The 144179-nt window shown below is 40.1% G+C and overlaps 1 protein-coding gene across 7 annotated transcripts; it reads left to right on the top strand.

Moving 5' to 3' along the window:
* Window positions 1-20520: 20520 nt before the first annotated feature.
* On the top strand, window positions 20521-120147 carry tox3 (TOX high mobility group box family member 3). Of its 7 annotated transcripts, none has more exons than XM_073070018.1 (9): window positions 20521-21245; window positions 77788-77853; window positions 93035-93286; window positions 106336-106605; window positions 107390-107617; window positions 109441-109521; window positions 112552-113328; window positions 117428-117603; window positions 119018-120147. In XM_073070018.1, exons 1-9 carry the CDS (start codon window positions 21144-21146, stop codon window positions 119076-119078), a joined length of 2013 nt encoding a protein of 670 aa, XP_072926119.1. In that variant the 5' UTR covers window positions 20521-21143; the 3' UTR covers window positions 119079-120147. The 7 variants fall into 7 exon arrangements, with proteins under 7 accessions (XP_072926119.1, XP_072926121.1, XP_072926122.1 ...); XM_073070019.1 differs by lacking the exon at window positions 20521-21245 and adding an exon at window positions 61096-61220; XM_073070020.1 differs by lacking the exon at window positions 77788-77853.
* Window positions 120148-144179: the final 24032 nt, after the last annotated feature.

A 144179-nucleotide genomic window follows, 5' to 3' on the forward strand; every position in this document is an offset into this window, starting at 1 on the left:
GTTTTCCTCTCACAGTCCAAAAATATACCAGTTAGTAGGTTATTTGGTCAATATAAATGATTAGGCTAGGGTTAAATAGGTGAGTTGTTGCGCGGTGTAGCTCATTGGGCCGGAAGGGCCTGTTCCATGTGGCATCTTTAAAAAACATGCGTCTTTATTTCTTTCTTCTTGTTTAGGGGAAACACTATTGAGAGTTGATAACTAATAAAAAGGGGGTGTGGATTGTGTTAATACGGTAACGGGGAACTGCAGACAGAGCCTAAATGTAGACATGGAATGCGGCAGTGATGACACCCAAGTTTCTGAAACTTCATCCGTCATATTAAAGCATGTAGCCATTGTTGTAACATAAAGTTGGATTTACTGTAAACTAAGACTTGAGGATAATCATTCCATTCTGTAATCAAAGCCTCGTTTGTTACTTAATGAAGTCTTTCTGTAACCACAATTCTGCTATCAAAACACAGTTTTACTGTTAATTAGCTTTCTGTGTAATCTTGTCAATTGAGAATGTAAACTTATTTACCTATTGCCCATTATGCCGTTGGCATTTAGGGCAGCAATGAAGGACCCCATTTCTGCTGGGGTTCAGGGCTTCCTTCATAGTGTTATTAGGTTCCCCTTGGTTTTCACTACTGCTAGATATGCAGGTCCTGGGTGGAGACTCAGGAGTACTGTTGCATTCAGAAGTAGAAGGATTTTTCATTGCTGTTTCTGTAATAATTTTGTTTTACCAGTCAAGGTTGCTGGCCCTGATCTGAACCCCTGAAACTGGAGGACCGGTGGACCACTCTTAGTCTGGCCTCTACCTTTTGACCTTTTGACCTGTTCGCGGGAGTGACCCAACCAAAGAACCAAAGCATAAAGACCTGACTCCATTCAACATAGATGTCCAGGTCATTGAGGCACATAAGCCTCCAATCCATGACAAAGTTATGGTCCCCTTAGAGGTGAGAATATAAAGGCTGTACTAAATTTGTGCTCAGGAAGATTATAAGACATAGGTGCAGAATTAGGCCATTCAGCCCATCGAGCACTAAATGCTCTGGCATTCCATCATGGCTGATCCTGGATCCCACTCAACCCCATACTCCTGACTTCTCGCCATAGCCTTTAATGCCCTGACCGATCAGAAAATGATCAACTTCCACCTTAAATATACCCACGGATTTGGCCACCACCATGGTCTGGCTGAGTATTCCATAGATTCACTACTCTCTGACCAAAAATATTCCTCCTTACCTCTATTCTAAAGGATCACCCCTAAGTTTTGAGGCTGTGCCCTCTATTTCTGGATACCCCCACCATAGGAAACATTCTCTCCACATCTGCCCTATCTAGTCCTTTCAATATTCAGTAGGTTTCAATGAGATCCCTACATTTTCTTTTAAATTCCAGTGAGTACAGGCCCCAAGCTGCCAAATGCTCCACATATGTAAACACTTCATTTCCAGAATCATCCTTGTGACCTCCTCTGGACTATCTCCAATGACAACACATCCTTTCTGAGAAACGCGCCCCAACACTGTTGACAATATTCCAAGTGCAGCCTGACCAGTGTCTTAAAAAGGCTCAGCACTGTCTAGTTTTTATATTCTATTCCACTTAAAATAAATGCCAACATTTCATTTGCCTTCTTTACCACCAACTCAAACTGTAAATTAACCTTCTGGGAGTCTTGCATGAGTACTCCTAAGTCCCTGTGCACCTCTGATGTTTGAACATTCTCCCCATTTAATCTGCATTATTGTTCCATTTACCAAAATGCATTGTCATACATTTCCCAACACTGTATTCCATTTGCCACATTTTTTGCCCATTCTTCCAATATGACTAAGCCCTGCTGCAATCACATTGCTTCCTCAGCACTACCTATCTTCGTACCATCTGCAAACTTTGCCATAAAGCCATTACTGTTATTCCATTATCCAAATCATTGATAAACAATGTGAAAAGTAGCGGTCCCAATACTGACCCCTGAGGAACACCACTGGTCACTGGCAGCCGAGCAGGAAAGGCCCCTTTATTCCCATTCACTGCCTCCTGTCTGTCATCCATTCCACTCTCCATGTCAGTAGCAGCTCCGTGAGTGTCACCTTATCAAATGCCTTCTGAAAATCTAAGTAAGTGACATCCACTGCCTTTTCGTTGTCACCATGCTTGTTACTTCCTCAAAGAACTCAAATAAATTTGTGAGGCAAGATTTCCCTTCAAAGAAACCATACTGACTTTGACTTATTTTATCATTAGTCTCGAAACCTCATCCTTAATAACAGACTCCAACACTTTCTCAACCACTGAAGTTAGGCTAACTGGCCTATCATTTCCTTTCTTTTGCCTTCCTTCCTCCTTAAAGAGTGGAGCGACAGCAGCAAAGTTCCATTCCTCCGGGACCATGCAAGAATCAGGTAATTCTTGAAAGATCATGACCAATCCATCTGTTATCTCTTCAGCAACCTCTCTCAGGATTCTGGGATGTAGTCCATCTGATCCAGGTAACTTATCCACCTTAAGACCTTTGAGTTTGCCTAGCACTTTTCCTTTGTAATAGAAATTCACTCCTGCTCCCTGATGCTCATGGATCTCTGGCACACTGCTATTGTCTTCCACAGTGAAGACAGATGCAAAACACCCATTAGGTTCATCTGCCATTTCTTTGGCCCCCGTTACTACCACACCAGCATCATTTTCCAGTGGTCCAATATCCCTTTTATTCTTTCTATAACTTCTGCCCTTATATTTCATAGAAACATAGAAAACCTAAAGAACAATACAGGCCCATTGGCCCACAAAGTTGTGCCGAACATGTCCCTACCTTAGAAATTACAAGGCTTACCCATAGCCCTCTATTTTTCTAAGCTCCATGTACCTATCCAAAATTCTCTTAAAAGACCCTATCATATCCGCCTCAACCACCTTTGCCAGCAGCCCATTCCACGCACTCACCACTCTCTGAGTAAAAAACCTACCCCTGACATCTCCTCTGTACCTATTCCCCAGCACCTTAAACCTGTGTCCTCTTGTGGCAAACATTTTAGCCCGGGGCAAAAGCCTCTGACTATCCACACGATCAATGCCTCTCATCATCTTATACACCTCTATCAGGTCACCTCTCATCCTCCATTGCTCCAAGGAGAAAAGGCTGAGTTTACTCAACCTATTCTCATAAGGCATGCTCCCCAATACAGGCAACATCCTTGTAAATCTCCTCTGCACCCTTTCTATGGCTTCCACACCCTTCCTCTAGTGAGGTGACCAGAACTGAGCACAGTACTCCAAATGAGGTCTGACCGGGGTCCTATATAGCTGCAACATTACCTTTCAGCTCCTAAAATCAATTCCATGATTAATGAAGGCCAAATGCCTTCTTAACCACAGAGTCAACCTGCACAGCTACTATGGACTCGGACTCCAAGATCCCACTGATCCTCCACACTGCCAAGAGTCTTACCATTAATAATATAATCTGCCATCATATTTGACCTACCAAAATGAACTACTTCACACTTATCTGGGTTGAACTCCATCTGCCACTTCTCAGCCCAGTTTTGCATCCTATCTGTAACCTCTGTAACCTCTGACAGCCCTCCACACTATCCACAACACCTTCAACCTTTGTGTCATCAGCAAACTTACTAACCCATCCCTCTACTTCCTCATCCAGGTCATTTATGAAAATCACAAAGAGTAAGGGTCCCAGAACAGATCCCTGAGGCACACCACTGGTCACCGACCTCCATGCAGAATGTGACCTGTACAACCACTCTTTGCCTTCTGTGGGCAAGCCAGTTCTGGATCCACAAAGCAATGTCTCCTTGGATCCCATGCCTCCTTACTTTCTCAATCAGCCTTGCAGGGGGTACCTTATCAAATGCCTTGCTGAAATCCATATATTCTACACCTACTGCTCTTCCTTCATCAATGTGTTTAGTTACATCCTCAAAAAATTCAATCAGGCTTGTAAGGCACAACCTGCCCTTGACAAAGCCATGCTGACTATTCCTAATCATATTATTCCTCTCCAAATGTTCATAAATCCTGCCTCTCAGGATCTTCTCCATCAACTTACCAACCACTGAAGTAAGACTCACTGGTCCATAATTTCCTGGGCTATCTCTACTCCTTTTCTTGAATAAGAGAACAACATCTGCAACCCTCCAATCCTCCGGAACCTCTCCCGTCCCCATTGATGATGCAAAGATCATCGCCAGAGGCTCAGCAATCTCCTCCCTCTCCTCCCACAGTAGCCTGAGGTACATCTCATCCGGTCCCAGCGATTTATCCAACTTCACACACAAAATGCTGGTGGAACACAGCAGGCCAGGTAGCATCTATAAGGAAAAGCACTGTCGACGTTTCAGGCTGAGACCGTTCATCAGGGCTAACTGAAAGGAGAGATACTAAGAGATTTGAAAGTAGTGGGGGGAGGGGGAAATGCAAAATGATAGGAGAAGACTGGATGGGGTGGGATGAAGCTAAGAGCTGGAAAGGTGATTGGCGAAAGTGATACAGAGCTGGAGAAGGGAAAGGATCATGGGACGGGAGGCCTCAGGAGAAAGAAAGGGGGGGGGAGCACCAAAGGGAGATGGAGAACAGGCAGGGAGATGAGCAGAGAGAGAGAAAAAAAAAACAAAATATGTTAGAGATGGGATAAGAAGGGGAGGAGGGGCATTAATGGAAGTTAGAGAAGTCAATGTTCATGCCATCAGGTTGGAGGCTACCCAGCCGGTATAAAAGGTGTTGTTCCTCCAACCTGAGTGTGGATTCATCTTGACGGTAGAGGAGGCCATGGATAGACATATCAGAATGGGAATGGGACATGGAATTAAAATGTGTGGCCACTGGGAGATCCTGCTTTCTCTGGTGGACCGAGCATAGGTGTTCAGCAAAACGGTCTCCCAGTCTGCGTTGGGTCTCACCAATATATAAAAGGCCACACTGGGAGCACCGGATGCAGTATACCACACCAGCGGACTCACAGGTGAAGTGTCGCCTCACCTGGAAGGACTGTCTGGGGCCCTGAATGGTGGTGAAGGAGGAAGTGTAAGGGCAGGTGTAGCACTTGTTCCACTTACAAGGATAAGTGCCAGGAGGGAAATCGGTGGGAAGGGATGGGGGGGGAACGAGTTGACAAGGAAGTCGCGTAGGGAGCGATCCCTGCGGAAAGCAGAAAGGGGGGGGGAGGGAAAGATGTGCTTGGTAGTGGGATCGTAGGGAACGATCCCTGCGGAAAGCAGAAGGGGGGGGGGGAGGGAAAGATGTGCTTGGTAGCTGAACACCTACGTTCGGTCCGCCAGAGAAAACAGGATCTCCCAGTGGCCACACATTTTAATTCCATGTCCCATTCCCATTCTGATATGTCTATCCATGGCCTCCTCTACTGTCAAGATGAATCCACACTCAGGTTGGAGGAACAACACCTTTTATACCGGCTGGGTAGCCTCCAACCTGATGGCATGAACATTGACTTCTCTAACTTCCGTTAATGCCCCTCCTCCCCTTCTTACCCTATCCCTGACATATTTAGGGTTTTTTTTCTCTCTCTGCCCATCTTCCTGCCTGTTCTCCATCTCCCTTTGGTGCTCCCCCCACTTTCTTTCTCCTGAGGCCTCCCGTCCCATGATCCTTTCCCTTCTCCAGCTCTGTATCACTTTCGCCAATCACCTTTCCAGCTCTTAGCTTCATCCCACCCCCTCCGGTTTTCTCCTATCATTTTGCATTCCTCCCTCCCCCCACTACTTTCAAATCTCTTAGTATCTCTCCTTTCAGTAAGTCCTGACGAAGGGTCTCAGCCCGAAACGTCGACAGTGCTTCTCCTTATAGATGCTACCTGGCCTGCTGTATTCCACCAGCATTTTGTGTGTGTTGTTTGAATTTCCAGCATCTGCAGATTCCCTCGTGTTTGTGATTTATCCAACTTGATGTTTTCCAAAAGCTCTAGCACATCCTCTTTCTTAATATCTACATGCTCAAGCCTTTCAGTCTGCTGCAAGTCATCACTACAATCACCAAGATCCTTTTCCATAGTGAAATCTGAAGTAAAGTATTCATTAAGTACCTCTGCTATTTCCGCCAGATGCATACACATTTTACCACTGTCACACTTAATAGGTCCTATTCTTTCACGTCTTATCCTCTTGCTCTTCACATACTTGTAGAATGTCTTGGTGTTTTCCTTAATCCTGCCCACCAAGGCCTTCTCATGGCTCCTTCTGGCTCTCCTAATTCCTTTCTAAGCTCCTTCTTGTTAGCCTTATAATCTTCTAGATCTCTAACATTACCTAGCTCTCTGAACATTTTGTAAGCTTTTCTTTTCTTCTTGACTAGATTTATTACAGCCTTTGTACACCACAGTTCCTGCACCGTACCATAACTTCCCTGTCTCATTGGGATGTATCTATGCAGAACTCCACACAAATATCCCCTGAACATTTGCCACATTTCTTCTGTACTTTTCCTTGAGAACATCTGTTCCCAATTTAAGCTTCCAATTTCCTGCCTGATAGCCTCATAATTCCCCTTATTCTGATTAAACACTTTTCTAACTTGTCTGTTTCTATCTCTTTCTAATGGTATTGTAAAGGAGATAGAATTATGATCACAATCTCTAAAATGCTCTCCCACTGAGAGATCTGACACCTGACCAGGTTCATTTCCCAATACCAAATCAAGTACTCTTGTAGGCTTATCTACATATTGTGTCAAGAAACCTTCCTGAACACACCCAACAAACTCTACCCCATCTAAACCCATTGTTCTAGGGAGATGCCAATCGATATCTGGGAAATTAAAATCTCCCATCACGACAACTCTGTTAATCTTACACCTTTCCAGGATCTGTTTCCCTATCTGCTCCTCGGTATCCCTATTACTATTGGGCGGCCTATAAAAAACACCCAGTAAAGATATTGACCCCTTCCTGTTCCCAAACTCCACTCATAGAGACGCCATAGACAATCCCTCCATGACGTCCATCTTTTCTGCAGCCGTGACACTATCTCTGATCAACAATGCCATGCCCCCACCTCTTTTGCCTCCCTCCCTATCCTTTCTGAAACATCTAAAACCCGACACTTGAAGTAACCATTCCTGTCCCTGAGCCATCCAAGTCTCTGTAATGGCCACCACATAGCTCCAAGTACTGATCCACGCTCTAAACTCACCCGCTTTGTTCACAAAACTCCTTGCATTAAAATAGACACATCTCAAACCACCCATCTGAGTGCATCCCTTCTCTATCACCTGCCTATCCTCCCTCACACACTGTCTCCAAGCTTTCTCTATTTGTGAGCCAACGGCCTCTTCCCCAGTTGCTTCAGTTCGGTTCCCACCCCCCATCAATTCTAGTTTAAACTCTCCCCAGTAGTCTTAGCAAACCTCCCCGCCAGGGTATTAGTCCCCTTAGGATTCAAGTGCAACCCATCCTTTTTGTACAGATCACACCTGATCCAAAAGAGGCCCCAATGATCGAGAAATGTGAATCCCTGCCCCCTGCTCCAATGCCTCAGCCACACATTTATCTTCCACCTCATTCTATTCCTATACTCACTATCGCGTGGCACAGGCAATAGTCCAGAGATTACTACCTTTGCGGTTCTGCTTCTCAACTTCCTTCCTAACTCACGTAGTCTGTTTTCAGGACCTCCTCCCTTTTCCCACCTATGTCATTGGTACCAATATGTACCACGACTTCTGGCTGTTCACCTTCCCACTATAGGATATTGTGGACGCGATCTGAAGTATCCTAGACCCTGGCACCTGGAAGGCAAACTACCATCTGAGTTTCTTTCCTGTGTCCACAGAATCGACTGTCTGACCCCCTAACTATAGAGTCCCCTATCACTACTGCCTTCCTCTTCCTTTCCCTACCCTTCTGAGCCACAGGGCTAGACTTTGTGCCAGAGGCGCGGCCACTGTTGCTTCCCCCAGGTAGGCTGTCCCCCCCAACAGTACTCAAACAGGAGTACTTATTGTCAAGGGGTACAGTCACAGGGGTACTCTCTAGTACCTGACTCTTCCCCTTTCCTCTCCTGACTGTTACCCACTTGTCTGTCTCCCGTGGCCCTGGTGTGACCACCTGCTTATAACTGTTTTCTATCACCTCCTCGCTCTCCCTAACCAGACGAAGGTCATTGAGCTGCATCTCCAGTTCCCTAACCCGGTCCCTTAGGAGCTGCAGCTCGACACACCTGGTGCAGGTATGGCCGTCCAGGAGGCTGAGAGACTCCAAGACCTCCCACATCTGACACCAAGCACAGAAAACTGGCCTCACACACATACTACTTCCTTTCCACAATTAGCACAGGTAACACCTTCCTCACCTCTTTACCGCCTAAGCCCATTGAACCAATGCCCTATCACTCCGCCACCCACTGGAAATGGCAGTCTTTTTAAACTTTTCCTGCTTTTTCATCTTTTCCCTTCTTATAGCTTTTTGGTTGCCTTTTGTTGGATTTTAAAAGCTTCCCAATCATCCAACTTCCCACTCACATTTGCTGCCTTATCTGCCCTTTCCTTGGCTTTTATGCAGTCCTTAACTCCCCTTGTCAGCCACAGTTACTTAGCCCTGCCATTTGAGAACTTTTTCCTCTGTGGGCATATCTATCCTGTGCCTTCTGAACTATTCACATCTCTGCTCTGCCGTCATCCCCACCAGTATCCTTCTCCGATCCACCTGGGAAAGATCCTCTCTCATGCCTCTGTAATACTGATCCATGAGAGTTAAGCTTCTCCCTCCCATATTGTAGTACGAATTCAATCATATTATGATCACTGCCTTCTAGGGTTTCCTTTATGTTAAGCTCCCTAATAGGATCTGGGTTATTACACAACACCAAATCTAAGATAGCCTTTCCCCGAGTAGGCTCAAGCACAAGCTGCTCTAGAAAGCCATCGGACAGGCATCCAGCAAATTCCCTCTCTTGCGATCCGACACCAAACTGATTTTCCCAATCCCCTTGCATATTGAAGACCCCCCCATTACATTTGTGTCATTACACTTATTACATGCCTTTTCCAGCTCCCTTCACAATCATAACCCCACATCTTGGCTACTCTTTGTAGGCCTATTTATGATTCCCATAATGGTCATTTTACCCTTGCAGTTTCCTAATTCCACCCACAAAAATTCAACATTCTCTGACCCTATGTCATCTCTTTCTAAAGATGTAATTCCATCTCTTACTCACAGAACCATTGCCTATTCCTTCCTGCCTGTCCTTCTGATACAAAGTATATCCTTTGATGTGAAACTCCCAACTATGACCTCCTTTCAGCCACAACTCAGTGATGCCCACAACGTCATACTGACCAATCTGTAACAGCAGCACAAGTTCGTCCACCTTATTCTGAATGCTACGTGCATTTAAAGACGCCTTCAGTCCTGCATTCTTCGCTCTTTTGAATTTTGCCTAGACTGGTCTCGTGGTGTGCACCAGTTTTAATTGCCTGTTATTTCAAACGCCAGCTCTGAATGGACTTTCAGTTTGCTCCTATACATTTTTAATGGTTTTACAGGAATGGAAACAGAAGATTTGGTGATAATTGGAATAATACTGGTGGAGTAACTTCAAGGGACTCACATCAGTACATTATACATGACACTGGTGAGGCAGACTAGAAGGCACGGGTGGATCTTTCCCATCCTGATCCACATTGACTGCTATTTACAAATAAACACCATAATATTAAACATATTTTACTTCACAGAGTCACAAAGTCATAGTCATAGAATCATACAGCACAGAAGTAGACCATAACATCCACACAGAACTTATTGTCCATCTACGCAAATCCCACTTGCCCATATTAGGACCTTTTCCTTTTCTGCTTTGCCTATTTACGTGTCTGTCTCAGTGCCTCTTAAATGTTAGGCAATTGTATCTGATTCCATCACCTGCTGTGACAGTAGTTCCAGCTGTCAGTTACTCTGTGTAAATAACCTATCCCTCAGTTGCCCATTAAACTTCTTCCTGTCACCTTCAACCTATGCTCTCTTGTTTTTGATCCTCCTACCTTGGAAAGAACATTTTGGCTATTTACCCTAGCCTTAGGCACTTCTATCAGATCATTCTTCAACTTCCATTGCTTGAGGGAAAGCAAACCCAGCCTATATAATCTCTCCCCAGAACTAAAATCCTCATCCTGCAGCCCTTCTACACCCTCTCCAGCACCATCACACCCTTCCTATTGAATGGTGAACAGAACTACGCACAGTACTACAAGAGCAGTTTAACCAGGGTTTTGTAAAATTGCAACGTCATGTCCCAACGTTTACATTCTATGCCCTGACCTACGAAGGCAAGCATGCCATACGCATTCTTCACCACCCTTTCCTACTGTGTTATCACTTTCGGGGAAGAATGGTCTTAGATCCCTAGGTCTCTCCATTCATTAACATCACTTAGTGCTGCACCATTTATTGTACATTTTCTTCCCCTATTTGAAAATGCATCACTTCACAGCTGTCAGGATAAAGTTCTGTTTGCCAATGCTTCACTCAAATTTCCAATAGACCTTTATGTGATTGTAGTCTTAGAGAGCTGAGCATTAGACAACCATCCTGGCCATCCACAATACAACCAACTTTCATAAGTGTAGACTTACCAATCAAACCTCTTTTATTCATTAAAATATATCACAAACAGTAAATGGTTCAGCACCAATCTCTGTAGTACATAAATATTTACAGACTTCCAATCATTAAGAATTTCTTGAAAAGCAATAAAATTGCAGATGCAGCAAATCTAAAACAAAAATGAAATATCTTGAAAACACTCAGCTGATCATGCCACACCAGAGCTATTTTTTCAGGTTGAAGATTTGACAACCAGTAGCTGACCTGAAATATTCACTCTATTTTTCTTAGCACCTGATTCAAATTTCTGATATGTCTGTATATCTTTTAGATAAATATTTCTTCATCTGTGTTGCATTTCATTTGGTTAAAAGAACGTGGCCTTCATTTGGTAGATTTTAATTTATCATATTGAATAAATGTGGGTGGTGGGGTAGAGAAATGTCTCTGACACAGGAGGTAAGGTGCTCCTTCCCTTTCGCTAGCCTGCAGGTCAGCCTTGGGCAAGGTGTAGCATCTGCTTAGCTCCCCGATCAGGTGATGGGAGTAGGTAGTAGATGGTCATATGAGTAGCTGTTGTATATCACTAGTCCTAGCTATGTGACCACTGACAGCAGGCAGGCAATCTTTGAAGAGAATTGATGATGGCTGGGGTCACCTGTCTTGTAAAGACACTGCTCAGAAGAAGGTGATAGCAAACCATGTCTGTAGGAAAATTTGCTAAGAACAATCAAATGGCTCAATTTAATATCAAAGAATGTATACAATATACAACCTGAAATTCTTACTCTTCTCAGTCATTCATGACACCAGAAACCCCATAGACTGAATGATAGAAACATCAGAACCAAAGCCCCCTCCCTCCTCCCATCTCACAAGCAGCAGTAGAAGTATCGACACTCCCCTCCCCACCCTCCACTTGCCCCAGGAGAAGCACCGACTCCCCACCCCTTTCCAGGCAAGCGCTAGCAAAAGCTCCCAAGGAGACTTTGATCAAGACTACAGTCCATGACCCAGCACTTCGGTATCTCAAACAGGCTCGCTCTCTTCACTGAGGAGAGAGAGAGAAGTCTCTCCTGTAGCAACGAGAGCAGAGACCAACAACCCACTGCTCCAATGTTTCACGTTCCAGTTACTTCTCCATTCCCCTCTATTTCGGGGACTGACAGGCTCTCAGTTTCCATCGAGAGAGAGAGAGAGGGGTTGCTCGAATATTGAGGTCTTCTTCCAACTGCAGCACACATCGCCAGCTGTTCTGATGTTTCAGTCTCCCACAACGCTTCAGTCGGTGAAATCAGTGAGGAATCAGACCATCTACGGGACTGCTCCCTGAAGGCGCACGTCTCCAAACCGCTCTTGGAGATAGCGAAGCGCCTGGTCTCACAGTCAGTCTAAAAACCCACCGGTTGCAAAGAACCATCATTTGAATTGTAGATCACAGACTACGACTATGATCACCCATGTCAAACGACATGACACGTAATGAATGAATATGAATAAAAGGCACTGTAGTATGAATAATGCTGGAAGCAAGATTGTAACTTCTACACAGTCACTTGACTGAAGTGTTTGACAATGATGTTTTATTACTGACATTGACCAGAAGACCATTATTATACCAGTACCTACGGAAAGCAAGATAAAATGTTTGAATGACTACTGCTTGGTAACTCTGACATCTATTATCATTAAGTGTTTTGAGGAGCTGGTCATAGTTTGTATTATTGTATTAACACCAAACTTGCGGACAACCTTAAGCCAATGTAATTCTTTACCTCCAGAACAGATCTGGAACTTTACCGTGGACGGTCTCAAGCTCGGCTCAAAAGGAGAAGGATTGGGCATGGGGCTAGCAACCCGATCCTGTAAAAATCCTGGTGATACAGAAATGCCAACAGAGGCTCCAAAGACCTCATCCCTGAGAGAGGAAGGACACACTGAGAAGATGGGCTACACCTGGGAATACTTGAAAGAATGCCCCAGGACAGACAATGCAGGCAAGCTGCTTTTGCTGGCCTATGCCCCAGAAGGGGTGATGGGTTTAAGAAGAAGAAGAACAGGTCTATAGTTAATGCATCACCCTGCCCCATGTACATTTTTGGAGCATCTTAACACTAAGGCACCTATGTTAGACCATTGTTTGTTGACTACAGCTTTGCCTTCAGTACTACAATTGCAAGAAAATTCATCTCCAAACACCTAACCTGGGGCTCAACACCAAGAAAACTCATCTCCAAATGCCTAACCTGGGGCTCAACACCAAGCAATCTCATCTCCCAATGCCTAACCCAGGGCTCAACACCAAGAAAACTCATCTCCCAATGCCTAACCTGGGGCTCAGCACCAAGCAAACTCATCTCCAAACACCTAACCTGGGGCTCAACACCTCCTTTGCAAATGGATCCCTGACTTACTGATCACCAGATCACAATCAGCAAGGACAGGCAGCAGCAACTTTGCTATGATGTCCAACAAGGCTATTCATCAGCCCCCTACTCTACTCGCTTTACACTCAGTAGTCTTTGAGGCCAGATTCTGCTCTAACTGCAAGTTTGCAGATGATACCTCCACATTGAGCTGCCTCTCAAATAAAAATGAGTCAGAGTACATGAAGATATAGAGATCCTAATAACATGGTGGCATGATACCAACCTTGCAGTCACAGTCAACAAAACAAAATAAAGTTGTTCATTGACTTCAGGAAGGGGACAGTGTACCTCAATGATGCTGAGGTCAAGTGGGTTGAGAGTATCAAGTTCCTAGGAGCAAAGGTTCCTAGGAGCATAGGAGCAAATAAGCTGACCTGATCCATAAAATGTTCAAACCATGGCCAAAAAAATTACCAGTGCTCTATGTCCTTAGGAGGCTAAAAAAATTGGCATGGTCCTTTGACCCTCACCAATTTTAATAGATGTACCATAGAAACCATTCTATTTGGATGCATCATGGTATGATTTGGCAACTGCTCTACCCTTGACTGCAAGAAACTGCAGAGAGTTGTACTCACAGCTCAGCACATCACAGAAGCCAACCTCTCCTGCAAGGGCTCTGTCTACACTTCTCGCTGGCTCAGCAAACCAGCCAGCACAATCAAAGAAGCACACACTAGCTAAATGCTGGAGGAACTCAGCAGGCCAGGCAGCATCAATGGAAAAGAGTACTGAGGACATTTCAGGCCGAGACCCTTCGGTGGGACTGGAGCAAAAAAGATGAGGGGTAGAGTTAAAAAGGGGGAGGAGGGGAGGGAGAAACACAAGATGATAGGTGAAACTGGGAGAGGGGAGGGGTGACATAAAGAGCTGGGAAGCTGATAAGTGAAAGAACTACAGGGCTGGAGAAGGGGGAATCTAATTGGAGAGGACAGAAGGACATGGAAGACAGAAAAGGGAAGAGGAGATGGGCAGGTAAAGAGATGAGGTAAGAAAGGAAAAGGGGGATGGGGAATGGTGAAGTGCGAGGGTATTACTGGAAGTTTGAGAAATCATTGTTCATGCCATCAGGTTGGAGGCTACCCAGACAGAATATAAGGTGTTATATCCCGTCTAGGTAGCCTCCAACCTGATGGCATGAGTATCGATTTCTCGAACCTACGCTAATACGCTGGGGCATTATACTCAGGAGTGCCCCATTCCTGAACAACCCCACTCAGGTTGTTCCTCCGACCTGAGTGTGGCATTATTGTCACAGTAGAGGAGGCCATGGATTGACATATCGGAATGGGAATAGGAAGTGGAATTAAAATAGGTGGTCACTGGGAGATCCTGCTTCTTGCAGCAGATGGAGCATAGATGCTCGGCAAAGCAGTCTCCCAATCTACGTCAGGTCTCACTGATATACAGGAGGCCACTCCAGGAGCACTGGACATGGTATGTGACCCCCAACAGACTCATAGGTGAAGGATCATCTCACCTGGAAGGACTGTCTGGGGCCTGAATGGTAGGGAGGGAGGAGGTGTAGTGGCAGGTGTAGCACTTGTTCCTCTTGCAAAGATAGGTGTCAGGCGGGAGATCAGTGGGGGAGGGATGAATGGACAAGTGTGTCGCATAAGGAACAACCTCTGTGGAAGCAGAATGAATGTGGGGGGAGGGAGAAGGGAAAGATGTGCTTGATGGTGGGATCCCATTGGAGATGGCGGAAGTTCCAGAGAGTTATGTGCTGGACGCAGAGGCTGGTGGGGTGGTATGTGAGGAAAAGAATAACCCTATCCCTGGTAGGGTGGCGGGAGGGTGGGGTGAGAACAGACATGTACAATCAAAAACTCTGCCCACTGTGGATGCTCTCTCTTCTCATCTCTCCCATTGGGTAGAAGATACAAAGACTTGAATGCATGTACCACAAAGCTCAAGAAAAACTATTAATGTGCTGTTATAAGACCATTGAATGTTTCCCTCATATGATAAGATGGAAACTTGACCTCATGATCTACCTTGTTTGACATTCACGCACCTTAGAGGCTGCCAGCACGGCTCTTTACCACATTATTCTGCACTCCATTATTGTTTTACTTTGTACTACTCGGCCTCACTTTGAGAAGTCTGATCACCCGGTGTACTTCTACACCCTGAGTATAGGCAAAGACTGAAGACTGCGGTAGTGAGGACCAAGAAGGTTTGGACAAGGGAAGCACAGGAGCGCTGACAGGGCTGTTTTGAATTGGTGGACTGGACTGTTTTCAGGGATTCGTCTTTGAATCTGGATGAGTATGCTGCAGTTGTTACCGACTTCATTAAAACCCATGTGGATGAGTGTGTGCCCACAAAGAGTTACTGTACGTTCCCAAACCAAAAGCCGTGGAGGAACCAGGATGTAGGTTGCCTGCTAGAGGTTAGGTCTGTCGCATCCAAGTCTGACGACACAGGTCTGTACCAGTATACCAGGCATGATTTGTGGAGGCCTATTTCAAGGGCAAAGAAACAATTTTGAACAAGGTTGGAGGTGGCATCGGATGCATGACAACTTTGGCAGGACTTGCAAGACATTACTTCCTACAAAGCAAAACCCAACAATATGAATGAGAGTAATGCTGCACTACCAGGTGAACTTAATACCTTCTTTCTCGCTTTGAAAGGGAGAATATAACTACAGCTGTGAAGATCTCTGTTGCACTTGATGACCGTGTGATCTCTGTCTCAGAGGCCGATGTTAGCCTGACTTTGAAGTGGGTGAACCCTCGCAAGGCAGAAGGTCCTGATGGAGTACCTGGTAAGGCTCTGAAAACCTGTGCCAACCAATTGGTTGGAAGTATTCAAGAACACTTTCAACCTCTCCCTGCTACGGGTGGAAGTTCCCACTTGCTTCAAAAAGGCAACAATTTTATCAGTGCCTGAGAAGAATAATGTGAGCTGCCTTAATGACTATCACCCAGTAGCACTCACATCTACAGTGATGAAATGCTTTGAGAGGTTGGTCATGACTAGACTGAACTCCTGCCTCAGCAAGGACCTGGACCCATTGCAATTTGCCTGTTGCCACAATAGGTCAATGGCAGATGCAGTCTCAATGGCTCTCCACATGGCTTTAGACCACCTGGACAACACAAACACCTACGTCAGGATGCTGTTCATCGACTGTAGCTCCGCATTTAATACCATCATTCCCGTACTCCTGATTGAGAAGTTACAGAACCTGGGCTTCTGTACCTCCCTCTGCATTCAAATCCTTGACTTCCTAACCAGAAGACAACAGTCTGTGCGGATTGGTGATAACATATCCTCCTCACTGACGATCAATGTTGGCACACCTCAGGGGTATGTGCTTAGCCCACTGCTCTAGATAGAGTGAGCAGTTTCAAGTTTCTGAGTGTCAAGATCTCTGAGGACCTAACATGGTCCCAACATATTGATACAGTTATGGAGAAGGCAAGACAGAGACTATACTTCATTAGGAGTTTGAAGAGATTTGGTACACTCAAAAACTTCTATAGATGTACCATGGAGAGCATTCTGACTGGCTGCATCACTGTCTAGTATGGGGGTCTACTGCAGAGGACCAGAAGAAGCCGTAGAGGGTTGTAGCCTACAAAGTACCCAGGATATCTTCAAAGAGCAGTGTCTCAGAAAGGCAGCGTCTATTATTAAGGACCTCCAGCACCCAGGGCATGGCCTTTTCTCACTGTCACCATCAGGTAGGAGCTACAGAAGCCTGAAGGCACACACTCAGTGATTCAGGAACAGCTTCTTCCCCTCTGCCATCTGATTCCTAAATGGACATTGAACCGTTGTCACTATCTCACTTTTTATATATATTATTTCTGTTTTTTGCATGATTTTTAATCTATTCAATATACGTATACTGTAATTGATTATTATTATTACTTTTTCTTTTTTTTCCTTTTTCTTCTATATTATGTACCGCATTGGACTGTTGCTGCTAAGTTAACATATTTCACGACATGCCAGTGATAATAAAGCTGATTCTGATTCTGAATGCACCTTTGTACACAATTTATATGTATGAATGGTATGCAAGTCAAGTTTTTCACTATATAGTACCTCAATACAAGTGACAATAATGTGCCAATTTAATTTACCAATATGATCACATTACAGACTGCTTTGTAAGTTCAAAGCAGAATGAATATTGCCAACAAACATTTCTTCATATTATTTTATCAAGTATTACCATCAAATATTACTACATTTAACTTCTGAAGTTGAGTACTTGAATGTGAAACAACATGGATCTGCAACAGTCAAATGGCCACTGTAAAGAAATTGAGGGTGGCCATGAGTAGCAGAAGGACGAGATCTTTCATTCATGCACCAGGAACCCATAATAACGTATGCAACTCTCTCATGTCTGTCTAAATCAGCAATAATACACAATTCACTGAAATGTTACTGGTTGTAAGGAAAGGTAATAACCTGACAACACAGTAATCCCATCATTTGCTAATGTACCTAACTCTGCAGCCAGAATCTCCTTGATGCTTACTCTTCTTTACAATGTTTTTTTCCTCCTTTTTGTTGCCCCCAACTGTTATGATATCCCTTTTTGCGCAGAAATTCCCCAATCACTGCCTGCACCATGTCCCAAACATCCAATGTAATTACTCACTGCTTGTGATATCCTCCTACCGACCACAATGTCTCATTCACCCCCATGATGTTCAGCTTATCCCCCCCCCCATCACCACGTAGTGAGGTATCAATCTCTTTGCCCCAAAAGGATGTCCTTTTACTCCCCCTAACAAGATCCAAACCACCACAATGTCACATTGTCCTTTCTTTTTGATCATTTTAAGCAGGTCCCACTACTAACTTGGGCAGAAATAACGAAAAATATGCATCTTACTCTTCTGGTTTCATTACAGTCATGGTGTACCATGGTTTAATAACCATTCTTCTCCCTTAATCTTCGACATTACAGTGTAGATCCTAGATTTCAGTCACTTTGCTTCCCTCTTCTCCTACCCACAGAGCAATCTTTCCCCAAATACTCAAATTAAAGGCCTAAGGTTTAGTTCAGCCTATTAACCATATAACAATTACAGCACAGAAACAGGCCATCTCGGCTCTTCTAGTCCGTGCAGAATACTTACTCTCACCTAGTCCCACTGGCCCGCACTCAGCCCATAACCCTCCATTCCTTTCCTATCCATATACCTATACAATTTTAATTTAAATGACAATACCGAACCTGCCTCTATCACTTTTACTGGAAGCTCATTCCACACAGCTACCACTCTCTGAGTAAAGAAATTCCCCCTCGTGTTACCCTTAAACTTTTGCCCCCCACCTCTCAAATCATGTCCTCTTGTTTGAATCTCCCCTACTCTCAATGGAAAAACCTATCCACGTCAACTCTATCCCCCTCATAATTTTAAATACCTCTATCAAGTCCCCCCCTCAACCTTCTATGCTCCAAAGAATAAAGACCTAACTTGTTCAACCTTTCCCTGTAACTTAGGTGCTGAAACCCAGGTAACATTCTAGTAAATCTTCTCTGTACTCTCTCTATTTTGTTGATATCTTTCCTATAATTTGGTGACCAGAACTGTACACAATACTCCAAATTCGGCCTTACCAATGCCTTGTATAATTTTAACATTACATCCCAACTCCTGTACTCAATGCTCTGATTTATAAAGGCCAGCATACCAAAAGCTTTCTTCATCACCCTATCCACATGAGATTCCATCTTCAGGGAACTATGCACCATTATTCCTAGATCACTCTGTTCTACTGCATTCTTCAATGCCCTACCATTTACCATGTATGTCCTATTTAGATTATTCCTAACAAAATGTAGCACCTCACACTTATCAGCATTAAACTCCATCTGCCATCATTCAGCCCACTCTTCTAACTGGCCTAAATCTCTCTGCAAGCTTTGAAAACCTACTTCATTATCCACAACGCCTCCTACCTTAGTATCATCTGCATACTTACTAATCCAATTTACATCTCGAAACACAGTGAATTCAAGATCTAACTCTCTGTATCAAACCACTCCTTTCCTTCTATTCACCCATCTTAATTCTGTGACTTTCTCCAGTCCCCTAGTCTTGTCCTTATGTTTCCCAGTTCTGACTCCCTTTTGTGTTCTTTGTCCTGCCTGCCTTCCCTCCCATCTTCCCCAGCCTCTTCTATAATATACCACTACAAAACCCTATAGCACATTATTGTGATAACAGAGAATTGTCCTCCTGATTCACTCCCCTTCTTGATCAGATAATGTTTTACTGATCATTTCTCTCCACAAAGAAAATAATTTTGGAATTATCATTGCAAAAATTAAAAAGGTCTCAGACCATTTCATGGTGTTGCATTAAGAGCTAATGTTCGTAATTCTATAGATATCTTAACAGTGAAGTGTTTTCTTTAATGGCTAATCTTAACCATGCAGAGAGAGAAGCTATTTAAATGTTTTAATAGTGGACATTTGATTTGGCTTTCATTAAATGGCTATTTTTTCTTATCTAATATAGATGTAAATTACTCATAATAGTTTAATATTTTAGCTTTGTGGTATGTACTCAGAAGTATGAGGTGATTCCTTTTCAAAAGCCATGGGTCAAGCTAGGCTGCATTCATATTGCAAGGTCTCTTTCTAACCGATAATGAGCCAAGCCATTTATTTTCATTTGGTTGTACTTAATTGTATGGCTCTTGCTTGGAATATTAACTCAATGGACAGGTGGTTGGAATTCCAAGCAAAGACAATGGAACAGTTCCAGGAGAATAAATTCCTTGTCCTCAATGGGAAAAATATGACTGGAAATGTAGCCAAAATGCTAAATAAAATTAATTTAAGAAATGAATAAATTTAGTCAAGGTGGCATTAAAATTGAATCTGTCACCATGCATTTGCTTGGAGTGCGGCAATTGTCTTCTTATTAACTGAGATCATTAAATAAAGTTTTAAAAATAGGAACCTGCCGTATGCGTGGATGGGTTGCCTGTAATTTGGTTCTCACTCAATGCAGGTTAATTTATTAATGAACTGATTTTAATTGATTGTTTTCAGTTTGCTTGCACAGTCACTCAGAGGGATATGAGAGTGATCGGACATAAGTCCTAATGGTCAAGTGTTAGAGATCGACAGGAGTTGTTTATTCTGTACAATTGCGAGCACGATTCGCATTGATCCCCTGATAAAGGTGCGGTGGATGATATTTATAACATGAGTTTCGTATTGTGTTTACATCTCTGCGCCTCCCTGCTCATGTGTACTATCGCTTGATTACTTTTTTTTAAAAAAAGAAAATAAGACTTACGAAATGCATTTCCAGTTGGTCTGAACCGGGGAAAGGGACTTGAACAAGGAGACTGAAACTGCCCAGAAGTAAACTGGTTTATTATGGCTGAGATACAATGTAATCTTTGGTTTGTGTGTGTGTGTGTGTGTGTGTGTGTAGAGTGGCAGCTGCTCTTGGTGGGAGTGGTGAGCAGTACTGGGAGTGGCTCATTATGAAGCTTTCTTTACTGCCTTCCAAGGGCTTTACTTATTCATTATTCTCAGGGAGCGCTGCCAGTAGCAGCTTCAGAGCTCTTCAGCGCTTTAGACTACAAGCTGTGACCGTTGGGTGGAAGACTTGCACTCCTGTTAGCAACCCCTGGCTTTAAATTCTTCAAGGACAGCTTTTTAATCTTGCCAGCCCAGCTGGCTGTGCGTGCGTGAGTAGATATGGACGGCTAAAGGTACTGTTTTAAGAGTTAACAGGAAAGGAGCAAAAAAAAGGCTTGGAACCGCCTCCGTTTATTATAAGGGACTCAGTTGCTGTTCCAGTGTTTATCAGCAGCCCAGATCAGAGTCTGCAGTGGTGAAGCTGGAGAGCATCAGCTTATCAGTGCTGGTCGCGTGGCTTCTTTGTGTACAGCAGCTGCTGTTGAATGCATGGACAAATACTGAGGCTCAGCACTGGGCAGTTAAACACAGACCCAAGGAACACAGGAAATACATGTATCTTTTCTAAACAAGAGATTTAAACCACTTTGTACACAATCCCCAGGGTTACATCTGTGCATTATTTATCCTCAATTGAGTTAACACTTAAGTGGATGTCAGAAACCCCCACAATAATCAAAGTGGTTCATTATTGAGGGTTGTTATATTTTTTTAAAAAATGGATGTACGTTTTTATCCAGCTGCTGCTGGCAACACTATTCCTGGAGATCCTTCCAACCTGGACCTTTCCCAATGCTTGGGCTACTACAACTACAACAAGGTGAAAAGATTTCTTTTATCTTCATTGTTTCATGCTTTACGTGATAGTTCGTAAGAAGAAAGATGATTGAATAACTTAGCATTAAATTGTATCCTGCATATACATTGTCACTGTTTTATTCATTTTATGATTCTACCATTTTGCTTTTATGATTTCAAATGTATTATGTGCACTTAAAGTCATTAGAAAGTAACTCCAAGTGCATAATCATTATCTGTCATTTTAGATTTCCAAAATCAATAGGAACAGTGATGAGTTTGGCAGTACTATCAGTAAGCCAGAAACTTATTGTTAACCATCTTCTGAAGAAAAGGCCATATTTGAACTCCTGAAAATCAGGCAGTTAACAGAAGCATCATTTTCGATATTGTTTTCTGCCTGTGGATATACACTTCAAAAGTCGTTTTTTTTAAAAAAAGTGGAATATTTGTTTGAAGCTATAAACTTGAATACCAGAGAAATTTACAGATTCAAGCGTGTAAAAAAAATTTTTGTCACGTAAAAGTTTACAGCCCCTTTTTGGAGGTCATTTGAAATTAATTTATGTCTTATGAATTGCAGTATTTTATTGTGTTGGTAATGTGCTCTCCTTACACTGCATTGACTTTATTACTTGTTTACTGGATGCTTTTACTGTCTCTGAGTAACACATTGCTCTGGCAATTGTTGCTGTAGGCTTATGGGACATTGCATCTAATTATTGCTTAATTAATGTGAGAAAGTTTATTTCCCCCCCCCCCCCCCAACTCTTCATTTTCGTGTGTTAACATTTTCATGGCAGCATTATCTTCTGATTCTCTTGTTCCGTGTATTAGGAAAGTAATCCTTTTGTGCTGTAGAACCAAGTATTGTTTCTGAACTCTCACATGGTAAATACAAGCCTGTAATCATCACGTCCTCTTTTCAGCATTATTAGCACTGCTGATCTTTGTTGATAGCTGTATCATCATTGCTGTTTAGTAAAGAGTATGCTGGATTCTAAATAGAGGGTTTGGTAATTCTAAAATGCCTTTTCTGTGCTCCTGTGAATATTTTGATGACCTGCTCCAGATATGCTACCATCTAGCAAATCCAATTGATTGTGTTATTTAGCATACAGTTGTGATCCTACTGAGTAAATGCTTGCTCATTCTCCAGTGTTTCACTGGAAAGGTGTTAAATGTTTGGAAGCAGTTCCCAGTTTAATTTCAGTCATGAATTTGTGAATGTTTTTTGAGCTGAATTAGGTGCTAACAGTACATAAAACTTTCTGAATATTGTACTTTGAAGCATTTGATGTTTAAGAGCTGAAACTTTGGAAGTGCTGCACCAGTTATATGAGTAAAGACTGCACCATCCTGAAGCTTATTGAATATTGAAAATCGCCTGCAAAGTTGGAACAATAATACTATTTTAGTTTGTTTAAAGGATAATGTAATTTTGTAACAAAGAAACTGTCTTAAACTGTTTAGAATTAACTCAGTGCAATGGTGAATGTTAGAAAATGAAAATACTTTGATTATTACTCAACCATAGGCTCCACCCACTGTTATTACTCCATCTCTGAGCATGAGCATCATCATCATCATTATCATCATCATTAACTTCAATGTGTCAGAATCTGATCTAAGCAGTGACAGTCTAACCTGCAATCATTGACATCACAATGGATCAAAATTAATTTTCTTATTATACTTGAAAACGTCAGCATTATCAGTGTAAATATACGGGTGCTTTTGTAAAAATAAATCGTGTTTCTGAAGGTATAAAATTTGTCACTTAAACAAACTGTTATTTCACACGAGGTTGCAATTAGAATGTTTCCCCCCCCCCCTAAAATGTAAAAAAATGATTGTACTTGTATCTAGAAAATGAGTGGAAATGGAATTCTGATATATTTTTGGACATTTGGTAGAGGTTGATGGGCTTCTTTGCTTTGAGTAATACCTACTTAGAATTTGGAGAACTGCAGCGTTGTCATTCATAACTTAAGTACAGTAAAGACTTGTTCTGGGTACAAATCAGAAACATTATGCATTTAATGACCTTAAATCCGTTACCCCCCCCCCCCCATACTGTAAGTGCCTGAAGTACAATCTAATGGCACGAAGGTAATTAGTTTAGATTGACTGGCTAACCAATGTTTTTGTTGTATGTGTATAGCTGTCCAGTCACCGTTGTTTACCATCAGTAATATATTCAAAATATCCTGCGTGCAGTAAAGTCAAAATGGTACATTAAATAAAAATCTTCCAACTACAGAATTTTAGAGTTTGTACCATAATTGGAGTAGGAGGAACCTACCTCAGCAATATGAGCTTGTCCAAAAGATAGTCAACAAAGTTACAATATACATTTGTGCTATACTGTAGTTAGATATTTTTGGTCTAAAGTTCAAAGTTTTTTTTGATTATTAGATGAATTGAAATGATCCAGATTTAAGATAATCCCAAATGTTGCTCTGCATATTTATGAGAAAGAGGAGGAGCTGGAGTATGTTTGATGCAAATATAATATTTCCCAGCAGTTAAATGCTTTTATTCTTAAGACAAAGAAACAAGATTTTGTTTCTTGATATTTTCTGGGTCCGTTTCAACATAGCCTTATGGGCATGTCTTCAAGATGGTTTTATAAAGTATCTACCAAAGACTTTAGTCAGGCTATTTGTTCCCAGGTGGTTCTCTGCAAAGGTAGTAGATATTGTTGATATGCAGAGCAGCCATGATGTAATGGGATGTCTGAACAGTTGGTGGGAGTTAGATTAGAATGTTTAGACTAACCCTGTGTTAGTGGAGATGAAACTATGGATGGAGTTAGAACCAAATGGTACAATTGCCCATTATTAGTGCACTTGTCAAAGTTGGATGCAATGAAAATTGAATAAAAGTGTATGGTTAATGTTCTTGGTGGATAATAAAATTCTAACTCTTCATTAGTTTGTTCTGCTTCTCAACTCATTGGGCCTTCAAAAAACAGCAAGTGAAAGGAATAATTTTTGGACTACTGTTTTCTCTGAAATTGTAATTAGTGAATGAAGTCATTGCAAGGGAGTAAATGATAAAGGATAAATTGAGAACCTATTGTTTGTTGAAGGTATACAAAGTAGTATATAAATAAGATGGTGCATATTTGCATATTAGCATTTGAGGCAACTCTTGTTTTATTATTTCATAAAAAGCTACTGAACAAATACAGAATTTATTTTGTAGCTCTGAGTTAATGATCCAACTCAGAATTGGCTTCCTTCTGGAAAAGAAGTTTGGTATTCACCAGGTATTACAACTCTGATTTAATCAGTGTAGCTTAATTTGACATCAGAGAGAACACTACATCATAAACAGTGACAGAGTGATCACAGTTTAACATTACTGTTTATCCTTCATTCATAAAATTTTGCTTATTTTCCCTTTCAGGAGCAAACCATGTTCTGGTTTTTTTTGATAAATAATTTATCAAAAAATGGTTATCAATTTTTTAACGTTCCAAGGCTCAGTAAATGAAAATCTTGCTCAATAAATTTAGTTTTGGGAGAGATTAGTTTTTAAATAACTTTGAAATGTACTTGCAGGAAGGGAATATTTAAATAATGCATGCATTAAATATGACACTAGAGCAATTGAACTGGGGTTAATACAAGGGCTGAGGAAATTGACAGAAAATATATACACGGCAGCAGTAGAAGATTGCATTTTGTTGTTTGCAAGGAATATGCTTATATTTGTAAAGTGCTTTAGAAGTTCTGATTTATTGTACAAATGTTACAAAGCTATTGAGGGTAAAATGTAGTAAATAAGGACAATTGTAATGAAAAGCCACTTTACATTAATATAGTATAACTGATTTTATATGCAGACAATAATGCCATCTTGCCTGGGTGTGTGCAATCATAGACTACGTTAATATGTTTTATTTTCACAGTTTGCTACTTAACCAGCATGTGGTAATCAGCATCATTCTCCAACCTCTCTCTGTGGTGCATATTTAAACAAGGAGAGAAGTACTCAGCTGTGTCTGAGGTTCAGTGCTGGTAAAACACAAGTGATAGATGTGCTTACCATCTTTTTAGTGTGTATTGATTTAACTGCTATGATCCATAAACTGGCTGTATCAATAAACTTCTGAAAATTAATTCAGAAAATCTTACTCAGGATTAGCAATGTCAAAAACAATTACCAAAAAACAAGAAGTGACGGTTCTTGAACTAAGGGTTTTGCTTGTGTTTTTGTTAAATGCAGTAAATATCATTGTCATTTTTCATTAATACATAAAATTGAAAATTTACTGAGTTATGATGTTAAATAACCAAAAGTTTCTCCCATCTGCTTTTGTTTGTTTACTTGTGTTAAATGCATTAAGTGACCTTGCTGTGCTGGGAAAGAACCAATTTAATCTCAGGAATGGCTGGATATAATAAGGAATAAAGATTGGAAGGATCTGAAGATTCTCTGCCTGTGTCTCCTTTATAATGTTACAATTCAATTCAATTGATGTAAAATTGTATGGATAGATTGAGCAATCAATTTAGCTTATATATTCTGTGCTAGAGAGACTTGCAACTTGTATATGCCTTAAACTATGTGTTGTATATGTAAGATCACAGCAGGGAACAAGAGAAATTATTTACTACTTATGGATGGAAAGCCTCTATTCCTTACTGAAACACAAGAGTTTTTCAGTACCTTTGCTGCAAAGTCACTTGCACTGTGTGTTGCTAAGCCGTTGATGGCTGTGAGAGCAGAGAAGTTGAGGTATTATTGTCTTGCTACTTGTAATGACAAGATCCCAAAGTTTGTAATATGTAATTTTGAAATAGCTATTAGACGGAGGAGAAAGAACTCACTTCCAGAAAGTAGAAGGGAACCTGCTTTTGGAAAGTTTCTTCATAATGTGCATGTTTCCTAAATTTGGAGGGGGAAGGGCCAATAACTGTTCAATTTCTTTGTCCTGGTCCTTGGCATACCTTTTGGTAACCCTGGTAACAAAACAGTTTGCAAGAGAATGATTTGTCACAGCATGGTACTGTATTTGAAGCCACATATGCATAAGTGGTTTAAAATGGTATTTTTCTGCATCAGTTTCTCCACTGTGACTACTGAAATGATTTTAATTACAAGCTTGTATGGAACAGTAGTAATAAAAGTACCTGACCTCAGTGTAATCTGCCTCAATGCTGGCTGTCAATGATAATGTTTATTATACTGTGCATAATTTGGGTATTAGTGGCCAAACCAATTTCTGTATTTGACAATTACTAGGATTTGCTTTATTCTAAAGTTCATTTGGTGTTGCCAGCTGTCTTAGCATTTTGATCAATAATTGCACACTTGCTTAATTTTTATCATGAGTGCTTTCAGCAGCTAAGTATGGCTATATAAAAACTAATTTGTTTTCAACGGGATATGACTACAAGCATTATACTACTAATAAATAACCCTCACACTAGAAGCATGTTCTTTCTCTTTTGAGGTAGGAACTAGGATGTTGCCACACATCTTTACTAGAGTCATTAATGGTCAAATGAATACCCCACAATGAGACAAGGGTAGAGGGTGAAAAATCTTGTTGAAAGGATGGTTGAAAGTGGATCTGAATAATTGTAAGGCATGATAATCTCTCTGAAAACAATACAGAAGTATTGACTTGGGTATTGTCACTTTAATCTCTGTTCAGAGAATAACTGGAGGTGGTGGAGGTTGGTGGAGCAGCGGGGTCTTGCCAAATCACAGAATGGTAGAAATCCTCAGCTCTGAGAGTGACCCTTAGGCCACTGGTGTCCATACTTGTGGAAAATTGCTGTTTGTATACATCACGCTTCCCAGATATCAAACTACATTCTTGTAAGTAATGCCACGTCAGAATTGATCCATGTACATTGAAAGTGAAATTAGGTCATTTGACTTCCTCCATTATTTGAATAAAACAAAAAAAAAACTCAACTCCTCCCCAAAGGAGCTTCCACACTTAAATCTGTACCTTGGGTTTTTGAATGTGTTGCTAAAGAGTATAGATTCTTCTTAATCCATCTCCAGACCTTTCAAGATGCCATCATCTTGGTTAGTTGGCTTAATACTAGTCCCCATCTGATCTTTGGTAAATCTTTTTCCTACGAACTAGACCAATGCCAATTCCCCACGTGTGAGCAGTCTCTGAGGGTCAGTACAGACAAATGGCAAGTTCTCTAAGTAGGGTTTAAGATGGTGTTAAAAGATGGCGAACTCCTGGCGTTGCAAATACAGATTGTTTTGGTCACTGCTAAGTGCCATATGTACAGCAGCTGCATATCTGAAGGTGTGAGAAATTACTGTTGAATTGTGTAAAATGACTACACAAATGAAATAATACATGGTTGTTCACTTGTAATTCAGAGCAAGCAGAAGTCATTTTTACCTAATCTGTATTGAAAGAAACTAACAGGACCAGGTTGAACAATAGTTTGGCAGCCCACCCAATTTTACCCTTCATTGACTTCAGTGGAGGGTAATTTGAGCCTGGTGTCAAAATGGCATGTAGTGTGGGTTTTGTCAATTTCCCACTGGGTGAATTAGGTCAAAATTACCACTAAGGTTTCAGGTTGTTGATCTTGGGGATTGTTTTGGAAGAATTAATATATATCAAATATGGCTGCTACAAATGGCAGGTGCAAATTTCGTAGCTTTTGCTTTTAGTGTTGGTTATTAATGTAATAATCCCTGATACTTAAACTGCATCTGGGCATCTGCCAGTATACAATCTTAGATTTAGTAGACAACTCTTATCGTATTGATTCAAACTGAATGCAGGCACTTTGGGGAACACAATATAAATGGAACATTGGACCGGAAAATTACTGCTGTTCTATCCAAAGAATTGAATGGGTTATATATTCTATGTTGTAAAAGTTTATGGGAAAATAATGTATTAAAACATTCTTCTGTGATGACTTTTTGCCTTGTCAGAAGGTTAAGGTTCCATTCTACTGCTGTTGTACATTATTCATTATAAAACATAGTAAAGAGCACAGTTCTAAAGTCCAATTGAATTGGTTTTGGCTGCTGTATTGTGTTGTCAGTTAACTGAAAAAACACTGCTGTTGTATATAGTGACAGTGAGCATAAATGCTTTGCTTTCCAAAGTGCAGAGCGGAACACAGCTTGTTTCTTTGTGATTGAAAGTGGTTCAAATCCTCCTAGGTAACTGGCATTGACTTTTAAAGCCCTGGACATATGGTACAGTAAATGATTTGTATTTACAGTACTGCCAGGCCTGGGTATCATGTTTCATAAAGGCAGTGTTTTGTAACAGTGCCCTAGTTTGTATTCCCAGTCCTCTTTTCAGTGTGCCATGTCTCGGTATCCAGCTATTGAGGTAGCCATTATCTTTTACAAATCATTGCATCTGTTATCTTCTCAGGTTACTGTTGACAAAGGATTGAGCCTCAACTGCCTGCATATTCAGTTACCACCTTGTTTGTTGGCTGTCTGACCAAATGTAGCAAAGTTTTTTTTTGCTTATAGTTACTGTATTATAATTTTAAATGTTTCATTATATTTAATGATGCAGGTTTTTTCAAAGAAAAGAATGGGTCAGCAGACATGTTTCAATTTGCTGTAATTAAGTAGATTTGTTTAACTATTTATTTGGTGTTTGGAATGGTTAAGAAATCTGCTTTCCATGCACTTGCTCTTTGTGGGATTTAAGTTCCATTTCCATTGTAGCTCTCATTAAACTGGATCCAATCTTCTGCATTGCTGGAATGCAAAAAAAAAACCTGAGACAGTGGGAATTACTATTTTTTCTCTCAATACTGAATGTTCATAAGCAATGACGGAATAACTGTTGTTGCATAATTGGAAGCTTGTAAGCAGATGTAGCTAAAAGGAAATTCTCGTATTGCTTGATCAACTTGTTCCAAAAGCAGCAACAACTTCTATCATTCAACCAGTGCTGTTTGAGAGGATACATTTGAAACTATTCCATAAAATTTTGCTCCACAATGCAAAGCAGTTGAAGTCTTAAATGGCATTTCCAAGCAGATTATCCTGAGGCACATTTTCAGAATAATATAAGTATTATTTTAAATGCATTCTACACCTTGTTGAACTTCGCATGATGTTTTAATGTAACTTGTTAGTTTTCTATCTGTGAAGTTACTTATTTAAATTATGCAGTGATGCTTAATAAGAGAACTGTTTGGGTAGTGTTGTTTATAATAGAGGTGGATGAAAAAAGGTACAACATTTGTATAACATTCCTCCGCCAGTGAGAAACATTTAAATAACTAAAATGGGTTAATGCTTTACAAGTAACCTCAGAAGGTGATGTAAATACGTAAATTATTGTCCTGTTAGCACTGCAAATAGTTTGCTTGTAGTGTACATGCTTCAACTTTTTTTAAAAAAAAGTCAATAGAAATGATATGAATGATTTCACAACAGCTTAATAATAGAGCAAACTACTTAGAGAATTGCATTTTGTAATCGGGCAAAAAATGGATAGACTGTTCATTTTGTATATTTTTTAAAAAATCCAAAATGTGAGGGTAATTTCTTTTCAAAAATGTGGAATATCCAGAGATTTCTGATTTGCAAGTAATGAACTTATTTTCTGATTAACTGTGTTCGGAGTGGTTTGGCTTTGGCTTAACAGGCTTAGGCAAGCACGGACAGAGGTTCTAAGTAATTTCTAGTTATATGTTCTTGGTGTGAAGTGCGGGAACTCTGGGAGACTTCCAGTATCCCAAATAACTGCATCTGCATGAAGTGCATCAAGCTTCAGCTCCTTAGAGTCCGTATTAAGGAACTGGAGTGACAGCTGGATGACCTCAGGCTCAAATGGGAAAATGAAATGATAAATGGGAGCTACAGGGAGGTAGTCACACCTGTGTTGCAGAAAGCAGGTACCTGGGTGACTGTCAGGAGGGGGAGAGGGAATAGGCAGCCAGTGCAGATTAACCCTGTGGCCATTCCCCTCAATAATAAGTGTATGGTTTGTGGGAGATGACCAACCAGTGGAAGCAGCAGCGAGCAGACCTCTGGCACGAAGTCTGTCTCTGTGGCTCAGGAGGGAAGCGGGGAGAGGAGGAGTGCGAGGGGGTTCCATGTTTGGAGGAGTAGAAAGCAAATTCTATGGATGTGAAAGAGAAACTTGGATGGTATGCTGCCTCCCAGGTGCCAGGGTCAGGGATGTCTAGGACAGTGTCCATGGCATTCTAAAGGGGGATGGTGAACAGTCAGATGTCATTGTACATTTTAATACCAGAAGGTTGGAAAAAGGAGGAGGTCCTGAAGCGAGGATACAGGTAATTAGATAGTACGCTGTAAAGGAGAGCCTCTAGGATAGTAATCCCTGAACTAAGCACCAGTGAAGGTAAGAATAGGATGATTTAGCGGATGAATGCATGGCTGAGAAATTGGTTCAGGGGTCAGGATTTCACATTTCTGCATCATTGGGATCTTCTCTGGGGAAGGTATGACCTGTATAAAAGGCACCAGATACACCTTAACCTGAAGTGGACCAATATCCTTGCAGGCAAGTTTACTAGAGCTGTTGGGGTGGGTTTAAGCTAATTTTGAATGGGGATGGGAACCAGAGAGATAGGGCTGAGGATGGGGTAGTTCGTGTACAACTAGACGTAGTGTATCGTGAAGCAGTGAGGAAGGATAGGCAGATGATAAGGCAAATTGCAGTCAGTGGTATGAGTAACATGTAACGGAAGTGCAAAGTCAAAACGGGTGATGAATACAAGACTAGATGTTATATGTGAATGCACATAGCATACAGAATAAGGTAAGATGATCTTGTGGTGCGGTTAGAGATTGGCATGTAGAACGTTGTGGGCTTCTCTGAGTTGTGGCTGAAAGTGGATCGCAGTAGGGAGCTTAACATCCAAGGATTCATATTTTATCCAAAGCACAAGAAGGTGGGCAGAGGGGGTGGGTGGTTCTTTTGTTTTTTTTAGAGCAGCTCGTTGAACCCACTAGGGGAAAGACATTTCTGGTTTGGTTGTTCTCTTGCGTTTTAGATTTGATTAGGAAGCTTAAGGTAAAGGAACCCTTAGGAAGCAGTAATCATAATATGATAGAATTCATCCTGCAATTTGAGAGGGAGAAGCTAAGGTCAGATGTATCTGTATCGCAGTGGAATAAAGGGAATTATAGAGGCATGAGAGAGAATAGCAATGGCTGGTATTTATGGGGGAAATTTGAAAGATGCAGGAATGATACATCACAAAGATGAAGAAATATTCTAAAGGGAGGATGAAGCAACTGTGGCTGACAATGGAAGTAAAAAACAACATAAAAACAAAAGAGCGTATAACGTAGCAACAATGGAAAGTAGAAGATTGGGAACCCTTTTAAAACACTAGAAGGCAACTAAAAAAGCCTTAGGAGAGAAATGACGAAATATGAAGGTATGCTAGCCAATAATATAAGAGGATATAACATGATTTTTCAGATATATAAAGAATAACAGAAAAGAGAGTAGATATTGGATCACTGGATAATGACAGGAGAAGTATTAATGGGGAACAAAGAAATAGCGGATGAACTGAAATATTTTGCATCAGTCTTCACTGTGGAGGACACCAGCAGAATGCCAGTAGTGTGAGAGTGTCGGGGCAGAAGTGAGTGTCATGGCTCTTACTAAGGAAAATGTGCTTGTGAAGCTGAAAGGCCTGAAGGTAGATAAATCACCTGAACCAGATGGACCCCACCCCAGGTTATAAAAGTGGTAGCTGAAGAAATTGTGTAACAATCTTACAAAAATCACTAAATTCTGGAGGATTATGAAGGTTCCCGAGGATTGGTAAAACTCCAAAAGTCACTCTGCTCTTTAGGAAGGAGGGAAGGCAGATGAAAGGAAATTATAGGCCAGTTAGCTTGGCTTCAGTGGTTGGAAAGATTCTGGAGTCCATTATTAAGGATCAGATTTCAGGGTACTTGATAAAATAGGCCAAAGTCAGCATGGTTTTCTAACGGGGAAATCTTGCCAGACATATCTGTTGGAATTCTTTAAGGAGATAACAAGCAGGATAGATAAAAGTTAGTCAGTGGATGGTGTTTCTTAGGATTTTCAGAAGGTCTTTGACAAGGTGCTACACATGAGGCTGCATAACATGATAAGAGCCTGTGATATGACAGGAGAAGTAGAGCATGGATAGAAATTTGGCTGACTGGCAGGAGGCAAAGTCTGGGAATAAAGGGGGCCTTTTCTGGTTGGCTGCTGGTGATGAGTGGTATTCTGCAGGGGTTTGTGTTGTTTGTCAATGACTTGCATGATGGAGTTGATGGCCTTGTGGACCAGTTTGCAGATGATATGATGATAGGTGGAGGGGCAGGTAATGTTGAGGAAGCAGGGTATCTGCAGAAGGGCTTGGACAGATTGGGGGAGTGGGCAAATAAATGGCAGATGGAATATAATGTAGAGAAGTGCACTTTAGCAGAAGGAATAAAGGTGTGGACTGTTTTCTAAGTGGGGAGAAAATTCAAAAATAGAGAGGTGCAGATGAACTTGGGAGGCTTCGCGCGAGATTCCCTAAAGGTTAATTTTTGGGTTGAATCGGTGGTAAGGAAGGCAAATGCAATGTTAGCATTCAATTTGAGAGGACTAGAATACAAAAGCAAGGATATGATGCTGAGGCTTTTTAAGACATTGGTCGGACCGCACTGGGAGTATAGTATTGTGAGCAGTTTTGGACTCCTTATCCAGTGCCAGAGGGCACAGCCTCAAAACTGAGGTACATCCATTTGAAATGTAGATGAATAAAAATTTCTTTAGCCAGAGGGTGGTGAATCTGTGAAATTCATTGCCACAGTTGGCTGTGCAGGCCAAGTCATTGGATATATTTAAGGAAGAGGTTGACATGTTTTTGATTAATCAGTGCATCAAAGATTGAGGAGAAGGCAGGAGAATGGGATTGAGAGGGGTAATAAATCAGCCATGATGGAATGGCGGAGTTGACTCAATGGGTTGAATGACTTAATTCTGCCCCTCTGTCTTATGGTCTAATAGGTGCATGGAACATGCTGCCTATGGTGATGGTGGAGGCAGTTACATGAGGGGATGTAAAAGGGCACATGGATGAAAGAAAATTAGAGGGTTATGCAGGAGGGAAGAGTTAGATTGAGCTTAGATTTGGTTGGAAAACATTGTGGTCTGAAGGGTCTGTACTGTGCCCTAGTGTTTTATTTTCTATTTGGAATCTCTCTTATTCTCTGTTAGAATGATGCTTTGATTCAGAGTACCATCAGCACTGTCTCTCCCAGCTCACTCCGTCCTCAAAGTGGTCACTCTTCCATTAATGAGGATGTGCTGGCTTTCACTATAAATGCACACAGACGCATCAAATCGGGCAGCATTTATGGAAGGAAGTACAGAGTCGACATTTCGAGCTGAGACCTTCATCAGGACTGGAAAGTAAAGGGCATGGATGTAACGTTTGGCTTTATAAGGTGTTGGCCACACCACACTGGCATATTGTGAGCAATTTTGGGCCCTGATCTAAGAAAAGATGTGCCAGCACTGGAGAAGGGTCCACAGGAGTTCATGAGAATGATCCTGGGAATAATAGGGTTACCTTATGAGGAGCATTTGATGGCTCTGGGCCTGTACTTGCTGGAGTTTAGAAGATTGAGGGGCAATCTTATTGAAACCTATTAAATATTCAATGACCTTGTTAGAGTGGACGTGGAGGCGTTGGTTATTATAATGGGTAAATGTAGAACCAGAGGGTACAGTCTCAGAATAGAAGGATGTACCGTTAGGAAAAAAAAATGTGGAATTTCTTTTCCCAGAGGGTGGTGAGTCTGTGGAATTCCATCTGCGGCAATGAAGTCATTGGATTCGCATAAAGCGGAGGGTGATAGATTCTTGATTAGTAAGGCATCAAAGATTATGGGGAGAAGTCAGGAGAATAGAGTTGAAAGGGAAATAGCCATGATCAAACGGCAGAGCAGCTTTGATGGCCTAAGTCTTAGAGTCTTAAACTTTCTTGGCTGTAGGTTAGAGTATGATAAAAATTAAGAATTGGGCTCACTCTGGAGACAGAAATAATGATATTGGACGTGCCTGAAGCTTTATAAAGTTGTGTTAAATCTATTCAAGAAAAAAACTAAAAGGCTTAGTTCCAAATGCTGCTCTTCACTGCTTATGGAGTCATGAGGAAAAATAATAATTCATTCAAGTTCAGGCGTAAAAGTGTGTACTTCCTAATGAAATATTGTCCAACCTGATGAAAATTCACTATATTGGGAATTGGTTGATTGAGCTGCTGGCATGCGTTTAACTTGCAGGCAAGGAAGACTACCGGTACATTAACAGTTACAGAATACACCAGCTGACCCAAATGATGTGTGAAGAGGAGAAAATAAGAATTTTGTGTTACAGAATGTCAAATAAATGTGGAGCTTGATGCAATTGCAGAATAAGTGCGAGATGGCAAATTAATAAAATTGAAAATTGCAATTATTGCATGGGAAACGAAACAAAGGTTATAAACCGGGCTTCCAATCTGATATTGGTCTGCTCATTCAAGATACATCTAGAGATAATCACATTGAGTACTGTGAGTAATGGCTGATTCCATTTCAATATCCACAGTGGAAAACTCAAAACAATAAATTATAGTTGTGGGTGGTTACCTTTGGGAATCTAATTTAGATCATGACATTGAGGAGATAATTCTGTGTTTCTGGGAACAAATCTTCACTTGCCTGCTAAGCATTCAAAGTTTGGGTGAGAATCATATCTTGGTCCCACGTGTGACTTGAGAACTTATTTAGTAATGAGGTTAACGCTTGTGTTATCTCTGACAATTTAAAATAGAGTGATGTTTTGCTCACACTTAACATGATAAATATCTCCAAACATAGCTGTTACACCAATAATACGATTTACAGCCATGATTAGAAACTGTTTCTTTACTTTCTCACATCTCATGTTTTTATACTTTTTTTTTCTACAATACTTATTCCATTTTAAAACATACTTATTTATTTGATCCTCTGCAAGATTTGGTATTTTATCTAATGTGTTATCTTTTCGAATTGTATGTTTATTTATCATGAATTTTATGGTTATTGTAGATGTCTGTGTTGGAGAAAAACCAGCATTATGTTTGATTTTCATCAGTTGCCATTCTACACAGCCATGTCGTATAGAACTGGAGTCCACTTATATCTGCTCAGTCTTCTTCCTGGCAATGAGTGATTCTGTTCTGTGAACTTGTACCTGTTTTTTTTTAAATACTGGGGTTGGCAATGAAAAGTTACTTAAGTTTTGAAACTTTATCTGGCAGAAATAAAAATCTCTTTCCTTCCAAATATTGTATGTACATTTCAGTTATAGTAACACAAGGTGATGAACTGGATCCTTTAGAAAGGCACTTTTGTGCATTGACCATCGAATAATTGCAGATAAAAGTACCAGCCAGCATTTTATCTTTTAAGTGCTATCATCACATTCATCCTGGCTTTCAGCAAAATCTAAATTGCTTCTTTTAGATAGCTGTGCTTGGAGTAATCACAAGGACCTGCACTTATGAAGACGAATTGAACAAAAATTTAACTTTATGGTTTTGATCTAAATGAGGACTATATGTCACATTGAATCTGTGGTGAATGATACTCAGAACTCACCTGAGGCCATATATAAAGGATTATAAGCCTCTGTCATCTCTTGGAAAAATGATTTAGGCTTAACATTAAAAATGCGGATTATTTAATTCAAGAGTAGTATCCATTGGAAGATTTATGTTGGTATCTGGATCAGCTGGTGTGCTCTTCAAAATTTTGGTTGCCCTAATTGGTGCCATTGAAATCCCCACTAATAGTGAACTATACTTGTGTTGAAAAGTAGAAGAATTTGTCAGTGTATGGGTATGAAATGGTACCTGCTGTGGAGAGAACTGGAGTCTGAATTGGGCAAAATTATTGATAATATACGTTTGATTGGCATCATATTGGGTGCCAACAAATTTGGAGCTTCACTTAAATATAGCAGTATGGTCATTGTGCCTGACTTGGGGATGTTTTTGAAACTGATGTCCAGATGTTCTTGCAATACTGCTTCAATCACCCACCAGAGCATCATATTAGTTAGTTCAGCAAGAGTTTGCACAAGGTGTTGGATGCTTTTCACTTATAGAACATCAACCCTGTCAATTTGTTTTTTTTTTCTGATTCAGTTATTTTGCAAAATAAATGGCAAAAGCTTTTTTTTTACAGGCAAATGGCCTGGCGTTACCATAGAGGCTTCCACATCAGGTGGGACTGCAGCTTTGTGGAGTGGAGGAAAGAAATATAAACATTTTGGGAAAGTGGTGACAGAGACAAAGGAGACATTATAACCTATGAGTCTGTAACCTATGAGCTGGAGAAGGTGTATGCATGACTCTGCATGCTTCTCATCACAAACCAGTAGTGTTTTTAAATGAGAAGGGTATGGTTTGGTATTTGTTGTGGTGTGGAAAAACAATCCTTTCAAGTCTCTGCTTAGTTTTCTGATGGGAGTCAGTATACCTTAACAGTGTGTCAACTCTCATTGGGTGCCTTTGTCTTGCCTTTATCATTGGTTGGCAGGATGGCTACATTAAGACAAGACTAGCCATACATCACACTAGCTTTTCAGGGACTGGTGCTATACAATGATGAGTGCTATGCACCAACAACGAATCTGGTGGAGCAAGTTGTTAATGTCATTACATTTAATAATTCTAGGCAGCTGAAGAGGAAAGCTTCAGTACAGGTGACAGTAAATCTTAATATTCAGCTTTATTTGCTGCATGTCTCAAAAAACCTTAATGTCTTACGGGAATTTCATCTGTCTGAAGGAAGTTGATTCAGAAATGCCACTCGGTGCGGATAAAGAGTGCTAACAGCCAGGCTGCTGAAGTTATAAAACCGCATGTTCATGAAGACTGATTCTCTTCAACAATTCCTTCCTGTTCAGAGCTCAAACTTCTTCAACCATTCTGACATCCGTTTAATCAATGCATTTAATATTAAACAACCAGTATGTTGATGTCATATTAGTACAGTTAAGAATAAAAGGTGTTATAAAACTTAGCACTGCTCTTTTCAACAGCTGCCGGCCTTAATACACGAACATCTAATCTTGTGCTCGATGAGGTGTTAGAGTTTGAAGGCTGCGAAGCATCCTCGTCCAACACATAGTTCTCTGTAACTTCCACCATCTCCACTGGGATCCCACCACCAAGCACACATCCTCTTCCCCCCCCCCCCCCCCCCCAAAACACACTTCCTGCTTTCTGCAGGAATTGCTCCCTATGCAACTCCCTTGTCCTTTTGTCCCTCCCCACTGATCTCACTCCTGGCACTTGAGCTTGCAAGTGGAACAGGTGCTACACCGACCCCTACACGACCTCCCTCACTACCATCAGAGTTCCCAAACAGTCCTTTCGAATGAGGCAACACTTTACCCGTGAGTCTGCTGGGGTCATCTGGTGCCTCCTGTATATCAGTGAGACCTTACACTGAGCACTCTGTCTGCCAGAAAGAGCATGATCTCCCAGTGGCCCCCCATTTTAATTTTTCTTCCCTTTCCCATTCTGACATGTCAGTCCATGGCCTCCACTACTGCTGTGATGAGGCCACCTTCAGGCTGGAGGAACAACACCTTGTATTCCGTCTGGCTAGTCTCCAGCCTAATGACATCAATTTCTCAAACTTCCAGTAATGCACCCCTCTCCCCGTTCCCATTTCCCTCTCTCACCTTATCTCCTTAGCTGCCCATCACCTCCCTCTGGTGCTCCTCTTCCATTTCTTCCATGGCCTTCTGTCCTCTCCTATCAGATTACCCCTTCTCCAGTCCTTTATCTCTTTCACCAATTGACTTCCCAGCTCTATACTTCACCCCTGTCACAGCCCAGTTTCGTCTATCACCTATTACCTTGTATTTTCCTCACCTCCCTCCCACCTTCTTGCTCTGACTTCTCATCTTTTCTTCTTCAGTTCTGATGAAGGATCTTGGCTCAAAACACTGACTGTTTACCCTTTTCTATACTTGCTGCCTGGCCTGCTGAGTTCCTCCAGCATTGTGTGTGTGTTGCTTGGATTTCCACCATCTGCAGATTTTCTCTTGATTAAGCTTCCAATTGTTCAGATCATGGAGGATGACACAGAGGAACTAGGACTCTTATCACAATGTGCTGGGATGTTGGTTTGAACAGGGTAGTCTGGATGGCTTGGCAACATCAGCAGAAAATAATTATGAAGGTCAATGGTATTTATCTTTCCTATCAGGTGGATCTGAGTACAGGAGCAAGAATGACTTGCTGCTATTTTACATGGCCTTGATGAGGCCACACCTGCAGTATTTTGTGTAGTTTTTGTCCCTTCCCAAGAAAAGGCAGAAAGACTGCATGAAAGGGTCACCTGACGTGTTTGCTGTATGGAAGCAGATCAGGTCAACTCGATTTGTCTTCACAAAAGGTTCGAAGAATAGGGGATATTATTGGAACTCCCAATATTCTAATGGATCTCAACAAACTGGATATGAGGAGATCAGCTAATGCAGGGGTCAGTCTTAGATCATAGGTCAAAGGGCATAGAGCACTTAATAGGTCAAAATAGGCAGTCAGCATGGTTTTGAGGACAGATAATGTCTAACAAACAAACGTCTTACAATTTTTTGAGGAGGTAATATGTAGACTAGAAAAAGGAAAGTTGGTAGATGTTATTACTTGGATTTTCAGAAAGTCCTTGACAAGGTACTGCTTGTCAGAGGCCTTCTGAAAATCCAAGTAGTAACTGCGAGGCTACTAAACAAAATAACAGTCTGTGGTGTTGGAGGCAAGGTATTATCGTGGATAGAAGAATGGCTGACCAGAGTGTGGATGAAAGAGCCGTTTTCAGATTGATCAGTAGAGTTCTGCAGGGGTCAGTGTTGGGACCATGACTTTCCTCTTTTTTTCATTTATGATCTGGGTATAGGGACTGATGACATTGTGACCAAGCCTGCAGATCATATCAAGGGAGATGGAGTGTAAGCTGTGTAACAGAGGCGGGAGTCTGCAGAAGGAGTTGGACAGGCTTAGAGAGTGGGCAAAAAATGGCAAATGGAAACAATGATGGGGATGTGGGATGACACACTTTGGTAGGAAGAATAAAGGTGTAGACTACTTTCTAAATGGGGAAAGAAATTGAAGAAAATTTATTATCAAAATATGTATACGTCACCATATACTACCTTGATTCATTTTCTTGCAAGCACTCACAGGAAAATAAAGATATACAATTGAATTCACGAAAAACTACCTAAACCAAGACTGACAAGCAACCAAAGTGCAAAAGAAGACAGATTAAATGTGAGAATCCTACAGCAGGATTCCTTTGCAGGTTGAGTTTGTAGTAAAGAAGACGAATACAATGTTAGCACTCATTTCAAGAGGATGTACTGCTGACGATTTATAAGGCATTGGTAGGACTGCATTTGGAATATTGTAAGCAATTTTGGGACCCATAGCGAAGGAAAGATGCGTCGGCCCTGGAGAGAGTCCTGAGGACGTTCACAAGAATGATCTCAGGAATGAAAGGCTTGATGTATGCGTGTTTGATGTCTCTGGTCTATACTCAGGGGAGTTCAAAAGGGTGAACGGGGAATCTTGCTGAAACATGCCACCTACTGAAAGACTTGGTGTGCTTAAACACTTGATCACCGCCCTTATAAAATGTTTACCCTTGGTGTGCACAAGTTGGACCTCTCTGTTGTTTGACTGTATTGTCAAAGTTGTACGTGAGAAGCCCAATGCATTAGAACATCTCTGCAGATTGTCCTTGGACTGCTGTGTGTGGTAGATCTATATCCTGCTCTGTGGAGCTAGGTCGCAAGCCTTGTCCTGCCCTGCATCCATGATCCATATTCTATGTATTCAATATTTACAAAACTTGCCTTCCCTCTTGGCACATGTGTTGTCAGTTTCTGAACACATCCAGTGATGTCACGTGAAGATTCCTATTCTCCAATGTTGCTTCTTTCAGGGCTTCTGATATGGTGGTTCTGCACAATTGTGTTACTGAATCTGCAATTTAAGGCATCCCAGATGGAACTTTTCAAGCTCTACTGAAATAAGAAAATATAAGCAGATAAAAACACAACACAAGATGTTAAATAGATATGACAGTAATTAGAGTAGCAAGGTGAAAAGATAAATACTAGATAAAATTATTTGGTTTGCTAATGCGCTTAATGAAGATTTGATTTCTCAAGTAGCATTTCCAAAATTACAATGAATTGTGTAATTGACTTAATGTCCTATCAAACATTTGATTGCACCTGCCAACACTAAAGCAATATTTATGATATAATATTTGTTGATGATCACCTTTTCACCATAGCTGCTTCACATAATCCTCTGAAATACTGATGAGCAATCTTTTAATCGAGTGAGAGTAAATGGAAACATGCAACATAAAAGCTCTCTGTACTTTTATACACAGAATGCACGTTTTCTCTGAAAAATTAATGGAATTGATATTGGTTAAAATACCTGTGTGCTGACGTTACACTTAGCTGCAATAAAACCGGCAAATATAGGAAACACTTAGCAGGTCAGGCAGTATCCAGGGAAAAACAGACATTTAACATTTCAGTTTGAAGATTGGTTCAGGAGGTGGAGGGTCCCTAATTCAAATTCGCCTTCCTCAGATGTTGCCTGACCTGTTGAGTATTTCAAGCATGTTCAAATTTCCACTTTCTTCCGGCCCACTTCCACCTCCATGTTGAGGTTCTGATTCTTGGGAGCAAATCCACTCATGACGTTAATGCCAGTTTTAAAGAGACATAAGAATGCACCTAACATGTTTTCTTTTGCCAGTTGCTAACTTTTTACAAATGGTTTCTCAAGTTATGGATGGTAAACTTCCACTCCAGTTTTTGTGGGTCTGGAGGTTCTCAAAGAAAAGCACTCTGCTGAATGTTCAGTCACGGAGGCAAGAAGATGTTCTATAGGTCAGTTGTGGAGAGCGCCCTCTTCTTTGTGGTGGCGTGTTGGGGAGGAAGCATTAAGAAGAGGGACGCCTCACGTCTTAATAAGCTGGTAAGGAAGGCGGGCTCTGTCGTGGGCAAAGTACTGGAGAGTTTAACATCGGTAGCTGAGCGAAGGGCGCTGAGTAGGCTACGGTCAATTATGGAAAACTCTGAACATCCTCTACATAGCACCATCCAGAGACAGAGAAGCAGTTTCAGCGACAGGTTACTATCGATGCAATGCTCCTCAGACAGGATGAAGAGGTCAATACTCCCCAATGCCATTAGGCTTTACAATTCAACCGCCAGGACTTAAGAACTTTTTAAAAGCTATTATTAATGCTTTTTGAGATAGTGATTTAGATGCATATCATATTTTTTACTGAGTTAAGTATTGTATGTAATTAGTTTTGCTACAACAAGTGTATGGGACATTGGAAAAAAAGTTGAATTTCCCCATGGGGATGAATAAAGTATCTATCTATCTAAGAAGTGCCTGATGGCGGGGGGGGGGGGGGCGGGGGTGGGTGGTGTGTGTGTGTCTCCTATTGTATCTGTTCTAGGTGCTTAGTGCTTTTCCAGAGGTTCCTTCACAGGCAATGAATTTGATGAGTTGATAAGGATGTTGGAATTTTTCAGAGATGTTGAGAACGACCTTGAAATGTTTCCATTGTCATTCTGGATATCTCCTCCCATGGTGGAACTCGGAGAGGAGAGCTTGTTTTGGGAATCTGTTGTCGACTTTTGTTGTCTGTTTGGGAATCTGTTACCATGAAGTAGCATTCTGACTCGTTACATCACCACCTGGTTTCGCACAGGATAAAAATAAAAGCTGGGGAGTGTTGTAGAATCAGTCATAAGGGGCACTAACCTCCCCCACCATCGAGGACACCTTCAAAAGGTGATGCCTCACAAAGCTGGCATCCATAAAGAAGGACCCTTACAATCCAAGACATTGCCTCTTCTCATTACTACCATCAGGGAGGAGATACAGCAGCCGAAAGACAAACTCAATGTTATAGGAACTGCTCACTCCCCTCCACATCAAATTTCTGAATGGTCAATGAACACTATTCACTATTTTTGCTGTCTTGCACTATTTATTTATTTATTTTATATTTTTATTGTAGTTATTTATAATAAACTATATATATAATGTATAATCAATTTGTAGTGATTTCTGTATTACTCTGTACTGCTACAACAAAACAACAAATCTAACAACAAAAGCCAGTGATAACAAAACTGATTCAGATTCTGGGCACGTGTCCTATCCACTGGCGCTGATTGAATGTGATCAGACCCTGAATTATTAGGCTGGGAGAAAATGCTGACGTAGGTTCACTTCGCATCATCTGCGGAGAGGAGTAGGTCTTGGAGACACTGCGTTCATGACCATCTTTGAGAAAGGAGACAAAGCTGATTGTGGTATTTACAGAAGGGTTTTACAGTGTCTGCCACACAGAAATGCACTACCCCCTATACCCTGTGGCCAGAGAACCCCGGTCAGAGTCAGGGAGGGGGGACGATGTATTTTCCCAACTAATTGGCACATTGGTCTTCTGTGTGTGATAGATTAATAAAGCTTCAGGAGCAGATGTGACTTTCCTGTCTTCCGTTCCGTCAGTTGATGGGATTGGGGAAAATTCTTTACATATTTGGCTGTTGTCACTTTTAAGAATTTATTACTATTTTGCTAAATAGTTTGTGTTATCCCTTTGGTAAATGGAATTGTTTCCTATCTTATTCCCAACAGAGTTGCTGAAGCACCATTTTAAGTTGTTCCCTGCTCCCAGCACTTGTACCTGGGAGCTCTGAATGGCTCTGTGGGGGCAGGAAGGCTCTGAGGGTCCGTAGAAATGAAAAGGTTAATTGTATTCATTAGTTATTCCAGTGTTTTTCTTCGTTTGAACAATGTCTGCCTTGTGAGTGAGCTGTAACTCTGAAACGTGAACTGGCTTTAAAATCCAACCAGACTATGCACAATGCCGTAATTCTCCAAGGTGAACTGCTGAAAGAATGGAACTACTCAGGCAGTGAGAAAGTGCACCATTTGTGCTGACTTTGCCACACAGTACTTACATGGTGTGACTGTGGAAACAGATTACTTTTTCAAAGGGCGGGGCTCTTCAATTATCTCTGCAGGTGAACAGTGCTGGTATTGGCAACCAAGTATGGATTCTCTCAGCCGCGTTATTTATCATATGGTGCGCTTCAGTTTGGAAAGCACAAAATGTTGTTAATATTCATATAAGAAGATGCTAAATAAACACCTGTGGAAAAACGATATATGGAGGAGATTAGATGAAGAGGAGTGGGCAGAGGCTCGTGTGCAACACCAGTTAGCAAGTGACTTGCTTCAATGTTGTGCATTCCACGGGAAATGTCAAAGGTTAATTGGGGAAATTAATTGTAATTCACTAAGTAAAAATAATATAGTGATTCAAAGAGCCATCATTGAACTTCAGGATCCAAATGAGTACTGCTCTTTTCACCTTGTGTGCTAAGTCTCAGCAGTAATTTGTTTGAAACTCAAAGTTCAAACTCTTCTTCCCATCTTTCATAGAGTTATAGAGCTTGGGGGGCAGGAGATTTTCACACATTTTTAAGAATGGTGGCTCTTTGAAAGAGTTATCCAGTTATCCTCTCCACATGTGCTTTCCAGGTATTCCTACACTTCACTTTTGAAACTGCAGTCCATTCCAGTTTATAACACTTCACCTCTGTTTCCTTTTGCAAATGTTCTACAGTATGTCCTAGGAGAAAGTTCTTGCTTACTTAGTCTTATCAAATTTTTTGATTGCTTAAAATCCTTATTCTAAATTTCTACTTAATGTTCTTTGCTGTAAGGAAAACAAGCCCAGCCCACTCCTAACCCAATGTAACTGAATCCTTTGTGTTTGACGCCAATCGAGTAAATCTTCATTTCAATATTCCTATACCCTGACATTCTCCTTCAGTAGTTTTATCCAAAGCTGTAAGTAATGCTCCAGCAGAAACTTGAACAGTGCTTTAATATTCAGGGTAATTTCCTGGCCTTTGTACTTTATAACTCTTGTTATAATGCCAGAGACCTTGCTTATTGTTTAACAGTCTTAAGTTTTCTGTGCATATGGCTAACTTTACTCCAGCTGCCCTGGGCAACCTAGGATTCAGCACATTTGTTTCAGGGGGCATTTCAATGTTGAATCCTGATAGGTTCAAGTATTTCCCCTTTTCTCCCTTGTGCAATTCCACCGTTGCCATGTCAGTAGTGAAGATGAAGAACGGACATCCTTTGCCTCCACAAGATTTCCTTTCTGATCTCTATTTGGCGGAACCTTCCTGAGACGAATCTTCTAGCTTTAATATGTTTGTGGTTTCCTTTCATGTTGCATGCTAATCTGGCAGAGTAGATCTTGAGTCTTTTTAAGAAAGCAAATGGTTACTGTAAGATGCACAAGTAGCTGCCCATGAAAAAAAATATTGTTCACAGAGCAAATCGCTTATCAGGAGCGATTTTAAAGTTTATGTTGGGAACTTATAATTTGCTTTTTTGTTTTCCAAATAAATTAAATCTAAAAATTTATGTTGAACACGCATGTTTATTTGTACACTGGTCATCTTTGCTCAGTACTTATCACATACATTAAGTGGATTTATTATATTAATTTTTCTGTGCAAAATTGTTTTTTGTTGGAGGATAACATCAAGTCATAGAGAACCCATTGATTAAATCAGAAATATTAGCAGGAAGAAGTGCACTTTTCTATCTTAACCCTGATAAGGTTATGACTAGGTCAACTGAGTGTCAGATGAACCCAACCTCACCATGAACCTCTGCTGTGCTTTTACTGAGGAAAACATCCACTTGTGAAAAGATGCAACAAAGAAAGTGCGCAGGAGAAAATGTCAGTCTCCTCCTACAACAATGCATAGCTAAGGAATATGAAGTTCCATCCATTACCTTAATTATTTTAGAACTAGCCCAGATTTCTTCTGTTAAAATTAAGGATCCACTTGATCTCTTTGTCTCCAAATTGCTGTTGATGTGAGAAGGCAGATGTTCATTGACCAAGGCAGGGATATGAAATCTTGGTAAATCTAATTACCACAGAGGATTATATTATCGAATGATGATTAATTAAGTACTGTGCAAGTATGTTATCCCTTTCATTTAGTTACATTATAGTTGTTAGTGGTACTTAAATATTTAAAGTTTTAAGATTTTAACTTTAATATTTAATTTTAATTCCTTTGTGAATAATTATTGCTTGAAATTTGCAGAGCAGTAAATAATTTTGCATATTGCCTGAGTGAAATTTTGGTAAACATTTAAAGAGTGATTATTCTGAATCGTCTTTTCACTTGTATCTTTACCAAAAGTTTTACACTTTCTAGACATTATTTAGTGGAAAGGACATAACAGCTGCTCAATTCTGCAGACAAGACTCAGATAATGTAGAAAAGTACAGATTAAACTGAGCTAGTCGGCATGCATTTGTCAAGAGAACGTCATGTTAGATTGACTTGACAAGTCTTTTAAAGAGTTAATGCGGACACTTGTGAGAACGATGCATTTGACATAATTTATGTGGATTTTGGCAAGGCTTTTGTCAATTTTCCATATTTCTGCTGAGCACATTATAGGAAAAATGTGATTGCTCTGGAGAGGGAGGAGATTTACAAAGATGCAAATCTTTGAGTTTTGTGAGCTAGGGCTTTTCTCTTTGGAGCAAAGGAGGATGAGAGGTAACCTGATAGAGGTATACAAGATGATAAGAGGCATCAATAGAGTGTACAGACAGAGATTTTTTCCCAGGGTGGAAATGACTAATAGAAGGGGGCATAATTTTAAATTGATTGGAGTGAAATATGTTGGATGAGTTTTTTTAACAGAGAGTGGTGAATGCGTTGAGCATCCTGTCAAGGGTGGTGGTAGTGGGAGATGCATTAGGGACATTTAAGAAGTTCTAAGACGGGCACATGGATGATAGAAAAATATACGGTTATGTAGGGAGGAAGAGTTAGCTTTCTCATAAAGTAGGTTGAAAGGCCAAAGGTCTAAACTATGCTGTAGTGTTCTATGTTGTTGGTGCTCACAACTGGTAGCAACAAGCAGAAATACATAAGCAATGGGTTTTTTTTTAGAGCAGTGTCAGGCTAGGTGGGGATATCTATACAGTTAAGGGGGCTGAGTTGAAATTAATAGGAAGAATCTACTCTCCTTAGCAGAGAGGTTAAAACTAGTGGATTCCAGAGAGGATGAGGATTTTATTTTATACCCAGAGGATTGTAGGGGTCTTGAACCCTCTGGCTGAACGGATGCTTGAGGCAGGAGCTCTCATCGTTTTTTTTGAAAAGTACTTGTACAGCCATGACCTGCACGGTTGCAGATCTAGTACTGATTAGGTTAGGTAGGCATTTTGTTTTACTGGCACAAGCATGATGGGTCAAATTGTCTCCTGCGCCATGAATTGTTTATGATTCTTTGAGACAGCCAAAATTAATCTACCGGTATTCTAATTATGCATTGTTTTAAATCCTAAAGGCTTAATATATCAAATTATTAGCACTTTTAAATATTAAATTACTAATGTTGTTATATAGTATAGTTGACGAGCTTCAATGCAATCAATAAGTTAATATATTAATGACATAGTTGCATTTTATGATGCCAGTTGAGTGGTCTTTAAATGACTATTTACAGTATAAAATACAACCATAGACATGGTCACAACTTGTAGTTCACAAATATTTTCATTGACATAAGTTTGGAGACCTGCAGCATTTAGTTGCAAGCATCCATCCCAGTAGGCAACTACTTTAACTGCTACTATAATTACTCACCTCTTCACCCTTACTGGCAGGACAACAATATCCTCGTTTATTGGGTCACACACTGGAGGATGTAATTCAATTTTTCACAACAATATCGTTTTAGTATGAATGAAATAATCCTCCCAAACTACATTTCTTACAAGAAAATATTTTTGCTTTTATATGAACTGCTTTTGATTTGTTTTTAGAACAAGTAGTATTTAACTGCACGAGTGGATTTTGGTTTTGGCTTTGTTGTGCAGGGGTTGACTTTTTGAGTAGTGATATAAAATCGCGCTGATCTCATCAGTTAGCATAAAATAATTGTTAGGAGGAGGAAGAGCTCCCTGTTGGCCCAAACGTGATCAGGATGTTACCAGGCGGGTCAAATGTCTGCCTAATGAAGATGAATGAAGAAAATCTCCGTATGAGAGAGACATGGTGGGCACTCAGCCCGGGTTATTGAAACTGTGATAGGAAGTCTGACAAAGCATCGCTGCTTCATTCATCACTGTCAAATTTGTGTTCAAGCTATTCTTCCTATAAAAATCAGTCAAATGTTACAACACTGGTTTTAAAACAACACTTCAATCTTCTTCAATTAGTTGTTTAGGCACTTGAAAATCGGTGCAAGGATCAAGATAACTGATGGAACTTCATACTTCATAGCCATGTAAAGGGTCTCATCCTGGTGTGGATAACAAAGGAGCACAGGAAATTCTGAAGATGGGCAGCATACTTATTTAAAGATTGTTTTCCTCCGCATAGTTATGTGGGGAGAAACAAAGTCTTGAACGTGCTTTCAGTCCTTCAAAGAATTTAAGAAATGTTTTACTTTTCCCTAAATACAGTAAGCTTAAAGTCATAACTGGTGTTATTTATTCCCAATTCTACTAGTAATCCACTAGCCATGTTGTCAAAGGCCACAATCTTCATAACGACACCATTTTTGATAGCGTCTGGACTCTTTAATGACTGCAGCCTTAGAGGGTTTTGGGGTTCTTTTTAAAGTCTCTATAATCACGTAATACAGCAGAGATGAGCAGTCTGTAAAAAATTTGTTTAATGGCTAATGCAGCTAAAACTATATTGCAATGTGGATAAATGCACCTCCACCACTTACCTAAGTGTATTTACATGAAACCAGCAAGCTGAATCAACATTGACTGACAGATCGAAGCAATTGAGAAACAGGTGTATAGAGGTTTTTTTTAAAGTGCAAACACACAGGACAGATGTTTCTGTGGTTCAAATTAATTTGCTACAGTCATTCTGTTAATCTTTAGCAACTTGTTGATTGGCATTTTGTAGGCATATTTTTGGAAAACACCCAAAGCAGTTTGAGCACAGACAGTGCATCACTGGCAGTAAAAGCAAGCAGCGGGGAGCACAAAGTAGAGTATTGTACTGGGAAAAGAGCCAAGATTTAAATTAGACAATAACCTCTGATCTGTATATTGCATCCATTCTTCAGCTGCAGGCAAAGTGATTTGTTTTAATATAGTCAGCCCTGTAGCATATAATAGACTGATGTATGAGTCATTGCTCGTCAATATGTGTTTCTCAAATTTATATAGATTGAACAACTGGTTTGTGATGCTTAGTTACAGTCGTGCAAACATTAACCAGGAACAGGATTGGAATGAACTTGCAAAAAATCGACCTTAGTGGAATATTTCCCTGTTAAAGCTGATGCATAACTGTGTACGAATAATTGAATTATTAAAGAAGAAGAGTAGCATTGACTTTTTATTTGTATTTGGAAACTTTCCAAGTTATTTTAATTATCCTTGCTTGTAAAATATAATTGGCTCTGAGACCAACGTAATAATATTTGAATTATCCAGATTTTATGCTATTATATGATAAAATGTAAATTTGCCTTTGATTAAATTTGATGTACTTTAATAGAAAGTAATTCTGTGGTTCACAATTTGTAGCTCTCTTCCCCCTCAGAATTTTAAATTCACTGAAATGAAGAATGTTAAAGTGGGTGTTTTGTATTATTTCCCCAATTTAAATGTGTGCATTAAGCTTTGCTGGATGTAGTTACCAACTTGCTAATGAAGGAACATTAGTTTTGCCTTCCTGTGCCAAGCTGAGCTAAAATGAATTGGGATGGTTCCAAATTCTCTGCCTGTTGGGTCCTTGGATTGAAAAGACATGGTTGCACTTTGGCCTGAAATTATTTTTCAAAAGGTGGAGCCAGCATTAAGGTCTCAAGTTAATGCTATTACCCTTCAAGTTTCAGGTCTACAGTCAGTGGAGAGCTTCCTTCCAAGCTACAAATAGAGATCATAGTTGCCTTTCTTGTAAGCCTCTTAGAGAAGCTGCTTCAAAGTGTTTGCTACTAGCTCGGTGGCAGACCCTCGTCGGACCAGGGGTCAGGGCAAGAATGTAAGTGCTCGGCACTTGCCCCTATTTTGCATGCCACCATTGGACTCGGGGGGGGGGGGGGGGGGGTGGTGGAGTGCAATCTCAGTAAACAGCTGCCATTGAGTTGTAGAACTGTCTGCTCACATTGGCGACTGTGGAATTTGCTGGCATTTCCTTTGTAAAACCCCGCCCAAGATGAGAATCATTGCCTGATGTTATCATCATCGCATCTGTTATCCCCATTGAACCATTGCTCCAGCTCATGTGAGCACAGTGTAAGGTTGAAAGTCATACAGATAGTTTAGTTTTCAATAGTAGTCGATGTTTTCCATCTGTGCATGAAAGTGAACATAATTGAGGACCGATGAGTGTTACAACCAGCAAACTCTGGTGCGGATATGGCCATTGATTCGATTCTCAGGGCACTCATTTCTGACCAAAGTGGTTGTATTGCACTGCTGGATAAATAGCACAGGATTATTTAGTCAATTTAAGGCAGGCATTAAACAATTTAATGTTAATATCTTGGTAATATGGGGGAAAGATCTAAAATGAGAAACCCAATCGTGCATTGGCATTCATTCCAGATTCCATCAGTGCTTCTTGGATAGTCTTGCATATATAACGAGCTAGAGAGGAGCTCCTTCCCTACACCTCTTTATTTGCTTTCTCTGCTTTAACAAGAAGATGCGCATTAAAAATGCCTTTCAAGTATGATAATTGATCAATATCCTCATACCAGAGTTCTGACTTGTGCCTGATGTTGTAGTGCTATAGATTTAGCTAAGTTGGGCAACAAACCAGCAGCAGCCCACAGCAGAATAGCATCCCTCTGGGATTATGTCGAAACCCAAACTGAACACAACCTAATTGGCTACAGTAATGACCATCCTTATGGTCACAGCAACCAGCCACAGCTCCAACCACAGTAACCATTCTGTTATTCAAAACAGGCAATGTTGGAGCCATTTAATTAATCTGCCAACTTTCAGTTTTTCGGTCTTTCCTCAAATACATAAAAAATGCAGCATAGGATTGTTTTAGAAGTATAATTTATGCAATTTCTTATTTCTGGAGCATTTAATTTACTGGAGAATTGGGGGTTACTACGTTGTAACCCTATTTTTATTCACAGTTCCCATGGGTATGTTTGCTTTTCTGAGGATTATGCATGGTAGAATTGTCCCTCAGACACTTTAAAAATACACTATATTTCCTGCAAGCATTTAAAGTAATTGATAACATAGCTCTGTGACAAGCTTGTTTGCTTACAATTTGTTCTTGTAGCACTTGCTCTAAATAAAGCTTTTAAGTTTGTTACAAATGTTAAACAGTTTTAGATTTTTCTTTCTACAGTCCCTTGGTAGGAACGTATCCTCTTGCAAATTTTCCCATTTTATCCACTGTATAGTCTCCGGACAAAAGAAGAAGTTTGTTTAAGGGGGATTTATACAAAGCCTTGTGATTGATGGTTAGAATTTGCAATTCAGTCAGACAGTTTGCTAAAGAAACAAAAAAAAACTGATTCTGATGCAAAACAATGGCTATTAGCAAACAGCTGTGCAGACTTGTTCTGCATTGCCTCTACCCTTTCTTTCTAAAAATACCGGGTAGTTGTTTTGGGGCTCATGGTGAGTTCAATTTGCTGGTGTTGAAATTGTCATCGACTACAGGTAATTGGAACCAGTTGACTGTGTCCTAGAAACTCAAACTTCTTGCATTCATAGTATTAAAAATATCTATTTATTTGAAAGGATCCCACTAACAGAATGTATATCAAAGATTTCACCTGGTCTGGATTGCATCAGCAGTCATCTTCTGGTGAAATTGCAACCAATGCAAAATTGGACTGCACTCATCCATGTGCAATTCATCTCCAAAACTGTTCACACAATATCCATTTACTCCCATAGGAATGTAGATTGTTCCTCAATCCTTTGAGTTAGCGTTTCCATTGAACTAGGAACTCATTATGCTATCTTGCTGGCTTTAATGCTGTTTCAAGGAACGCTCTGCTAACTTCAGATATTTGACTGGTCAGCTTCAGAAGTTACTGCACGTTGCTATGAAGTCTTCCAAAGTTAATGAGAAGAGCATTTTTTCCAATCATTTTGCTGTTGACATATGCACTTGCTGTTACTAAGAATAGATCTCTTTCTTTTAAAAAAAATTTAGTTCGTTGAATTTAAGCCCTCTAACAGCCACGATGGGATGCAAAGCTTTGCTCTGGATCCGGAGTATCAAAACATTGACTGCTTGTCCAGTAATGAAACCACTGTGCTACTGTTTGCCTCCGATTGGTGCTCACGCCATCAAAGCACTGGACATGGTATTGAGAGATCCCGTGTCTCCATGCCATATATCTGCAGGAGCAGGAAGATGGATTCCCCCATGCCCTTGTTGTCTTCTGCATGCAGTGAGATTGGCCAGACTGTTCGCTTACAATCTCACTCTGCACTCACATCAGTCTTGTTAACTCAGGATAGGACAGATGTGCAGACTTCCCATTTGGGGAGAGTCCACATGAGATGCTTGAATCCCAGCATGTCTCCCTGAGGTACAACTTCATCCAACCCACTCAATCATCTCAATCAGTGTCACATACCTTGACACTGTTTTATCCCCCCTTGTTCAATCCCTTCCCACCTATGTTCGTGACACTTCTCACGCTTTTAATTTTTTCAATGATTTTAAGTTCCCTGGCCCCCACCGCCTTATTTTCACCATGGATGTCCAGTCCCTATATACCTCCATCCCCCACCAGGAAGGTCTCAAAGCTCTCCACTTCTTTTTGCATTCCAGACCTAACCAATTCCCCTCTACCACCACTCTCCTCCATCTAGCGGAATTAGTTCTTACTCTTAATAATTTCTCCTTTGGCTCCTCACACTTCCCCCAAACCAAGGGTGTAGCCTTGGGCACCCATATGGGTCCCAGCTATGCCTACCTTTTTGTTGGCTTTGTAGAACAGTCCATGTTCCAAGTCTATCGGTATCCATCCCCCTCTTTTCCTTTGCTACATCAACGACTGCATTGGCGCTGCCTCCTGCATGCATGCTGAGCTCGTTGACTTCATTAACTTTGCCTCCAACTTTCACCCTGCCCTCAAATTTACCTGGTCCATTTCCGACACCTCCCTTCCCTTTCTTGATCTTTCTGTCTCCATCTCTGGAGACGGCCTATCTACTGATATCTACTATAAGCCTACAGACTCTCACAGCTACCTGGACTATTCTTCTTCCCACCCTGTCTCTTGCAAAAATGCTAACCCCTTCTCACAATTCCTCTGCCACATCTGCTCTCATGATGAGGCTTTTCATTCCAGGACAAAGGAGATGTCTTCCTTTTTTAAACAAAAGGTCTTCCCTTCTTCCACCATCAACTCTGTCCTCAAATGCATCTCTCCCATTTCCCGCACATCTGCCCTCACCCCATCCGCCCACCACCCCACTCGGGATAGGGTTCCCCTTGTCCTGACCTACCACCCCACCAGCCTCCGGGTCTGACATATAATTCTCCGTAACTTTTGCCACCTCCAACGGGATCCCACTACCAAGCACATGTTTCCCTCCCCCCCCACCCCCTTTCTGCAGGGATCGCTCCCTATGTGACTCCCTTGTCCACTCGTCCCCCCTCCCCATCCCTTCCTACCAATCTCCCTCCTGGCAGTTATCCTTGTAAGCGGAACAAGTGCTACACCTGCCCTTACACTTCCTCGCTCACCACCATTCAGGGCCCCAGACAGTCCTTCCAGGTGAGGCGACACTTCACCTGTGAGTCGGCTGGTGTGGTATACTGCGTCCGGTGCTCCCGGTGTGGCCTTTTATATATTGATGAGACCCGACGCAGACTGGGAGACCATTTCGCTGAACACCTACGCTCTGTCCGCCAGAGAAAGCAGGATCTCCCAGTGGCCACACAGTTTAATTCCACGTCCCATTCCCATTCTGATTTGTCTATCCATGGCCTCCTCTACTGTCAAGATGAAGCCACACTCAGGTTGGAGGAACAACACCTTATATACCGGCTGGGTAGCCTCCAACCTGATGGCATGAACCTTGATTTCTCTAACTTCTGTTAATGCCCCTCCTCCCCTTCTTACCCCATCCCTGATATATTTAGTTCCCCCCCTCTTTTGTTTCTCTCTTTCTGCCCATCACTCTGCCTGTTCTCCATATCCCTCTGGTGCTCCCCTCCCTGTTTCTCCCTAGGCCTCCCGTCCCATGATCCTTCCCCTTCTCCAGCTCTGTATCCTTTTTGCCAATCACCTTTCTGGCTCTCAGTTTCACCCCACCCCCTCCGGTCTTCTCCTATCATTTTGCATTTTCCCCTCCCCCTCCTACTTTCAAATCTCTTACTATCTTTCCTTTCAGTTAGTCTTGACGAAGGGTCTCGGCCCAAAACGTTGACAGTGCTTCTCCTCATAGATGCTGCCTGGCCTGCTGCGTTCCACCAGCATTTTGTGTGTGTTGCAATCATCTCTCATGGTGGCAGTCATGATATTTACTCTGATACTTCACAAAGGTGGAACAGAAGGTCAGCTCACTGGTAAGCAGTTTGTAGTGATACAGCATAGAGACAGCGTTGAAGATATACATGGGGATCAAATCAAGCCTCATTTAATGATAAAATGGTGAAAAATTTTGGATCTACTTGTTCGTAAGGCAAAGCCTCTTGCCCTTTGGTTGAGTAATTTCTCTAGGTGGGACAGGTGCAAAACTTGTGAAGATTGTTGAGTGACCTTTTCATCATCATTGTAATGGAGACGTAAAATGTAATGACTGGGGTGATGCAGAAGTGTGTAGTGTGTGAAATGACCAATAAGAAGCACTTGCTGTACAATAACCTGTTCACCCAGTGTGGGATGAGTTCCACACAGCTCCAGACCACATCAAATCACCTATCCAACTATATTCTGGAGGTGGGGTGTCATTGATATAAAGGCAGATTTTATCAACTATAATACCAAGTCACTCTGGTAAAACAGAGATCAATGGGCATCAAAGGAAAAACAATCTAATATCTGGAGTCACATCTTGCCAAAGGAAGATATTTGTGGTGGTTGAGGTCAATCATCAAAAGCACAGAGCATCAATGCACAAGTGTACTGGGTGAGTTTCCTGGGCCAAACTGACTTAATTTGCTACATTGATGACCTTCCATCATAAGGTCAGAGTTTGGGGAAGTTCACAGCTTCACAAAGTGGAATTCACCTCATAACTCTGTGAATGAAGCAGGTAATTTCTGCGTGCAGCATGACTGAGACAACTTCCTGGCAAGAGCTGTCTCATTTGCTGAGGCTCTGTGAATGGAACTGAACAGTAAGCCATTAGAAGACGATCCTGACTGAAAGGTGGCTTATAACATGAGTCACACAAGTGCCGGTCATTGAGTGTCCAATCATGTACCTTTAGCATCCAATGAAATTTCCATTACTGAAGACTTTATCATCAACAGTTTGAAGCTCTACAAGGCCATCCATATAATACTTTTGCTACAAAACAAGAGCAGAAGATGGCTGCCTCATGGGTAGCAGCCCCCATAGTATCCAAGACATCTTAAGGCGCGGTGCCTTTAGGAAAACGGAGTTCATCAGTAAGGATTCCCACCACCCAGGATACACCTGCTTCTCATTGTTACCATCAGGAAGGGGATAAATAAACATGAAAGCACACACACAGTGATTCAGGAACTGCTTCTTCCCCTCTGCCATCCAATTTCTACTTTGTAAATGGACATCAAACCCATGAACACTACCTCACTACAGTTTTTATTTCTATTTTTTTCACTATTTTAACTTAACCATTTAATAGACATATATATATACACAGTATTTTTTTCTCTATATTTATCATGTATTTATTGTACTGCTGCCATAAAGTTAAGAAATTTCATGATATACGCAGGTGATATTAAATCCGATTTCGAATTTGACTCAACCCAGGGAAAATACACATCCAGTGTTAACCCTAATAATAATTCTAATTTGTAACCATAAACATTTATTCTCTTGCATCACTAGCACACAGTGTCTGAGATGTGTCAGGTACAACGTCCACCATTTTCAAAAGGTTTTAAGAAGTTGGTATCCTTCATTAAGGACCCTCACCATCCGGGACAATTTGTCCTCTTATTTCTTCTTTGGGGAGGAGGTACAGAAGCATGAAGACCCTAACTCAATTATTCAGGAACAATGTCTTCACCACTACCAGCAGATTTTAGAATGGTGTATGAACAGTTCATTTTTGCACTGTTTATTTATTTGCAACTTGCAGTGATTTTATTTTTGTATGTCCGACTTTATATCGCTGCCCCAAACATCATATTTCATGGTATTTCTCAATAATAATAAACCTGATTCTGATTCTCAACTGAGTACTCCAAGACATTTCCTAAACCCATACTCTGTACTTCCTAGAAAGATAAGGGCAGCGGGTGCATGGGGATGTATTCCAAGATGTACACCATCTGGTTTGATAGTCTCGCTGATCTGTCATCAGTTGATCTAAATCTTGGAACTCCCTGCCCAATACCATTGTGATGGTATCTTCACAGAAGGATTTCAGAGGTTTAAGAAAGAGTCTCATCACTTCCTCTGCAAGGTAACAATGAGCGATAAATTCTTGCTTTGCAACAGTGCCGAAATATGATTTAATAAAAAGCTCTGTGTTTGGTGTTTAAGGTGTCTTTCTTCTTGACAATCTAGCTTTGTCGTGAAATTTCTTCTGTAGTTTTGGAATATTCACTTCTGTTCCTGTCATCTATTTCCAGACTTTTATCCTGCATCTGAACTCTTAACTCTGTCCTCTCACAGAATATCCACATGGCTTCTATCTCCTGTACCTGAAACTGAGTTTCATGTTGAATAAATTTTGGAGCTACCTCACTCTCCCTACCTTTCACACTATTTCTCTCTCTCTCTCTCTCTCTCTCCCCTCCCCCCATGCCAGTTACTGTTTCCTGGCTGCCATGGGCAGTTTGCCTTTAGGAGATGACATCTTTGTGTCTTCACTGGTGACATCAATGCAACAGCAGGTTAGAATGCACCATGTTAAGGTGCTTTCACTCCAGAAGTGAATGTAAACTGTATGTTTTCATTGCCATTCCCTGCGTAATGAATTGTGTGGTATTTTATGAAATGAGACTGTGAAACTCTCTGCATGAATATTACAGTGGAAACTAGAATTCATGGAGAATGAAAACAAGTGTTGGAATTGAGTGGCATCACTCAATCTCCTGATTATGTACGTTTGCATTCTTGGCTTCTCCAGAACTCCTAGATTTGTTCCAACTGAAGAGCAGTAAAAAGTGACAACACAAGGCTGAACCACTCCAAGCGCTGAGTCGGTTTGGTGAGATTGAGAATGGCTTTGGGCTGGGCAGCCCAAGTGTGTCGCTACACTCGAATCCAAGTCTACACCGGGTCCTACACAGTGCTTGGACTTTTAAACTCCAGCCCAGATAGTTTGTAAAGCCTGAATGTTGGGATGGTAGGCAAAAGTTGGGCTGATTTCGCTTGCTCTCCTGCGATGTTCAGTCATCTCCATGGCGGGCTGCTGTGCTATTGAGACTGAGGCTTGGACCTACTCCGGCTGTTCCGGGGAACGGATCTAAGGACTTGGTCTGGTTCAGAACGCTGTTGCTTGCCCCCGTTGGTTGCATGATTGTGTTTTATTTTCTTTCTCTTTCTCTGTGCAGTGGTTCCGGTCTTTTTTTTAAAAATTGAGTTCTTCGGGTTTCTTGCTGTGTAGCTGCCTGTAAGCAAACAAATCTCAAGCTGTATAAGTTGTACATTCTTTGATAATAAATTGTACTTTGAAGTTGACTTTGACAAAACAAAAGCTAAAATAAACCTTGAGGGCTATTGTAGGTAAGATGTGGTCTGTATTACGAATGTGATGTAAGTATCTTGGCAATTGTGCAACTATTTCTACAATATATAAGCAACTGCATTTAAATCAGGGGTGAACTGGCTGTGGCATTTTGCCATGTTGTAAATATGCTAAATGGAGCAGGGTTACAAACCAAATTGTAAAGCAATTTAATGAATTCTACTGTTTTACTCTTTTGAGATGTCTGATCGGGCATATCCAACAAGGCGATGGATCTGATATGGAGGGAGCTTGAGGGGGGTGGGGGAATCACATTCAGCACACGGTGGGCTCGTGCTGTTCTCATTTGCCTTCTGGTCTTCTGGTAACATGAGTTACTTTACCACAATTTGAAATGCTTGTCTGGGTAGAATCTCTTGATGGTATTACAGAATGTAGCATTGGCCTGTTAAAATCCAATGACTGCATTTTTCCCCTTGGCTCCCAGCTGAATTAAAGTGAACCTTTCATGGGGTACATGCACACCAGTTTAATTTTGAACTGAAATTCCAAGCTCTTCTACAGTTGTGGCTGACACGCTTGTCCATTTCTTATGCCCAAGCCTACTTAACATTGTAGATTTGAGGAAGAAATAACTAAATGAACACCATTCCCAAATAGTTCTCTGCTAATGCTAGATTTGTAAGTTTGCCATTTTCAGCTATAATTGGGTAGAAATAAAAGCAGATAGATTATTCTTAGGAAGGGCTTATGCATACTCTGTGATTCTATTTCCTTTATTAGGTTTTAATGAGATAATTTGTTTCTAATGTGCTTCGATCTCATGTCAGACGAACATGTAGAGGAAGTAAACAAGGAGGGAGCTTAGCAGATCCTATCTCATTCCTTCAGTGATTAGCCCTATACTTTCCATTTATAAAGTCGTGTACCTTTGGGTCTGCCTAAACCATACAAAGCACTGTATATCTTTTAATCACATACTAATCAGAAATATTACTTGGGTATCGGTTATCATGGTTTATCTCTTTTTCCATAAAGTACATGTGCAACATTAGTTCTGAAAGTGCTTGTGAAGCCACAGTACTTCTAATTTGAACCTTGACCATGTTTTGCTTTTCTGAGCAGCAGTGTTCTCTGAAAGTTCAGGCCCAGCAAATAATAAACTACAGTCTGTGTTTTTTATTGACTTTGCTGGATTTCTTGATCAGGAGTAATAGGTGTCCAAAGGGATGAAGAGATGTGCTAGAGCTGAAGCAGCTTGTGTGCACATATCTGTGGGATTGTGTGGATTGTGAATGCTATACTCCAATCAGGTTTCCCTCTTTAAGTGGAAAGATTTGTTTCCTGATATACTTCCAGTATATGGGAAAATGTGTAAGTTTTGTAATACAATTGTTATAACTAGCGTGAAGTATGATAGGAACAGAGAAGGTATGTCATGAGGAATTTACTTCCCTTTGCAATTGATCATTCTTCACCTTTAGGGGTGTGTGGAGGTCAGTCAGAATTGCATTTTGTTCAAAAAGATAATGCGTCGCTTAGCGTCCATGTTACGTTCTGTGAAATCGGACATTATGTGATTTGGACGTTGTGCGAACACCATATCATATACTTTACCGCTTGCTGTTGCTATCACTAGGAGTGGTTTTGCTGCATTTGGAAGCCATGATGCACTTTACGATAATATTTTCGAAAGAAAATTAAACAGAGAGATAACGCTACTGCATTCAAAAGAGGTGCAATACACGAGATAGGTTACGTCCGCTACATCACATTCTCAGGACTACGGATGTATATGTGATTGGGCGTTGTCCGAATGGATGTTAGGCGGCGCACACCTATATATGGTAAAATGCGAACAGGGAAGTGAGGGAAGAAGGAGATCCAGCAAAAGGTAAGAACGACTGGTGGGCATTGCTGCTTGGCAGTGTAAGCACTTTAACAGAGCATGAAGGGAAGGCCATTGCCACTGGAACTCCAGTGTATTTTTGGAAGCGGTGGCTGACTCACTAATGTCACCGAGTCTTCTCTCTCACTGAATTGCATGCATGAGATGGTTGCATTGATGCTGGCTTTCGGCACTCCTTCACAGGCCTCTGACGATTCCAAATTGAGCCTGGTTCACATCCACAAAAAGAGCGCCGGGCGGCTAGTGTTGCACCAGTTGATGTTCCGAAATTTGTCTTAAACGGTTAAATATACATCATTGCTGATTGTTCCAGGTTTTAAAAGCTGTTAACTTGTTAACATAATTATTCAAAGTTTGGTCATGAAAATCCGAGCAAGGACATTACCTGTGATGTCATTCTCATCACCCACCCGCTTCCACCACCATATTCATATTCATGGTAGGATCAATTTTGATTGGAAAATCTAGAGTTGGATCACCAGAGCATGATAAGACATGATGATGATGTTGAATGAATCACTAGATACATTTTCAGGGAAAGACTTAATAGATGTCCTCAAGGGGAACTGTTTTGAAAAATAGTCCATAAACTAGTTGTCACCTTGATGAAGTGCCTTTCAGTAGCAGAGCTGAATAGAAACATATACTGTAAAATATAATTTTATATTAGGTCTTGACTTTCAACCAGAGAAAAATAAATATTAAAGCAGATTATAGCATGGATTATTATTAAAACTAATGAATATTGGATTGTAATTGTTTTTAACAAAAAAAATGTGAAAAATTATTTGTTATACCAGGAATTCTTGAATGACTTGAACTAATGAGTGTATAAGGGAAGTTCTAGATATTATATAGTAGTCCAAGTGAGATGGTTTAAATGTGGAGTACACGTGGCAAACAGTTTCTTTATTAATTGTGCCATAAATTGTGATGGTAGACTCAAACATTTAATTGGGCGTTCGTTCTAGTTCAAGTCACTTTACTGTTTCTTTCAAAACACAAATCTGTTTATGAAACGTGCGTAAAATAAAAACCATTAGAATAAATTGTCTAGTCACTGGTTTTAAAATTTAAATATTTTCAGTTAAATACATCTTAGAGATGTTATAATTTTAATTATAGAATGAAAAAGCTTGCATTTTTAAGAACTGCCCAAGACACTCATAATGACAGACATAAAGGCCCTACAACAGGGAGTCAAAACTGCCCAAAGCATCACTAGCACCAGCCGACCCATCATCAAGGACGTATGTACTGAAAGGTACAGGAAAAAGACTAGTAATGTCATGAGGATCCCACAAAACCTGCTCACGGACTGTTTGTCCCACTCCCATGAGGGAGGAGGCTATGTTGCATCCATACCAGGACCACCAGACTCAAAAACAGTTTCTTTCCCCAAGCAGTAAGGCTAATTAACACCTCCGCCCACTAGCCCACATCTCCACACCCCCAATCACTACTACTTTATCATTTCATGTCAGTCACCTTACGTACAGACACTCATGTGTCTTTATGGACATACAATCAATCTATTTTTCATATTTATATTTAACATGTTTTAATTATTTGTTTTCTTTATTGTGTTTTTGTGTTGCAATGGAACCACAGTAGCAATTATTTTGTTAGTCTTTTGTAACGGAAATGACTTTAACCAATCTTCAATCTTATTCACTTCGTCTAGGTCAACAAGGTCAACAAAAATTTAACTTTGGGTACTACCTCATTAACGTGTACTTTATGCATTGTATTAAATCAGAATTCATGTTGCTAACTGCCAGTGATGTGGAGAACTGAAAGGAACTGGTTCAGGTTGCATCTATCCTGTACCTGTTACTCCAGTGCCAAGTAAAACCTGTTCACGTTGCGATGACGGATTGACCTAAAAGACTAAGCTAATCAGTTTTTTTTTCGCATGCTGACTGTTCTGGCCTCTAGAGGTGCAATTCATTCTGTATGCAGTTCATTTTGTATCAACATCACTTTCTGTATGTACAGTAAGCTGTGTTTTTATATCACTTCCTTCGTGGTTTAATTTGGATTCAATTTGAAGCACACAGTGGAAAGATGTCCATCTCTATCCTCTCTTTATTTGCCCTTGAAACAGCAATATCTGTGAGTCTTATGTTTTGTTATTGCTGGTAAACATTTAGTAGATATATTTTGCTGTAAGTATTATGTTTATTTCTTACTGTTATTAAAATATTGTTGTGCCAAAATTGTACTCTTTTCTACACAGCATAGTTATGGAGATCTGCATCTGTGTGTTACTTTGGTTAAAACTGTTTGTGAGAATAATCAGCAATATTAGTATATTCAGCTGTGTGAAAATTCTCACTCTTCCTTGAGACCTCTACACACTCTTGCCACGTTCTCCATATCTATGCGAGCTTTCTCCATTTGCATCTCAACTTTGTGTCTAGCGCAAGTCGCTCCCATTCTTGCCACTTCAGCAGGACACAGGTTTGCAAAACCATTCTCCACAGTGCCCTCATTCAAGAGCCGCAGGTGCATTGGATCTGGCTTGGTATCTGGCTCATCGAGACCTAGTCACAGCAAGACAAATAGTGTTTGACAACCAGTCTGCCAGTTATCTATCCTGGAAATCAAGCTTTTGCAATACCATGGAAGGACTAAGTTTCAAACCTAGCGAAGAGCTAGACATTCACCGCAAGTGGTTAGATGGGGAGTCGCTGCAACATGTAAGTAGGGTAGAGCAGTACACATTAACTTTCCAGTTAAGGGTTTACAAATGTGGCAAAGGCTGGAGAAGTGCCATGGCTCTCCAAAGGCAATTGAATCATCTCTCTTCAGCAGGCTCGATAGTTTTCCAGCACTCTCACACAAAGATCTGAGGAAGCAACTGGAGCTTGCATATCTATCGTGGGAACTGAAAGCCACAAAAAACAAGGGTTGCCTACTGGGACTAAGTTTCTTGGATACTGAAAAAGGGGTAAATCTTTTAGTGGAGAAACTACCAAGCAACATGCAAGAACAGCAGATAACCAAAGGGTTCAGTCGTAAAACAAAGCACCATGACTCCTATCTGCCATTTTCATTTTCATTCTTTGTGCAATTTGTCTGCCTCCATGCAGAAAGGCAAAATGACCTTCGTTGTATCTCTCAACTTCAGTAACATGTTATTTAACAGAAGATCTCCAGTAAAAGCATGGAAAACCAAAAATCTCTATCACAGTCAACAAAACTTGAAGTACAGACCTCTACCATGAAACCCAATTGATAAAGTCCTGTCCATAAGAAACCGTCCTCCTTATGGAAGTACAGAGGATTCAGAGAAAAACCATTCACAGATCAGAGGCACTCAATATGTTTCAAATATGCTTCAGCAGAGCAAAAGACTGTTATCAGACACTGCAGTGAGTTCAACAGTGACCAGCACATATCAGCACTTCATTCAGGGCCGGCCCCTTGGGCTTCTATTGGTTCCAGCACATCAGTAGCGGAGCATAGTGGGGAGACAGCTTGAACATCTATCAGATGTAGCTACTTCATGCCTAGTTAGCATCTACCCAAAAGGACATTTGAGCAAAAAATAAAGGCATTGTGATGTTGGATGATCAAATCGCATAACAAGGTGACATTGGCAAAGTCAGCATGCTTTAACACATTCATTATTGAAAGCTCTATTTCCTCATAAAATCTAAAGACATGTTCTGGAACATCAGAAGTTGTCAGAAGAAAGGCCAATGGATTTGTCATGGAGTCAATAGGAGGCAAAGTCCACTTGCCCTTGCCAACCCTCAATGGGAACTGCAACAGCAGGGGTGAACTCCCAACTCCTAAAGCTGCATGCGGTCATTTATATCTTAAGAACATAGCTGACAAGATTCCCCCCACTTGACTCTTCTGCTGAAATTCTACTTTGGTTGGCAGAGACGTCATCCGTGCACGTAAGATACGTGAACAGCACAATGGTCAGCACATTGCACCTTATGCCCATTGACTAGCCCTAGGCTGGGTCATAGCAGGTGATGCATCAGCACATTTAAGACTAATGTCCTGAAGAATGGGCACCCAAGTCAGTTCAGACACTGAAAGTCAAATTTGTCTCAAAGAGAAGATTGTACTTAAGCAAACTAAGAACCCTGACATACTTGTCTCTACTGAACCAGATTTAGGCAAGCTGGTCTTCTGTGACTCGAAAGATGACTAAGAAGGTGAAGTCCTCCTTCAGATCATGGAAAAAAGGGTTTAGTGACAGTTGTGTAGCTCCCCTTCCTTTCCACTCTCCATGACAATTCCTACCAAATTACAGAGACAAGGCCTTAGTTGACTCATGTCCCTTAGTTGCACATTGAGAAGGAAGCCAGAAATGTAAGATCATTATGCAGAGCTCATGGATAGACTCTCAAGGAACAATCATACTGAGTTAGCGACTTCATTGGATCCTAACACGGGAAACTGGTATTTGCCCAGTGTTGGCAGTTACCATAACCAGAAGCCTGCACAAATACAAATTGCCTTTGATTCAACTATGCAGTTCTAAAGGAATATCACTGAACAATGTGCTCTCGTAGGGTCCAGACTTTATTAATAGTCTGCTCAAGGTCCTCATGAGCTTTAGAACCAAGTCTGTCACAGGGTGATGGTGGATGTCAAATGAATATTTCACAGCTTCCTCATGAGAAAATATCAGCGAGACAACCTCGGGTTCTTGTGGTTTCATGAGCACCAACTGCACAATAAGATTCTGGAGTACTGCATGAAATTTCATGTGTTTGGTAATCTGTCGCAGTGTGTGGCCTTGAGAAGACGGCTATCGAGGGAGAGAAGAAATTCTGGACAGAAGCATTGATGGTGTTTAATCATTTAATAGTGCGAGCAGCTTGTTTGACATGTTGGTGCAGACTAATCTCAGACTACATTAGATTGCATCCAACAGTCAAGCAGCATTCCCCATCTGGAGATCTGGCCAAAGGTCTAAAGACTCTTGATCTTGGGTAGGCCATCCCTCTTGTGCAGCATAGTTGGGCCTTAGATGGGACCTCATTATAGACATCCTTACTTTCCAGCTGACTGATACTGAAAGACCTTTCACGTGTGATGGAGTACTATCAACAGCTATTGGATTTGCTGCTCTAGTCAGTATCTAGGAATGATTCATGTTAAGAGGGTTGACTCTGGACACTTGTGGATGGGTTGTCTCACTCCTAAAAGAAAAGCATGAGCAGTGGCAATTGTGTTCCTCCCTCCAGGATCTTAAAGGCTTGAAGATTCCAAGAACCTACAAAAAGGTTCCACAATCTGGACTCAAAAGAAAAGGGTAATATGCCAGTTAAAGCTATTGCTGCTCTTGAATACCTGAAGGTCATAGATGTTGCTGGATATAGTGCGATTGGATTCATCCCAGGCAAGACAAAGCTTGCTCCCAGTCCAGATCTCACCAAACCAAGGCTTGAACTTAGTGCTGCTGTTCTAGCAGTTGAGATGGCAGAGATGATCACCAAGTAACTGGACACAGGACTAGATGATATCAAGTTCTTTACCAACAGCTTGGTTGTGCTCAGTTACACATTTAATAAAACAAGGAGATTCTATGTTTATGTACATAATAGGATCCAACATACTAAGCGATCAACCCAGGAAAGCCAATGCAAGCAACTATGTTCCTCCTGACCACAACCCTGCTGGTCATGCCACAAGAGGGCTTCAAGCTAATCTGCTCACCTTCTCTTGCTGATCCCCACCAGCAACATCATCATGGCTAGTATTTTCAAATTGAGAATAGTTAAAGACTGTGTAGTAAGACTGTCTTCAAGACCAGTCTCTGAGACTATCTTTCTTTTGCCAAGGACGTTATGAAATGATCAATTGATTTTTGTTTCAATAGTTAAGTTTGACAGACAATAGATAACAATTGGGGAGTGTTCTGGCCCCTGAAATAGTTTGATTTGCATGAACATCACTTCCTGTATGTCAACTCCTTTTATATCATTTCCTTCGCGGGTTAATTTGCATTTTGTTTTGAAGCACACTGTCTCCACCTTCTCTTTATTTGCCCTCTCTTATTGTGAGTCTTAAGTTTTGTTAACATTGGTAAACTTCTAGTAGGTACAGCACTGTGCAGTAGTCTTGGGCACATATATACTGTATAACTAGGGTGCCTAAGACTTTTGCACAGTTCTGTAGTAGTTTTATGCATTGCACTGTACTACTGTTGCAGAAAAAACAAATTTCATGATATGTATGACTGAAGAAAAACCTGATTCTGATAAGGGTCTCGATTATGGACTGAGAGTGGGAAGAGGTGTGGACAAGGGGAATCATAGTTGGGAAAGGGGCAAGAAGAGATGAGGGAATAGGAAACACTAGAGAGACATTCTGTCATGATGAATAAACCAATTGTTTGGAATCAAATGACTTTGCCTGGCATTTCAGGGCTGGGTATATGTGCACCCATGCCCCTCCCACCACTCTTGGCACTCTTTCTCTGCCAGCAGTCCCACACCCCTCCCGTGGCACTCCACCCTCACCATTCCCATCATCCTTTGCTCCTGCCAGATTTACGAACTCATTCTCCACTTCACATTGACAAATATACTATTGTGCAGAAGTTTTAGGCACCCTAACTATATATACCTAGGATTTTTGCACAGTACTGTATATTTTGAAGGGAGCTTTGTGTTTATTGCTTATTGTTATTAAGGTATCATTGCACCATGAGTTTAATTCGTCTACATGGCATAGTTATGGAGTCTTGCAGATCTGTTTTACGTTAGTTAAAGCTGGTTGTGAGAATAGACGTCAGTATTAGTATATTCATGCGCACAACAATCCGGTATCGAATTTAATACACACTGTATTTTACTATTTTTTTCTGCAGTTTCCCAAGTAAAAATTCTCATTTTAAAAATCCTGAAGAAAATTTCCGTCTGGGGTGATTTTTGAGAAAGTGTTTAATTTGCTGCGTAGCTTTGCACACACGCACTGTGAGGGCAGTAGACTAACTGTAGTTCACAAGGCCTGGGCTGTTTGGTGTATGGTCCATTGTTTTTCTTAAGTCCAGGGTTTTCAATGATGTCAACAGTAGTGCAACACCCAGTTCAACTTCTGGTGAGATTTTCAAACACATTGTTCTGAATCATGATGGGCTCTGTTTACTCAAAGAAAAACCAGCATGATAAAGGTTCAAGCTAAATATTAAAGAGCAACTCTGCAGAGCAAAGGTCAAAGAGGGACCCAGTAACAATTGCTATTCCTTTCAAAAATTTTCAGTCAGAATTGCCAGAAGAATTCCAGCATTAAAGAATGAATCTATGTTCACCAGATCAGAAGTGAGTATAAAGTTTGGAGAAAGACTATTGACAAAAGAGACGACTCTCATGCAGAGAATTTGCCAAGGGCATATCTATAAGGCAAACAACTTCATGTCCAAAATGGCTTTTTCTGTTTCAAATTTAAAGGTCACATTTATCATAATGGAAGGTTGCTTGCTATGTTGGTAGAGCTTTCATTGACTTCTGCAATATTCATTGGCTTTCATTGGCTTCTGTAAGCAGCAAAGTATCATACTTGGCACTTCTCACCACAGGCAACCTGGGAGGTTTCTGAAAGTGGGACTGATAATGACCTTCACTATGAAGGAGCACTGCAAACATTTTTCAGAAGGCAAGCCTATAGTAGTCAGGTTAACTTCCTCCTAGTTGGTCCATTGGGGTCAGCTACACTTTTTAACCATTATGACAAACTACACATTGTAGCTACTTTACAATACCCAGTGTCCTGCTGAATTATATCTTCAGATTCTGCATGCTTTTAGTGTTAATACCACTTTGCTAATTAACTCTGCCTGTAATCAGGTGGTCAGCAGCTTTTAGGGTTTCTACCAATATATGGATGTTGAGTTTCATTTCTGTTTTAAAATAGCTGTATTTAGCATCATTGTAAATATCAACATTTGTTTATTTAAGTCCAACTCTCTACACGCCTTGTCAGATTCACGATTGTAAAAGCTTTTGTGTCTTTCTGTCATAAATTTTCCGTTTAAATTGTGGAATCTACCTGGCTGACATTATTCTGGTTTGCACCCCCGGGACTGGCCATATCCACCGAGGCTAAATGCCCTTTTCGTAATTGAAGCTTCTTACTGCGGTAAATTGCCATATCGATGGATAATTTTCAATACACCAGTAGCACATTCCCCATCAGTCTCGTCTTTTACTGATTATAGGCCAGTCACTCTGACTTCAGCAGTTATGAAAACATTTGAACATTTGATGTTGGCCTACCTTAAATCCATTACTGGTCGTCTTCAGTTTGCTTACACAGTAAGTCACTCGGTTGAGGATGTAGTTAACTCGTGCCTTCGTTACATTCTTCAACATTTGAACTCCCCCAGCACGTCTGCAATGTTCCATCTAATTTGTAATGGCCAGTGTGTGCGAAAATCTTGTGCTGCGCAATTTTTTGCCCAGTGACAACACCATCTGCGAACTGAATAATGTCTTTGATTAAAAACAGTATAAGTAAGCCAGTTCTAAAATCAGCAGACAGGTCAATGCAAGCTCCACATTGTCAACACCATCTGCATCAGAACTTGAAAAGAAATGTGATTGGTTATGACCATGAAGTATACTTAACATGCCAATGAGGTAGAGGGTGGCAACCTTTTGTGCACCGTTTAAATTCCTTTGTGCGTTAGTAGCAAAAGATGTGACTGTGCGCACACCTTAGAGGGACCATTGCACTTGCGTGAGGATCTTGTTTTGTGGATTTTAACTCCACCTTGAACACTATTGTTCTGGAATTGCTCCACAATGAGCTAAACCAGCTAGCTGCACCCTGCAGTGTTTGTCAGTGGATTATGAACTTCCTGATGAGAAGGAAGTGGTATGTAAGGCTGGGCTCCTACTTGTTCAATCCAATGTCTATAAGCTGTGTTCTTTCATCCTTCCTGTTCTCACTTTATACAAATGACTAAATTCAAAGACAAATCTGTTAAAATCCTAAAGTTTGCAGATGACCTGGCTGTAATTGGTCTCATCTCATAACGATGTAATCTGCTGTCAAAGGGAGTAGACCATATTGCAGCATGGTGTGCTCGTAACAACTTGGAGCTTAATGTTATCAAGACAGTCGAAATAAGGATTGACCTCCACTGACAATCCCCTACCTGCCCCCTCCCCTTGGAAACTAATGGTAAGGCTGTGCCTGTGGTCAAGTCATTAAAATTTCTGGGGACCACCATGACCAATATGTTGAAGTGGTACAAGCACATTACGGTCATCACTAGGAAAGCCCAGCAGAGATGGTTCTTTCTGCTCCATCATGGGAAACTTAACATCTCAGGGCGCATCCTGATGAATTTTTACTCATCCAGCATTGAGAGCTTTTCGTGGCCAGCTGTCACCATTTGGTTTCCTGCTGCCTCCCCCCTCACCAACCATTTTGAAGTCAGTGGAGAGACCATTGGCTGTCAGCTGCCAACATTAGAAGACCTGTCCATCATCAGCAAAGAGCTGAGACAAACTACTGCTTACTCCACCCACCTTAGGAGTTATCTATTCACTCAGTTGTCATCAGGAAAACGCCATAATACATCCCCACCATGACTCCATGTCAACTCCGAAGCTTCTTTGCTGTAGCTATCCAGCTTTGCAACAAAACTCTCTCAGGTGTAATACCCTAACTGTCCCTGCACAGCATGCATTAAATGCTCTTTCCTGCTCTCCTTGTTCTGTTGGGAATTATTTAGTCTGCTCATATATTCACACTTATTTAGGTTTGATTGTTGACATTTATGCTTGTGACCATTCTGCTAACTGTTGACTGCTCATAGCAGTTTGCATTGTTGTGTTGTAAATTGTTGGCTGCTATTGTTATGTCTGTCGTGGTTTTGTCCTGTGTTTTACGTTTGGCACCAAACCACAATCAATTCTGGTATGCTTCGCATACTGGCAATAAATTGATTTTGATTCTTGTGCACCAGTGATTTATGTTTTGTGCCAGTGTTTCCATCTTTGCTATCATTATTTACCCGTACATAGACACGGAGCAAAAAGGATGCAGGAGGAACTCAAGGGACCTGACGGCACCCAAGGAGGGAAACAGACAGTAAACCTTCTGGCTTGAGACCTTTTCATCTGGACCTGAATTGTCAAATGTTGATTTGACCCCACAGTTTTTGCCTTACCCATCGACTTACTCCAGCATTTTGCTCTTTCATTGAGATATCTCCATTAAAATGAATATATTTTGCTCCAACTGAAATTCTTTTGTATTTTTGAAAGTCACTAATATCATGATTTTGCATGTACATTAAAACGTTAAAAGCTGCGTGTTTAATAACGGGTGAATATCCTCATTTGTTAAACTGCACACAACCCTTTCCTGTAATGCTTGATTAAAGCAGGAAGCAATATTATAGCATCGGTGATAGATTCTGTATAGTTGCTGATGATTTCACCAGACCTTTAGCGCAGACTTCTGAGTTTTAAAGTTTTCTGTAAGGCCTGAATGCACCAGGTATAAGTGATTCTATAATCATGTTATCACCTCATTGAAGTTAATGTCATTTGTCTGGTGTGGCCTCTAGAATCTGTCAAAATGGCAGACATCCCACCTCTCCCGGAAGTTCCGGAAGTCTGCCGCATATTGATAGCGGCTCCCTGATACCCGCAAATTATATACAATATCCCGGAAATCGATTTTTTTTTAGAGCGAGAGAGAGCGAGCGCACCATGGCAGAGTGTTTCAAAAAAAAGGAAAATAAAACGTACTTCACCCCAGACTACACTAAAGTGTACCCCTGCCTAACAGGGGTCAAAAATAATGACAGTGTTGCTCGCTGCACTGTTTGCAACAGTGACTTTTCTATTGCCCATGGTGGGCTAAAATGTAAAATGCATGTTGAGGTGAGTTTAACAGGTGTCAATTGTTCGTTAGCATAGCTAACGTTATTTAAACTAGCTAGCTAGCTGCTAAGGAGCTACTCTATTGCAGACATCCCACCCTTCCCGGGAGTCTCCTGCAAATTGATGACACTACCTCCCTGAAATGAGTTGTTGCAGGGTGGGATGTCTGAAATGGCAAATGTAACCAAACGCAGGCTCTGAGTTAGAAATAGGATTATTTGTGTCCTCATCTTTAACTTCTACAGTACTGTTTCTCCAGAAGTACATCTACAATTTAACAATGCCACTTTTAACAATTACAATTCCGACTCTCAGCAACGTAGGTGTGCTGTCCTTTTTCTCCTATGCTTGGGTCGGAAATGAGTTCTGCTGCTTGGAGTCTCGTGCTGCAGGTACATTGGCCAACTGTGAGTTTTCTGACTCGCTTCCTATGTGTAGCAATTCAGTGTAATTTGATAACTTTGTAAGTTTGGACAGTTTTATCTTTTTCCTCATCCAGTGCTCATCATCAGCATTAGGTATACATCCCCATGGGTTCCTGCACTGCGCTGAGCTCTGTAGCAGAGTAACACCAAGGAAATACACAGAGCTTTGGCAACTCCATGCGCTTCATTTGAGATTTTTCTCAGACTACGCAAATTCCTTAAGTTTAGATACACAATTTACAAAAGCGTGCAATAATGTTGCATTTATTTACATGTACTTCATGAGTATCAAGGCATCTTTAGAACCAGGATGAGCAATTTGAATAAAAGTTAAAATAAAAATATTGGGAATGTTCAGCAGTTCTGTTAGCATCTCTTGAGCGAAACATGAATATGGTATTTCAGATGATAATCCTGGACTATTGATCAGAATGTATTCAATCCAGCCTGCACTTCATGTTTGTTCTATGTGCAATCCACAACATAAATTCACCGAGTAAATTATTGAAAACCATTTAATATTAATTAATGTAAAGAAAGGATTTCTTTTATCTGCCGTTAACTTTGCAATCCAGGTCAGTACTTAAGTGAAATGGATGGGGCTGCATTACATGACTAATAACGTAAACCACAGGGGCCGGATTTAAAATATCATCTTGCCGCTAGATGCAATGCTCGGCCCAGCTGTGGGCTTAGTGGTTGGAGGAAGCAGCAGATCAGACCTCTAGCACATTGTTGGGTTCTGTATTGTTGAGAAGAGATGCAGAAGCCTGGAATGCCAGGAGGACTGGCCTTGCAGTGGTTTAAAAGAGAAGTCCTAGAGGATTCATATATGGTCAATTGCATCATAGTCATTGTTATTTACATACACTCCAATGGTGTGAATGCATATTTAGAACCAGAAAGAACATGTTGCTTCTGATGTTCTGATATTTAGAACCAGGAAAAACGATGCTTGAGTGAAAATTATAACAGGATTACTAGAAGCGTGCAACAGTTCCGACAGTTTTAGGCTAATAATCTTGTACCATTGCTCGGAAGCTCTGGATTGGAATATGTCCGCTTCAGCCCATGCTTCCTGTTTGTTCTCTGTGTGATCAGCCCAATGGCTTTGCTCTTATCTCCACAGATGCTTTTTAACAAGTTGAGTATTTATTTGTATTTTCATTTTAGCCTTGACCTGGGCACAATGTACAACTCGACATCCTGAACCTGCAAAATAATCTAAAATTCTCTGACTATTTCAGAAGTGCTAATTTATATGTAATAATTGATGAAATTTTATTAAATATTTTCCAGTGTTTTGCAGATGTAAACATAACATTCAGCGGCTCTGCCATGAACAGTCATGTAACTGAATCATTTGTTTTTAAGTATCACGAAGGACTATAATGCTAGGATGCAAGTATTGATTTACTCAGCATTTAGCCATATTGATTATAATCTTAACCAACCTTTTCAAACTGAAGTCAAAGGATTATTACACAAAAATATTTGGATACTTGCGTAGCATAAAGACACTTTTTGTGCTGTGAATGCTGTCACACATCGCTGTAGGAGGAAGGTTTATATGTTTTTTTCAGGTTTATTTCTGTTTTCATTGAGCTATTGAAAGAGAACTGGAATAAGGAGATTCAATACAAACAGATGAGATGCTGCAAATGCAGAGTAACAAATCCAGAATGCTGGAGGAACTCAACAGTCCAGGCAGCATCTATGGAGAAGAATAAGCAGTCAGTGTTTCAGGCTGAGACCCTTCATTAGTCCTGATATAGGGTTTTGGCCCAAAATGTTGGCTGCCTTTTGAGCTCCATTAGGCTGCCACATCTGCTGAGATCCAATACAAGCCAGCCAAGCCAAGATTATGAGCATTAAGTTTGCTAGCTTTTAGAGAACACACAATTCCATCCTTAATGGAATGAGGTGAATGAATGCATATCTGTTTCATTATGTTATAAACATTTAGGATTACTGGGGACGGTCCTAGCCCTTGCTTACACCTACCTTGTTCAATTCCCTGTGCAAAGAAAATCAGGTGTTGACATACCAGGCTTCCTCTTAAAAATCCAGCCACAAGCTATAGAAGGTGAACATTTGAACTTGCTTCATGTTGTGAAAGACAAATTTTCAGAAATTCATCATTACTTTTATTAACTTTTTGCAATTATTTATTATATACAATGACAAATTATTTACAGAAAGATAACAAAATCTATCTTTCCTTCAAATCAAAACATTTAACCTCTCAGGTTTCTTGTTGACATGCTTGATATTCAGTGTCAGCTAAAAACAAAGGATTTACTAGTATTCAATAATGTAAATTGCGAAGTGCCATATGTGTGCTAAACCAACCTGCTGAGCTAAAGCATTTGTGTAATCCCTTTTCCTGTTTCCAGCCAGCTGATCAATTGTAGATAGACATTACATCGTGTTTTACTACTGAATTTAATCTACAAGTATAAAACGGGGCAACATTTGACATTCATTATTGCATTAAGTCTCAATAGTACACCTGACAGCTGAGCATGTGTTTCTGAATCACACTGATGCTTTGAACCCACTGTCATTGCCAAAAGATTTTTTTTAGTGCATATTGTGTTGTTTGGACTAATCAGGTTGAAGTAGCATTAGTCAGTCTTCTCATCTTTTAATTACAGACAGTTTATTGTCTCTGCTGACCCAGATTCTGCACCAGCATGGCAGGCTTAGCAATCTCTGTTAATTTAATTTGTCATTTCATTCAATCAGACAGACTGTGAGCATGATGAAAAAAAATTTTTAAAAAAATAACTTGCTGTTCATCCTTAATTGATGCCCCTATCAGCCTTTGTCCTTGCCAGGACTGGCAATTATTTGCCAGTCATTCAAGCAGAATGTAACCAAATGTATTTTCTCCCGTGGAAACATAATTTAGAAACCTGATTCTGCTTTCAGAAATAAATTGGAGCAGGTCTATAATTATGGCTTTGGAAGTTTATTTTCTCTTCACCCATGGGTGAAGATTTGAGGGTTGTGAGGTGGATGGGGGGAGTTTTAAACTAATCCCCAAATGTCGGGCTTTCTAGTGCTTCTGGGTCAAAGGTTATTTTGAGCTGGTAGAGCTCCTGCAGCTTGTTGGCTCCGATAATGACTGTTTGTCCAAGGCAGACCTTGTATTTCAGGTGAGGGCTTCTCTGCAGATTCCTTGCACTAATGAAGCCACCTGTTTTATCAAATGGCATGAGGCCCTGTTTCTGTCCTTATCCCGGTACTGTAGTGCTAATGTTGTCACAGAGCTGGTTGATTCTCCAGGGGAAACTGTAATTAATGGGCACCATTCCCAACTGATTAACTGTAGTTCCCCTACTAATTACATTCACACAAAGCAGAAATCTTAAACTTGCTTTTCATTTCATTCTGCCTGCTTTCTCCTGCATTATTCAATGGAAGATGATAGTTCTATTATTTATTTAACTAAACTTTCTGGAGTTACCATCTGTCTTTTTTTGTGAGGGTACTGGCTGGAGACTTTAAAATGGAATAAAGCAAACAACTAAAGTTTGCTACACATAAAATGCTGGAGGAACTCCGCAGGCCAGGCAGTATCTATGGAAAAGAGTGCAATCGATGTTTTGGGCCGAGACCATTCATCGGGACAATCTTGGCCAGAAGCATCAACTGCAGTCTTTTTCCCATGGATGCTGCCTGGCCTGCTGAGTTCATCCAGCATTTTGTGTGTGTTGCTTGGATTTCCAGCAACGGCAGATTTTTCTCTTGTTTGTAATTCAACTTAAGTCTGCTTTGAAATTGGAAGCTGACTTTCTCCCTCAACCTTATTAGTGTTTCATATGCTTTCCGCTCTTCATGTCTTAAGAAAAAATGAGTTTTTAACTCAAAAAACGCAAAGCAAAGGTTCTATCTTCCAGCTAGGTAACCACACTTCTAAATGTGGCAAAACTACCAGAAACGATTAAGGATGAAGATGCAGACAATCTGGAAATTAACTTTTGGAGCCAGGAACCTGCTATATCCATATTGACCAATACCCATATTGGGGAGAAAAAGAACTGGTGATGGGATGGGTAGTAGAATCACTAACAGTTAAGATTACTGCACTGTCGTGCATTTAAAAGGCACACCAATAGCAGAAGGGTGCAGGTGGATAAGCTAAAGCAGAGCAAATTGTACAATGAGGAAACAGTGAATAGCATTTCACCACATTTGAATAGCACCCTGGAAGCATCTCGACTTTTCAACAACTGTGAGAAGTTTTAAGTTTCACACAACAGGAAAGAATTTGAAGGAATAGGGTCCAGTATAAATTCATTTTCTGCGTTTTGAACTTGTCGGAAGAGAACAGGAGCAAGGCTCCAAACTTCCTAGCCAAGAATTCCTTCGAGGCCAAATAGATTTTATCAGTCAAAAGCTTTTGCTGGACAGGTGCTTTGCACAGAAGGAAATCTATCTCAAACATGAGGAAATCTGCAGATGCTGGAAATTCAAGCAACACACACAAAATGCTGGTGGAACGCAGCAGGCCAGGCAGCATCTATAGGAAGAAGTACAGTCGAAGTTTCCTGACGAAGGGTCCCAGCCTGAAACGTCAACTGTGCTTCTTCCTATAGATGGTGCCAGGAAATCTATCTCTGTTATTTTCTCTCTAGCACTTCAGTAAGTCAAATGGGTGTGCGAGAAGACATTTTGTGAATGGGGTAGGGGTGGAGAACACCTCAGTCAGCAAAGGCCTTTGTTCCTTCTCATTTCAGTTTTGTACTTTCTGTATTCTCCATTTCTGGCATGACTGGTTTTATTGGCTGGTGAGCTGTTTAGTCAGCACATCATGGAATATTCCTTGTGGTAATGATAGGCCATTCGAATCTGGATTTGCATGCATTTGTGAGGTACAGTTTGGATTAGGCAGCAACTCAGCCAACCCATGTCGAACACGAGGAAATAGGTTATGGGAGTTGTAAAAGCAACAAACATAACTGCTTGGACTTCAGTCCATTAAACTGCACGTGCATTTTCTCTTCTTTCAGTACCTCCTCCTGTGGTTTAGTAACAATGTTTTTCTAGTCTAGCAGCTTCTAGTCATACAGAACTTTCAACCACAAAAAGTGCTGTGGCATTTTCCAGGACTAGTAGTAGACACTGAGTCACAAATGGAGGCACAAGTAAATAGGTAAAATATCTACACGTGACAGAAACCCAAGTTTGTGGTGTTGTCACTGCACTTCTGTATGAGAATAACAAGCCAACTCTTCATAACAATCAAAATGGTGAAGGATTCCCCCAACTGCACACTCTAACATTATTTTAATTAACTCGGGTCTCTTGTGACAGTCCAGACCTCAGCTGCTCATTTCTTGTCAGGCCCAGCACGTGGATGGACAAACACCCACATTTTGTCATGAATCTGGTCTACTTCGATCAATGGAGCTGGAGGATATTTTTGTTATGACACCATTGATTATCTTAATCGATTTGAATTACAAGCTCTTGGGCCTGAACTGTCAGATTTGTAGTAATGTTTCAGTGTCATCATGAGGTCATTCTGTGCTCCTGAAGAAGCTTCACTTGGCTCCAGAATCAGAATCTGAATCAGGTTTATTGTCTTGTATGACATGAAGTCTGACGCACAGTACAGTGTAAAGACATGCAGTATAATTGCTCTAAGTTACAAAAAAGGAGAAGTGGAAGAAGGGAATAATGAGGTAGCATACAAGCGTTCATGGACCATTCAGAAACCTGATGGTGGTGGAGAAGATGTTCCTGAATAGTTGAACAAAAGAAAGTCTGCAGATGCTGGAAATCCAAGCAACGCAAACACAAAACGCTGGACGAACTCAGCAGGCCAGGCAGCATCTATGGAAAAGAGTACAGTTGACGTTTCGGGCCGAAACCCTTCGGCAGGGCACAGTCGACTTTTTTGGCGGGCAAAACCCTTTGGCAGAACTGTACTCTTTTTATAGATGCTGCCTAAATAATTCATTTCAACGTCAAGCCAAATTTTATTATCCATCTGTAACCACCTTTGAGGGAATGAGCTGCCTTCATGAAATGCTGCTGTTCTTCCGATGAAGGTACTCCCATTCTACTTTTGTGTTTGGAATTCCAGGACTGGTGAAGGAATGCCAAGATATTTCCAAGTCTGCATGTTGCACGAATGATAAGCAATTGGTGTGGTGGTATTCCCATGTGCTGACTTTTCATGTTCCTTTTGCTGATATGTTCACTTAGAAAATTAAGTGTGACTGACTTTATGTAAAGCACGTAGCTACCTTCTGAATAAAGTGAAGTTATATTGAAAGCAAGTTTGGTTTTCTTGAGGCTGCTATTTAATCCCTGATTCTTCCCTAGTTTATCTTCAACCACACGTTTAAATAAATTTGTCTCACAAAATATAACCTGAACCTTTTTATTATTATTCTTGCTGTTATTATCCCCTTGTTCCAGCAAACCAAAAACTGCCCAATATTGTTTAATTTTTAAAGCTGCTTACCGTGCACGAGTGTGAGTGTATGTTTGTTTTGGACCTACTCAGCATGAAGACGCCATGGATCTTGGCATAGCCATGAAAATTTTATGTACCACCCATTGGAAAGAACAAACAAAAGTTTTCACTGTTCTATTGCTTTAAAAGCTAGTCTTTAAAAGCTGTTGTGAACATTGGGTGGCCATCAAGAACCATGCTCATGTTAATGTGTACTTTGCATTGAATGTACTTGGTGCATTATTTAATTGGATTCAGGTCTAGAGTAGTTAGATCTTCGTAATCCATTAAGATAATAGTCTCAGAGTTTAGGCATTTCTACACATTTCACGTGGCCTCGCTTTCATGGAGACAGAGGCGCGTTGGTCTAGGGGTATGGTTTTCATGTTGGGGATAAAATTCTATGTTGTATTGCCAATCATGTGAATTTGATATCATTTAAAGTCAAACTTTCTCCTGTGGTCTTTTCATCATCAACCGAAAAGGTCTTCGGTTAAATTCATCTGAAGTTAAAGAGAATGAAGTAATTCTGAATTACCCAGTAGAAGTTACAACCTCATTTAAAATAGCACAAAAGCTGAGATATTTTATAAAAAAAAATACTTCTGCTATTTATATTTCATTATATTCTGGAAATCTAGAATTGTACATTACAGGATAAATGGCTGTAACTATTTCTAAAAATGTATTGAAACAATATGAATTTACACAGCATCCATTTCTAATTGTCAGTGTTTTGACAAACTCAGAAATTCCGTACTCTGTAAATCATATTTAAGAGCAAAGTAGTGCGAACGGCTTTCCCAAGTGAGTAAGAACAATGGGCAACCTCTAGCTCCATGAATGCTTCAGAGTCAAGTGGGAATGAATGCAACAACTGTAATCCTTATGGCTTTTCCTTTCTATTCCAGTTTGCAGGGAACAATAACTACATGAATATGGCAGATCCAAGCCATGCGTTCTTGACCACCAATGAGGCAAGTATACTAATTGTCCTGTATCTATCAGAAATAGAAATGTACGTTATCTTATACTATAGTACATTCATCATCAAGACCACGATGTTTGATTGTGCAACACCTCTTTTACACATATCTTGTGGACACTCATTCCATCCAGGGCCACGTTCCATGCAGTGGTCTCCCTAAGGGGTGCGCGTGTGCATGTGCACACATCTTTTGCCAGTAGCGCTCAAAGAAATTTAAACTGCACACTAAAGTTTGTCACCCTCCACCTTGCTGGTGAATTTGTATGTGGGAAGAAGTGGAGTGTTATCTGGAAACTTGACCCAAAAGTAATGCTGTGAAGCTATCTCCTTGTATACACGAACCTTCCAACTTATTAATAGATCAGTTATTGATGTGCTAAGTGATTGTCTCCATCTGGTCTGCAAGCTTCCTTGAAGTAAACAATATAGCCAGTGTTGACTATTTTGAAACAAGCCAAATTAAATATTCCATTGTCTTCTACTGTGCCTCTTGAGTAGCAATTAACAAGGTACACTGACTCAACCTCCTGCTTTCTGTAGACAAAGTGTATCTGTTTGCAAGGTTCCTTTCCAACTTCAAACTAATTATTGCTTTCCATTTCCATTTAGAACTGAAGGCTGACTCACGTTTATGACAGAAGCTAAACAAAGAATATAGTTGGAAGTTTAACTTAACTGTTTGAACTTCACAAACGGCAGCTGCTCTGTTTAGAAAGCCGAGCTTGGCAAATAGAAGAGGCTGCCTAGCCCGGGAAGTGAATATTCATCACAACCCCTGCATGAGCTGTAGATGCTCTAGTAGTTTTTGAAACCTTAACCAAACAAACTTGCAGTTTTTATGGGGGGGGGGGGGGGGGAGTTATTTTCAATTTACCTGAACGTGAGCCGGGGGAAGCAGGAGTGAACTGACTGATACCCTATGCCATCCCATCTTAGCTTCTGTGTGCATCCACTGCTGCCTCCCTCCCAGGCTCCACATCCGCACCACGCTTTCACCCTCCTTGCAAATGGCACTCTGTGTGATTACTGCCTCCTGCATGTAGCTCCCAGCTTGATCATTAATTTCCATGCACTGCCAAAGTATCACCCAGTAGAAGACAACATGAATAGACAACGAGCTGTTCGAACATTCTATCCAGAATGTGGTGCACTTTTTTCACATTCATAACTATGTGTTTAAATACTGTTGCACAGCATTACAATTGAAATCAACATACAAAACTAACATTAAGAAATGGGTGGGGGGGGGGTTGATGAATGGCACAGTGCATCGTAAGAAAAACTAAAATACGCATTGCATTTTAAGTGACGTGGCATTGAGTACTACACAGTTCATGTTTAGAGAATCATTCTGACTTTACTGTCCAAATAATTGCCATGGTATTGGACGTGATTGTGTTTGCATTTTAGGTATTAAAAGAGCTTTGAGGTCCAAAGTGGGATATAAAGTGTTCATTAGCAGTGTTAAGTACCATTTTGGTAAGCACACTGGTGTTCATGGTAAACCCCAGGGATTAGACAGAGTGAGCAGATCTTGATATCGATATGGTCTGTTGATCTAGTACTACCGTCTTGGAGCTGTAGGTTCTTATTAATCATTGCTTCTAGAACAGGACAAAAGAAGACGGTGTAAGCTCGCATTTCCCTTCTCACCTTAACTCATTCCAGTAGTACTATTTAAACAGTTCAACAGCTACTGACTACTAGAATCTGGTTGATCTCCCCTGGTTGTCTGTGTGATTCAGCAAGTGTCTTCCCCTTGTCTCTTCATGTTTTGAGAGTCTTCAATGGAAAATGAAATCAGGTATTCGAAGCAAAGGGTAATAATGGACATTTAATGCTGATCAGACCTTGGCATAAAGCAGTTTCTCTCTGTCATAGGTAACTTGCTAATCAATCCTCTCACGTTCCTTCCCTGCGCCAGTACTTAAAGGCCACACAGGAGGAGAAGAACAGGGTTGGCTTTAGGCAGGAGGCTACATGCACCTAGCTGAATGTTGGTAATGAACAAAAGAGCAGATGTCAGTATTTCCTTATCTACCACCTGTTGTATCCACAATCACAGGATAAGAGTGTATTATCTGTAGTTCTGAAGGTGTCTCTTGACAGTGAATATTTATGCACCTGCCTCTTTCCAGATTTACCTCACACTTTGCATGCAGTGTTACACAGGGGAAGTCGCCAATACTCTCAGTTCAAAGAGATCTAGCTACATTATGGTAGAAGACAGAGATTACATGGACTTTTGTCTGGCTTTCAACAAGATCATGCATGATCGGCTGGTCCAGAAGGTTAAGCCACAGAGGATCCAGGTCATGTTGGACAAAACCAGATCTAAAATTGTCTTGATAATAGGAGGCAGGATAATAAGTTTCTTTTTAATGATGGGAAATCTGTAAGAAATAATATACCACAGTGTTGGGAACTTTGTTGTTTGTATAGAAATGATCTAGATGAGAAATCATTTAAATATATTGAAAACAACAGAGTAGTGGCACATGGAACTTAATCCAGACAATTACCGAGGTGAGTAAGTCAAATTCTAATCCACAACTCTCCGAAAATGGAGATACAAGTAGATAGTGTAGAGAAGAATATATTTGGTATGCTTGCCTTCACAAGTTGAGGCATTGAGTATGAGAATTTGGATATCATGTTCAGCTGTACGAAATATTGATTAGATCACACTTGGGATATTGTGATAGTTCTGGTCTCTACATTACAGGAAAAGTGTGATGGCATTAGGAAGAGTGCAGGAGAAATTCCCAGAAATGTAACTTGAAGTTATGCGGAGAAATTGGATAGCTGTGTTTGTTCTCACTGGAATGCACATAGGGTGACCTTAGGGGTTTGCAAAGTTATGAAGAAAATTAATAGGAACGATGGAGAATTTCTTCCAGGACAGGAAAATCTAGAACTAGAGAGCATAAGTTTCAGCTGAGAGAGGGGAAATTTGAAGATCTGAGGTGTATGTTTCTCACACACATGTAGTGGTTTGTTGGAATGAGCTGCAAAAAGAGATGGTAGAGGCAGATGCTGTTATAGTGTTTCAAAGGCATTTGGGCACGTAGACAGTCAGATAGAAAGGCATAAGGTGATTTGAGCCTAATGCAAGCAAATGGGAATAGCATAGATCTGCACCACAGCTGGCATGGATGAGGTGAGCTGAAAAGGCCTATTTCTGTGTTGTACAATGGTTGTGGTTACGTTTGGTGTTGCTTCGGGTCATGTGGTTCTCTGAGGACAGTGAGCTGTGCCCTGGTCGTGTTACAAAGGTTGCATTCTGTCCTTTGTGTGTTCCCATGTTGACTCTGCCTCATTGCAAGTGTTGAGATTGTGACTGAGCATGAACAGTGAGTCATTCAGAATAATGCCCACTGTTTCCACCTTTAGACATGATGCCTTTGGTTCTGTGATGGTCAGTGAAGCCATCTGTCTTTGAACCACAGCGGTAACCAAAGGGTGACCACTGATCATTTTGGGTTATCCACCAACTCTGACGTTTAACCCATTCGCACATGGCAGTGTTCATACAATGAAAACCACTGGCTGCTCAGGATGGATTTGAGCAATCTGTTGTGACAAAGCCTCCACTACCTGCGGCAGGAGTCTGCATCACCTGACATGGTGGGCTTTTGGGTTTGTGGTGATCTGCACAACCTCAACAGTGTAAATTCACAGCTGTTGCCACCGGCTGTGTATGGTGAGCAGCTGAGAAGGAGGTGTATAACATGGAAGAGTAGCACACTTGCTTCTGCATAAATTCTAAGTGAAGAACTCCTCCTAGGAACTGTAGCCCCAACTCTCTATTCTCCTGTAGTCTTGTACCTCCCAGCCCTGATGTTACTTTTCTGTTTTGGAAAAATCAATAATACTAAGTAGGAGTTTCAGCTTACAAATGTTGGGTGGTTGCAGTTGTGTAGCAAAGGAAGCTACCACATTGGCCAACATTTGCTGAATCATGGTTAGACCCATGAACAGTGAATACCCTCACTTCCACCCTGTAAAAGAACAGGCTCCAATCATTGCTCAAGACTGCCCATGTTCATGCCAGACTTACCAAATGCCTCAATGCTGGAAGCAAGCTTCCTGATGTAACAATACATCAGATGTTTTATTATTCACGTCCACCAACTACCTTCTGAAAACTGGTCCGAGTACTCAGCAGCCGGAATTCTCTTTTGCTTGCATGATTTCACTTACAAAAAATTAGAATCTTGTTGTTGGGGGGGGGGGGGGGGTGGAGAACAACCTGCGATGAGATCACCCTTTTTTCATGGAAATGTATCAATATGGTCTTTCTTCCTTGGGTATGGGAATGAAAGTTGAAGTTTTCAAGACTAGCAGCTGAATGCAACAGGAACTGTGGTTCAAGTGCAAATGATGTTCAGATCAGCTATGACTTAATTCAATGAAACTTTTACTCATTTGAAAGGGATCTGAATTTATTTCACCTAATCCACTTCTAGAGGTGAAAGGGATCATGACATGATATGGACGAGACTGCAGGTGCCTCATGTTTTAGTTGCATAGTTTTATTCTCCTTTCCCTTTGTAATGTTTCTATAGTCCAGATCTGCGGATGCCCTGAGTACTTGATTTTGTACTTGATTTTGATTTTGATTCCAAGGGCTGGCTGATTTGGTACACGTTGCCATCTTCCAGTCACTCAACCGCCACACTTCTAGCAAAGGAGTAGGCAATCTGATCTTGTGGTTCTGCAGGCAGGCAGCTGTTGAGTCTTTCGGGTTCATTTTGCCAGGATTTGCTGCTTTCCATAAAGATCTCTGAATTTAAATATTCTGCAGATTTTCCAAATCTATTCAGGTTGAGCATAGACCGCAGCTTGGGCTCTGACATCACCAACAAAAGCGTTCCTAGCTGCTGTTCATTTTTCCGTTGCCGCATGTTTGTTTGAGACTCCACATCTTCTCCTTTCTGATATTTTGTAGCCAGTTTTATTTAGCGCTGCTTTGACCTGGTGTGAGCTGCCTCTTGAAGCAGCAGAATGCTTTCCTGAATTTCCATTCTGTAGCAAGGCAGACACAGTTGCACATCACTGCAGCAGCCAGACCAGCTCCCAAGGCTCAGGTGACGCCATTCACGGATTTGAGGTAAAGTTCAAGGGCATTAGCAGAAGTCCCACTCAATGTCACTTCAGTACCTTTGACTGGGTCTACAGAATACCCAGTTCTTTTCCTTGGGCTCAGGTAGGATCAGTTTTTGTAACTGGAAAATTGCAGTAATTGGAGCTTGATATCATTATATTTATTGGGAAATTAATTGTTCTTCACAGAACAACATTGCCAGTGGGTTCAGGTTTTATGTGTACTCCACTGGGTAATAATTTGAACTTGAGAAATATAACAAAACATCATTACTACAAATTACTTTTAATTATAACACAGTAATAGGAACACTAGTCATAATCTACAAATTAAATGTGTGTACCTTCAGACATCATTGAACTAAACAGTTGTGGGATTTGCTAGTGGTTCATTGAGTTTCAGAGTCGCTGAGCCTTGTAGCACCGTACTGATTTCAGCCAGCAAGGATCAAAGTTGGAGAACTACAGGTGGCCTTGTTGTGCTGAGGTCTGGCTGGAAAAGATCATTCCACCTCTGGTTCACCGTCTAACAACCCTGCCTGAATGTGCTCATGTATGGCGGCTTGGGAAAGCACTGACACAACCTTTTGAAGTTGACTGCAGTCAAAGTGGAAGGAGTCACTGTTGAGTGTGATTTTTAGAATGCTCGTGTTGACTGAGGGAAAAAAATGCTGGACTTTTTGTTGGAATTTGGCACCAGTTAAGAGTTAAGAACTTTCACAGAAAAAGAGAAAGGCACGGGATGGGAAGGAGAATTCGTAGAAATGTTAACAAACAACTGTTGCCACGTTGAATTTTGCTAAAGAACACTAATACTATGGTTTTAATAAGGGGGAGGTGTGAAGGCTCAGGATCCTTGGTTTTGTCTCCAAATTAGAAAATTGATCTAATAATAATCAAACCTGTGATTAACTGTGGGGTTTAGCAGCAGTGATTAGTGCAGTTTGAATTGTGAAGGAACAGTAGTTGTGGCTTGGAGCCAGAGGTGCCCATACCATATATCAGCATTGTGAACAAACTGCATTGTTGATCATCATTCATGTTAGTACACCTTTGTCAAAACTCCTCTTTAACCAGCTCTTCTCATGTTCAGCTTCTCAACTATGTTAATTTATGGAATGGGATATTATGGGAGGAAAACTTTGTTATGCAGCATGTATTTTTGGGATGCTGAAATTGTTAGAATAACTCTTGACATGGCTCTTGGTGTATCTGTACACTATTAGCGGTGCATATGAAGTTGGAAGTCAGTTTTGAGAGTGTTGTTGCAAAACAGCTGAGATTTTAGAGAGCTGTCAAATTGTACAAGAATCAGAGTGTAATATATGATAGCAACTTTCTGGGCCTGTTAAGTGGCAACTGGAGTTTCGGCTGTGTGGCATCTAATACTACAGTGCTAGTTGCTTGCCCAGCCAGCAACAAGTGTGCTTGTGGAGTTGCTAGTCCTAAGCAAGGTGTATGTGGACGTCTCCACCATCATAATATGAAAGAACTTTATGTTACGTTTAAAAGTGATTGAATTCAATTGAAATCTGGGTTGTAGTTGTAAATAAATGACACGAGATGAGAATTTTCCCAAATACATGATGTGTGATGGTGAACCATGAAAAGTTAACATAGCTTACAGATAATATATATCCACTTTAGGGCAAAAAAAACAGACATTAAAAAACATGGTCCAGACATGCCTATCAAGGCAAGATAAAGAAAGTATTAAAATAAGCAAAAAAAAAAAGGCTTGCAACATTATCAAGTAAAGCTGTAATTCTAACTGAGAAATATCAGAATTCAACAAAGAAACCAAGAAATTGAAAAAGTCAGAGAAAGCAAAATATATGAATGCGTGAGTGATGACCAGCCTTGGTTTAAAATCCCATTTTGTAGAAGCTGTGAGACTTGGAGTGCTCAGTATGTGGGAGATGAGCCGATGTAGGTAGGGGTCCTTATTAACAGAGGTTGTTAAGGTGAGCAGTTGGTGAAGATAATATCACTGACACTGAGCACATTGAACATTTTGTTTCACTCAGTCCAGATCCATGGGTCTGGGTTCTTGCCATTTCTCACCGTGATTACATCTTCTACTTAAGGACCCAGCAGTTTTCCTCACAATCTTGTGGGCTGTGAGGAAATTTCTTCTTCTTCAGCTCTCAGCACGTGCAGTATATTCAAAAGACACTAACATCCTCACTGATCTTGCCCTCTAACAGATTAACTCTATGATTTGAGAAATATAAAAAAACATCATTTTGTAAGTGGTAATCTTCATCTCTTTGCTTCCTCCATCAAACCTTGAGTGCAGCACGGAAAAAATCATGTCTGATATCTCCCATCTAATACTACTCTTCAGTATCTTTTAAGTCAGCAGAAGTTCCTGGTTCTATAGTTCATATAATTTTCTGTAGGTATTTTAAACCTATGAACCCCTTCCTTGTATTGGAAGACTATATTTCAATTAGCAAATTTTAAGGTTCACACATGAAGTAACAGAAATGGTAGTGCATTTCAGCTTATCATTTAAATGTCAGCTAAGAAACACCTGATGTCTCCTGCGGTCCACTGTTAATCACTGAAATGACAAATGCTTGATTAAAGTAATCAACAAATGATTATTTATTGATGTTTATGTCACAATACTTGCAGTAATTTAAAGATTGCAAAGTGCCACTAATTTATGTTTCCAAAGTTTTAATCCAATTCTTAATACTGAAGAAAATGCATATTGTTTTAAAATAGTCAAGAAAGCATAGTTGCTTTCTCATGCAGTTAAGCAATTACTACTTACAATTTCAAGGCAAGTTTAATGGTGCCACCTCTCAGTTGAATGTGTGTTCATTGTATGGAACAAGTCATATATAAGGTCACAATGAGCAGAGCGTAAATCTTTCAACTGACATCTTGTGGTTAGTATATGCTGTGTCAATACATTGCTCAGTTAATGAGGACTAAAAGTTAGATTTTGCCTTTTGAACCAATATTTTTCCTTGAATTGTAGACAAAAATAAACTAAATGCAATGAACTTGACTCACTTTTTAAAAATTAAAATTTACAGAGGGAAATAGCCATTTAGAAGTCAACAAGTCTAGCGTCATAAAGCACTGTCATAGAGGCAGACTCTGCAGCCCATCTAGTCTGTTATTCTGCCTAGTTCCATTGACAGAAACCTGGATCATAGCCCTCCATAGCCTTCCCATCCATGTACTTATCCAAACTGGCCTTACCCAACCTCAGTGGGAAAGAAAAAGCCTGATGCACTTACCCCATCTATACCACTCATGATTTGTATACTTCTATCAAATCTCCCCTTATTCTTCTATGATTCAAGGAATAAAGTTTTAACTTATTCAACCTTTCCCAATAAAATCCTTACAAATTTGCTCTGTACTCTTTCAGTCTTAATAATATCTTTCATGTAGGTTGGTGACCAGAACTGCACACAATACTCCAAATTGGTTGGAGTATCCTGGTTAGACAACTTAATTTGGCTCCTGTTCATTGCTGATAGAGATTGATCTGGACTGCACAGAGTTCAGTAGAAATTGTTGTAGTTTTTTTTTGTTCTAATCTACATGCAAAATATCATGGATTGGCTGTTCCTGATTTTCAGTGCTAATCATGGTTGGTTTCTGAAAGTTGAGTATTTAACTGTAGGCAGTCTCGATAGCTACATTCCCACTGGTGAATCATGAGTTCCTTACAGAGAGAGGAAGGCTTATAAGGGAAGTTACAGCATTTCCGGGAACTTAGAGCCTATTTCTTCATCTGTCCTCAAACCTTGTGTTGTTTAAATATGCTTTTTTTTCAATCGATGCAATTTCTTGTGCGTGATATTCTGTCTTAGTGGACAAGCTATTGGTAAGCTAGGTGTGGGTGTGAGTCTCTTCTGAATGTGCTGCATGTACTGTGAGTTGGAGAAAAAGAAAGACAGTTTGAGGCTGTGTAGTTAAAACAAGGTGTGCTTAATACAACGGAGTAAAGGGTGTAAGTTGTGGCTGGTGTCTGCGCAGTTGTAAGAAACAGATGATATTGATGTAGAGGCAGCAAAGGAAAAGGCTCTTGAGGAGGAGGAGGAGGAGGAGGAAGATGTTGCAGTGTTTTCTTGCTATTTGTGTGCAGGTATATTCTCGTGTTTGCATGGTGCAATATCAATCAGTCGTCTTCTGAAACAGCAAGTCAGTAGGATAAACTCCAGAGGCAGAGGACCACATGATGATGTGACACAGTGGTGTGTTTAAGCATGACAAACTGGGTTTGATTTTTTTTTTCAAATTTTGGAATTGACTGTAGAATAAGAAACTAAATTCTACATCAAACCTTACATGGGGTAGTTAATGATTGTGATAGTTGATGATAGTTCTCATATTAATATTGTGGATTATTTTTTGCTAGTTTATCAATAGTATGTTGGAAAGGCTGTAGATTGGCTTATTTAGCTCTGTGATGCCATCATAGAGTACCTGAAACCTCTGATTTGTAAATTGGAATCCAGACCATTGCCATTACATTATGACTTTGCCATGGGATACAGGCACTATTTTGTATTTTAGACTATGCGGAAACCAATTAGTGTTCCTATTAAATGCGTGGACACAATTTGGAATTAAGTTATAAAATCTGCCTTGTTTATTCTCATAGTACAATGATCCAATTAGAGGATGGATTTGTAGTACTATATCTAAAGATGAGCAAAAATTGCAATATTCATATTCTTCTGTTACAGATCCCAAAGCAATAATGAAGGTCATATGGTCTCTGATAATCTAATGCTCCCTTACTCATTGTTTCCAATTATAAAAACTCTATAATTAGTATTTATTATATTATTAGATGAAGGGTATATGTTGGGAAACTTGATATGGTAGTGAAAATTTTGCTGGCAGCAAGTGTTGATAATTTTTAAGAACTCCTGGGCAAATGTGGATATCCTGAAGTTTCAGCAGTAGATTCACCATGTAATGTAGCAGTGGAGCAGGAACCTGCTGAGACTTCCCAGCATTTACTCAGGAGAACCAGTTCACAGATCCTGTGCTAAGTTAGATTTTGCATAGGATCAAAGTTCCCATCCATTTGGATAGGGATGTAACTAAGGCCGCTGAGAGGAATGCAAAAGAAGTGTGTTTTTCACATGAAATTTTATTTTTGCTTAATAACCTTGAGGCAGATGTTTTACCAGTTGTCAAAGTCTCGCAGAGGAGTTTTGTGGGTGGTATTTTAACTGGCCCATTATGTCACCCAGTTGTCACACTATATGACTACTCAGCCCTTACCTTGCCATCAGATTCCAGCACGATCTTGGTATGTCAGATTGAAAGTCGATTTCCTGAGTTGGATCAGAAACAGAACACTGGAAGAACTCTGCAAGTTAAGCAGCATCTGCAGAGACAAAAGGTGCAAGTCGACGTTGCAGGTCCAGGCCTTGCAATAGGACTAAGAGAGAATACGAAATATTGGCAGAATATGTGAACTGAGAAGGAATATAAAAGATTGCCTGAACATGCGGCGGTGGGGGGGGGGGTGTGTGAAAAGGTTGGTTGTGGGGTAGAGGACGGTTGCTGGTAAGAGGAACCAGGTGCAGAGGGGATGACAAGCGTATGGAAGCATTTGGGGCAAAAGGATGGGACAAAGACTGGTAGATGATAATTGGAGATGGAAGCAGATTGGAAGGGGAAGGGAATATGAGTGAACAAAAGAAAAAGAAAACTTGATTTAAGGATATTTGTGTGGGGGAGGTGAACACGGGTAGTGGGTTCCTTGAATTAAAAATAGATATTGAAAAATTGGCTTGCAAGTTGCTTGGGGATAGTCACCCTAGCTTTGTAAGGTGTAGGTTGTGCTTCACGAGCCTGATTGACTTCTTTGGGGAAATGACAAACCATATTGATGAAGGTGTACCAGTGGATATTGTGTATATGGATTTTAGTAAGGCATTTGACAAATTTCCCCATGGTAGGTTAATTTAGGAAGTCAAGAGATATAGTTTCTAGGGAAACTTGGCTGTGCAGATTCATTGTGTAGCTTGCCCACAGAAGGTAGAAAGTGACAGTAGAGTGGAATCTGCTTGTAGTTTGGTGACCAGTGTTGTTCTATAGGAATCTGTTCTCAGACCCCTGCTCTTTCTGCTCTAAAGAATTTAAATGAGGAAGTGGAAGGATGGGTTGGTAAGTTTACAGATGACGTGAAGGTTGGTAGTGTTGTGGATAGTGTTAGAAGGTTGTCGTGGGTTACCAAAAGAACATACATTGAATGCAGAGCTGGGCTGAGAAGTGGCAATCCAGAGAAGTGTGAAGTGATTCACTTTGGAAGGTTGAACTTGACGGCAACTAAGAGGTTAATGGGGGGGGTGTGATTTGTAGCAGTGTGGAGGAACAGAGATCTTGGGGGTCACTTCCATATATCCCTCAAAGATTGTAGTGTAAATTGATGTGTGGTTAAGAAGGTGTATGGTGTGTTGGCCTTCATTAGTTGGGCAATTGAGTTCAAGAACCACAAGGTAATGATGCAGCTCTCAAAAAGTCTGGGTGTTGGTGTTCTGGTTGCCTCATATTTAGAGAAGATATATCAGGATGCTTTTGAGAACTGGTTAAGCAAACTAGGGATTTTTTTTCTTTGGAGAGAAGAAGGATGAGAAGTAACTTGATACAGGTGTAAAAGGTGGTAAGATGTACAGATAGCATGAGTAGCGAGACTTTTCTCCCCAGGACAAAAATGGCTAATGTGAGCAGAGTTTGGAGGAAAGTGCTGAGGGGATATTATAGGTAGATAGCTTGTGCTGAGAATACTAGGTGTGTGGGACACTCTGCCAGGGGTGGTGGTAGAGACATAGATTAAGGCACTTAAGAGACCCTGAGATCGGCACATGAAAGTAAAATGGAGGGCTATGTGAGAGAGAAAGATTAGATTGACCGTGGAGTAGGTTAAACAGTCAACACAACATCAACAATAGTAATGGCCTGTACTGTGCTGTACTGTTCTCTGTACTGTAGCAGAACATGAGATGTTGTTCTTCTAATTTCTGTTAGATCTCCATCAGAATAGATAGGGCAATGTGAGTGTGGGAAGGAGAGTTGAAAGGGCACGCAACTGGAAGCTCAAGATGGGTTTTGTGGATAGTGTCCAGATGCTCCACAAAACAGTCACCTAGTCTACAGTTGGTTTCACCAAAGTAGCGAAGACAACAAAGGCAACATCACAAGCACCAGTTGCTAGGTATGAAGAGAACATCTGCCTAACCTTGAAGGGCTATTTATTTCCATAGCTGGTGGTGAAAGTGGAGGTGAAGGGAGCTGTGCTATACCTCCTTCTGTTGCAGGTAAAAGTATCAGGAGAACAGGGCTGGGTGAGTTGGTATAATTAGCCTCGAGTCTCAAAGAGTGGACATGCTGAAAACAGAAAGGGTGGAGGAAGACGGGGGGGGGGGGGGAGGGCATTTGTAACTGGCCCCACTCAGGAAAATGAAGGAATCATCTGTATAACCTTTACTGGCACTTCTTTGTGGAACACATTGATATCTCTGTCAGTACCTCTGCTGGGCATAAAAAAGTGACTTTAAACTGTGTGAAGCTATTCTGAGGTTTTACAATGTGTATAGTACCATAATCACATAATGGCTTATATTTGCTTGGGTTTCATGTTTGCAGTTCATGGCATCACGCTGCCTTGTGATCTCTTTGTTCTCAACACAATTGATTGCTCGATACAGTCTGACCGAACACCTACTGAAGTGTTGCCACCTCATATCAGTACTACCACCAGCTTTATAAGCATGCCTTTTCACCAAGTTTCGAAATTAAGCTGCATATAATTTTGAATAAATGTTAATTGGTTGTGGTATTTTGCTTTAATCTGCAACAGCAGTCGGATGATTTATCTCTGTAACATTCTGTTCAGTCTCAAAATCTCTCCAGTCAATTGCAGTAAATAGATTCAATGACAGATTAATACTGATTACGGGGCCATTCTGGGTTCCAGATCTTAAACCAAATGTAATATTTCATTTGGGTACAGGCACATTTGTAATATGCTAATATTTCACAAAATAATAATTGTCATCCATGTATCAGCAAGACCCATCTGTGCTGTTTCAAAAAAAACATCAGAGCCTAATGTCTAAGGTACACGCTCTTGTCTCTACATTATTAATTTGGAGCAATTAAACTTTAATCACAAACAAATGTTTTCAAATGCAGACTTAAACAAGCCAAGCAGTTATTTTTATCTGAAGTGACACTAATAGAAGCTATGCTGTGCTGATATTTCTAGCCTGCTCACATTGACTCCATTATCATATTTTGGTTTAAGGGAAATAATGATAGCTGACTCCTGTGTGCTAACAGTTATCAGTGAATTTTTGACACTTTCCAGTGTTATTAATTTCATATTATCATTAACAATTTGAACAGTGATTATGTTTAGAAGGAGATAAGTATTTTCATTAACTGAATTGCTCATAGTTTAGAAGAGGTGCACAAATACAGTGAGCAGTAAATGTAATTGTATTCTGAATATGGATTATGTTTGAAGACAGTGAATATTTGCACTTAACATATTGCCCACAAAAGTACAATGTCCCACATTTGAAGGAGCGCAATATTTTGATAAATGGATTGAACGCCATTAGAACCAGAACCAGGTTTAATATCACTAGCATGTATCATGAAATATGGGTTCTCCTCCAGTTTGCTTACCAACTTGACTTTGAACTACATAATTTGTTTTTTTTATTATCAGAAAGTCTAAATCCTGCAAAACTGGCAATATTTTGACAAGAAGCACTACAATAGATCAAGTAGATAGCTCACTGCCACTTTATCAAGGATGTTAAGGGAATGTGGGTTTTGCCAGAGATGCTTTCATTCTAAACAGAATGAATTTCAAAAAAAAGTCTAGTTGCTCTTAAGTTGAAAGATGTCCATTGCAAAGTCAACCTCTTTGCACGTTCCACTGCTGCCCTCAGCTCTTTTAGTACCTGGTCTTGGTTGCTACTCAAATACTCATACGTGCCCAAGGCGCAACCAATCTTTTGATTATTCCAATGTCCCCTTACCCAGCTGATGTTGCTAACAATTATCTTGAAAATTCAATAAATTTCATTTAAGCCAAAAGTCTACTGTTTAACCAGTCATTCAAACAGCATCTCTTGTCTTTGAAGACCTAAATTGACTTGTGTTCTTGCTTTATCAAAGAGCTGAAATTTATATCCTTCTGTTTAAAGCTCTGTAGATTTACCTTCCCTGGATACTTCTTCAGTACTGGAACTTCCTACTTAACTCTCTGATTCCCTGCCTCTGCTCCCTTGTGAATCAACCCCCCCCCCCCCACTTTTCAGAAGTTTAATCATTTAGACCCATTTATTCCTTGCAAATTCGCACAATAACATCAACTCCAGTGCACATTGCCATGGTTTCATCTAATGGAATCGCACCATTGTTTGCTTTGGTGCCTCATGAATAGTGAGCAGCTTTCACTAGCAGTGAACTCGTGACCAGGCTTAGTAAGTGTATGACATGACAAAGGAGCTGTTACATTTGGTTGCATAAAGAACAGCTGCAACCGTATATCAGCATTGCTAATCACTGTAGGTAGAAGGTGAGTCACCAATCATCAGAGCATCTAAGTAAATTTCACAGGACCATTTTGTAAACTTTCAGAGTAAGGTCAGTGATGTACAGTATATTGAATTAATCTACACACGGCTCATGGAATTGTTGAGCTGATTTGGTAGCCATTGGAATGAAGTGCTTGCTTCGTACTTTTTCGTTCAGAAGCTTTAATAACCCAAGATCTTGTGGGATTGTTTCGCTTATACTAAACTGAAAATAAGGAATCCTCTGCATTTCGGTTGTCCAAGTAAGTCAGTTGTTAGCAGATCAATGTTATCATTTGGTTGAAGTGAAATTCTGAATTGTGCGAAGTTTTGGTTCATTTTGATGGTGATCAGAAATTTTACTAATCATCATGCTTTAGAGTGGAAATGTAAACATGTAATTGAGGAAATATTTCATAATTCAGTTCTGATAGCTTATGTTTGTACTGTACGCTGATTGTCTGCAATCTGTTTTCTCTTCAGACATTCCACACTCCGAGCCTTGGGGATGAAGAATTTGAGATTCCCCCCATAACCCCACCACCAGAATCAGAGCCCACCTTGGGACTTACAGACATGGTGTCAGCTTTCCAAGGCCTTAATGATCCACTGTCCTCACAAGAGAATGAATTCACGCCTCACTTTCCACCACAGAGCCTGGATCTGCCTTCCATCACGATATCCAGGAGTATTATGGACCAAGATGGTGCAATGCTCAACAATGGCTTGACTGTGGTGGGTGGAACTTAAAACACAGTTATATGGAATGTACGACATTCATATTTGAAGCAGGGATTAGGCATGGTTTATGTGGGGTTCAAAATAACGCTAAAGTCAAAAATTGTAATAATACATAACTAATTGTAGTCAATTTATTGATACACAAATTAGACTTACTCAATACAGCTTTTGTTTAGTATTCAGTGTGGCTAATCCATTTAGTTTTTAATAATAACTTCCTGATTGTAGAACAATAAACTGTAGAAATAATTGTTCTGCTTTGTAGTGACTGAGAAAATTTACATTAATTGAATTGGTCCATCCTTGGGACCAGTTGGTGGCTTGATGAGTTAAACTGAAGAGCCATAAAAAAGCAGGGAGGTCATAGGTTTGATGTTGATTCTTTCTTAACCTCAACCCTGTAGTGATGAGAATGGTGGCACTGGCAAAAATACTCTAGATAAGGACAAAGGAGGAAGGTTCTCAAAGTTGAAGGTTGCCCAGCAACGCTGTTTATGCTGTGCCACATGCTCTGGCTAAACTCTGATGTGCTCCACACTCACTATAAAAACCCATTCGTGAACGTTAGAGCTCCAACAATGATTTCAGGCCTTAATGAAAGGACAGCAAAGTGGAAACACAGAAGAATACTCACGATAGTTCGCGATTTTCTCATACCTTTGTGTAAGGTATTTTTTAAATCCAAGCAATCAGAATTAGATTCCTAATCGTGAATTATTTTCTAAAAAATTGATTGATCTTTAAGTTCTTGTATATTAAATAATTATTTAAATGGCTACAAGAAATTTGCCTTAACTCACTATATTAGACATATTAACTCACTACAGATAATTACTTACAATGACTTTACAGTTCCGAGCTGATAAAATGTGGGAATAAATTGAAACATAATATCTATGACTACTTAAGTGGGCCATGCAATACAATATTAATTTGAGCCTTAAATAGTCACACAGTCACCATCAGAAACAATCAACATGGGTTCTTACCATAGCATGATCACTTTTACCACTGCTGTAAAAAAAAATTGAACAAGATGGATTAAAATATTCAAGCTATTGCTCAGGAACTTAAACTGCAAATTTATTTTGAATGATTAAAGCCGACATGCAGTTTCAAATGGAATATGAATATATAGACTTCTACCTCCATTTCCTCAACGTTCAGCAACACTAAACTTAGTTCCATTGATATTAATCAAATGAATTTTGGAGGCAGAGAATGATGTGCTGACACATCTAGCATTACTGACTGGGATGAATTTCTAGACACCATTATTTTGCATTTCTGTTGGGAAGTGGGTTTGAAAATGAGTTTGTCTTTCTTGATGAGTTCAGCAGTATAACATTGTAACCTTCAAATGCTCTTTCATATCAAGGCTAAACTTTTTATCTTGTCTGGGCTTTGTTTTTTTAACGTGGCCCAACTTTGTTTTATTTTCTTTCTCATAATCGGCAGCAGTTTGCGGTTTATAGCTATACCATGCTTTTGTGTTTTCAGCTGTCTGTTCAGTGTTTGCAGAATGTAATCATAACCAGTGCGCAAGAGATTAGTGGCAGGTGTAGAGCCAATGCTTACGTTGGAGCAGGTGACTTGTGTGGAAGTCATTCAGGTAAAATGGAATACAGCTGCTTGAAAAATGCAGCATTCTTAAAGCCGTATTGTGCAGAAAAAAAAATTCAGAGCCTTAGCTGTGTTCTTTGGCTGCTACAGGTAACACTGATAACACTGATTGTGGTTGAAGACACTGGACAATGTTCCAAGGATGTGAGAAGACTGGACAGCACCTGCCGCAAGACCATAATGCACAGGAGCAGAATTAGACCGTTCGGCCCATCAAGCCTGCTCCGCCATTCAATCATGGCCGATCCTTTTTTCTACCCCCCAACCTCACTTCCTGGCCTTCTCCCTGTAACTTTTGATGCCATGGCCAATCAAGAACCTATCAAGCTCAGATTTAAATGCACCCAATGACCAGTCCTCCACAGCTGCCTGTGGTAATAAAATTCCACAAATTCACCACCCACTGGCTAAAGGAATTTCTCTATTTTAAATGGATGCCTCTCTATCGTGAGGCAGTACGCTCTTGTTCTAGACTTTCCCACCGTGGGAAGCATCCTCTTCCACATCCACATCTAGGCCTTTTAATATTCAAAAGGATTCAATGAGATTCCCCCCCCCCCCCCCCCCCATCCTTCTAAATTCCAATGAGTACAGATCCAGAGCAATCAAACATTCCAGGTACGATAACCCTTTCATTGCCGGAATCCCGTTCCACACCACCAACTCAACCTGCAAGTTAACCTTCAGGGTGTTCTGCACAAGGACTCTCTACTCCCTTTTCATCTCAGATCCTTGGATTTTCTCCCCATTTAGAAAATAGTCCGCACATTTATTTATACTACCAAAGTGCATGACCGTACATTTTCCAATATTGTATTTCATTTGCCACTTTCTTGCCCATTCTCCTAATCTGTCTAAGTCCTTCTGCAACCTACTTGTTTCCTCAACGCCACCTGCCCCTCCACCAATTTTTTATATCATCTGCAAATTTGGCAACAACGCCATCTATTCCATCATCTAAATCCTTAATGTACAGCATAAAAAGCTGTCCCAACACCGACCCCTACAGAACACTACTAGTCAAAGGCAGCTAACTAGGCAAGGATCCTTTTATTCCCACTCGCTGCCTCCTACCAATCAGCCAATGCTCTAACCAGGTTACTAACTTTCCTTTAATACCATGGGTTCTTAACTTGGTATGCAGTCTCATGTGTGGCACCTTGTCAAAGACCTTCTGAAAGTCCAGATATATAACATCCACTACATCCCCTTTATCTATCCTACTTGTAATCTCCTCAGATAATTCCAACAGGTTTGTCAGCATAGATTTTTCCTTAAGGAAACCATGCTGACTTTGTCCTACGTCACCAAGTGCTCCATAACCTTATCCTTAACAGCTGACTTCAACATCTTCCCAACCACTGAGGTCAAGCTAACTGGTCTGTAATGTCCTTTCTGCTGCCTCCCTCCTTTCTTGAAGAGTGGAGTGAAATTTGCAATTTTCCTGTCCTCTGGAACCATGTCAGAGTTCAGTGATTTTTGAAAGATCATTACTAATGCTCCACAACCTCTACTGTTACCTCTTTCAGAACCCTAATATGCAGTTCATCTCATCTAGGTGACTTGTTCATCTTTAGGTCTTTAAGCTTTTTAGCACCCTTTTTATACCCTTGTAATAATAACTGCACTCACTTCTCTTCCCTCACACCCTTCAACATCTGGCACACTGTTAGTGTCTTCCATAGTGAAGGCTGATCCAAATCACTCATTTAGTTCATCTGCCATCTCCTTGTCCCTTGTTATTATTTCTCTTGCCTCATTTTCTAGTGGTTCTATATTCATTCTCATCTCTTTTCTTTTTTTATGAACTTGATAGCTTTTTTTATCCACCTTGTCAGCCGCAGTTGTACCATTTTGCCTTTTGAGTATTCTTGTCCTGCTCCTTCCCCATTGTTCCAAGAAACTCACACCACTGCTAGTCTGCTGTCAACCCTGCCAGTACCTCTTTAAAATTTACTTTGGCCAACTCTTCTCTCATACCACTGTAATTTCCTTAACTCCACTGAAATACCACTATATCAGTCTTTGCATTCTCCCTATCAAGTATCAAATTGAACTCAATCATATTATGTATCACTGCCTCCTAAGGTTTCCGTTACCTTAAGCTCCCTAATAACCTTCCGTTCATTACATAACACCCAATCCAGTTTAGCTGATCCCCTGGTAGGCTCAATGACAAACTGCTCCAATAGCCAACTAGTTGGCATTTAACAAATTCACTCTCTTGGGGTCCATTACCAGCCTGATTTTCCCAATCTACTTGCATGTTAAAATCTCCCATGACTATCATAACATTGCCCTTTTGATATGACTTTTCCATTTCCCATTGTAATCTGTAGTCCACATTCCAGCTACTGTTTGGAGGCCTGTATATAACTGCCATCAAGGTCCTTTTACACTTGCAGTTTCTTAACTCAACCCACAAAGATTCAACATCATCTGATCCTATGACACATCTTTCCAATGGTTTGATGCCATTCTCTACCGGCAGAGCCACGCCACCTCCTATCCCTCTGATACAATGTGTAACCTTGGACATTCAGCTCCCAACCACAACCATCCTTCAGCCATGATCCTGTGTTGGCCACAACATCATACCCGGCAATCTGTAATAGTGCAGCAAGATTATCCACCTTATTTCTTATACTCCGTCCACTGAGATATAACACTTTGATTATTGTATTTGATGCCCTTTTCGATTCTGCATCCCTAATGCTCTGATACTCGCTGATGACTATAACTTTGTCCCATCATCTGCCTGCCCTTCCTGACAGTCTGATTGCACATTATCCTTGCTTTTTTTTTACCATCCATCCCACCTTGAGTCCCTTCACTCTGGTTCTTACGTCCCCCCCACCCCTGCCAACTAAGTTTAAACCCTTCCCAACAGCACACTAACAAATTGTCTTGCAAGAATATTGTTTCCCCTCGGGCTCAGGTGCAACCTGTCACTTTTGTACAGGCCATACCTCTCCCCAGAAGAGATCCCAATGATCCAAGAACCCGAAGCCCTGCCCTCCTGCACCAGCTTCTCAGCCACATGTTTATCTGCAAAATCATCCTGTTTCTACCCTCATTGGCGTGTGACGCAGGTAGCAATCCAGAAGTTACTACCCTGGAGCTTTCTGCCTGAGATAGTTAGTGCCCTCTAGTAACTACACAGCTAAACAAAGTCCAGCAACTGGGATAACCTCACCTCCCTCCCACATCTCACCAACTTTATTCACATGGATCATCAAATGCTGTTAGTTGCTTTTGATTTCTCAATGTTGCTACAATTCTCCAAGTGTTCCCTGTTTCTTAGTGATAAGGCTCCACAGGGTCCAGCATCTGAGGAAGGACTAGAGGATCCATCTTTTCAGGCTGGTTATTCCCACTTGCGGATACATTTGTAGACATTCTTCTTGGAATACAGATTGGCTGGGAGATGAGCTTCAAGAATAGGGTGGTGGAGGAGGGTGATGTAAATAGAAGGCTATTTCATCTCTAATTATTTGGTGAACTGTTTCCTTTATGAACTTTTACTGAAATTTTCCAGTTACATCTGGCATAGTGACAACCTCACAACGGAGTGAGGAATGCATAGCTACTGGCTGTCGAGGTGATCATAAATATTAACTTTAATGCAACAAGCTCCTTCCAAACTGGAATTGCAGATATTTTTTTTTACAATGTCTTTCTAGTGTTGCATGAGTGAGGTAACTGCTATGCTTTATTCAAACTCAGGTAATTATTGTCAAAAGCAATAGATACAGATTATTCCACTATTTCTATCCCATTGGTTATTTTCAGAGGCTATGAATTTTTTTGATCCTATTTGGTGAAAACCTTTCACAGCATCCTCAAAATCAATTGGGATTTTATAACCAATAATGGGATAGTTTTCATAGTTCAATAATAGCCATTTTTACAGCATGATAATGTTTTGCATTTTGTCTTCTCCTGTGTGATATGCAGTTTAAAAATTTATAACCAGTCATTTGCCACAAGACTAGTGCCTCACTTTATTAGGGCTTGCCAAATCAGACGATTTCCATTTACATTAAAGAAGCTGTTAGTTCAAACCTGGCTCCACATTCCTTCCTCTGTCAAATCATGGAAAAATTACTTCAGTGGAATTGTTAGATATTTTTCCCAACTAATTTAACAGTCATGTGACTTGCTAATCATTCCAAAGTTGTAACAAGCAACAGAGTGGATTATTTGCATTTTTTAGTTCTTGGACAATAATCGGACATGCAGACCACTAGCGCAATAGAGATCCCATCCAGTTTACATGTCATTGGCCAACGGCTCATTCGTGGTATGGATAGGAGCTTCTCAGATCCATTTCATCAGATCATCTAATGCTGTTCAATTAAAATGGAATGACAGGTCTAGAACTCAGTCAGCCAGTCCAGCTACAAATTCTTAAACTCTCATTTCCAGTGTATTTGTAGACTGATGAATTGAAATGACCAGAAAGCTACTTTTATGACCATTACTCAGATATTCTTCTCAAAAGCATAACAGTGACAGCCTCGTTATGAGCCATATTAACATTGACGTGATAGGAAGGAGCATTATCCCTATTAAATATCCTTTTTTATTCTTTCTAATTAAATTCTGTAAATACACCAGTGGTTAGCATTCAAACGGGGTTATATTCCTGCATTTGTTTTTCTCTAAAGAGGAAATTTTGTGCTTTTCAGTATGGTGAGGGTCCATCAATAAGTACCTTTACCATTCTGGGACATGCCCTCTTCTTGTTACCGCCGTTCCTATTCAGATTCATTTATTTATCACATGTACATTGAAACTTACAGTGAAATGTGTTGTTTGTACCAACAGCCAGCTCAACCTCTGGGGGTAGCCCGTAAGTGCTGCCACATATTCCTACACCATCATAGCTCGTCCATAGCATTCACAGAATACATCGTCAACAGTAACAACAACAGAACAACTGCCGTCAAACATGCCAATGACCTCCTTCTCACTCACCCATGCACACACCGAGAGAGTCCTCTAACCGCAGGACAGGCTTTCTGTGGGCCTCCGGCCTTCAGTCTCGTAGAGATCGAAGAGAAGGTGCAGGAGCCTGAAGCCCCACACTCTAATGTTTTAGGAAAAGCTTCTTCCCCTCTGCATAAGATTTCTGAAGAGTCCATGAACATTAACTTGTGATTCCTCTTTCGCACTATTTATTCCGTTTTGCAACTTAGAGTAATTTGTGTATTCCACTGCACTGCTGCCACACAACAACAAAACTAGTGACATACGTCAGTGATAATAAATCTGATTCTGATGCAGCACTTGATAGGTCTCGGGTAATAAAAGAGAAATATACAGCAAACCATTTCAGGAAGCAGAACATTCTTTAAGTTTCTTGTTTAAAAAGAATATGCCAGGGTGCATGATAAGTTGCAAAACAGTGCAAACATTTTCAATGTATCTGGTTGAATGAAAAGCAGATCAAACAGAATTACAGCTGGGTCCTCAATTAAAAGAAATAATGATGCTCCTTAGGGGAAACAGCCAGGACTATTCATTCATTTTAATCTATTTTACAACACAGTAATGGTTATTTTTAGTTTATGGAGAGAGGCGTTTTGTACCAAAAGGATATAATTTACCTTTCAGACATTAAACATGTCTTTCCCTTTTTATATGAGACTTTCAGTACTTGGTCTCAGCATGATTGGCATTTTCTGTTCAGAGGAAGTATTTTGCTTTCATGACAGACAATGGGGAGGAATTCACTTCTGTAGAAATAATAACTGCCGAACAAATTTATTATACACCAAAATAGACTAATTTTTGTGCATTGTGTATCAGACAGAATCAGATTGGGGAATGAATAGGCAGAGTGTCATTTCATGGGAACGTTTTTAAAATAAAATGTTTAGTGAGGATGCATTTATTTGACTTTTTAAAATTTCTTTTAGCATTAATATTATTTGAAGTGAATTTCCTAAACTATAACTAATACGCACACAGTAGCCGCTTTATTAGGTATAGCAGTACACCTGCTCGTTAATGAAAAATGTCTAATCACCTAATTATGAAACTCAATGCATAAAAGCATGCAGACATGGTCAAGAGATTCAGTTGTTGTTCAATCCAAGCATCAGCATGGGAAAAAATTCTGATCTAAGTGTCTTTCATTGTGGAATGGTTGTTGGTGCCAGACAGGATAGTCCAAGTATCTCAAACTGCTGAACTCCTGGGATTTTCATGTGCAACTGTCTCTAGAGCTTAGAGTGAATGGTCCAAAAACACATCCAGTGAGTGGCAGTTCTGTGGGTGAAAACACATTGTTAACGAGAGAGGTCAGAAGAGAACGGGCAGGCTGGTTCTGGGTGACAGGAAGCAACAGTAACTCAAATAACCACACGTTACAACAGTGGTGTGCAGAAGAGCTGATATGAACGCCCAACACATTGAAACCTGAAGTTGGATGAGCTACAGCAGCACATGATCATGAGCACCTACTCAGTGGCCACTCTATTAGGTGCAGGATGTACCTAATAACGTGGCACTGTGTCTATAGTCATTGGCTTATCTGCTTTTCACTTCTTAGATGGAACTTCCAGTTTGTCTTAGGTAAATGTGGATCAGTAGAATGTAAATAGATAGGCACTTGTGGTCACGTTGTAGGCTGTCATACATCCAAAAAAGAAATCAGCTTCTCTTGGTGGAGCATAGCAGAGAATGGGCAAGTATTGATTATAGCGAAGTTTGTGCTGCTTTCATGATCAGAGATCATGTGGTGCAATTAGGATGAGAATGATTACCCGGTAGTTCTTGGAAGGGTAGCTTCATGGAGCACCAGTCCAAGGGAGAATTTTACACCTCAGGGGAGAAACTAAATGGCTGACTTGTCCAACAACACTAACATCTCTCATTAACCATTCACCTTACAGTGATCATAGAGAAGATTGTAGCCTTAATTGTCCATTCTTTCTGGCTGATAGATGTGGTAAATAGGGAGATTCTTAGATAAAAATTTTAAAACTTTCATCAAACTATTGTATATTACATAAACCCTTTTAAAAGTCTTAATTAACAAAGAAAATACTATACAGTAGATATTGGTTACATTAAAAGAAATTAAGATTAATTTTGTGGAACATCTCAAATACTAACAGCAAGTTAGATATGACAATAAGAATGTTTCCACAGTATCCTGTATGTAGGTGGTGATGCTGGAAACCCAGGAATAAATCTCAATGCCATCTACATCATTAGTGTTTATAATGTTAATCTTGACTGTAATGGTAAATTCAAAAACACAATTAGACTTCTGCATTTTAAGCTTATTCACAGTTTTAAGAAAAATAACTATCAATTCAGTCACATAAGTTTGTGCAATTGTAAATAATTTCTTTCTCCAAAGTGAAGGTCCAAAAAAATCACTTCAAGGTCATTTCACATCAATTTGGAAATTTAATTGTTTTTTAAATCCTGCATGCTTTTTTGCAAAATGTCCTCATTTTCTCCCCCCACCCAGCTACCTGCAGTCCCTACTGAATTTGTCCTTGGAGAAGAGGATTGGGCAGTTTATATTCTTCAAACAAAACTTTCAAGAAAGGATCCATAACCCAAAGGACTGGTGGCATTCCTCTGCTGGCTCCTTTTGCTGCGCCCCAATATCTCCAAACAATCAGATTTCCTAAATTATATTCAAAATAATAAAAGCAACATGTAAATAAATTCAAGGCAAGTGATACGATACGAATTCTGGTCTTCAATTTAAACCACTCAAGCCATATTTGGGATTATGAATCTGACCCCTGCAAATGTTTATTTATCTTTTGTAATGTATTTACATAGATTCATTATTTTACATGCATGTTTTATTGGAAAACATAATGTTTAGCTTAACAAGCTTATTCACCTTTTCTTACATGTGAATTAAAGCTATTTTTAAGGTGTACAATTCCATAAATCATACAGTCTGCACTTGGGAAGACAATTTCAGTTTAATATTTGTAATACTAAATTCAAATTTAATTAAGTTCAGCTCATTGATAATTTCCTTTTAGCATTATTTTTATTGCTTTATAATAATTGTATAGTTATCCCATGACATTTGCTTGAATCTATGGCTACTGGTTCAGCACATTCTTTTAACACCTCTCTGTAATCTGTCCAGTCCACTGAATAGCAATGACTTCTGTAGTACATCAGTTTCAGAAAGTGGAATTTTTACTAGACAGCTATTGTGACATATTGGGTCAGTCAGAAATGAAAGATATTCATGCAAGCATGCAATACTTGTAATGAAGTCTCACTCTGACCTTCTGTATGATTGATTCTGTAATTTAGTTTTCTCAGGCTGTGCCAGAAATGAAATGAAATCGTGTTGAACAAGTTCTGAATACCCACAGTGCACCACAAAAAATCTTCAGCCCAAGAGGCTTGAGGGGCAACAGCTGAGCGATTTATCTCTGTGCTATTATAGGCTTTGCTAGCATTCAGAATTTCATTTTTCTCATTTGGTTTAAGAGCTTAATTCTGCAGGTAGTTGTGAATGGAGGGGGGGGGGGGGGGGTTAAAAAAAAAAGTAAAACACAGTTCACATATAAATTGCCAGAACAGGAGTATGTGCAGAGAGCTGATAAAATGTCTGAATACAGCTGACCTTTCATGTTGCTGAAAGTTGCTGGGGGATTCATCCTCATAATTACCATATAGATTATTTTATTCCTCTTCTGCAATGAAACATTTCAGAGAGCAATACTGCTGATTGAATGAAAATTGAACTTGTTAACAGTCTTTCCAGCTTTGACTTAGATGTGCTAGGGGACTCTGGTGTATGTTATGTGAGGTTAGTTTTAATGAATTCTGATATTAACTCAAAAGGAGCAGTGAATGTCAGAGTGATATGCATTTTCCTATAGTCCTCACATATAATGCAGGAGATTTCACTTAAGTATACATACTTAATGCAGAAGATTTCACTTAAGTATACATACTATAATATTGAAGGCAATAGTCTGCACAATATTCAGAACACCAGTTTTTATACTTGATCTGTCCCAGTAAATTGTATATAAGGGAGTTTACGTTCCACGATTTTCACTGACAATATTCCCCTTTTCCATGTTTCCCGGCAAGACTATAGCTGAGGTTGCAATCCTCATTTTAATTGAAATGTGAATTGATGCAGCTAATAGCACACTAAAAAGGAAAATTGCTTTATATATCAAACATATTGGAGTGTAGTTGTACTTGTATGCCAAATCCTGTTAGTGAATATTCATTAGGGTTAAAAAGAAATTGTTTTCACACTATAAACGTGGAGCAAGCATTTATCTGCCTATTTTACCTCCAAGCAAACCATCCAATAATGGCTTTCTTTTTGCTGTGATTTGTGGCATATTTAAGCAGCAGTACAGATGCCCTTTTTTATGTATAAACATTGTATATAACATTTAAATCAATTCACGTTTTTAATCAATTTAGTGAATTAACAGCCTTGTTTGCAGGGCTGCAAGTGAACTAGTTATTTTATGCACCATTAAAATGTTTAATGTCTGGAACGCTTTGTTCTTTTCAACAAAGTGTTGGCTGCAGAGTTGTTTATCTTTTTCCTATCATAAATGTTCCTATGAAACTGTCTATTTTAGTGTTATAACCTTAAGAAATAAAATGGCCTGCAATTATCGTATTTCCCTCAATTTGACATTTAACAAAGTTAACAAGGTTGATGGAAAATTGAGTGACTGAAAATTCATTATCAACAACAAAGACATCAGTCGGGGGAAAAAGTACAAGGATAATGATGGGAGAAACCAGAAATAATGCCTTTGGGTGCTGCAAATGTTCATCTTAAGAAACTGAACATTTTCTAACTTGCTCAGTGACAATTCTAGCTGATAGTACTCAATAACAATCGCACTTAATTCCACTCACTGACAATTCACACTGCTTGCTTGTGCAGTTTAAAATATTTTAGAAAAAGCATTAATAATTTTCGTGGAAGCTGCTATATTTCATATTTACTCCATAACGTTCACTTTTGATTCTAAGAGCTGATCTTCAATGTGCATCACCTATTGATTTTGTGAGCCACAACTTAATTTGTGAGGTTAGTGAACACTTGAAGATCCCCCAGTTATTCATAATTATGTCAACATCAGGTCTCCAAGTTTATAGAGATACATATTGAGGTTTTGCATCAACATGTTGTTATATTTGAATATTTTAATAAAACGTATCAAACACTACAAAGCATTAGAAAATGGGATGAGTTGTCTGTATACAAGCTTCTTCTATAAAACCCTCAACAATGTGTCTGCTGGATTGTGGTTCCTGCCTCATTACTATAAGGGATGTGTAAAATATAGATTTCATATACAAAATACAATGACTTCTCTCCCAAGTTTGACGAGAAAGCCCCTGCATGAAAAAGAGTTGTAATGCAACATCGTCCTCTACTTCCACCCGTGCAGAAATTAACCACAAACATTCTGAAGGTCTTTGTTAAGAACATGTTAAGTGTTCTGTTTCTAATTTTCCATTTTAATCTGTATCAAAGTTGGCTGGTTTATTATGCTTCATGTCTTGAATGCAAAAATGAATTTTCTGCAAATGATAAGAATCCATTTACTATCGGAGTATCGACACAAATACGTAGGTGGATTGCAGTTAAATTACAGACTTATTCAATGCACTTGCGCATCTTACTGTTTGGCACACGAAGATGTTGCACTAAGTCTAAGGATTTGTGTTCTCCTAGTGTGCACTTCAGTAGAAAATTCTGTCCCAACAGACTATGTATTTCCACTCCAGAGAATAATAATTGGGGATTCCCATTTTAATATAAAACAACTTCAACTCACTTTGCTTTGCTTGGTTATTTATGTAAATTATATTTTTAAATGATTAATAATTTATTAGGTCAAATATCCCATGGACAGAATATGCCTCTAGTAGCAATGACAAAGGACGAATTCATTGGACAACTCCAACTAAAACATGCCTCTTGTACACACAATCTCATTTATGGGTCAGTAATATTACATGAGAGCAATCTCCACAGTAAGCCCAATTATAGTTTGGCCTAATGGAATAATTAATATTGTCTCATAACCAGAGTACAACATTTTAAAATGCATTTTATAAGCAATTATATCTTTCCCTCAACTGGTCGTGCACAGTATTGCCAATATTCACATGTTTCCACACTTCAGCTCTGCCACATTTCTATCAGTCTATATTGTCTTGTCTTCAATGACACTTCTCCCAGTCACTGGAGGTAGAATTTTGTCTTCTGGTGGAGAGTGCAGGAGCCAGTAACTTACACAAGATTTCATCTCTGAAGTGATGAAAATCTTAACAGTTACGCTAAGATAATTATTAATTGTCGTCTTTTGCATCAAAGTCTGTATCCACTTAGCTTTATTTGAAACTGTTTTCTTCTTCTTCCAATACAGGACCTGGTCCAGGCACAAGTTCCCCAATACCACCATGATCCAAACATGGGGATGAGGTCTGTTGTTCACATGGCTGATGTTAATCAAGCAGGAATGATGCAACACAATCAGCTGACCACCATTAACCAGTCACAGCTGAGCGCCCAGTTGGGGTTGAATCTAGGAGGGGGCAATGTGCCACAGAATTCACCTTCACCTCCTGCTAGCAAGTCAGCCACCCCATCCCCTTCCAGCTCTGTAAATGATGATGATGCTGAGGAATTCAATAGGGTAGGTAGATTGCTAATTATCCAAAATATTTACATTACATGCTGTTATATACTGTTCCCCTGGCAATATAAATGTGTCTATTTAATGCTATATGTGCAGATGATATTATAGCTTCTTATCTTTAATGGGCATTACTCTTACTGAGAATCTTCAATACTCTGATGTCGAGAAAGATTGACTTTGCTTACTGCAGTGTTTATTGTCATGATTTTGATTCATTTGCAGAAGTGGTTTGGTTGAAATGCAGACAAATGAAATTTCAAGGTCAATAATTGCCGAGTTTCTGCAGGCCCATTTTAAAGTAAAAGCAAATGAACAGTTCCATTGAATGTCACAGTTAATTTTCATAAAATAATTGCAGTTTTTGAGTTTGCTTTGAATGATATTTGATTAACTAATCTGCCTTGATTTGCTTTTGTTCTGTCAAGCACTTTGGAGATTGTTTTAAAACCAGTTAGCTAATCTAGATCAAGAAAGGACTGCTACTGTTTGATTGCCTAAAGCTTTGATCTGCTGTTGCTAAATCCTGCTTGATTCAAAAGTATACTGTACGTTTAAATGCCTAAAGCCATTTCATATATTGTCATTTCTTTTTGATTTATCTAAAACTAAATGTACAAATATTTGTTCTTTCAATTTACCATGGTTGGGAGAATTACATTCCTAAATGAATGATCATTTTTCAACTTAACTTAATCCAAAGCACTTACAAATTTTTACAGTTTTAATCGCCTTGAAGTGAGCACTTTGTGTAATGGAGCATTTTTCTTGTGACCCATTTCAGGTTAGTGTAGAGAAACGAGCTGCGGTTGATTCAGGAAAGAAACCCAAGACACCAAAGAAGAAGAAGAAGAAAGATCCCAATGAGCCCCAGAAGCCAGTGTCGGCTTATGCTCTGTTCTTTAGAGATACTCAAGCTGCCATCAAAGGGCAAAACCCCAATGCCACTTTTGGAGAAGTTTCTAAAATTGTAGCATCAATGTGGGACAGTCTAGGAGAGGAACAAAAACAGGTAACTCCTAGATTTTCTTTATTGATCTTGATGGAGTTGCAACCAATCATATCTTCAGCAACTGAAATAGATTTGATAATGCAGCTGGATTATAGTAATGTATTGGAACTGATACTGATAATACCACAGGGCAATTTTAAGCATGATATTAGTATGTAGCTAGCATTTTTCCCATCTTCTGGGGTACAAATATTTACAAGTAGTAAAAATCAACATTGTCAAATTCCAAAAGTCCATGGCTTATACAAAGGTCCCAACAAAATTGAAGGTAACAAATGTAAACCCAGTATTGTTTTTTAAATATGTTAGTGAGGAAGTGTGGAACTACAAATTAGTTGAACTAGCAATTGGTAGTAAGGAAAACATTAGAATCTATTATTATGGAAGTGCTATCACAGCATTTAGAAAATAATAGGATTAGGCAGTGTTGGCATGAATTAATGAAAGGGAAGTCATATTCGACAAAACCTTGAGTGCTTTGTGGTTCTCAACAGCAAAATAAGGGCAGACTAATACATATGGTGTATTTGGACTGTCAGAAGACTTTCAATAAGCTGTCAAGAAAGAGCTTGTCAAACAAAATGAGGTTACATAGAATTGAGGATGATATACTGGATTGGTTTGAAGATCAAAAATGGAGGGTGGGAATAAAGTTATTTTCCAGTTAGGAGAATAAGAGTAGTCTGGGCCCTTGCTCATCTTATACTCTAATTTGCACTGGGTCCCTTTTAAATCATCTAAATCTGATGAACAGGATAAGGAAACTAAGTGCAACACATCCACATTAGCTGATGATATCACATTGTGTTGTAGAACGAATTATGAGAAGAATACTGAGAGACTTCAGGGGATATAGACTGGCTAAGTGAATGGACAAGGAGAGAGCAGATGGAATATTGTGCTGAAAGATGCAAGGTCATCCACTTTAGTAGAAAAATAGATAAGTAGAATTTATCTTCGATGTTGACAGTTGAAAGGTGAAGTCTTCAGAAGGACCTCAGCAGAAACAATAGACAAGTAGGAAGGAAAGTGATTTGTTTTTCCTTTGTTGCATGGACCTGAAATTATATAGGACCCTTGTGAATATTGTTCAGGTCTGGTTTCCCTGCTAATGATAGAGGAACTACAACAAAGATTTACTACATTGATTCCTGGGATGGGGTAATTGTTCTATGAGGAGACAAAAAGTAGACTGGGCTTATACTGTCTTGACAACACACACAAAATACTGGAGGAACTCAGCAGGCCTGGCAGCATCTATGGGGAAAAATGTACAGTTGTCATTTCAAGCCAAGGCCCTTCAGCAGAACTTATTTGTCTTGCACTGTCTTGAGTTTGGAGAACTGAAAGGTGATCTCATTGAAATATATAGGATTCCTATGGGCTTGGCAAGATGCTTGGAGAGACATACCTGGCTGTTGTGTCTAGAACCAGGAATCACCATTTCAAAATATTTAGTTGGCTATTTTAAAAAAAACGGTGAGGAGAACTTCCTTCACTAAAAAGAGCTCAGAGTTTGTCACAGATGATATTTAATGCAAGTTCGAGTTCAATATACTTTAGTTAATTAAGGGAATCAATGGAAAGAATGTTACTCTCGGAAAGTGGCATTGGGGTAGAAGCCATGTCTTGATCTTGAATGGTGGATCAGGTACAAAGAGCTAACGGACCTGTTTGTGTCTTCATTTCTAAAATATTTTCAAATTTATATTAATCAAATGCTGCAACATTGTTGCATGTTACAAAATTCAAAATTGTAGAATGCTGACAAATATTGAAGCTACGTACAGTCTTTGAGAATATGCTTTTTTTTGTGAATATAGGTATATAAGAGAAAAACAGAAGCTGCCAAAAAGGAATATCTAAAAGCTCTTGCTGCCTACCGAGCCAGCCTTGTTTCAAAGGTAATTTTCTGAAGGTGCATTGTGAACGTGGTTTGTTTGCTTATGCTGGTTTTTATAGTTCATGCTAGGTCGTGGGTTACTGTGAGAGTCAAACTGAATTAAACCTTCACAAATCACATAACAGAACTTGGTTTTATATCACAAGTGACAAAAAGTGAGTGACAAAAATATCTGCAGCACATATTGGATTTATGGAAAGAAGCTGCATTTCATCATTTGTCATCTCTGTCAGAATAAGTTGCTGCGGTAACATACATCTTTCACCAGCTCTATCATCGGAGGAAGAAAATATAATTTATTTTTAAACAAAATTTTAAATGTAGGTCAGAAGGCTATGAGTTCAGGGCCCACTGCTAGGATCTGAGGAAATAGTCTAGGTAGATAGCTTAATATAAGACTGATGGAGTTCTACACTGTCTTTTAGATCAGACAATGAAATGAGAGTTTCTCGAGTAGGTTTGAAAGATCCCACAATACTTTTTAATTGAGAGTGAGGGAGACCAATACTTAGCATTTGCATATTTTCACTAAAGCAAATTTTTTGGCCATTCATTTCATATTCTTTGGGAATCTTACTGTTAGCAGAATAGGCCCATGCATTTCCTATATTTCAGCAGGGAATGCACGTCATCATTTCCCTGAGAACTGTTCAGCTTTTGGAATGATGATGCCATATCATTTCTTTCTATTGTAGAACTAAAATATGCCAGCGGGTTAAACTATCAGATTGTATTGCACCTATTATGATGTAGATCTCACCAATGGCCATTGAGCTCGAAACAATGGGAAAGGGATTTAAAGTCTGACAGGAGGGGTGGATTTGGGCTCTAAGTTCATTTTGAAGGAGCATTAATCAAACTGGGTGGAGATGTTCCAGGGATCCATAGATACAGGTAAATAATTATTGATGATGACCATGGCAGTAAGTGTGAGAGAGATCTGAAGATTTTGATTCATAAAGTTCATTGCATTAATGTTCTCTTAAACATGCTTCCTCAGAATTGGAATGAGATGTTACAGAGGTGATTGGAGATAGAAACTCCCTTGTTTTCTTATCTTAACATACCTAATTCCTTAAATGATTACCTTCCAAACTGCATCTAATATTCTTGTTAGATTTGGCTAATTTACAGCGATTCCTCATGTTATTTATGAGAGACTTGAAACTAAAAATGTAGATATTCATTGTTTAAGCATTAGAAATGTTTCCATTCAATAAATTCAATGCACTGGAGAGGTAAACAAGCAATCATGAATCAAGTTCAATTAATTCAAAATAATAGTTTAACATAACCCTTTTTTGTAAAGATCCAACTTAGTCAATATCTTATACACATATTAAACAAAAAGATATTCCTGTGAATGAATTTTAAATAAACAAGGCTGTCTGTATTCAACTTTATTGAGAAAATGCTAGCATGTGCACCAAACAAACTTCATCAATTCCTAATGATACAAATATATTCTTGTTTAAAGACGTGAGTAAGCAATTGATTAATAATCACATCTTTTTTTAAAAAAATTAAGATCTTGGCCCCCAGTTTGCAAAAGCAAAAGTAATCATGGCTTTATATCACTGTTTGACAGAAAACACTGTTTGACATTCTGTCTACATTTACTGTTTGACAAAAACTCTAGAAATTCATTTGTGCAACTCAATGCAGAGAACGAGAAGTTGATGTCAATCATAGTTTGCTCCATTATGAATTGTTATGTGACATTCTTTGCAGATGCAACCAATACTGAATAAATAAATAGATACTAACTTCAAACTTTTAATAACTTATTGTGGTAAAAGAGATTGAAAAATTAGGCCTTGTTGAATGATGTACAACTAGGTTTCTTATGTTATAAAATTTCTATTACAATTAAGAAATATCTTTCTCTATCCCTTGATAAAAATTTTAGGGTGCTTAAAATACTTTGTACAGAATTTATATTTTTAATTCTACTATAATCTTAAATACATATAACATGCTTTATTTTGTTTACTTTAAAATGTGTAAAACATGAATTATAAACTGTGCCTTTTTTATCTTTGGCTTGTTGCCTGCAAGAACTCTTCAAACGATTTAGTTAGGTTGGCATTCTTGATTATTTTGTTGTTCCTTGATAGCACAGGTCCCTGATTAAGAATGCATGGCTGAAGGTCATAAGAGAATTGAGAGAAACCACCCCACAGATCTCACTACATTTATATGAGCAGCTTTCATTGTGGTCATTGTGGCTTGGCTTGCCTCCCCTGTACCACTGACTGCAAAGTCCAAACCATCATGTTTGTAACAGGCATGTTCATGGATAGATAACCTTCCGATTTCTTATAATTGGTTCAAAATTGCTCCAAATGATTATTCATCACAGCATGCCTTTGATATCTGATTTTTATTGCTGCTTATTATCAGATGGCTGGTTGAGATATTTTCCCTTCATTATAGCTGGTAATGATCAACATATTAATTTACCAGCTAACTAGCCAAATCCCTCAAGTGCTGCAGAATTGATTAAAATGTTTCCAGTGCATTTCACTGCAAAAATATACTAAATAGAAAGGAAAAGTTGTTAACTACTTCCATGTCACTTAATCATATCTGGTTCTTTTTGTTCAAGTAGTGACTTCACCTATTCAACCTCCCATTTATATTTGTGTATTTTGTTTAGCAAAATATTGGGTTGATCTATGCTAAGGAAATTCTCTTGAATCATGTCTGTAGTATCTTTAATCTCAACAACAAAGGTGATATGTTGAAGAATTGATTCCCATGTCTCTGATTTTAAGCTATTCTACAGTGATGAGTAACAAATTACCATCCATAAAAGAAAATCAGCCTTTGACAGTCCACCCCAACTACCACTAATGATGTGGAATATACTTCAAAGCAGTAGGGAAAAGTTAGCCAAGTTCAAATAATGTGGAGATGCACGATTACTTCTTGGTCAATAGTATTATCACCACTACATATGGATACAGTGGTTTATAAAAGTCACATGCATTACTCAGTTTAAGGTTGCTGCATTTTGTTCTTTTCACAGGCTGCTGCAGAATCAGCGGAAGCGCAGACCATGCGTTCTGTGCAGCAGACTTTGGCATCGACGAGTCTTTCAACCTCGCTCCTTATGAATTCATCACTTTCGCAGCATGCATCTGTTTCAGTGTCAACCCAGTCCCTGCAACAGACCCTGCCAAGGGCAATTGCCCCCAAACCAATGAGATTGTCCCTGCAAGGCAGTCAGCTGGCATCTGTTCCTATCACACCAAACATGTCAACAAACATTGCCACCCCCATGGGGACTTCTATTGGCACTACAATGGTCCCCACTTCACCCACACCCCAGTTAAGCCCTCCACTGCAGCCTCAGCAACACCAAATGCAGCAGATGCAACAGCATCAATTGCAACACTTCCAGCAGCATCACATGCAGCAGCAACTGCACCAGCAAATACAGCATCAGCATCAAATCCAACAGCACCAAATGCAGCAGCAGCAAATGCACCATCAGATGCAGCAACAGCAAATTCAGCAGCACATGCAGCAACAGTTGCACCAGCAGCTGCAGCAGCAACAGATCCAGCAGCAGTTACAGCAAATGCAGTTACAGCACATGCAGAAACAGCAAATCCAGCAGCTGCAGCAGCAGCAGCAGCACCCACCTCAGCACTCACCACCTCAGCATTCCCCTGTTGCATCGCAACCAGTGGTGGCCTCACAGATAACTTCTCCTCTTCCCACACGGTCAAGTCCACAGCCAGTCCAGCAACAACAGCAATCTCCACTACAAACCCAGGCCCAGACCCAAGTATTGCCACAGGTCAGTAAGTATTAAAAATGAAAAAAATTCCCTGTGAATCAAGTTGATGTGCCATGTGACTAATATTGCTAAAATGGGAATTGAGTGGTATTTCATAAATTGATGTATCCGGTGTACTAATTACCTCAAGCTGTTTGTTATAATAAAAAAAAACATACTTCAGGATCTTCTTTGTCTTGTGATATACTGATCACAACATGGTTTTTTAGTAATGAATTATGCACCCATTAAGTTTATTGTTCATTATAATGTGAAGCTGGCATTTCAGCTTCGTTCCGTACTATGTATAAAATACATTTTGTACAGCAACACATTTTGCATACTTTGAAGAAAATGTAAAACTAGACAAAAACTGTTTAAATAAAAACTATAGCAAATAAAACTGTGTGGTAATTGCTATAACCATTTTTGCAAATCAATATAGAAAGTGAAATAATCTTGCACAATTAGATGAGTTAAGTGAAGATTGACATTAGCCAAATCTATCTATGGTTTAATTGGGGGCTTTGAATAAAACATTCCCATTAGTAAAACATAGTAAAAATTTAATTAAATTATCACCACATTCTATATTTTTATTCTACAGAAATTAATATAATTTTCACTCTTCTATGTCTGTACACCAAGTAAATGAAATAAGAATTATCCTTGTAGTATTGTCTCATGTAAGCTCTCAATAGCATGTCCACTATTTGAGCAATATCAGCTTACAATTAGAAAGGAATTGGAATCCGTAAGGAGCATCATCCACAGAACAACTAATATTGATTTTTTTTTCTTGGTGGGAAATCAACAAATATATTACTTAGGGGGAAAAGAAGCCCTTTATTCCATCCTATTTACTTTAAACTTCATAGAATGTATAGATCTTATTGGATTTAGTTCACTCTTGAGGAAGGCCTTCATAATTCATTAGTATCGATGGTCCTTTCACACTTCAGAAATGAACCCCACAGATAACACACTGATTATCTGAGTCTACAATTGGATGACTATCAGGGAAATGCAGTTACACTCTATGTACTGGTATGCTGCTTTGCAAATAAAATCCATCTGCTTCACCATCTCCAGTGACCAATGTTGAACAGAATATCGAATGCATAATGAGTTTGATTTGACGAAGCAGGAAATGAATTAAAAGCTACTTCAACTAGCCTCAGATTGCCTCACGTTTTACTAACTATATTTTTTCTTTAAATTCTCTTAGGATATTTAATGCCAGCTTCTCTTTTTGATTGTCCTCCCCACATATCATCAACAAGACATTTCAGGATAGCATTCTACTCCGCAGATGCAAAACTAGAATAATGATACAGCACATATAGGAATACTAATAAGAATCTAAGATAATATAGTTAAGAAATAACATTCATTGAATTAAACTGTGTTCTAAATAGTTGGCAGTAGTAAAAGATCTTATCAGTTGTCTAATCGTTCATCAGTAAATGAATTTGTAATTTGTATTAATAGCATTGAGAAAGAAGTACTGAGCACCTTTGTGCATACTGCCTGCACACAGATGGGATTAGCAGTTCACTTTATTTCATTTCTCATCCAAGTGCTTCAGAAATGAGGCTGCCATTATAATGTTCTCTGGAACAGCATGGCTGCCGTCCCCAGCTGTCTCTAGTGATTAATTACAGCATCTGTCCTGTCAGAAGCTATAGTGGAGAAGTCTGGTTAAAATTGCAAATTAGCACTGGCAACAACCTTAAACTGCTGATGATAAAATGAAAATTAAAAACAGCAAGTGTCATGCATGACTGGAATCCCAATACACACTGGGGTACATGCTAGAGTCTGTGTCCACAGCTACCAGCTATTAGATGTAAACAGAAATTAAAATAATAAGCAGTCACAAAATAGCAGGTATTGTGCTGAGGCTGAACTACAGTGTTTCATTGATAAGTAACATGCATTTCTCATTTGCTCTGCAACTGTTCAGCATTTTGATCCCTGTGTACAAATATTTAATGGTGTAGTGGTGTATATCTGATTAAATTCTTAAATCCATTGCTCAGAATAAATTAGATGGGAAGAAAAGAAAGCTTTGTGTGAGGAAATTATCTCCTCCAATTAACATTTCATCTGCTATCAGAAAATTAATGTGAATTAGGCATTGAGATAATTTGGTGCAAATTAGCTTTTTATATTTTATTGTCAGGTATAATTACATTTTTACTTCTGACAAAAGAGTAATATGAATCATATTTTAATTTATGTTTATATTTGGCTATTTCAGACATTAAAGTTTGCATGACTCATTCTGCCCCAGGGAAATTAGCTGCCTCCAATGTAAAATTATGATGTGATATCTCACTTGCAAGCACAGAATTTTTCAGTCCCTTCATTGCCTATTCATGGCACAAATGTTTAACATGTCAATAACGTACCATCGCATAGAAAAATAAGGAGTTTAACAGTTAGGTTTAAATAATTTTATTTGTTTTCATCTAATGCGACAAGATTACACACAGGGATTTTTAACATGCTGGTGGAGAGTTGTATCATTATTCCCATTAAACAGCTTTGCATTAGTTGAATGAACACAAAGTTTTAATTATAGTTGGCACTAGGTCATTAATCACTAACTTAGAGTACAACAATCCTGGTGACTGTATACAGCATAATTTCAGTCAGCCATTATCACCTGACCCATTGATGTTTGGAGTATTACGAGACAGATGGATTAAATATCTCAGGTTTAACCAGTGTCTTCTGCCTTACTCTATTGAATAGTCTTTAAGCATTTGGAAAGATTCTTTCTATTACCCACTTCATGGAGTAGTTTGTAATACTGGACTTGAGTATAACCTTTCTTGCCCCTTTGTTTGGCTTTTGTTTTGTAACAGCTGTTATCATCGTTTTTGGTCAGCTGTGATTGCTGGAGGGAAAATAGGACCAGATGGTGTTTTGCTATGCATGAATGGAGTGTTAGAGTAGTTTGGACTGAATAGGCCACGATTGAATGGTGTCTGTTCACCACCTGCCCCCTTAGCAGGCAGTACTTGGATCAGAGTAGCATGATCTGTCTTGGACTTAGTAGATTTGGATGGGAAAACATAAGAGAACTTTGTTGGATTTAGCTCATATTTATTGATCTGCTGTGAGGGCAGCAGTATTCTACAGTACACAGTCAATTTGATTTAATTGGATATGACACCCCATGTTCATGTAATCTATCATTGTTTTCTTTCAATACTGTTTATCTGTTTGTTCCCATGGAAACGTGGGATTGCCATATAGTATCAGCTAAAGGAAGGAAGGAGGCAGGAAAATGTCTCAGTGTGTGTTTTTCCTTTTGTTCATCTTTTTATAGTTGTGCTGAGTATAACAAAGATGCAAATCTTCAGAAAGTGTCTCCAACAGTTTACTGGTGCAAGCGCCAGTCTGAAAATGCAAAGATGCAAGGCATGATAGCATGCTTGAACCGTATATTGTTGTCTCAATTAATTTCAAAGATTAAAGTGTGCAAAATGGTGTTTTTACTCATTTTTAATTTGAATAGTAATTACTAATTATTGTGCAGACTCTACAAGGACAAGCTCTCTGAATATAATGCTGATCTGTGCCTAAAATGACCCTCCTTTTGTTGTGGAGTACTCTGCCTACCTAATTTGTATGCAATCCTTGCTGGTCCTTGTCTGTTGGAAGCCAAAGTATGGTTTTCTCCATTCCAGTATCTACAGGTCATTCCCTCCTTTGAAAAGAATGATTGTGAGTTTTGTTACCATGTATAAAGTTTAGTGCTTGACCTTAGACAGAATTCAGGGTCAGGTTGGGCATTTTCTTTATTCTCTTCCATTGTGCACTCTCTGTACTTAGCATGAGGCTACAGCAAGTTTGCAGCTTGACACTCAATATATGAAGACAAGCTAATAGGACCGAATCCGCATTGTAGAGACCCCCATTTATTCATTACAAGGACTGTTGGTATCATTATTCCTTGCCAACTGTTGATTCTACATTTACATCTTGTTTGGGCACCACAGGGATAGAAAATTTCGCCGGGTCCTTACCCTCCCCTTCACAGCCATTTAAACATTGGATTAATTAGAGGAAAAAATTACCTATTTAAATAGTTTTTAACTACTTCCAGACCTTTTCACCACCTCCGCCTGAAGTCCAGCCTGTCATCAGCTCTCCCCCACCAACTCCTGTGGGTGCTACCACTCCAATACGATGCATGAGGACTGGCTGCTCAAATCCACCAATCCCAAGCGTGGAGTGGGATAATGAATACTGTAGCAGCGAGTGTGTAGTTAACCACTGCAGGTAACATTTCACATATACCTGTTTTATCAGATTAGTTACAATATCTAAATGAAAATGTATTTTTTCAAGGCACACAATGGAAAAAGTTAGTTTGGAAGCAGTATGCACAAATGAAATCAAAATCTCAACCCACAGTGGTAGGCATTTAAATAGATATATCCAGTTCAAGCCCTTTTGTGGCTGAAAACAAGAATTAGGCAACACACTTTATGTTGTTTTAGACATGACAATACATCCCCTCCCTGGATATCTATTTTCATTATACAAAACTTATCAGCCATCAATCCTTGTCAGTTGGCAGAAATCAAATAGTGATTAACCCATTGAGTGTACTAATGTACTGGAAGATGAATCTTCTGATTATAAAACTAATATTCTTAGTTGATGGAGCATAGATCATTGTGATTAAACGTTATTACAATGATAGAAGTTCTGAAACAATTGCATTTTGGAACTGCCGGTAAATACTGTAACTATCCATTTGCAATAGCAAACTGTATGGCATATGTTAAGGACATGGTCTTTATATATTATTTTATATTCTTTTGAAGGACTGAATATGAATCCTAAAATCTTTTATTTTGCCTTAGTGTAAACAACAATATCAGCCATTACAACTTTAAGCTATTTAATAGTTTCTTTTCATTGTAGCTCTGAATTAAAACATTAATGTGAATTCGGTCTTCATATGATATAGATGGAATGGTGAAACATACATGTTTTAAAAAAATCATGAATTGTTGATATTTTTCTATTGCTAACCCATGGAAAAAGTGATAGGCTCGCCAGTGTCACATTCCTTCCTGACAGTGATAAACAGTAAGATGTGGAAACAACAAGCTGAAATAAAACTATCACTGGATATCATTATTTGCTGCTGTTAGCATTGCCATTGTGCACATTGCGAGCAGTTACTTGCACCTGGTGTATGAATGTCATTTGAAAAATTACCATTGGTGTTAAGGTGCAAATCTTTTATTACTACCATTCCTGGTTGAATCACACTGGTCAGTTGAAACATCACTCAGTGAATGAGGGATTGCAAAATTGCAGAGCATTTGACTGAAATGGATGTTTTTCTGTTACTACTTCCAGTTACAAATATTTCACGAGCCGGTCTGAAATTCTAAGATGAGTGATGTCATTACAATGAGATGGAAAGACTGATCTATCAATGTGTATCTTACTTATTGCTTTTTGTCTGATAGGTTTCTGAAAATGATAATTGAAATAAAATACATAATCATACTCTTCTAAAAACTGAGACATATTTTGTCACTAAAAATCTAATCTCAATCCTTTGTTCAAATGTCATAATCATGCTCTCGTCAAGATTGGTAGAGAAAATGTGTGTCTGACTTTGCTTGAGATTAAATCTAATAGCAGTAAGGTTAAACTCTCATGTCTTCTATAGGGATATCTTCATGGCGTGGGTTGCCTCTCGTAATCAGAGCAATACTGCTTCGGTGAAGTGAAGATTTGCCATCAACATTTTTGAGCCAAAACTCAGCATTTATCAGACGGACTGCCAAGAAGATGTTCTGAAAGGCAGCCTGACATGCTTTGTTTCCTTGTAGCTACATGGGCACAGACTTCAGAAGGCTTTCCAGTGACAGGCTGTACAGACTTTCTTTAGGCCCACCTGCCATTTCTGCCAGTGCCTGGAGAGCTGGCCATTTTACATTGTGTAATGTAGCTTCAGATGATTATTTTGTTTGACATGAACTTAAAGGGCATGGCTTTTAGTAAATGACATGCCTCTGCATGATTGCTGAAGACTGTGAGAAGACTCAGATGGAAAAACTTCTTTTGTGACAGTGATGTCATTGTGACCAGTCAAGACATAAAGTACTGAGTGAAGCATAATACTTAAACGGAATGCTAATTACTTTTTTTTTAACCATAGCTCTATCACTTTCTAATGGCTTAAAGGGGAAATTAGATTTTTTTGTTCAGAAAATCTTTCCATTTTACCTATTGTACACAATGATCAACTTTAGGAACATTGGTTTCTCAAAGATGTAATTATTTTCTAAGTTCTTAAGAAACCAGGTTCATCATGTAATCAAGCAATCATGTGATATCCATGCAAAATCTTTTTCATTATTAGTTTCTATTTCTGCAACCAAAAAGCATTATTTTAATATGTACTGTATTGTAGGAATTGCTTTTTGTATAGCAATTTCTTAGCATAGTCTGTTCCGTTGAACTGTGGCTTCTTTAAAGAAGAGTTCTGTGCAGAAGGCCAAATGCTTTTAAAAAGCTCCTCTTTAATGTAGTAGTCAAGTTAGAAATGGCTAGAGAAAGAAAAGCCCATAAACCAAAATCAATAATGTTTAATATTTTTACTTCTGTATTTAAATTTTTTGTATTAAAATGTGTTCTTATTTAAGGTTTAATTATTGAGAAACAATAGCGGATGTATTAATGATCGACCATGCAGTGAAACGTGTTTCTTCATTCAGAAACAGAAGTTTTCTTTCTCTATTGTAATTGATCTTTGATTTCCTTATTTTGGCTGTAATAAAAAGAGACATGAAAATACTTAAGAGACTGTGTCGTGAACCACATCAAAGATAAATTTCCCATTGTGGAAGGCAGCACTCTGACATTTTTTCGACATAATTATCAATTCGTACGTCAGGGTATTACGATGACGGATGTGTCACATCTCATGTAGGACAACTAAATCCACCAGAATACAGTAGAACTGGGGAATCCAGATGGTTTCAAGGTCAAGAAAGTCACTGTAATGTTGTAGGTCCAACCACTCACCCTGAACCTGAGCTCAGGTTAGCAATTTTATTAAAATCTGCAAAATGTATTAATGAGGGTTTCTGAGAGTTACTCCCATTCCAATGACATTGTGTAGTGAGCAAGATCTCTAACAAAACAGATGCAAGATTATGTAAGGATTATGAATCAAGGTATAGTCATGAAGTCCAATTACAGATTTTCTATACTATAATGAAATGGCAGAATAGACTTGAAAGATCTAGTGGCCTACACCAGTCCTATAATTTTATGATCAAGAGACTTCCTGGGCAAATATTTCAGTGTAATAGAATTTGTCTGCCAGTGTGTTTTGCCAGCTTGGATACTGAATTCAAACCTGTAGATAATTTCATGTTAGATTTGGGATCCTGTTCTTCATTAAAAGGGGTGCTACTGTTGCTAACTGAGAGGAGGAACAGGTGGATCCTCTTTTTCAAGTAGGGAAAGTCCCTTATAATCCTGGATCACTGGTTTTAGATCCCTTTTGACAAGAAAAAAACCTGCTATACATCCTAATGATTCAAAGATGATGAAAAAATGTAATTAGTGGTTTAAAAAAAAGGTTATTTTCTGTTGATTCCCCATTCCTATACCAATGACTCTCAGACTTCCAAAGACCACATTGGAATGAAGCTACTGTTAGATGGTGATGAAGAATTTCATGTTGGTTTGTCCAGGAGTCAGTGGACGAGTGCTCTGGTAGCATCAATTTTGAGGTGGTGACAACGTTGGAAAGACATTTGCCACTTCGTGCTGAAGGCCCACTCAGCCTTTCGACCACCCAGTTTCTCAGTATTGCACTGCCCACAAGCTGCAGAGGAGCATGCATTTGAACTTGCAAGCTGGCAACTACCCTCCAAGCTTAGAACTACTTTGGACCTCCTGAGACCATCTTTGGATGTGTATTTGACCCAGGCTCACCAATAATTCCTTTTCAATTTTGGATGATTGCCTCCAACTCCTCCATGGTTATGTATATTGAACCATATCAGGTTGCTATGGTGCAACAGAGCAAGCTACAACGGTGGACAGAAGGCTGTATGATCTAAAAGTGGTAGTTAATCTTTGTGGGCAGCCAGTTCCAGAACGAATTCTGCCTGAAATCAGTATTGGGTTGAACAGATGCATTTTAGGCCAATCAAACAAGTAATTAACAGAATTTCTACAGATAATTGCTTGGGACTAGGAGTGTGTGATTAAGAAGTAGTAGTAGTGACTGAATGAAATCAGCATCAGCAATAAGTGAGGAGCAGATAGAACTGGGCACTGCTTGTTCAGTGGCAGTTCCTAGCCTCTGCAAACTTCCAGGTAATTAATTTTGGGATTCTGAGATAATTCCTACCCAAATCCCTTCACAACCTTCCCTGTCCTCAGGGTACTAAACCTCTATGATGTTTCATCCAAGTAGTTGTTTGCATTTAGGCTGAGAAAGCTAAATTAGCCTTATATAATCATTAAAAACATAGATGGCTCTTGAGAACTGCAACAAATCCTAAACTCTGCACATTGTTAGGGAGTATTCTGAAGCTATGGGAATATAGCAGATATTAATTCGAGGAAGAACCCGTCTTCCATTCTTATTGTAAATTGCAAGGTAAACGGAAGTTAAAATCCCACAGATTAAGAGATATGGTTTGCAAAATAATGACCATGAGATATTTGCTCATGCGTGAGTCAAATGTGAAGACAATAGGGTTGTGTTAATTGGTCTGCAACAAAATAGGCAACACAGGCTAAATTATTTTCATCTTTGTGACTTGAGTTAAAACTGGAAGAGCAGTTTGATGTTGTCACTTAGCATATCAAACGCGGTCACAGGTATAGGCAATCAATAGTATTTTGTGTACTCAGGATATTTATGTACTCAGCGACAGTCCCGGCAACATTAATTTTGGTTGTCTGGCTCTCTTTCTTCAGAAACTTTTAGATTATTGTGTGAATTACTTTGTAACAAAGGTGTTTGAACATTCAGAGATGTCTGTCACTGTAGATATGTAATTTAAAGGAAGCAATGTCAACCCAAAATATTGAAGTGAGTGATGTCATTGTAACTATTGAAATTGTTTTGAATCACCTGTTGTTACCTTTGATCTTAAGGGTATAAAACTGTGATGTACTTTTGGGTTTGTGAGCCTCTACTGAGAGTGTCTCCAGTATGATGCCTGCTTGTTGTGATAAATAAAAACTTCTATATCACCAGCTTCAGTGTCTTTCGGGTGACTTTGATCATAGTCACAACACACATAAATTACCAAATAATTAACATGCATTGAGACACATTGATACTTCAGTTTTCTAATATCTAACTAATAATTATTCAGTATCTATCTGGACAATTTAGTAAAAACAAGCTACTGGAGAAAGTATTTTAATCAATATGATTTTGCAAGTACTTAAAGTATTTAACTCAATTATTGATTGAAGAAAGTGCAAAAGGTAGATGAGTGAAAATGATGAGCTCAGAGAAGGTATACTCTACATATTCTTTTCATAATTCACAATTCATTCCCATTAATTTAAGGTTAGAAGTATTTCAAAGCACATACAAACATATATGAAAATACACAAACATATTAATCCTCTTATGCATGTAAAACTTCTTTCTGCAATATATTTAATATGACAGCTTAGGACATGAGCTCTCTGCAAAGTTTAAACATATCTGGTTTTGGTTAAAAGTATTATTTGTGAGGTGAGTTGCAATCAAGATATAGATTTCTCACGCTTTTGGCTCCCACATACCTTAAGGGCTTAAATTCCCAAATGGTTTCCGTAGTTCAACATAGGATTAGTAGCAGTTCTGCTGTTTTATTCTACAGAGGGCAAGAGGTCGTCCTGAAAATGGGTTCCTATCAGAGGACAAAATTATGAGAATAGTTGAGGCCGATCTTTACACAAAGCCTTCAAATGTTGACAATTATCTTGTCATGAGGACAGTGGTCAGGTTGGTGGTTTTACTTTTCAAGGAAAAGCCCACTGATAGTCTATATAATTATCAGAACGGATGTAGATGCCAGGCCATTGTCTGAATGTTTATGGTCTGCTAATTGTTATTGCCGTCTCCCAGCACTCAGACCTTACCACTCCATCTGTGGCATAACATGGAACGTAGTACAGCACAGAAACTGGTCATTCAGCTAACAACGTCTGCACTGACCATAATCCCAATCCAATCTATTCCCACCTGCTACATATGGTTTATATCTCTCCATTCCCTGCCTGTTCATATGCCTGTCCAAGACCTCTTAAATGTTGCTGTCTCATGTACTTCCACCACTTCCACACTTGCCTCCTAATTCCCCTTTAAACTCCCCCTCCCCAACTTAAACCTATGATCTCTAGCACTTGACATTTCCTTCTTGGGTGGAATACTCTGACGTTCTACGTTTTGTATTTACTTTTCTCAAATGGTTAACACGAGCTTCATGAAAGTGCTATTTCAGAGTATCTTCAATAAATGCTGTCCCGAATCTTAGTACAGATCCTCTCACCAGTAAAAACAATCATAATAACCAGACAGGATGTCATTACATAAATAGTCAATCATACTCCATAATATTTAGCCTTAAACATTACAGTGATTAAAGTGATTGTTAAAGTGGTTTTGTTGGTTAGATCTACAATATGATTATTCCGCAGACCTGAGAAATGTCCAGAGACAGAGTTTAATCATGTCTATAAAATGGAATCAAGCTATACATGTGTTTAAGGAGAGTTGGTAATTATATGTTTGATGAATGAACGGGTTAATAAAATTCTCATTTCAAACCCCTTATTTGAATCTTAGCAACCAAACGAACTACCAATGTGATCCACCTGTTCAGCAACCCTTTCAATAGCTGGCTGAATCTCCACCTCATTGTTACCCAGAAAGGGAGGGGATTGCCCTCATTCCATCCATTTGCACTCACTAACAATGTCTTCTCTTGGTGGATCCATGCTGTTCAATCTGGTCTTCCTGAGGGTTGATATTTTAGCCCTTCTCTTTTTCATTCACCTCAGAAACATCAACAACATTCCTACACAAGTTTCTGCTTGTAACAGTGAACAGTCAGCTCCATCTCGGCTGAGCCATCTCTGATCCCCTCCACTACCCTGAAATTAGCACACAGTCTTTCTGACAGTCATCGATACTAAGAATGTTCTCCTATTAAATAAAACCATTGCTTTTAACTGCAAGCTATAAGCACCTCTCATGTCCAGGTCCAGCAATATGGAAATTTCTTGTTGCAAAGGCACTTTGCTGATCTTGGGTTTTGGGACTGGCATCTAGAGCTTCCTTACTTGTTGTAGATGGGGTTACTGCATAAAACTGATATATTTATTTTCTGTCCACCATTTTTCTGGTCCACTCCTGCCTCTAAGTATTTTAATTACTCGAACTTGGGCACAGGTAGGTTGCCATGGCCCATAGAAGCAGGGTCCTAATTCCACTTTTAACATCATTGAGATGAGGAACCCATTCCAACTATTTTGTGTCAGAAGAAGAGTGTGTGCTCTTCCCCGCCCCACATAAGAACATCTGGCTTCCTATGACTTGAGTTCCACTGACTCCCATCCTTTACTCTTCAACTATCACTGATCACCATACTTCCCCATTTACCTCTACAAAGATTGTTGCCATGAGTCTATCATGCCTATAGATAGTAATGATATTTCTATAGTTACAAGTTGAGAATCTGTGTTGAGTATCACTGATCTTGTACAGTCAAAGCCTATTTGGCCCTTTGCCTGATGATTTGTTGCACATTCTCTTAAGGCCAAATATACACCATCCTACTTCATCTGTGCTGATATAACAATGGTGTGAGCCTAGGGTGCTGAAGATTCCAATCTCTACCATGACCCAGGAACTCACTGAAATTCTCGCTAGAGGAAATGGGGCAGATTGCTAGAAATCAGGGACAATATCACAGCTGCACTTAGGAGAGATATAATGGAAGGTTCAGACACTGAGTCCATTTGAGCAGGTCAAGAATAGGAAGGGTCCAAGTCCACATCTCACTAATGGGATTGTACGATAGACCACCCAATAGCCACCACGACATTGAGAAACAGGTATGATATCTGAATAATGAACTTTGTGAAAATAATAGGGTTGTTGTCATGGGGGTTTTTAACTTCCCTAATATAAACTGGGACCTTTGTAATGCAAGAGGTTTAAATGGCGCAGAATTTGTTACATGTATCTAGGAGGGTTTCTTAAATCAATATGTAGATGGAGAGGAGAGGAGGGGCTGTACTGGACCCAGTGTTGGGGAATGAGCCTGGCCAGGTGACTGACCTCTCAGTAGGTGAGCAGTTCGACAACATTGACTGCAAGGATAAGGATGGAAAGATAAGAGACCTTGGATGTCCAGAGAAATGATGAATTTAATGAAGAAGAAGAAAAAGGAAAAGTATTTAAAGCTTCAGAAGTTAGGATCAAATGGAGCACATGAGGAACATAAAGGCAGAAAAGAACTCAAGAAGGGAATTAGGAAAGCCAAGAGGGGCCATGAAAGGGCCTTGGCAAGTAGGATTAAGGTGAATCCTGATGCACTCTATACAGACATCAAGAGCAAGATGATAAGTGTGCAAAGGGTAGAACCACTCAAAGATAAAGGAAACATTTGCTTTGATGCAGAGAATGTGAGTGGTATTTTACTTCAGTATTTACCAAGGACAAAGAAATGGAAGACCAGGAGATCAATGCTGAGTGCATAAAAGTGTTAGGGCATTTAGAGGTTAAGTAGGAGGAAGTGTAGGGCATTCCAATAAGTATTAAGATGGATAAATCCCCAGGGCCCGATAGGATTTATCCCAAGTTCTTGAGGGAGGCAAGAGACAAGACTACCAGGGCCTTGACCAGTATCTTTCTGTCCTCTCTAGGCACAGGCAAGGTCCTAGTGGACTGGAAGGTGACTAAAGTTCTATCTCTATTTAAGAAGGGAAGAAGGAAAAATCCTGGAAACTGTAGACTGGTGAATCTCAAGTCAGTTGTAGGGAAATTGCTGAAAGAAATTCTATGGGATAGGACATATAAGCATTTGGAAACCCATGGCCTAATTAGTGAGAGCCAGCACAACTTTGTGCAGGGCAAGTCATGTCTTATCAACTTGACTGAGTTTTTTCACAAGATGACAAGAGAGATTGATGAGGGTAGGGCAGTGGATTGATGAGTCTACATGGATTTTAGTGAGGCGTTTGACCAAGTCCCTCATGGGAGGCTAATCCAGAAGTTTAGGATGCATGGAGTCTGCAGCAAATTAACTGTTCAGATTCAGAACTGGTTTGCCAATAGAAGACAAAGGGTATTGGTTGAAGAGACTTATTCGAGCTGGAGGTCTGTAATTAGTGGTGTTTTGCAGGGATCTGTTCTGGGACCTCTGCTTTTTATGATGTATATAAATGACCTTGATTAAAATATAGATGGGTGGGTTAGTAAGTTTGCAGATGATACCAAGATTGGTGGAGTTGTGGATAGTGTAGAAGGCTGGCAAAAAATACAGTGCAATATAGATCAATTACAGATGTGGGCAGAGAAATGGCAGATGGAGTTTAACACTGATAAATATGAGGTGTTGCACCTTGGTGGGGCAAATGCAAAGAGGCAGTCTCCTGTTCAGGGCAAGATCCTTAACAGTGTTGCTGAGCAGAAAGATCTTGGGGTCCAAGTTCATAGCTCCTTGAAAGTGGCTACACAGGTCAATGCGATGGCTATGAAGTCTAATGGAATGCTTGATTTAATTAGTCAATGCATTAAGTTCAAAAGTTAAGAGGTTATATCGCAACTTTATGTAACTCTGGCTAGGCCATATCTGGAGGATTGCATACAGTTCTGGTCACCCCCACTATAGGGAGGATGTTGAGGCTTTGGAGCGGGAGCCGAAAAGGTTTACCAGGATGCTGCCTGGATTAGAGTGCATGTGCTATGATGAGAGGCTGGGCAAAATTGGATTGTCATCTCTGAAGTGCCGGAAACAGAGTGAAGATCTGATAGAGGTTTATAAGATTATGAGAGGCATAGATAGAATAGATAGGAAGTATTTTTTTCCAAGGGTAGAAATGTCTAATACCAGAGGGCATGCATTAAAGATGAGAGGGGGTAGATTTAGGGGGGATGTGAGGGGTAGGTTTTTTACTGAGAGTGGTGGGATGCCTGGTATGGTGGTAGAGGCAAATATATTGGAGGTTTTTAAGAGATGTTTGGATAGGCACATGAATAGATGGAGGGAAATGGACATTGTAAAGGTAGGAGGGATAAGTGTTTTTGGGTTTTATGATTTACGTTTAGATGTTTCGGCTCAACATTGTGGGCTGAAGGGCCTGTGCCTGCGCTCTGCTGTTCTATTGTTACTTACCCCGTAACTGGGTCACTTACCAGCAAAGATAGAGAGGTCCGTTGAAGTCTGATGGTACTATTTTTAAAGGTCTTTATTTATAAAGAGGCACAAAAATAAGATTAATACAAACATTCAGATAATATACGTCGTCAATACTCAATCTAAAGGCGCGGCTATAGTAATAATCATCAATAAGAAATGGCTCTATCGTTTGTCTAGGGGATAATATATTGTCTGATGGAAATATAAAAGTCACTCAGTTCATGCAGGCTTCAGCCTTTGGGGACCGCTGGGTTTTCACTTGTTGGAGAGAGAGAGAGATTTGTGAGAAAAGAAACTTGCCCGGGTCTTTGATGAGGCCAATCCGTTGAGTCGGGGGAGTTGGTTCCCCGTTGTTAGTTGAAGAAAATCATTTCTGTGGTATCAGCCACCGGCTCCCAGGCAAGGGAACCGAACGCACGTGGCTTTCTTCAAATGGCTTCCCGCTATTACGGGATCGCTAGCGTTTCTTCTGGTGCGTCTGAGGGGCCGTCTCTACAGCCCCTCTTTTATCTGGACTCGCAGGGTAGCAGATGTCAATCAGGTTGGGGTTGATGTTATCTCTCTCTCAACCAGCCCACGTTGCCCGAGGGCTGCAGGTAGCACAGTCCCCAATCCACAAATGTGTCTCCAAGAGACAATGGCCGATGTCGCGTGACTTTGCATCGCCGGGGAACGAGGCAGTCTGCACGTCTCTTTCCCCATTTCCTGGGTCTACTGACCCCACCCACTAGTGCTCTTGCGATTCTCATAAAGGAGGGGGCTGCGGGCATAACACTATGCTCATCTATATAATCTGGAAAATTAGGCAATCCTAAGGAAAAGAGTCATAAATTTATATTAAATATTGATAGGGCTTACTATATATTTAGTGTGAAATGGAAACCAAAGATTTTTATCATTACTCATTTGAGTGACAAATAGCACAAGAAAATATTCACATAAATACAATGCAGTAGAATGTGAGATCAGTTGTTGATTTTCGGTGTCTAGAGCCCCTTGAATTATGTCAAATGCTCCAAAGATGTGCAAGGTAAACAGATTTTAGTGAAGATCATTAATGAAGAGCATGTGCAGCTTTCCACTTGAAATTTAAAAGAAGAAACAATTTATTCTTGACACAAGACAGACGTGTTGCCTTATAATTTTGGAGAAATGCTGTTACATTGCAAAAGGGCCTTCCTTCCTCTCAGTTAACATTTCCAAGGTCATAGGTAATTAATATTGCTAAGTGCTGTTGTTTTTCATTGTGTGGGGTTGGGAAGGGTCATGTGGAAACAATAAAGTATGGAAGATCTGTGTAATGTTATTATCACTTTTACGGGAATCAAGAAGGATTTGAGATCAGTTTAGGTCTGGAGATTTACCCAAGTAACAACTTCGCCACCAATATAATTAAGACAAAAATCAATTAAATTGCGCTGATGTACTTGGATATCTGGCTGTTAAACAGCATGCCTATAGAAAGCAAATACTTGGCTGGAGATTGCACTGGCAAGTAGATGGACTTAGTACTTAACGCAGGAAGTTGCCGGTAAGGTGAGCATTTATGCCTATCCATAATAGTCCTTGAACTGTGTGACTTGGTTTGCTATTTCAGGGAGTATTTAATATTCAACTACATTGTAGATAAACAACTTGTATGCTTACTGCTGAGTAGCTGATCACCCACAACATCTAATGCTCACTGTGTCCAGGAAAATGACAACAACAAGTAGAGCTGAGGGGCCTTCTAACTGGTAAGCTCTCCCCGGCCTCGCTTTCCAGCGCCATAGCTCGACCCACTCTCTCTGTCCTGCTCTACTCTCTGAGGGCTTTATGCACACAAGGGGCTCTGGTGGTTCCAGCAGAGCAGGCAGCTTTCTGGATAAGACAGCGTATGTGCATCTTGGACTCCCTACTGAGTCTATCCCTCATTCTTTGTGCATCGCGGCCATTGATGGCCGTCCCTTGGAATCTGGGATGGTCAGAGCATGCACACAGCCTGTACAGGTGAGCATCGAAGAGCACTGCGATTCCGCCCAGTTCCTCCTCATTGACTCACCCAAGAATCCTCTCATCTTGGGTTACCACTTACCCTCATTTTGCCTGGTCATCTACTTCACTGATGATTTGGGGACCACTTGCTTGCAACCCCAGTTAACTTTACCCTGTAAGTCTGTGAAGGTGAATGAAACCTGCGACCTCACTAAACTCCTGCGGGAATACCGTGGCTCAGGCGCCATTTTAGTCAAAGGGAAGCCAGCACCCTGCCACCTCACACACTGCACGATTGTACAATCAACCTTCTCCCAGTCACCATCCCTCCCCGAGGTCATTTGTTCTCCCTCTCCTCTCCTGAAACCCAAGCCATGAATGACTAAATCGCTGAAGCACCACAGCACGGCTTCATTCAACCATCCCAGTCCGAGCCAGTGCAGGACTCTTCCTCGTCAAAAAGAAAGATGGGGGTCTCCATCCTTGCTTCCACTACCGTGGATTCAATGAAATCACCATTAAGAACCTTTCCCCTTGATGGATAGCACATTCGAAACCCTCTGTGCGGCCCAGATCTTCACCCAAACTGGACCTACAGAGTGCATACAACCTGATCTGCATCCGTCAGGGAGATGAGTGGAAGACGGCAATCATAACACCCACTGGCTTATTTAGTGACATGAACTTTGAATCACAGAACCACGGAATGGCTACAACACAGGATGTGGTCATTCAGCCTATTATGTCAATGTTGGTTTTCTACTGAAGCAACTGTCGGGCTTCACACTGTGGACCTTTCCCCATAGCCATATAATTTTTTTCTTCCCGCGTTTCGTATCCACCATTCCCCAGTTGCCATAATGGGTTTTAAGCTCATGCCTCCAGATCATTGACAAAGGCCTCTCAGTACAAATCTAGCAATTAGCACAATGCTTTTGGACTCCTAAATTGTCAGGTTCCTTAAGGTTGCTATAGCCGGGGATGGGTAACGGGGACAAGCTCCCACTACCTATTAATTGATCTCAATGGCGTGCGTCTCAAATAGCCTCTGACAACCAAGTCCAGCTCCTTGTCTTCACACGTGGCTTAGCAATTAAACCCCGCAGAACCATTTCTACTGCCAAGAGAAGGGGCAAAGGTGGGTCACTAGCTCCTTAAAACCAGTTGTGTTGGGCAATTGGGGCTCACTAGCTGTGGTTAGCAGCTCATGTAGGAGAAAGAAAACTCTGATCTCAAACCTCCACTGCCTTGCGACTATACCTATAATGGGAAGGCTGGGAGTAAACCTAAAGGAAAACTCCACAGCTATAGTCCCTAATGCAGTCATCCATTGCATTTGGCACTGACTGGCAACTACTGAGACACCTCTGGTGCCAAACTATACTGCTCTCTGCTCTCCGCTCGGATTCATCTGCTGAATGGAGAGGAGGAGCCTGCTCTATGGGCAACAGCTTGCTCTCCACATCATACTGCCCTGGCTTGCGTATCTTGCAGCCAGCTGGGATGCAACTTCCATGTTTGACCACAACCAACGGAGGGCCTCATAAATTGTCACAGGTTAATGACCGCTGAGTTCACTGGATGCCAGAATTCAAGAGCGTCTCTTTAGTCGAAGATGCCAGTTTGATGAATAGCATATCCATGCGTAGGTTCTGAGACAAGCCTCTGAAAATGGACACCACGTCGCTCTTAAATTTGCTGGAGAAACAATATTTTATGCAGACCAAAGGAATGTGTACCAGTTCCATTGGATTACTCTCCCGACCTTTACATAAGAAATAACCAGAAGCCAACTGGTCGCCACACCTCCTCATAAAGCCAGACGTCTGGCGCCAAGAGAGAGACTACATAACAGCGCTGGTTATGGAGGCTCTAAAATGTTTAACTTTCCATCATGACTCTGAGATAAGCCTTCTTGTTGATAAGAGGGATCATGGATCCCTTAAGTGGATCCGGGGTTTTATATTCCTTAAGAGATCAGCTCACAGCAGGCCATATGATCTCCCTTCCCAAAGCAATAAATCAGTAGGTGCTAGGGGATAACATTAGTCTTGAGCATCAGTGACAAAAAACATACATTTATTATTTGCCTTTGTGTAGTGAAACACCCTGCAATGTTTCAACAGCATAATTATCAGATAAACATTTGACACACAGCCAAGCAAGGGGATAACAGGATAGGTGACTAAAACCTTGAGCAAAGAGCTGTATGTGAAGAAACGCATTGAACAAGAGAAGAAATAGGAAGGCTGAATGGCTTTCAGACCTTGAATCCCAAACAACTGAAAACACACCCAACAGTTAGAGAGTGATTAAACCTGGGATGCAACTGTCCAGGATAGAGTCAACAGCCTCTTCTTATCTCCTTACACCATCACACCCTACATTTCCAGCTATAAATCAGTTTGTTGCACGCTGAGACAGAAATTGCAAAAGGTGCCTTCTAAACATGAGCTTTTGTTTCCCATGCATTATGTTATTGTAAACAGGAATATTTTTACAAAAGAACCTTTGGACCTTTGGAATATAGTTAGATTTTAGAAATTGCAAGAACTATTTCAGAATTGAAAAAATTAAAATTGCTGAGGTGAGTTATAAGGTTTTTTGATTAAACTATAAAGAATAAACTACTGTTAATGCGGAATAGGAGCATATTTAAAATGTCATTGCCTCAAATTGTACAAATTTGCCTAATTAACACTTTGAGCTAATAGTAATAAAGAAGAATTCTGGACTAAACTTGAATCAACACTGGACTCTCAACAACTGTGTCAGGGTTTTAATACTATCACCTCTTATAAAGTTAAATCAAGGCAACAACAGTGTTCTGCTTCCTAATAAATTCAATGCATTCTAAGCTCACTTTGACCACATAGCCCCACCTCATCAAATGTTTGCATACACCACAAAATAAATTAAAAGGAGACACTCCCAGACTAAAGGACAATGTACTGGAGCACCATTGTTCTAAGGTTAGATATAACACAGAGTAAGTCAATCCCCTACAACATGGATCAGTTACAGCTACTTAACCAAAAGAAATACACAGATTAGTCCCTATCCAAACAAAGTTTCCTCTTGAATAATTTGCATCTGGATGTTGCATTTGATTTCTAGCATGGGCTTAACGAGACTTCAAAAATTCAGGAAATTAGTTATAATAGAACTAATCTTTCTGGATTAGTAATATCAATATAACTATAACTTTCCGGAGATGATATCCATGTATGATCACTGGGAAGCTATCTCATGCGCAAAGAAGGAATTCCGGACTAAACTTGAGTCAATGAAGGATGCTCTACAGTTATAGCAGGGCTTTAATACTATCATCTCTTATAAAGTTAAATCAAGTGGCATAGGCAACAACAGGGCTTTGCTTCCAGATGAGTTCAATGCCTTCTGTGCTCAATTTGAACATCAAAACATGGAGGAACTATTATGAACTCCCACAGTTCCTGTAATTTCCATCTCTGAGGATGATGTGGGAAAAACCTTCAGGAGAGTGAACCCATGAAAAGCATCCGGCCCAGACGGGGTACTTGGCCAAATACTAATTACATGTGTTGATCAATTGGTTGGTTGGAATGTTCACTGAGATCTTTAACCTCTTCGTGAGATGAAGGACTCTTCATCTCACGCTTTTGATAGATATTGCTTATTTATTACCCTCAGACACCAGTGGGGATAACTTCACTTGTCCCAGCAATGAACTGTTCCCACAACCTATGGACTCACTTTCAAGGACTCGTCATCTCGTTCTCAATACTTATTGCTTATTTATTTATTTATTTATCTATCTATTTATTTATTTATTTATTTATTTATTATTAGTTTTCTTTCTTTTTTTTGTTTTATATTTGCACAGTTTGTTGTCTTTTGCAACTTGGTTGTTGACCCGCCCCGTTTGGTGCAGTCTTTCATTGAGTCTATCATGGTGCTTGGATTTACTGAGTATGCCCGCAAGAAAATGAATCTCGGGATTGTGCATGGTGTGCATATATATACTTTGATAATAAATCTACTTTGAACTTTGAGACTCACATTATTCAGACAATCCCATCTTCCAAATCACCCCAGTCCTAGCATTGCCAATCAGTAAGCGAAGAGAGTCCATAAATATCAACCATCTCAATGACAAAAGTGTCATAAGAAAACAGTAGTGACTGAATATTCTATAATGCTTGCTGATGGTTCAGTGATTCTCTATGACTGAGGTGAAGAATGTGGGCTGATAAATATTATTTCTCCATGGCTACAGTGATGCTGGAAGGGAGGTGACCACGCGCAGTAGTATAAAACAACAAGACTGATTCAACTGTATGCTGCTTTGATCTCTAATGGTTTAATGGAAATTAAAACTGGCAAAGTTATGTCTCAGGCACCTGAATTAATCTCACATGTTTTGTACAAGTGCACAGTTAAAATCACTCCCATACTGTTCATTTACCATCCACAACAAAGCAACCAGCTCTGTCACAATGTATGCAAGCCTTTTCAATACTGACAGATCTTTTGTTCAGGTACAAGTCAATTGTCTGTTGCTGTTTATAGTGCAATGATTGGAAAGCGATCTTTAAAAGATAATGTATAATAACAGTACAATAGCTAAGCTACATACACTGGTGGAATATGATTGCAAAAATGCTTTTTGACGTTTTGTTTTTAGCAGAATATATACAACAAAAAACTCATTTACACAGAGTCTTAAAAAAATTTATTTGGATAGTACGTTATTTCACCACTGCAATAAGACCATAGGACAAGGGAGCAGAATTAGGCCATTCAGCCCATCAAGTCCAATCTGCCATTTCATCATGGCTGATCCCAGATCCCCTTCAAAGTCATGCACCTGCCCTCTCATCATATCCCTTGAAGCCCTGACTAATCGGAAATTATCAACTTCTGCTTTAAATATACCCATGGATTTGGCCTCCACTGCAGTCTTGTGGCAGAGCATTCTACAAATTAACCACTCTTTGGCAAAAAAAATTATTCCTTACTTCTGTTCTAAAAGATGGCCTCTCAATTTTGAGCCTGTGCCCTCTAGTTCTGGAACCCCCACCCCCCCCCCCCCCCCACCAGAAGGAACATTCACTTCAAATTCACCTTATTTAGTCCTTCCAACATTTGGTAGGTTTCAATGAGATCCCTATGCATTTTTCTAAATACCAGTGAGTACAGGCCCAAAGCTGCCAAACACTCCACATACAGCTGGCCCTCCGTATCCATGGGTTCCGCATCCACAGATTCAACCAACCGCAGATTGAAAATATTCGAAAAGAATTGCAGAAAGCTCCAAAAAGCAAAACTTGAATTTGCTGTGCGCCGAGGACTACGCTGAATCCACGCGAATGAAGTGATGTGTAGGCATACCCTGCTGTAGCCTCCCAGCATTTCACAGATCCTCAATCTCTTTCCCGCACTCGTTGTTTGAACAGTGTTCACCTCGCGTCTCGTTCATTCGCTACTTGTGTTGTGAGCGAGAGGAAGGAGTTTAAGGCTAGTAAGGGATGGCTGGCTAGCTACGTAAAGTGCTACAGCCTCAAGAACTGAAAGATCACGGGAGATTCGGCATCGACTGATGCCGAGGCAGCATCAGCGTTCCCAGAAGAGCTACGATGGTTGTGTCTGTACTGAACACATACAGACTTTTTTTCTTGTCATTATTCCCTAAACAATACAGTATGACAACTATTTACATAGCATTTACATTGTATTAGATATTATAAGTAATCTAGAGATGATTTAAAGTATATGGGAGGATGTGCGTAGGTTTTATTTTATTAAGTGCAATCGTGAACAATAGCCAGATCAGAAATGCTGATCAAGTCAACTAGTTCCCAAAGAGAACTCTGATAGGCCAATCAGATGGTTCACTGCTGCTCAGTGATAGAACACAAAAAAATCATATGTAGAATTAAGAAACATTAAATAATAGTAGAAATACTGGAGTCATGGTGATCATGATGAAATCTCCTGGAGAGAGACATTTATACACATGCTGTCCTCCATAATTCAAAGAGATTGAAGGATAAGGCTACAGGGTGACAAAAACATTGCAGGAGCACTTGGAGCTAAAAACTAATCTCTACCGGGAGCAACAAGCTTTTGTCCAGCCTTGTTTGAAATAGTGGAAATAGTGGTGTTCATCCCTCACCATCTCGCTGTCAATATTAACACCAAGGATTACTAGCTCCTTCTTCAAATCCACTTGCAGTTCCCAAAATACAGGTCCAGGGTAGATGGATTCCTCTTCCTAGACATCACCATCGCCCGGCACTTTGTAGGCTCAAAGGTGACATTCCAGTCATCTGCCCAGGCTTTCATCCTGTCAAGATCCCTATTCAGGCCTGCTGCCACTGTATTACTCTCTCCTGCTCTAATTGGTGCAAATAGTGTGGAGTCATCAGTGTATAAATATAGCTCGTTACTGCATGCATAAACCAAGTCGTCAATAAAGATGAGAAACAGAAGTGGCCCAAGTATTGAACCCTGTGGTACAGATGCATTGATGGTTGAAGAATCAGAAGCCTGACCAGAGATGACAACTTTGATGGTCCGTCCATGAAGGTAGCTCTGCAGCCATCTAAACAGCTTTCCAGATATTCCTTTGGATCTCAGCTTAACACAGAGTCCATTATGCCAGTCGTTGTCAAATGCTCCTTTGATATCCAGGGCTATGACACACACTTATCCACCTTTGTCTAAGAAGGTGTTCCACATTTGAGATGAGGTGGTGAGGAGATCAGCTGTACTGTGATCAGGTCTAAATCCATGCCGCCTACTTGAAATGAAGTTGTTACGGAATAGGTAGTTCTGAACTTGTTTGTGGACTGCTGCTTCCATTACCTGGCTGATGACACTGAGTAAGGATGTGGGGTGGTAATTTGTAGGATCAGCTCTGGAATCCCGCTTGTGTACTGGTGTTACTGATGCTAGTTTCCATTTTTCTGGGAATACACCACTCGAGAAGCATAGCTGGAAGAGGCGGCAGAGAGGACGTGCAAGTTCTGCACCGCATTCCTTTAAGACCCTAGTTGGAATCTGGTCAGGACCTGATGCTTTATCAGGCTGAAGCTGTTGCATAATTTTCCTGATGTCTTTAGGTTTGAAGATGATTTTGTTCAGCAAGGTGATAGTAAGCTGCTTGACATCTGGTGGCTGGTCATTAGCATTTGTGAGCCAACATTTATCTGCAAAAGCCCGACAGAAAACGTTGGCCTTATCCTTTGCTGTTGTAAGTACAGATCCATCGTGCTCAATGACAGGGATGTCAGAGTGGCCTGTTCTTCCAGAGAGGGAGTTCACAGCATTCCACCACTTCTCGCTGCCAAGGTTACCACTGGTTAAATCATTTTTGAGTTTGATGTTATGGTTTCTTCTGGCCTGTCTATCTGCTCAATTGTATGACTGCCTAGCCCGTGCAAACTCCTCCTTGTTAGCAGGGGTGTTTGCACTTCTTTAGATGGCGGTAGAGATGATGTTCCTTCTTTGCTGCTCATCTGCACTTGTCATCAAATCATACTTTATCGCCAGTCTTCTTATTAACAATTTTGTTGGGAATGTGAATGTCCATGGCCTCACATATAACTTCTATAAGCTTGGTGCAGGCCTTCTCACGGTCCTTGTCTTTGAGAATGCTAGACCAGTCAGTTGATGAAAGATGACCACGCATATCCCAAAAGTTGGCTTTGTCGTAACACCAAACTTTCCTCTTGTATGGCTGGTCATGGTAAACTGGAACATCCAACTTCACTAGCACAGGGATATGGTCTGAAGAACCCACTTGAGCCATAGTTGTTGCCTTAGCGGGTAGGTCCGTCATTGACAATCAACGTATAAAGTAACGATCCCATTACTAACCTCTGAGGAACACCACTAGTCACCGGCAGCCAAACAGAAAAGGCTTCCGTTACTCCCATTCGCTGCCTCCTACCTGTCAGCCATTCCTCTATCCATGCCAATATATTTTCTGTAACATCAGAGGATTTTATCTTGTTAAGCAGCCTCGTGTGAGGCGCCTTATCAAATGCCTTCTGAAAATCTAAGTAAATGACATCCACTGCATCTCCTTTCTGCACTCTGCTTGTTACTTCTTCGAAGAATTCTAATAGATTGTCAGGCAAGATTTCCCTTGACAGAAAACATGCTGATTTTTATCATTAGACTCCTAGTACCTCAAAACCTCAACCTTAGTAATGGACTCCGACACTTTCCCAACCACTGAGGTTATGCTAACTGGCCTATAATTTCCTTTCTTTTGCCTTCCTCCCTTCTTAAAGAGTGGAGTGACATCTGCAATCTTCCAGTCCTCTGGGACCATGACAAAATCAAGTGATTCTTGAAAGATCATGACCAATGCATCTGTTATCTGTTCAGCAACCTCTCTCAGGGCTCTGGGATGTAGTCCATCTGGCCCAGATGACTTATCCACCTTAAGACCTTTCAGTTTGCCTTGTACTTTCTCATTTGTAATAGAAATGGCACTCACTCCTGCTCCCTGACACTCAAGAACCTCTGACATACAGCTGGTTTCTTTCACAGTATAGACTGAAACAAAGTTCTTATTAAGTTCATCTGCCATTTCATTGTCCTCCATTACTATCTCACCAGCATCTTTTTCCAGTGGTCCAATAACAACTCTCACCTCCCTTTTATTCATTATATAACTGAAGTTTGAAGGCTAGTTTGCTCTCATATTTCATCTTTTCCCTTCTTATAGCTTTTTAGTTGCCTTTTGTAGGATTTTAAAAGCTTCCCAATCATCCAGCTTCCCACTCACTTTTCCTAGCTTATATGTCCTTTCCTCGGTTTTTATGCAGTCCTTAACTTCCCTTGTCAGCCATGGTTGCCTAGCCATGCCATTTGAGAACTTCTTCTGTGGGGCATATCTATCTAATGCCTCATGAACTATTCCCAGAAACTTCAGCCATCTCTGCTTTGCTGTCATCTTCACCAGTATCCTCCTCCAATCCACCTGGGCAAACTCCTCTCTCATGCCTCTGTAATTCCCTTCATTCCATTGTGATTCTGATCCGCACAAAATGCTGGAGGAACTCAGCAGGCCAGGCAGCATCTATGGAAAAGAGTATAGTCAACGGTTTGGTCTGAAACCCTTCAGCAGGGTTTAGCTAGTGAAGCACACAAACAATACACTGGGAAATGTTGACAGCTCCTCTTCCCCCAATAGATGCTCTTTGATGCATTGAGATATTCCAGTAGAATATTTGTTGCTCCAGATTCCAGCATCTGCAGTTTCTTGTGTCTCCAACTATCAAACATCATCTGTTTTCTTTTCCACAAATGCTGCAGTGTTGCTTAGCCTGGTCAGTCCTTACAATGATGATTTCAGATATCCAGCATCCACAGTGTTTTTCACTATTTTTATTCAAGATTATATTTAAAATACATTTATTTTGAGTGATCCAGCGCTCCGTTGTCTCTGAGAAGATTCCACGAAGTCAGTGTGTACTAGGACGGCCTTGAGAGGAAGAAACTTCAAGATGGGACACAAGCTGGCGTTTGACTCAATTTCACAGATCAAGGTGTCCATTAATGGACAATTAAAGCGCCGAGCAAGATTGAGACATCCAGACGAATGCGGAAGGCGAGTGTGAGTTCAGTGCTAACTGCCTTCCTTTTGATGGGTGCTGGGGAAGGATTCACCGTGTGGCTTGCTGTGGCAGGTGGGTGGACCTCCCTGTGTTTGAGTGGTGTCCCTCTCTTTCAGTGATGGAGGATATTACCGTGGTTCTGTGTTATGGATTGGACTATTTCATTTGTAGACTGTGCACATTCTCAGTCTTATGGTTTTTATAATCTGTGTTTTTCACCCATCCTTTTCTGTTCTGTTGTGCAAGGGGAGGGGTTTGAGAGTTGAAGTTCTTATAGTGTTCTGTTAGTTTTTTGTGCGGCGTTTGGGAATCGAAGTTCTGGTTCCGTTTTGTTTGGTGGGGGGTTTGATGTTTCTCTCTGAATGGCTTTCCTGTTCTTTCTTCATTTCTTGGCTATCTAGAGAAGAAGAATCTCAGAGTTGCATTTGGATACATACTTTGATAATAAATGAACTTTTGAACCTTTGAAAATACTTTTGTTATATTCAAAATTTGGAAGTCACACATTGAAAAAAATTAAAATAACCACACTTTTTGATGTAATTTAGGATGTTGTCTAAAATTCAAACCCTTTCAGTGTACAATAGCACTTGATGCAATATTGAACACGTGGATCTTATTCCTTCTACTATCTAGTTAAATATACAAGCTTCTCAAATGAATACAATAGTACTGGGAGATTTGATCATTTTTAATTATATTAGGGGTGGCACACTAGCCTAGCAGTTAGTGCAATGCTATTACAGTGACCGGACACAGGTTCATTTCCCACCACTGTCCTTCAGGAGTTTGAAGTTCTCCCCATGAACTCATGGGTTTCCTCTGGGTGTTTGTTTCCTCCCACCTTCCAAAGACATACAGGTTAGTAGATTAATTGGTTGCAATGGTGTAACATCAGCTCGTTGGGCTGGAAGAACCTATTGTACCTCTAAATAAAAAAATAAACATGTAGCACTTGTGGAGTTAGAGCAATAAAATATGATCATGACACAGTCACGTAGTTTAGCAGCAAAACCTCAAGAACATGCAAAGGTATGGTGTTGCATACTTTATCACTCTATTTAATTCTTCCACTAATGTGTATCACTTGAAAATATTGATTTATTTTGCCTTTATTGAAACAAATCATAAGCAGTAACTTCTCAACTCAAACAGGAAAGATTTTCTGTCAATGAGCAGAATATTCCAACTCAAATTTGAGGTAGGGCAAACAATTCTAATACAGGTTGAGTACTCCTTATCCAAAATCCTTGGGGCTGGAAGTGTTTTGGATTTTGGAATGTATAATAAGATAGCTTGGGATTGCCATCATTTCTGACTCTGTGCAACTGATAAGCAGTTTTTGTCTTAAACTCAGTTGCATCACTTCCATTTCACACATCTGCTCTTACTCCATCCTCCTGCCACCCTACCAGGGCTGGGGTTTCTCTTGTCCTCACCTACTACCCCACCAGCCTCTGCTTCCAGCACATAATTCTCCAGAACTTTCACCATCTCCAACAGGATCCCACCACCAAGCACATCTTTCCCTCCCCTCTTTCTGCTTTCCACAGGACTGACGTGACTCCCCTGTCCATTTGTCCCTCCCCACTTACCTCTATCCTGGCACTTATCTGTGCAAGCTGAACATGTGCTACACTGCCCCTATACCTCCTCTCTGACTACCATTCAGGGCCCTAAACAGTCCTTCCAGGTGAGGCAACACTTCAGCTGTGAGTCTGTTGGGGTCATATACTCAGTTCAGTGCTCCTGGTATGAACTCCTGTATATCGGTGAGACCCGATGTAGATTGGGAGACCACTTCGCTGAGCACCTATGCTCCATATAGCAGAGAAAAGCGGGATCTCCCAGTGGCCACCCATTTTAATTCCACTTCCCATTCCCATTCCAATATATCTATCCATGGCCTCCCCCACTGTCGTGACAAGGCCACACTTAGGTTGGAAGAACAACACCTCATATTCTGTCTGAGTAGCCTCCAACCCGATGGCATGAACATCAATTTCTCAAGCTTCTAGTAATGCCCCCACTTCACCATTCTCCATCCCCTTTTCCCTCTCTCACCTTATCTCCTTGCCTGCCCATTGACTCACTCTGGTGCTCCTCCCCCTTTTCTTTCTTCCTTGCCCTTCTGTCTATCAACTTCACCTTTCAACTTCCAATCTCTTTAACCTCATCCCTCCCCCTTTCAGGTTTCACCTATCACCTTGTGTTTCTCTGTCTCCTCCCCACACCTTTTAAATCTACTTAAGGATGTTAAGGATGAGGTGATGGAGTACTTGGTGAGACAGGACAAGATAGGACAAAGTCAGCATGGTTTTTCTTCAGGAAAAATCCTTCCTGACGAACCTGTTGGAATTCCTTGAGGAGATTACAAGTAGGATATATAAAAGGGATACAGTGGATGTTGTATATTTTGACTGTCAGAAGGCCATTGACAAGGTGCCACACATGAGGCTGCTTACCAAGTTAAGAACCCATGGTATTAAAGGAAAGTTTCTAACATGGTTACAGCATTGGCTGATTGGTAGGAGGCAGTGAGTGGGAATAAAAAGATCATTTTCTGGTTGATTGCCAGTGTCCAGTGGTGTTCTGCAGGGGTCGGTGTTGGAACCACATCTTTCTTATGCTTTATATCCATGATTTACATGATGGAATAGATGGCTTTGTTGCCAAGTTTGCAGATGATACGAAGATTGGTGGAGGGGCAGGTAGTGTTGAGGAAACAGGCAGGATGCAGAAGGACTTAGACAAATTAGGAGAATGGCAAGAAAGCGGCAAATGAAATACAATGTTGGAAAATGCATGATCATGCACTGTGGTAGTAGAAATAAATGTGTAGACTATTTTCTAAATGAGGAGAAAATCCAAAAGTCTGAGATGCAAAGGGACTTGGGAGTCCTTGTGTAGAACACCCTAAAGGTTAACTTGCAGGTTGAGTCGGTGGTGAGGAAGGCAAATGCCATGTTAACATTCATTTCAAGAGATCTGGAATACAAGAACAAGGATGTGATGCTGAGGCTTTATGAGGCACTAGTGAGGCTTCACCTTGAGTATTGTGAACAGTTTTGGGACCCTCAGCTTAGAAAAGATGTGCTGGCATTGGAGAGGGTCCAGAGGAGGTTCACAAGGATGATTCCAGAATGAAAGGGTCATCATACAAGGAATGTTTGATGGCTCCGGGTCTGTACTCGCTGGATTCAGAAGGATGAGGTGGGATCTCATTGAAACCTTTGGAATGTTGAAAGGCCTAGACAGAGTAGATGTGGAAAGGATGTTTCCCATGGTGGGAGAGTCTAGAACAAGAGGGCACAGCCTCAGGATAGAGGGGCACCCTTTCAAAACAGAGATGCGGAGAAATTTCTTTAGCCAAAGAGTGGTGAATTTGTGGAATTTGTTGCCACATGCAGCTGTGGAGGCCAGGTCGATGGGTGTATTTAAGGCAGAAATTCTTGATTGACATGGCATCAAAGATTATGGGGAGGAGGCCAGGAACTGGGTTTGAGCCATGATTGAATTGCGGAGCAAACTCGATGGGCCAGATGGCCTAATTCTGCTCCTATGTCTTATGGTCTTCTAATGAAAGTATGATGTGTGCAGAGTAATTAAAGCAGCATAGCAACATCAGGAGAATACCTGAATCAGCTGTTTACCAACAACAAACAACGGCGGGCTTTCAGTCTCCACCTACGGTGCTGTGTTTTGATCAAAAGGCTAAAGTACGCTGTATTTGTGTTTTACTTGTTTTTAGCTTTTATATAAGGTGTAAAAAACAATTTTCATCACCGATACTTTAATAATTTAATGTTTGGTATAAAAATAATCGGCATCATAGACTTGTTCTTGAGCTAGATTTTTGAGATCAGCAGACGCTTAAAAAAATAATGCTGCCCCTTTTCTTAAACTTCTGTAACCAGCCAGATGAATATTCACAACTATCTTTAATTTTCAGTTTGTTGTGATAGATCTTTACATGTTTCATGATCAGCATATCGTTATAAAGGTTCAAAGGTTCATTTAATTATCAAGGTATGCCTGCAGAATACACCTCTGAAATTTGTCTTGTCCAGATAGCCAAAGAATACAGAAAACCACCTAAGTAGTTGAAAGAAAGGCACCAATCAAACAAAAGCTCACACACCCCCAACCCCTCCCCAGCACAAAAACTAACAGATCACCCAATCCCCCAGCCCACCAAACCACCACGAGAAAGAATGGGTGAGAACACGAAAAATCATAGAACTAAAAGAGGCCAATATGAACTACAGCTCGTTTGAACTATAGTTCAATCGATAAACATCAGAATTTCAATATCATCTCCAAGAGCATTGGGACCGAGGGCAGCGACTGAAACCAGCAACCTCTCTGAGAAAAACTACACCACCCAGCAGCCTCACCAAGGAAAGCAAAATGTACTAGCGGCCTCCCCAGGAACCGCTCGCATCTCTCCACATTTGTTTTGATGTTTCAATCTTCTTCAACACTTTAATCGGTGAGAAATGTAGTCTCATCTCTGATCTTCTCCTCCTGGTAGCTCGTGCTGGCATTTCTCTCCTGGAGTTTTCTCGGGGACATCAGAGCACTAGCTCACTCGATCAAAATACAGACTGTAAGTTACACACTCCAACAGTTTCCAAAACAAAATCAAGATAAAGAGAATAAGTCAAAGATGTAGAAAAGCTGAAATGATTGACTATCTGGAAGATGTCACCTGAGGAATCATTGTTCACTGGCGCCATCTTGTCAGATGTGGCGGAGCCAACATGTTCACTCCGACACTGACGAGACACAATTGAGATCTTCATTTTTCACTTTTTGCAGTGTTTTTCCATTTTTATTAACTTCT

Source organism: Hemitrygon akajei, chromosome 17 (assembly GCF_048418815.1).
Source record: "Hemitrygon akajei chromosome 17, sHemAka1.3, whole genome shotgun sequence".
Classification (NCBI taxonomy): domain Eukaryota; kingdom Metazoa; phylum Chordata; class Chondrichthyes; order Myliobatiformes; family Dasyatidae; genus Hemitrygon; species Hemitrygon akajei.

What these genes read in the sequence shown, in the direction of transcription:
- tox3 (XM_073070018.1), top strand. Translation starts at nt 21,144, where the DNA reads ATGGATGTACGTTTTTATCCAGCTGCTGCTGGCAACACTATTCCTGGA. An exon ending in CGTTCTTGACCACCAATGAG is followed by an intron (nt 77,854 to 93,034) that starts GCAAGTATACTA and finishes TTTTCTCTTCAG; the next exon opens with ACATTCCACACTCCGAGCCT. An exon ending in ATGCTGAGGAATTCAATAGG is followed by an intron (nt 106,606 to 107,389) that starts GTAGGTAGATTG and finishes GACCCATTTCAG; the next exon opens with GTTAGTGTAGAGAAACGAGC.